At 46.8% G+C, this 118,037-nt stretch overlaps 3 protein-coding genes across 7 annotated transcripts; 1 reads left to right on the top strand and 2 right to left on the bottom strand.

Moving 5' to 3' along the window:
* Positions 1-69,314: 69,314 nt before the first annotated feature.
* STARD7 (StAR related lipid transfer domain containing 7) lies at positions 69,315-91,056 on the bottom strand. The gene is made up of 9 exons (XM_028741083.2): positions 90,894-91,056; positions 86,614-87,057; positions 77,083-77,273; positions 76,175-76,224; positions 74,788-74,898; positions 74,614-74,696; positions 73,909-74,008; positions 73,218-73,302; positions 69,315-71,415 (listed from the first exon to the last, which is right to left on the bottom strand). The coding sequence occupies exons 2-9, from the start codon at positions 87,036-87,038 to the stop codon at positions 71,216-71,218; spliced, it is 1,245 nt and encodes a 414-aa protein (XP_028596916.2). The 5' UTR covers positions 87,039-87,057; positions 90,894-91,056; the 3' UTR covers positions 69,315-71,215.
* Positions 91,057-93,896: 2,840 nt separating this feature from the next.
* On the bottom strand, positions 93,897-108,590 carry TMEM127 (transmembrane protein 127). Of its 2 annotated transcripts, none has more exons than XM_077931240.1 (4): positions 108,380-108,590; positions 105,551-105,980; positions 99,298-99,462; positions 93,897-96,734 (listed from the first exon to the last, which is right to left on the bottom strand). In XM_077931240.1, exons 2-4 carry the CDS (start codon positions 105,792-105,794, stop codon positions 96,427-96,429), a joined length of 717 nt encoding a protein of 238 aa, XP_077787366.1. In that variant the 5' UTR covers positions 105,795-105,980; positions 108,380-108,590; the 3' UTR covers positions 93,897-96,426. The 2 variants fall into 2 exon arrangements, with proteins under 2 accessions (XP_077787366.1, XP_028596923.1); XM_028741090.2 differs by lacking the exon at positions 108,380-108,590 and adding an exon at positions 108,100-108,244.
* On the top strand, positions 108,274-116,891 carry CIAO1 (cytosolic iron-sulfur assembly component 1). Of its 4 annotated transcripts, none has more exons than XM_028741089.2 (8): positions 108,274-108,403; positions 111,249-111,414; positions 111,988-112,136; positions 112,490-112,601; positions 112,828-112,916; positions 114,292-114,493; positions 115,792-115,879; positions 116,076-116,891. In XM_028741089.2, exons 2-8 carry the CDS (start codon positions 111,273-111,275, stop codon positions 116,314-116,316), a joined length of 1,023 nt encoding a protein of 340 aa, XP_028596922.2. In that variant the 5' UTR covers positions 108,274-108,403; positions 111,249-111,272; the 3' UTR covers positions 116,317-116,891. The 4 variants fall into 4 exon arrangements, with proteins under 4 accessions (XP_028596922.2, XP_077787363.1, XP_077787364.1 ...); XM_077931237.1 differs by having other exon boundaries at positions 108,279-108,407; XM_077931238.1 differs by lacking the exon at positions 108,274-108,403 and adding an exon at positions 108,708-108,813.
* The last annotated feature ends 1,146 nt before the right edge of the window (positions 116,892-118,037 follow it).

Here is a 118,037-nt window from a genome sequence, read left to right as displayed (position 1 = left end):
GAGGATTAGAGATAAATACACCAGCAAATCCCTCCCATAATCGGATAACAAACTTCCTCTGCGCTTAACATGCCTTTTCTTTTGACCACACAGTCCCCGGCTGAAATTCACTGATACAGACACATAGACTGCAGCTATGTGTGCCTACAGCTGCAACCACAATCCTGCAGTTGTGAGCACCCTATTCAGAGACACACACAGCTCCAGGGTTGGACTAGATGACTCTTGGGCGCCTTCCAACTCTTAAGATTCTACGACTCTACCACTCCAGTCAGTTTCTGTTTGTAGCATTGTTGTTGATGAGGTGCCTCAAGCAGCAAAAATATATTGTGCTGGTCTTGTTCTTTTCATTGGGGAAGAGAGGGTTTTCCCTCCAGCGTTGAGAAATAACATATCTTTTGTGCAGAAGCCCACAAAGCACTTTTGTTCATCGTTTCAGGTGTTCCTGATCTAGAAGCAATATTCCCTCTGGCAGTCCTTTAAGTCTGAACCTTCAGCATTTCTCCCTTTAATGCTATGTTTTTTAACAGACAACACAGAATCATAGTATCATGGAATCATAGGGTAAGAAGGGTCCCCTAGGGTCATCTAGTCCAACCCCCTGCAATGCAGGAATCTCAGCTAAAGCACCCATGACAGGTGGCCATTCAACCTCTGCTTAAAAACCCCAAAGAAAGGAGAGTCCACCATCTCTCGTGGGAGTCTGTTCCAGGGCCAAACAGCTCTTACTGTCAAAAAAAAATTCCGAATGTTTAGTTCTTGTAACTTGAAGCCATTGGTTTGAGTCCTACCCTCCAGAGCAGGAGAAAACAAGAAAACATGGCAGGAAGGGGCCTGAAAGTCTGTAGGAAGTTTTGAAGGGAAGGTTTAATATCGTTTAAGAAATGCTGAGAGTGCTTATGATCAATCAAACTTAAATACGGAGTCACACTTGTTAAAACAAAAGAGAACACCTTCACACAATTTCTAACAAGATTAGTTAAGATATGAAATAAATATACAAAATTCCTGAGATACTTGAATGATGAAGATGAAGGTTGTTGTTATTTTTTAAGGAGAAAGGGGGTTTCTAAGGTTTTGTAAAATAGCCTCTCTGGAGTACAGGCAGCTTTCTCAGGCTGGTAGAACTTGCAAGATCCTTCCCCAGTATGGTGTCCTTCAGATGTTAGTGACTACAATTCCTGTCTATCTCAGGCAATGCTGCCATGTGCTGTTGGTGAATTTTGTAGTCTAAAACATCGGGAAGAAACCAATCTGGGAAAGCCTGGCGCACACCAGTGTCTTCAGGGGGATGTAAAGGTAAAGGTAAAGGGACCCACTCATCTCGCTTTATTGGCCGAGGGAGCCGGCGTACAGCTTGACTAAGCTAACTCTTGACTCTTGGCGAACCAGAGCAGCACACGGAAACGCCGTTTACCTTCCCACCGGAGTGGTACCTATTTATCTATTTGCACTTTGAGGTGCTTTCGAACTGCTAGGTGGGCAGGAGCAGGGACCGAACAACGGGAGCTCACCCCGTCGCTGGGATTCGAACCGCCAACCTTCTGATCGGCAAGTCCTAGGCTCTGTGGTTTAACCCACAGAGCCACCCGCGTCCCTCAGGGGGATGAAAAGGGGCCAAATAGCACTGAACAGGTCTCAGCCAAACCAGTTTGGGAGTCCAGGATGATGGTTTCACAACTGCCACGCCCAATTTCTCCTCACCTAGTAGCTACGTGTCCTTTCGGTACTTGATGCAACCAGGAAGAGTTTCACCTCCTTCAGATGAATTATAGGGAGAGCTCTGGCAGTGGCTTTGTACAGAATAATGTTTAGCTCATCTCGAAGTGAACAGCTAGAAAAGAATATATCTAGCAAAATATATGGCCACTAGTAGACCCTTGTGGTGGGATGCTAAAGAGAAAGTAGACCCCAGTTGAGTAAAGTTTTTAAGCTATTTCTCACTCCATAATTCTAACCAAGGGGTAGGCAATTGTCCTCCAAATGTTGTTGGTCTACAGTTCCCATCAGCTCTAACCATTGGCCATGCTGGCTGGGGCTGGTGGGAGTTCAATAACATCCAAGGGCTAAAGGTTCCCCATCCCTGTCCTAATCTAAGGAGGGTGACTCAGGCAGTTCACACACAAAAATTGAGAATATACGTAATGAGGTGTCATAAAATATGAATCTGAAGTGGGTCAGCAGAAGTCTGTCAGCAGAAGAAGACTTAATTTCAAGCCAGGAGTTCAGACCAGAAGCAACATCTCCACGTTCACACCTACCACTGTACTCTTTCTCCACTGGACTCTATTGGCAGACATGGCAGAAGATGCTCCTAAAGGCCCCTCAGCAAGGCCAGAATGAATGGATCTAGTTTCTAGTGTGCAGCATTATGTCACCTCAAAGTGCCAGATGTGGACTGAGCAGCAATGCAGCCAATACAGACCAAATCAATCATATAGCCACTTCTCCATGCGGAACAATTTCATGCCAGTGGCATTGTCGTGCAAACCTACCTAATTCATACTTCCCTAAACAATATGTGGATGAAAAATGCATCTATCCTTCAAAATTCAGACTTCTCCGAATTTTGTAATGCAATTTTCCAACAAAAAACATGTTCAAAAACAAATTAGGTTAAAAGGTGCATAAAATGCATATATTTGTGATTATAACATTCAAAAATGCATTACATGGGATATTGCAAAATGTGTATATTAGGCAAAATTGCATACAAAATTATGAATATTTGGGATTAATATGCTAGCAGAGTGACTTTACAAATAAATAAATCACAAACTGAAGGAGAAATGTGGCAAACTGAATCAAAGTTTTGTCCATCCTGCCCATCATCAGTTCTCAGTATCTTAGAGCTAGGATAACTTGGAGCTGCTGAGATAGGTACGCTTACTGAGCTTATTTTTAAGGAAAGTATTGCCTTTTAACTTAAAAAAATATTTCTGCTCTGATTTATTTCAAATTAGAAAGGGTTCAGTAAAATAAATCAATGAACAATTAACAACTGCCGGTAGCCAGGTGCCCTGGCTTCCCGTCCTTCAATTCAACTCCATGGGTAAGGTAAAGGTAAAGGACCCCTGGGCAGTTAAGTTCAGTCAAATTCAACTATGGGGTGTAGCACTCATCTTCACTTTCAGGCCAAGGGAGCCAGAGTTTGGCCACAGACAGCTTTCCGGGTCATATGGCCAGCATGACTAAACCGCTTCTGGTGCAACAGGACACCATAACGGAAGCCAGAGCATATGGAAACGCCATTTACCTTCACACCAAAGCGGTACCTATTTATCTACTCGGAATCATATGCTTTCGAACTGCTAGGTTGGCAGGAGCTGGGACAGAGCAACAGGAGCTCACCCCATTGTGTGGATTCGAACCGCCAACCTTCCAGTTGGTAAACCCAAGAGGCTCAGTGGTTTAGACCACAACGCCACCTGTGTGCTTTCTGTCCTTCAATTCAAGTCCATGGGAAGCCACCACAAGGTCATTACTCCATGGGTCTTTTTTCAGATCAGGAAGTGTGGGCAGCTGGGGAGGCTGCAGACTGCTTGGGAAATGTTTAATATGCACACCATCCTGAGCCAGCTTGCAGCAATAAGGTAAGCTCAAACCCCACACTCAACAAAATTCTGGAGTGCTCTGAGAATGAGGCAGAAAAATAAAAGAAACAGAAACTCATCAACAATGAGGGGAAATGCATCACTAACCCCACTGGTTTATCACCCACTATTGCAACATGCGTAAGGGACGCGGGTGGCGCTGTGGGTAAAAGCCTCAGCGCCTAGGGCTTGCCGATCGAAAGGTCGGCGGTTTGAATCCCCGTGGTGGGGTGCGCTCCCGTCGTTCGGTCCCAGCGCCTGCCAACCTAGCAGTTCGAAAGCACCCCCGGGTGCAAGTAGATAAATAGGGACCGCTTACTGGCGGGAAGGTAAACGGCGTTTCCGTGTGCTGCGCTGGCTCGCCAGATGCAGCTTTATCACGCTGGCCACGTGACCCGGAAGTGTCTCCGGACAGCGCTGGCCCTCGGCCTCTTGAGTGAGATGGGCGCACAACCCTAGAGTCTGTCAAGACTGGCCCGTACGGGCAGGGTACCTTATTGCAACATGCAGCACAAAACCTCCAGATAAAAACCTGGCAAGCCAAAGATCTACACCAGGCTTCCTCAACCTCAGCCCTCCAGATGTTTTGAGACTACAATTCCCATCATCCCTGACCACTGGTCCTGCTAGCTAGGGATCATGGGAGTTGTAGGCCAAAAACATCTGGAGGGCCGAGGTTGAGGAAGCCTGATCTACACTGACTTCTACAAAAACAGCAAACCCATACCAACACAAAAAATGCAAGACAAACTAGGGGACACCCAAATACCTTGGCTAACACACCATCAACTTTTTAAACAATCCAGCAGTAAAATCAGCAGCCACTAGGCCCTTGACCACCTTCAAAAACCTTCTCCTGACAGTAGAGGGACATGGCAAAGGGATGGTATCCACAATATACAAAATACTGCTCTAAAATCCCACAAACCCCCTTGATGCAATCAAAGGACAATGGGAGCACGACATAGGCTATGAAATGAACCCCACCCAATGGACTAGAATAATAATTAATAATAATAATTAATTATTTATAGCCTGCTCATCTGCCTGGGTTTCGCCAGCCACTCTGGGCAGTTCCCAACATAATATTAAACAAAATAAAACTTCAAACATTAAAAACTTCCCTAAACAGGGCTGCCTTCAGATGTCTTCTAAAAGTCAGGTAGTTGTTTATTTCCTTGACATCTGGTGGGGTGGCGTTCCACAGGGCGGACGGCCCTCTGCCTGGTCTTGACCTCCCTTTACGTTCATCTCAGCCAAAAGAAGGGAACTCACTCTGAAAACCACCTACAGTTGGTACTTAACATCATGGAAACTTCATCAAGATGTTGGAGAGGCTGCACCTCCACATGTGGCGGGAATGCCCTAAAATCCAACCCTTCTGGAGAACAGTCCTACAAGAGATATGCAAAATAACTAAACAGGTATTAGAACTCACCCCAGAACTGGCCCTACTGAACATCTTCCAATATCACAGTGACCACTCACATTATTCAGAGCTTATAACCCATCTACTCTCAGCAGCCAGAAGACTCATAGCCAGATGCTGGAGAGACCTGTCAGGAGTAAACATGGACCAATGGTCTCAAATTGTATGGGAAACGGCCTTACTAGAAAAGCTAACCAATAAACTGAAACTGACACTGGGACAAATAGAAGAGGACTCCTTCACCCCAGTATGGCTCCCCTTTATCACATACACAGCCCAACAAGACAACAAGAAGAATCCACCAACAGCATATGAATCAATCTGGCTTCCCTGACCCAACAAGCCCTCCCCCCCGCACTCACAAATGCAGCCAACTACAGACAACCAACCACACCCTGGACTCCCCCAATCCCTCTCACTACCAAGGAAATGTAATAAGCAAATAGAAAGAGAAGCTATCCAGTTCACGCTGACACAAAACCCCACACATACACTATACAAAGCCTCACCACCCCACCTCTCCTCTCTCCCCTCTTCTTCCCCAACCTTAGACTGTACTCAACACTAATGTCTCACAACAAACGTAACTGATGTGTAAGAAAGACCGCACAACCTGAAAAAAGAGAGAGAAGGCATGTACTTTTGTAAACCAAGAAAATCTTTAATAAAAAAAAGAGGGGAAAACTTTCAAGAAATTGGAGGGCAGAATTCAGCACAGGACTTCTGCAACAACAGATACAGGAAGTGGAGGAGGAAATTGGTGCAGATGAATGGAGGCGGGGAGGGCAGGGGGAATACAAGTGTGACCTTTGAACTGAACTGGTAGCCAGCCTAAGGCAACCTGCTGAACTCATGGCTGTGGCAAGATCTGAACCAGGGGCTTCCCAGCTCACACTTTTAGCCACTGTATGACATCACAAGCTCTGTTATAAAATTCCTATTCACCTGAGGGGATTAAAAGAATAAAATAAAATGCATAATACAGTCTTAAAATATGTTTCAATGGTAGGAGGGTTAGATGAGTATTGCTAAGTGGTTTACACCACAAACAGCCTGGCCAAAGTCAACGCATACAACCGTTTTGATCATGTATGAGCCAAAGTCATTTATGAGGTTATAAAGGGATCACTCACACTGTACTGGATCACATATTGCATTGAACTATGGTTTGGCAAGATGTTCATGAGCACATGAGAGCCTGTGAGCCTTGAGCTGACACTCTTCCTTCTCTTTCTCCTGTATAGCTGGGAGGAGAGGTTTTGCAGCCTTGTAACAATTCTCTACAACCCTGGTCTTCAACTGGTGGGTTGTGACCCACCAGTGGGTCGTGGCCTGATCCAAGGTGGGTCACAACACTACCACCATGCAAATATTAAGATTGCAGACCCTCCAAGCGTCCTTATTTTCTAGGGACATCCCTGATTTTGAGACAAAGTCCTGATTTCTGAGTTTTCCCTGAATGTGTCACTTTTCCTTAAAAGGTAAAAGACCCCTGACAGTTAAGTCCAGTCGTGGACGACTCTGGGGTTGCGGCACTTATCTCGCTTTACTGGCTGAGGGAGCCAACGTTTGTCCGCACACAGTTTTTCCGGGTCATGTGACCAGCATGACTAAGCCACTTCTGGTGAAACCAGAGCAGCGCACGGAAACGCTGTTTACCTTCCCGCCGGAGTGGTACCTATTTATCTACTTGCACTTTGATGTGCTTTCGAACTGCTAGGTTGGCAGGAGAAGGGACCGAGCAACAGGAGCTCACCCCGTCGCGGGGCTTCAAACCACCAACCTTCCAATTGGCAAGCCCTAGGCTAAGTGGTTTAGAGCACAGCGCCACCCCATATCCCCCACTTTTCCTTAGGATGGCTATTTTCACTGAAGAAATTTTGGAGGGTATGGAGTTATCCAATTCGTGAGCTGCCTGAAGGGAATCCTGTATAGGGAAGTTTTTTAAATGTTTAATGTTTTATTGTGGGTTTTTTTATATGTTGGAAGCTGCCTCGGGTGGCTGGGGCAACCCAGTAAGATGTGTGGAGTATAAATAGTAAAATTATCTTTATGGAATGGTACATCCCTATTTTCATCGGAGAAATGTTGGATGGTATGAAATTAAGAAATAGGCCCACAAATGCACGTTTGGGTCATAGGTGGGTCCTGGGTCTGAAATGGTTGAAGATACTTGCTCTGCACTGACTAGCTCTCCAGGGTTCCAGATAGGAGCCTTTTCAGGTTGTGCCTGAAGAAGATGTCGATTGAACCTCTATGTGCAAAAGAGGACGCATTACCTTTGAAATGTGGTCCTTCCCTAAAACATACTTCACTTTCCTTGGATCTTGGTCTGTTGTGCCTTCAGCAATGAACAGAATTTGGTTATCTCCCCCCCCCCCCTTTTTTTTTTAATCAACCAACAACACTTCTTTCCTGGCATAATTGTGTGGCTTGTGTGTTTGTGTGGTTCTGGGTGGTGGTTTTAACACCATATTTTTCTCAACCAACTAATCTACTTTTCTGGCATATTTTCTTTTGCTTTGGCACAGAATATCAGGGTTTTTGTGTGCACGTAAAGCATTTGAGGGACGTGGGTGGCGCTGTGGGTAAAAGCCTCAGCGCCTAGGGCTTGCCGATCGAAAGGTCGGCGGTTCGAATCCCCGCGGCGGGGTGCGCTCCCGCTGCTCGGACCCAGCGCCTGCCAACCTAGCAGTTCGAAAGCACCCCCGGGTGCAAGTAGATAAATAGGGACCGCTTACCAGCGGGAAGGTAAACGGCGTTTCCGTGTGCTGCGCTGGCTCGCCAGATGCAGCTTTGTCACGCTGGCCACGTGACCCGGAAGTGTCTGCGGACAGCACTGGCCCCCAGCCTCTTGAGTGAGATGGGCGCACAACCCCAGAGTCTGTCAAGACTGGCCCGTACGGGCAGGGGTACCTTTACCTTTACCTTAAAGCATTTGTGCTTTGTCTGTACAAATGAGATCAGGTTCATTATTTGCTCTGAGGCAATACTCAAGAGCACAGGGAGTGCTGCCGTTCTCCAGTGAGGCCGCTGGGGTGAAGACTGCATTCCTTTGGGACTTTGGCTTTTTAACAGAGGAAGTGAAGAGCGTCATGAGTCGTGGAAATTGAGGGCACAGCATCATTAACTTACGTTAGAAACCAGTCAAGACTTTCTGGTTGACACCCCAAAATCTTGTTAAAAATGCCCTGTGCTCTTTAATGACTACAGCCACTCGTGATTTCAGTGGAGCGTTTCACCTCCAAACGTCACACCCACGCTCAGCAGAGAATAGTTCAGCTAGCTCCCTGGTTTAGTTAGTCCGAAAAGGCTTTACAGTAGAATGACTCTCCCAAATTGACCCAACCAATGTACAAAGATACCATTTCAAATTTCTAAGAGTGAAGAGATTTCAGGAAAGGTGTACTAAGAAGTTGCAGGCTCCCAATTCAGTGGCAGACTTAACCGCAGGGAGAATCTCAGGGTTGCTTGCATAGCTTTGGAGGACTAAGCAGAGGCACTTAGGGCTGTCGCTGGCCATGTTGGTCCAGGGACACTATCTGTGAGACCACGATGCTACAATCCATGTTTAATGGGAACAAAAGCTAATTTCTCATTCAGTGCTCTAGTTGGCATGCTGTACCTAATTTTTGCCTATTATCAAAGCCTGCCATTTGGATGGTGGAACATCTGCTTTAATAATCAATAACAGTATTAGCCTGGTTCCAGATTTAATAGTTTTACAAGTATGTATTGAGTTTCAAAATATACATATGCATCATCATCAATACTTTATTGCGGTCCAAGGACCCATAAAACATAAACCATAAAACCATTTCAAAACTAGATACAGTTAAAACGACCAGACACACAGATGGTAGAAACAAGGCAGTCATTTTGTTTTATCTAGGGCATAATGATCTTTGTTTCTTATAACCTCCGAAAGAAACCTTGCCATGGCCAGTGTAATATCATTTGACTTGTCTTCCAAAAGATATTTAATATGGGAGGCTTCAGATTTTCCAGCAAATTTGCCAGTCAGGGTTTGATCAGTTGATCCCTTGATTGCTCATATTACCCACAATGCAGTAGGATATGCTTCATACAATCAATGTCCTGGAAACATAAACAAAGCCTATTCTGATAAGGGATGCCATTTAGAACTTCCGAGGGAAATATATTTAGTCTGGCTTTGGTAAATAAATACCGATAGGTAGGTACAAACAAATTCCTAAGGTTTGAGGATACATATGCAAAATTCACACAGATCTAAAAATAAGAGGGACCTGCAGGCTGCAGCAAAATCCTGCAGTGTTGGTCTCCTCTTCAGAATTCAAGCCTTTTCCTGGGATATTCCATTCCATTTCCTTTCTTTCCCCTTGTTTTCTGTCTTCTAGCCTATTATCCAAATTTCATGCCCACTAAGTATACTCAGACTGCATTGGGCTGTTTGGAGGGTTCCCTCCTTAGGATTCCCCCCTAAGATGCTTTTGTACTTTTGCAAACTTTTTGATTTTCCCAAAGTGGGCTGATACCCCTCCCTCAACGCATGGGTAGTACGATTTTGGCTGTGTTGGGATTTAAACTCAGATAATGAATTTGCTATTTATATACAGTATAGCAGTTTTGGGGAACCTTAGGCAGGAGGCCAAATGTGTCCCCCAGGCTTCTATGTCAGGCCTTCAATATGCTGCCCGGGCCACACACCCATCACTGGTGTGGTCTGGACCCTCCTGCAGTGATGTTACCTGGGTGGAATGTGTCCTTGAACCATGAGACAACACATCTGAAGGCAGTGGGTGGGTGCGATGTCTGGTGCTATTTCCTTGTTCAAAACCAGTGGCATTGTGTTTCTGACCTCAGCCTGCTATTGGCCTGGTTGTGGGGGGCAGGGGATTGCCCCAAACTCTGTCCAGTAATTGAATCCTGGAGCAAGCAGGGCCAGCTCAAGACATTTTGCTGCCTGAAGTGAAGGACAAAATGGCGTCCTCTCCCAAGGTTCATGCAGAGTAGAGTGGTAAAGGTAAAGGTAAAGGTACCCCTGCCCGTACAGGCCAGTCTTGACAGACTCTGGGGTTGTGCGCCCATCTCACTCAAGAGGCCGGGGGGCCAGCGCTGTCCAGAGACACTTCCGGGTCACGTGGCCAGCGTGACAAAGCTGCATCTGGCGAGCCAGCGCAGCACACGGAACACCGTTTACCTTCCCGCTGGTAAGCGGTCCCTATTTATCTACTTGCACCCGGGGGTGCTTTCGAACTGCTAGGTTGGCAGGCGCTGGGACCGAGCAGCGGGAGCGCACCCCGCCGCGGGGATTCGAACCGCCGACCTTTCGATCAGCAAGCCCTAGGCGCTGAGGCTTTTACCCACAGCCTCAGCGCCTAGGGCTTGCTGATCGAAAGGTCGGCGGTTCGAATCCCCGCAGCGGGGTGCGCTCCCGCTGCTCGGTCCCAGCGCCTGTTGACTCTTACTCCAATACTGGTGAAAGGACCGTATATTTCACCGCACTTGAGGGCAGCAGACTAGCATGGGGAGCACAGGACGGGCAGCAGGTCCCATCCCCTTACTTCAGCTTTTGCCATCTGAGGCAACTGCCTCACTTCGCCTCATCACAGAGCTGGCCCTGAGAGCAAGGCACATCGGCAGGCATGTTGCTGCATGGGTGTGCTTATTTTTGATAGCATCTTTTCAGATACCATACTCAAGGTAGCAGATACCATACTCTTTGGGTGACTTTGAATTCCCACCATATGAAAACCACAGTGCTACTACTGCTAAACCATCATCATAGTCTCTTTGAATATGTCTAGAGTGAAGCTTAATTAAAAGGAAGCTAACTCTACATACACTTATGCAAAATTCAATTATTGCTTCCCAGCCAGTGGACTCCTCCCGCTCATGAGTTTCCTAAGGTGCTATTTACTCCCACTTACAAATCATTAATTCAAGCCTTTCAATCTGGATCTGCTGCAATGCTGACAAGACGCTTTGTCCACTTCCCCATGGCTTGACACACTTGGCCACCTTCTCCCTGTGTTTATAGTCCCACAGTCAGCTGCCTCTGCACGTGAAAGAGATCCTATCTTTCTCAGCCTCTTGAATTGATTAATAGTATTATAAGTGGGATTTGACAAGGCTCAGTAGCAAAGACTTAATCCAGTTTCAATATACTGCAAGCACTGCAAAGCTGTCTTTGCTCATCAGGAACACAGCCTGCTGGGAAGCTGTCCTATATGCAAGCCTCACTGAAATGAATGGAAGTGGCACGATACATCTCCTGTTTTTGTTTTAGTTCTATCAGAAAAGGCAATCAAATTAATTTTGAGTGATGAGTTGTTCCCCTTAATTCTATTATCTTCATGCTCAGATCTAGTAAAAGCATTAGACAAAATCCACTTTTGAACCATTTAAACCAGCTCCCAAAGAAAGGTGATAATGTCAACATTAAAATTGTGGGATTTTGAATCACCAGGAGGGGGCATTCTGGCCTGTCCACTCACTCATCTTGTGTCTTTTCGGACCCTTGCTCTTCAGAAGAATCAACATCTCTGGGTTACAGCTATTTTTAAGCAGCCTCAGGAAATGCTCTTAAAATGTACTGGAGTGGTAGCCCTTTAACTTTGCACAAAAGAGGTATCTGGATTTTATTCAAATGTATATTGTTTATTGGGATGCGGGTGGCGCTGTGGGTAAAAGCCTCAGCGCCTAGGGCTTGCCGATCGAAAGGTCGGCGGTTCGAATCCCCGCGGCGGGGTGCGCTCCCATTGTTCGGTCCCAGCGCCTGCCAACCTAGCACTTCGAAAGCACCCCCGGGTGCAAGTAGATAAATAATAATAATAATAATAATAATAATAAGTCTTTATTGTCATTGCCCCCTCTCGGGGACAACGAAATTAAATAGGGACCGCTTACTAGCGGGAAGGTAAACGGTGTTTCCGTGTGCGGCTCTGGCTCGCCAGAGCAGCAATGTCACGCTGGCCACGTGATCCGGAAGTGTCTCCGGACAGCACTGGCCCCCGGCCTCTTGAATGAGATGGGCGCACAACCCTAGAGTCTGTCAAGACTGGCCCGTATGGGCAGGGGTACCTTTACCTTATATTGTTTATTACCCATGTCCACTTCTTCAAGTTTCATAAACAGTGGTACCTCGGGTTACATACGCTTCAGGTTACAGACTCCGCTAACCCAGAAATAGTACCTCGGGTTAAGAACTTTGCTTCAGGATGAGAACAGAAATCGTGTGGCGGCAGCGGAAGGCCCCATTAGCTAAAATGGTACCTCAGGTTAAGAACAGTTTCAGGTTAAGAACGGACCTCCATAACGAATTAAGTTCTTAACCCCGAGGTACCACTGTATAGCTTGACACCCTGCTGTTACCAAGTTTCATTAGTTTACTAAACACAAATCGAATTTATTCAGACCGTACTATATGCACAAGGGTGGGGTGTGGGTGTGCTTACTCACCCACAGAAAGCCACTGCTTCCTCTCCGTCTCTTCTGCCCCTGGGTCACATCATGCTTGACCCAGGGCTGTAGCTGTGGCCGGCTGGCGGCTGCACCCTTCCCCTCCCTCTCAGCCGGCCCAGGGGTGGCCCTAAGGAGAAGGAGCTCTGCAGCTGCTGCGCCTGCTCCAAAGGCCAGGTCCAGACATGGCTTCCCCTGTTGTGGGGGTGCCTGGTTGTGCCCCCCCCCAAAAAAGTGCCCAGGGCAACAGCCTCCTCAGCCCCTCCCACACTACGCCATTGTTTCAGCTTCCATCCCCAAGTGCCAAAAAAGCACAAATCCACATTCAATTCTCTTTGTTCACGTTCGCGTCATCTCTTGTTCACCTTGGCCCTCCTCTTCTACCCTTTCTTCCACTTTAACTTTATGGTTTCCCAACTCTCATCACTGAGGCTGGGGCCAAGCTTTTTTGTCTGAATAGTGCTGTGTACTTCAATGGCACCACGGTACATTTATCAATGATAGTAATGAAATGCTGGCTTATGAACACCTGGATGTTAAAAGTATACAACCTCACAGTACTCAGTTCGTTTCTTTGCAGCTGAAGAAAAAAAAGGAGTTGGAACCATATTCTCTTCTTCACCATGAAAATAGCAAGATCATCTTCATAATGTGAAAACTTTGATTGCAACAGCTTAATCCTGCAATGCCCATCCTCATTAATTTGTGGGGGGAGGGATTAACACTAATCCTGGAGAGCAGAACATGCCAGACTGCAACTCCCATCATCTTGGACCATGGGCCATGCCGGGCTGGCCAGAACCACTGGAAAGCACCAGGTTCTCCAGTCCTGTGCTAGTCAGTTTTCTGTTCTGCTCCAATTAAGCACCAATTTACTGTTATTTTTAATGAAGTAATTTAATCTTAAGTCAAAATGTTTTGCACGAACTAAAGCACATAGCTTCATTTTGTAAGTCCTTGGCTCCAGATTATCCAGCTCTGCAGGTATAAAGAATGATTTATGCAACAGATTACATTTAGCATCACCCTTGATTAGCCTTGGAATTAAAATACTTCATTACCTTTGTGAAACTGGATTTCACCGCCCAGCTTCTTTCTAAATACAGAAACATTTGTTGTATGCATGTATAAATAAACAGGTAGGTTTCAGGGCTAATATTTCAGGTTACCAATGGGACAGTCAACTCCAGCAGTTCCCACAGGTGAAGAGATGTTATTTTCTGTACCTACAGCAGATTATCTGGCAGCTGCTATGACAGGGCTAAGACCCACCCCCCACAGCATTACAGCAGTAAATCCAATGCATGCCCAACAGTAAGGTAAGGTAAGGTAAGGTAAGGTAAGGTAAAAGGACCCCTGACCATTAGGTCCAGTCGTGGCCGATTCTGGGGTTGCGGCGCTCACCTCGCTTTATTGGCCGAGGGAGCCAGCGTACAGCTTCCGAGTCATGTGGCCAGCTTGAATAAGCCGCTTCTGGCGAACCAGAGCAGCGCGTGGAAACGCTGTTTACCTTCCTGCTGGAGCGGTACCTATTTATGTACAGTGGTACTTCAGGTTACATACGCTTCAGGTTACAGACTCCGTTAACCCAGAAATAGTACTTCAGGTTAAGAACTTTGCTTCAGGATGAGAACAGAAATCGTGCTCCGGCGGCGCGGCGGCAGCAGGAGGCCCCCATTAGCTAAAGTGGTGCTTCAGGTTAAGAACAGTTTCAGGTTAAGAGCGGGCCTCTGGAACGAATTAAGTACTTAACCCGAGGTACCACTGTACTTGCACTTTGATGTGCTTTCGAACTGCTAGGTTGGCAGGAGCAGGGTCCGAGCAATGGGAGCTCACCCCGCCGCGGGGATTCAAACCACAACAGTAAGGTAGAAAGCATAAAAATTGTAGCTGTCATTGAAACAAGAGATGTCAGAGCAACACCAGAATGATGGGTTGCCATACACCCAGCTTCCATTAAAAAGTTTTTTCAGGCAGTTTTTTAAAAATTGGAAAACTGTCTGAGTTCTTTTGGGTTGGTCAGGGCTAGGGAGTCCCAGCTCTGGGTGTCCTGCCAGCTGATTGTTGGGGCTGAAGGGAGTGAGCAGGGCAGGGAGCGGGTGAGGAGCCAAGGGCGGGTGCGCGGGACAGGGTCGGGTCCGCTGCGCTGCTCCTGCTGCATTGCAGCCTCCCTCCCTCCTGCCAGCCACCTGTCCATCCCTCTGCCCCTCTCCCTCCCTCCAAGCCTGGCACACCCCACATTGGCGGCTCCTGGCTCTGGCGGCAGCGGGTCCTAGGTGGCACACATGACGGTCAGCAGCATGCAGGGTAAGGGAGCACGCCTCAGGAGCGGCAACCAGGCCCAAAGCAACATTCCCGGAGTTCGTAGGCTGCACTTTACTGCCACCCCAGCACACGCTGCCCGCCTTGTCCCCGCACAAGCCCCCTGACTGACTGCAGGGACAGGAGGGAGCACCCAGGCTGGGCAGAGCAGGAGGACCAAGGCTCTCTGGAGACTGAGAGGCCTCCGAGGCCACGAAGGAGGCCTTCTCAAGGCGCCTGGAGTTCTAGAAGTAAAGCCAGGAAGACTTGCTTCAACACTTTCTAGTGTGGGGATTTGGTGGGAGGGGGTGTGGTATGTATTGAAGGAGATGGGGAAAGTGGGGTAGGGGCTGGGAGCTCTGTGTGTGAATAGGTGCCTGGGGCATTATGGGTGACAACACAAATAGGGGTGCAAGATTGTTCTGTGCCAGTGCTGCAGCTCCAACATGCTTCTGCCTGGCACTGCCACCTTCAACTGTCCTCTTTTTTGCTCTTCAAATTATGTCAACCCTGGTGATGGGTATGTGGAGCAGTTTAGGGCCATGAATTTTTAAATATGTTTTCCAAACCTCTGAGTCCCTGGCTCTAGAAGTCTGGCAAAAGCAGGCAGAGGAGGAGTCTTGAAGATTCTGGGTGGTTTTTAAACTAAGGGTGCATTAAGACACGCAGAATATTGCCTTCAATTTCCTGATTATAATGCTAGCATCTGTGTCTTGTTTCCTAACATTCTTTTCACTCTACAGTACCTGTTATGTTGTGGAATTGTAGGTTTTTGACCACTATACCAGCATGTTCCACAAAATTTCATTCACACCAGCAGGTGTGGTGCAACGCAACAACAAACATCATTGGACAACATCGCTACTCACCCACCTTTTCCCAACATGCACTCTTCTGTTCCCCCAGGAAATAGCTGTATACAACCGTTCCAAATTTCATCACGATGCTTCCACAATTTCCTGGATTAGGGAGACTGTGAACTGATTTTTTCTTGAATCAAATGACACAGAAATAAGTGCTAAACATGTGCTATATTCCAGTTTCCTGGGAGCATCATGTGAACCTCAAATATAATGTGGAAATTTACAGTTAGGGAAACACCAAGGAATTGGAATAAACTGCCATGTAATGCAACCTCAGTGGCTTATATGTCTATGTCAGTTTTTAGAATCAGGAAAGAGTGGAGCTTGGATGTTCCTGAGTGCTGGAGGCCCAGATACCTCAGACTGGAGAAAAGAAAGTGGAAGACTGGTGTGGAAGGGTTGTGAAGCAGTCCAAGGTGATGTTAAAATATGAGGGGAGATGACAAAATCTTACTACAGGTGGAGGTACATGTTCCCCGATAAATCTGGGCATTACATCTATGTCCCAGATTCCTCGATATCTGTCTACTTTATCAGCTGCGTCGCATAGATTCACATTTGTTAGAGCCAGATTTAATGTGTTCCCCTCAAACGTGCTGAGCAATAGATTCTCTAACGGTAAAACCTCTGTTTTATGCGCATGTGACAACAAATCAATAGAATCCCTTTATCATATCCTGTTTAATTGTCCTTTATATATTGTTCCCCGATCAAGGATACTGAGTTCAATCATTCTGGAAATTGCTGCTAAACCACCTGAATTACATCTAGCTTATCTACTCCATGACATTGACTCTTATAGAACATTACAGGTTGCTAGATTCCTGATTTCAGTTCTTTCATATAAAAGACTTCATGGAATGCTGCATGATTATTAAAAATCCAGTAAACTCTATGCACCATCCTTATCTTCAAGGCCATAACACGGTACATCTAGAGATTGTAAGTAATGTGAAGGAGATTATGCGTTGAAATATTTTAGTTGATATTTTAGATTGTAAAATCCTATTTTATCTATTGATTTGTTTTACCTTGTGGGCTTATAGCCGAATAAAGTATTATCTATCTATCTATGAGGGGAGATGAGAAGACCATTTCAGGCAGCAGATTCTGCTGGCCACAAAGGTTGATGGCACGGGCAGCATATCCTGTTTCACCACCTGAGGTGAAATGGGAACATGACACCCCACCCTGCTGTCACCACCCCACTTCCATACCTGGGTTGCATGGCGGCAAAGTGTCAGTGTCAATGAAGAAGAAGGAGAGTTTGGATTTGATATCCCGCTTATCACTCCCCTTCAGGAGTCTCAAAGCGGCTAACATTCTCCTTTCCCTTCCTCCCCCACAACAAACACTCTGTGAGGTGAGTGGGGCTGAGAGACTTCAGAGAAGTGTGACTAGCCCAAGGTCACCCAGCAACTGCATGTGGAGGAGTGGAGATGCGAACCCGGTTCACCAGATTATGAGTCCACTGCTCTTAACCACTACACCACACTTAGTGGTGGTTCCACTAAGACTACGCTTCTCCGCTGGTGGCAGGGCAAGCAACATGGCCACGGGGGCACCACTTCTTGGCATTCTGTGCCCAAGGCAGCTGCCACAGCCCACCACATGGGCAGGGCAGCCCTGTTTGACGGAATGCAAAGTGGCAGGATCTCAGGGGTCATAATTCTGTTTGCTTATCTCACCATTCCTCCAAGTAATTCAAGGTGGTCACATGACCCTCTCCATCTCCATTTTACCCTCACAACAACAACAACAACCCTGTGAAGGCAGTTAGTCTGAGAGAAGGTAATTGGTCCACAGTCACTCAGTAAGCTTCATGGCTGAGAGGGGATTTGAAACCTGGTCTCTAGAGTCCAACACTCTAATCACCACAGCACACTGACACTTCATACAACTCGCAAAGACCAGAAGACAAAAAAACTCCCTCCATAACAACACGGCAGTAGGTAGGGGACAGGGGGCGGGGCAGCTGCATACCCTCCAACATTTCTCCGATGAAAATAGGGACGTCCCACTCTGTACTGATAATTTTATTATTTATACCCCACACATCTTACTGGGTTGCCTTAGCCACCCTGGGAAGCTTCCAACATATATAAAAACATATTAAAACATTAAACATTAAAAAAAAAAACCTTCCCTATACAGTACGGGATTGCCTTCAGAGAGCTCGGGGGTCAGTTAACCAGAGTCTATACCCTCCAACATGAATATTGGGACATCCTAAGGGAAAGTGGGACATTCTGGGATCAAATCAGAAACCGGGACAGCTTCTCTAAATTAGGGGCATCCCTGGAAAATAGCTGCAACTGCCCCCCACCATCAAGTAAATAAATAAAAATACTTAAGTAACTGACCAATTGCATCACAGATAACTTGCTTCTGCCCCCACCCCAACATAATGTAAGCAAAACACGGGGGTCTAATTTGATCAGTGGAATGTTTGGTATCTAGTGGGCGGGGCTTGTGTGTTCTGCTCCTGAATCAGCCCCTCCCTTCAGTGTCTTTCATTAAGTTTCAGTTAAGAGGGACCAACTATCTCCCTCTTCTTGTTTCTTGCCTCAGACTTGCCTCATGTTGTTCTATTTAGTTTCTCTCTTTATGTTATTTCATTACAGTTTTCTTTATTATTAAAGCTTAGTTTACATTTTCATGATACACTTAGGAAAGCTGTCAAATGTCCTCAACTGCGTAAGTGAGGGGATATTCCCAGTTTGCCAGAAGGGTTTATTTTGTTAATCACCCCCACAACACATAAAGCCTGCCCTCCCCTAAAAAAAATCCTAGCTATGCCCATGAATGTGGTCCTGATTAATATTGAGCCTTTGGTAGCATTTCAATTATAAGCTGCTAGTAAACGGTAAAGGTACCCCTGCCCGTACAGGCCAGTCTTGCCAGACTCTAGGGTTGTGCGCTCATCTCACTCTATAGGCCGGGAGCCAGCGCTGTCCGCAGACACTTCCGAGTCACGTGGCCAGCGTGACAAGCTGCATCTGGCGAGCCAGCGCAGCACACGGAACGCCGTTTACCTTCCCGCTGGTAAGCGGTCCCTATTTATCTACTTGCACCCGAAGGTGCTTTCGAACTGCTAGGTTGGCAGGCACTGGGACCGAACGACGGGAGCGCACCCCGCCGCGGGGATTCGAACCGCCGACCTTTCGATCGGCAAGTCCTAGGCGCTGAGGCTTTAACCCACAGCGCCACCCGCATCCCCCATAAGCTGCTAGGGAGGCTAATATTGACTGAAAAACAAGGGATAGACAGGTAGGCATTCCAGATAACAGACCTGGTAAGAATAAACTGTAGGGGCCCCAGAGAGAGATGCTTTCTCCAGACATCTGTCCTCCTTTCTACTACAAGTGAGTTGTGCATGGACAAGTAGGCTACAAAGCCACTTTAGGGATCTAACTGCTAAGTTGTCATAGAGCTGGAGCAGGCAACGTGGTACCCTCCAGATTTTGCTGGATTCCAACTCCCATCAGCCCCAGTCAAGGGTCATGGATGATGGGAACTGTAGTCCAACAACATATAGAGCTTGTCAAAGTGACTACTCCTGCCCTAAAGCAATCACTAGAGAAAGCCTATATCAGGCACACGGACCCTGCCTCCCTACCATGACACCAAAGGAGGATTGCTTGTTCTGCATACACCACCAGAGTAAGCACTGCCAGCTCCAGTTGGAGAGAGCCCCCAGTAAAAAATTCTGGTGGGATTCCATTTGTGAGTCCTAGTGGATTTATCTGGTGGCAGAAATAGTGGCATTCCAAGCAGCGGTCCAAACAGCAGTGCCTGGCAGCTGGGTTTAGCTGCAATATTAATTTCTGACAATGCTCTGGGGTGACACTACACTGGGAGCACTGTGGGAACAAACCTCCAGGTCTGACCTGAAGTCTTCATGTTTACTTGAGCCCCTCCAGGTGACAGGTGGAGGGCTGGAATCACCAGAAGAATGACAGTGCCTTTAATAATCATAATAAAACATTATTAAGAAGACTGTGTACACAGCATGCAAACTTCAGCCTGACAGAAGCTAGCTACGAATTATAGCATAGTCATGCCCTCCCTCTGCTCCCCTCTACCAATTAACTGTCTGCAGGCCCACCCTCCTAGGTCACAGTTTTGGGCTCTGAAATTAGAGGGCCAGGGATGCGCCTGACCTGGCAATCCTAGAGGGGAGCCACAGGCTAGGCGTCCATAGTGAGCCCTGGAAGGGGGGCTCAGGGATAAGCAGTGGAATTAACGTTTTTGTTTCAAGTACAGTGCTACCTCAGTTTAAGAACAGTCCCATTTATGAACAATTCGGTTTACAAACTCCGCAAAACCGGAAGTAGTGTCCCAGTTTGCGAATTTTACCTCGGTCTAAGAACAGAATCCGAATGATGGAAGGGCACCGGCGGTGGGAGGCCTCATTAGGGAAAGCGCTCCTCGGTTTAAGAATGGTTTTGGTTTAAGAACGGACTTCCGGAACTGATTGAGTTCATAAACTGAGGTGCCACTGTAGTGAAAAAGCCAGGACTGTGCATGGAAGAAACCCAACTGAAACAGGAAAGTCTGGAGGGAACAGAAACTAAGGAGTTGCTGCCGCAGTTGTTATGTGAGACAGGTGCAGGGCTGTCATTTGGTGGGTGCATGCATGCGGTACGGCACATCAACCTAGCGCAAAGCGGAGGCCTGTGGGTTCTGGCCCTTCAGTCAGTTGAGCATTGCCACCTCCACCCACAAGTGAGTCTCTCACTTGCAGTGAGTCATAATCAGGTCAAAACTGGCACCAGCCGTTTATCCGCCCCAGAAGGTAGTTGGCAGTGCCTGGCTGCAAACCAATTCCCAGACCTGCAATTACAAATTAACACTTTCACCTGTGTTGCAAGAGCACAGCCTCTCATCCCAAATGCTGGCTGGCCTGACTCACTCTCTGCTCCTGAGAACAGATAGGATCACAGCTCAAGGGGACGCAGTAGTGCCTTGAAACAACCCACAACTGCCAAGTGTATTTTCAGAGTGCATTTTTTCAAACATTTGCCATTGATCCATCACTGCTATTTAACTTCCTTAGCAAAGAGCATGCTTTACAGAGCCTGCAAAATAGAATGACTATTCACATATAATAGTGCTTTGGTGTAGTGGTTAGAGTGTCAACTAAGGACTCGTCACATTTCAGCTTGTCCCATACCTAGAAAGCACAGGTCTAAGTGTTTTTCTGCTTGACCCATGCTTTCTAGAACTTCCCCTTGCCCCACTCATTTCCCAGGGAAAACCAGCTCTTTAGCTCCCAATCAGAGCAAACATCAATCCGGAGAAAATCCGATTGCTGTTTGCTCTGATTCAGTGCTAAAGAGTGGTTTTCCCTGGGAGGGAAGCAGCAGGACAAAAGGAAGTGTGGATCAGCCCTAAGATGTGGGAGACCAGGTTCCAAATCCCCACTCATCTATGAAACTCACTGGGTGACCTTGGACCAGTCACTCCCTCTCAGCCTAACCTTCCTCACAGGGTTGTTGTGTGGATTAAAGGAGGGCCACGAGAACTATGTATAGCACCAAGAGCTTCTTGGAGGAAAGGTGGGATACCAATGCAATAAATCAAATCAACCAACCCTTCGATCAAATGTATGGTGCAAATGTGGCCTTAAAGAGAGAGGGGATGCTGCAAGATGTGTGCCTTCAACTTGGTGAGCAGAAGGACTTTGCAGTGGGGCTACTCATTTCCATGAAGACTGCTCCTATCTACCGTATTTTTTGCTCTATAAGACTCACTTTTTCCCTCCTAAAAAGTAAGGGGAAATGTGTGTGCATCTTATGGAGCGAATGCAGGCTGCACAGCAATCCCAGAAGCCAGAACAGCAAGAGGGATTGCAGCTTTCACTGCGCAGCGATCCCTCTTGCTGTTCTGGCTTCTGGGATTCAGAATATATTTTTTCTTGTTTTCCTTCTCCAAAAACTAGGTGCGTCTTGTGGTCTGGTGCGTCTTATAGAGCGAAAAATACGGTACTTCATGGGAGAAGGTGGACATGGAACAACAACCAGCATCCTCTTCTCATAGTGGCCAACTGAACGCCTATGGGGAGCCCACAAGCAGGAGGTGAGTGCAATGACGCCCTCTCCCCACCTGTGTTCCCCAGTAACCAGGACTCAGAGGCATATGGTCACCATCTGTGGAGGCAAAGAATAAAAACCATGGCTAGCAGGCACTTGTTATTTAATTTATTTTAATTTGTGTACCCCACTTCTCACCACATGTGGGTCTCAAAGCACATCTATTGCCATAAATGGCCTATTTCCCTTTTAAAGCCATCCAAACTAGGCTATGGTTGCAAATTCCATAGTTAGATGCTGTTGCATAATCTTGATTTATTTTATCTGTTTTATTGGGTAGATTATGATCATTAGATATATAAATTTAAGCTTGTGTAACTTCTTAGGGACTTATTTTTTATTAAGTGGTTCAGAAATTTTAGGTTGTTTAAAACACACACATGCACAGACACAATTCCTGTTGGATGAGGCCCACCTAGGCCAGCATCCTGTTCTATGGAAAGTCCTATAGAAAGTTCACAAGTAGGACATAAGCACAACAGCACCCTCTCTCTCCTCCATGGCCCTAACAAATGATGCTCAGAGCCACACCATTTCCCATACTGGAGGTGGTTCATGGCCATCAGGACTGGTGGCCACTGATGGCCTTTCCTTCCAAGTGACTTCCTTGGCACCAACACCATTACAGTGGTGCCTTGCAAGACGAAAAGAATCCGTTCCGCGATTCTCTTCGTCTAGCGGTTTTTTCGTCTTGCGAAGCAACCCTATTAGCGGCTTAGCGGATTAGCGCTATTAGCGGCTTAGCGGCTTAGCGGCTATTAAAGGCTTAGCGGCTTAGCTGCTAAAAGGCTATTAGCGGCTTAGCGGCTTAGAAAAGGGGGGGGAGCGGGGAAAAAATCGCAAGATTTGCAAGACGTTTTCGTCTTGCAAAGCAAGCCCATAGGGAAAATCGTCTTGCGAAGCCACTCAAAAACGGAAAACCCTTTCGTCTAGCGGGTTTTCCGTCTTGCGAGGCATTCGTCTTGCGGGGCACCACTGTATATTTTTGGCACCAGGCAAATAACTTTTTATTCTCTGAGATCTTTCTCGCTACTTTTAATGGTAACTTTTATTGTTGTTTTAATGAATACTTTATACTTATATGTAAACCACTTAGAGGCATTTTCTTGACTCAGCAGTATTACAGATGGGTGGATCTGTCAAGTTTGGGGGATTTATTGCCGATTTTTATATGCAGTTTTTTCTAATATACACATTTTTGCATATTATTATACTAGTATAATCCATTTTGCATGTTATTTTCACTAATATAGGTATCATCCATCACCTTGCTTAGATGCTTAAATGGGTTCTAAGCAGTTTACAACTGTAATACAAATATAGAATACCAATACACAATTAACAACAACAATGGCTGTCCTCCAAATGTCAAATTTATACCAGTTTAAATGTCATGTTTTCCCCAAGCCCCAAAGCCAGAGAATTTGGTGAAGTTGCTGAGAATTTTCAGCTAGAGATTCCTAGCTGCCTCACACTCCTCAGGGAGAATTCACTGTTAAACAGGCTGAAGTCGATTGTATAGAGATGCTCAACACATGAAAGAAAGAGGGAGTGCAGTCATTACAGTGGTACCTCGGGTTAAGAACTTAATTCGTTCTGGAGGTCCGTTCTTAACCTGAAACTGTTCTTAACTGTTCTAGGAATCTCTAGCTGAGGTACCTCTTTAGCTAATGGGGCCTCCCGCTGCCGCCACACAATTTCTGTTCTCATCCTGAAGCAAAATTCTTAACCCGAGGTACTATTTCTGGGTTAGCGGAGTCTGCAACCTGAAGCGCCTGTAACCCGAAGTGTCTGTAACCTGAGGTACCACTATACTGGTAACAGGACAAATGATCTTTGCTGTTTTATTAGGAACCACCTTATAGTAGTTAATGGCTTGTATGGGTGTGGGACGCGGGTGGCGCTGTGGGTAAAAGCCTCAGCGCCTAGGGCTTGCCGATCAAAAGGTGGGTGGTTCGAATCCCCGCGGCAGGGTGCGCTCCCGTTGCTCGGTCCCAGCGCCTGCCAACCTAGCAGTTCGAAAGCACCCCCGGGTGCAAGTAGATAAATAGGGACCGCTTACTGGTGGGAAGGTAAACGGTGTTTCCGTGTGCTGCGCTGGCTCGACAGATGCAGCTTTGTCACGCTGGCCACGTGACCCGGAAGTGTCTCCGGACAGCGCTGGCCCCCGGCTCTTAAGTGAGATGGGCGCACAACCCTAGAGTCTGTCAAGACTGGCCTGTACGGGCAGGGGTACCTTTACCTTTACCTTTATGGGTGTGGCAACTTTAGAATCTTCTAGAATCGTCAAAAGCAGGGAGCAGAGTTTGGAAGTTCCTGCGGACAGAGCCCCAGGCTGGTGATGTGACTCCCTGCCTGCTCTCTCAAGTCTTTGGTCAACTTCAACTTTGGTCTACTTCATCCTCTGACTTCGAAGTTCCAGGTCATGGCTGGCCTAATACCGCCTCGCTTTTTCCTTAGTCCTGCTGCCGCCAGGCCATCTAGAGCTAAACCATGGTTTGGCTCAGTCTTACATGTGAACTCAGGCTTGGGGTTTCTCTCCCCCGAACAAATTGCAAGTAGGACACGAAAAACAAACCTTGGTTGCAACTCTTGGTTTGTTGGAAGTGAGACAAAGCATAGCTTAGAGGTGGAGGAGGACCAGGGAGGAGTGAAGCAGCCATTTTCACTCCAGTACCTGTACACTGTCTCATTCGCACTACACTGTAGTTTAGCTTAGTATCACGTGTGAACCAAGACGTCATCAGCACTGGGCAGGCTGCCCTGGACTCCTTCAGGAGGAAAGATGAGATATAAAAAGAAATGATGATGATGTGGCGTGATTGTTGACAGGAGTGAGACCCTTTCAGCATATAACACCTTTGCCCAGGCTTGCACTGCTTGCCAATTTGCTACTGGGCCATGTTCAAGGAATAAGTATTAGTATAGAAAGTCCAGGGCTTTTTTTCAGCCAGAACTCATCAGAACTCAGTTCCAGCACCTCTCAGGTGGGCGCCATTGCTATTCTAAGTGAACAAGGGAGGTGTTCATGGTGAATGCTATTTCTGCTATTTTTCTAGCAAAACATGGCACCTGTTTTCCTAGAAAAATAGCACTGAGAAAGCCCTTAACAATTTGGGACCAGTTTACCTGTGCAATCGTATATCTACCTCCTTGACTGCTTTGATTTGCAGAACTGTTACTGTTGCTGGTGCCACATAAAACGTGTTCTGCATTTGCAAGAAATGAATCTCTGTACTCTCTTCAGAACATGCTAAAAGTATGCTTAGGTAAACTTATCAAGACATGTAGAATGTTGACATGTGTTTTAACCTGGCTTTTCACTTATTCATTTTAGATTTTAGTTTTTTAAAAAAACATTTACAATGGTTGTTTTTAACTGTTTTTTACCAATAATTTCATTGTTTTATTCTTTTTGAAAACCACTTTGAGGTTTGCTGTTGTTTGTACACTCAAGTTGTATAATTTTTTTATTAAACATATAGATGGCATTTCACAGGTGGGGTAGCCGGAACTGTAAAGGACTTGAGCCTCTCTCAAAGGGGGCCTGTGGAGAAGGATCTCACATGATGCTGGTAAGGTCTAGGTATATTTTTATTCAGAGAGGTGGTCATTAAGGTAGGGTGATTCATCACAGGCTATAGCCAACATCTTAATTTGGGTCCGGAAACATAATTGCAGCCAGTGCAGGGTTTCAGGTGCAGAAAGACCTTGTATGTCACCTGATCATTTTACTGGAGACACCTGGGAGCTTCTGCATGCACAGCTGATGTTCTGTCGCTGAGACACAGCCCCACCTCTCGCCTTCTGCCTGGAGGTCCTTGAAGGGAAGACTGGAGACACAGACGATGTGTTGAGGTCTGGAGACTGTTGTGCTCTTCTGCCACGTGCAGCCTATGGTGAGAAATTATACCTCTTACCTGGGCAGGGCCGAGACACAATGGCGAGGTGCTGGGGTGTCAGCGCCTGCCTCCTAGTGATGGTGACCTTCACCCTTAGGGCTGCCAACCCATCCAGGCTCCTTTCACCAGCAAAAAATCTCCATGCAAGCAAACCCATCCAACCAGTCAGGCAGCAACACCCCCCTGGGAACAGCTGAGACAGAGCCAAACCAAGAATCTCAGGCACTAATTAGCTCCGCAGCCCAGTCCACGTGACACGAGACTACCTGGGCGGACAAGGCTGTGCTGGGAACCACCCAGGTCAACCCTTCTGGTACCTTCTGTGCTGGATTTAAAATAAAGAAACCTCGTGGCCTGACAGGGATTTAGTTCAGGACCAGACAAATTGGCAACCACCAAGCCACATACTGTCTGCTATTTATATGGAGACCCACACCAGGAGCAATTTGCTGCCCATGAGGGAAGCCTAAAATGGAGGGGGGTTGTCAAGTGCTTGGCTGGTGGGCTGGGTTCAGTTTTGGGGGCATGTGCATGTCCAAAGTTGTGCCAGTGGGTGTAGAATATAGTAATTGTGGCTAACCTTCATCCGTATTCTCCATGCATTTATCCAGTCCTCTTTTGAAGGATCCAAGCTGGTGGCCATTACTGCTTCCTGTGCGAGGGAGTTGCATCCTACTTCATTCCTACTTAAGTCAGTATCTTACTCTCCTCTCTTGCTACTTTCCCTTGTTTCTTCCTGTTTCCCAGCTCTCTGCTGCTTCTTCATCCTCCTCACCACCACCACACATTCCCACTCCCTTCCCATTCTCCCTTCCCTTTCTCAGTGGTTGGGACCCACACCCAACGCATCTCTCACCCCACCATTATCCTCTGCTGGGCCGTGTGGTTCTGCATCCTCACTGAGGTCTCCCTGCTTCATCCCTTCCAGTCTTACCAGCTCACCTCCTGGCCAGACCCCCAACTCCTCTACCCGCCAGAGAGGAAGCCTCCTCAACTTCTCCTGGTACAAAGGTGATGCATTTCCTCAATTTTTGGTAGTATTTAAGTGATTAATTTATAGAAATGAGCCAGTGTCCTTGAGGTCATGCTGCTTTATACCAGATATCTGCAAAATGTCTGAAGACCCTGGAAGAAAACTCGGGGGCGGGGGGGGGGTCTGCTTCTTTTCTTGCCCATGCTCAAAATTTTAAAAATGCAAAAATTGCAGGTAGGAAACCTGTGCCGCTGCACCCACCCCCATTTTTTACCTGGGCTTCCCCACTGTGCCAGATTTGGGTAGACCAATGAATAAGGTATCTTTGAGGGGCTTTTTTCACAATCAAGTAGAGTTTATAAAATAAAAAATTGATCCCTCCCTCTTCCCTGCAGCTTCCTTCTCATTGGTGTTGCTTCTGCCCATCTGCTTGGCGTCTCCCTTTGGGCTCAGTTCACCATGCCCCCCCTTCCCCCCTCCTCTTCCTAAGGTAAAGGTAAAGGTACCCCTGCCCGAACGGGCCAGTCTTGACAGACTCGGGGGTTGTGTGCCCATCTCACTCAAGAGGCCGGGGGCCAGCGCTGTCCGCAGACACTTCCGGGTCACGTGGCCAGCGTGACAAAGCTGCATCTGGCGAGCCAGAGCTGCACACGGAAACGCTGTTTACCTTCCCGCTAGTAAGCGGTCCCTATTTATCTACTTGCACCCGGAGGTGCTTTCGAACTGCTAGGTTGGCAGGCGCTGGGACCGAGCAGCAGGAGCGCACCCCGCCACGGGGATTCGAACTGCCGACCTTTCGATCGGCACTGAGGCTTTTACCCACAGCGCCACCCACGTCCCTCTCCTCTTCCTAATATAACACTAATGTCTGAACAAATGAAACTGATTTGTGGAAAATGTAACTTGAAAAAAGAGACACTGCACATACTTTTGTAAACCAAGAAATCTTTAATAATAATAATAATAATAATGACTCACCCCACATGAGATACTTCTTAAAAACAATACTGCAATGAAGAGCTATTTGGCAAATGTCACATTGAGTTTCAAATGTCTGAGTATGAAAACAAAGAACTGTGTTGCTTCCACACAGGGAGGATGTTTGTATGACTTACTGTAAAAAGATTCCACAGAAATACAGCTCCTTTTCCTTTTCAACTCAGCTCCATCAGTTCCTGAAAATTGTCTCCTTTAACAACAGTGCTGGAGACAAGATCTCCTCTGACCAGGATGGGAAGTTAGTGGCTGGATTTGATATTATAAACTGGATTATTTCCTCAAACCAATCCATCCATAGAGTGAAAGTTGGGAGAATGGATCCCCAGGGTTCTCTAGACCAAGTGTTCACCATCAACAAGGATGCCATCACATGGCACAATTGATTTAATCAGGTTGTGATTAAATCAATTGTGAGCCATCCAGTCTCATCTAATGGACAATGTTCAGCCCATAAAAGGTAAAGGTAAAGGTACCCCTGCCCGTACGGGCCAGTCTTGACAGACTCTAGGGTTGTGCGCCCATCTCACTCAAGAGGCCGGGGGCCAGCGCTGTCCGGAGACACTTCCGGGTCACGTGGCGAGCGTGACATCGCTGCTCTGGTGAGCCAGAGCCGCACACGGAAACGCCGTTTACCTTCCCGCTAGTAAGCGGTCCCTATTTATCTACTTGCACCCGGGGGTGCTTTCGAACTGCTAAGTTGGCAGGCACTGGGACCGAGCAACGGGAGCGCACCCCGCCACGGGGATTCGAACCGCCGACCTTTCGATCGGCAAGCCCTAGGCGCTGAGGCTTTTACCCACAGCGCCACCCGCGTCCCTTGTTCAGCCCATAACAAATACCAAATTTTGCTTAGAAAAGATACAACCTATGCAGAAAGTAAGACTCAAAAAACATCTGCACTGTTTCCTTTGTCATTGAATATATTAAATGTGATGAAAAGAAAAAAAAGAAAAATTCACTTGACCAATGAGAGGTAAGGTGGAGATTGCTGCTGCTCCTCTCACAGCAGGAAGAGGGCAGATAAAGAGACAACAGGATGGTCAGTCAGGGGCTCTAGGGGTTGGTGGTGAGCTCCCGGCTTGGCAGGTGGCAGCCCCGGATACTGCCCCCGTTACCCAGTACTCTATTACTCAGAGTGGCACTCTGAGTGGTTGCCAGCCTTTTAAGGCCTTGGATTTTTTTTAACTGAGTGCTGTGGGCCCCACTCCCTCCAAGCGCTTCTTTCTCCTCCCTCTGGGTCAGCCTCTCTGTTTTTTGTGTTTTTTTTAAATAAATATTTATTAAGATTTTCTGCCAGTCATTTCTGCCAGTTCCATACCTGGGTCAGCCTCTCTGCACACAGAGAAATAAGGAGAAATGTGCACACAGTTTGATTTTCCAAGCAATCTGGGGGAAATTATGGATCCAGTAGAATTAATTGAAGTCAAAGTCAAAAGAAGAAGCAGAGCATCTCTCTTCCAACTTCCTGCTCCAGCTCAATGTCATTTTCAGGGATGAAAAAAGCTCACTGTCCCAGGAGTGTAACATGGACAGTTCCAGGTGCCCCTAAGCAGGAGACCCCAGCATGGCCTGGCCTGGCGTTCCTCTCTGCCTGCCAAGGGTTGCATTGGCTGTCCGGGCTCCCCCCTGAACAGGTAGCTCAGTGCAGTCCCACTTTGCTCCGGTGGAGGTGGGGTTACTCTGGTGGTGTTGGCGTTGAAGGCTGGGCTGGCACCCCCTGCCTGTTGCCCACATGCCCCCCCCCTGCATGCCTGCTGCACCATCCTCATTACCTCATGACCAAAGCAGCAGTGAAGGGTGAGGGCTAACATGCTTTGTGGGCACCATAGGAAGACCTCAAGGGCACCATGTTGGCAATCCCTGATTTAAGCTGTGGGTTGAATTACGTCTTAGCTGTAAATCAGATGAAAGGGATAATTCACTGGATGGGAGTGTTGGCCCTGTAATATCCACCTTGCATGGAGAGATTAATGCTTCTCTGGAGGTCAGGAAAAGTCAGAATTCTCCAAAGCAAAAACGGGGGGCTAGCAGTAGGGAAGGAAAAGAAATTCAGTTCAGTATATACTTCAAGCAAACTCTACGAAATTTGCAGTTTCTGAAGCAATATGTGAACAGCTATCCATTGCAATTCCCACTCATTCAAATTTTGTGATGCAGTTCTCCAACCAATGTTTACCAAAAAAATAAATGCATCTGTCTGGGGAGAAAGTGTGCATAACATACAAAAAAAATGTATTATATTTGGGGAAACTGCTTCAAAAAAGATGTATGTTAGTCAAAATGACATATAACAATGTGTTAATTAGGAGATATTTGCACTAAAATGCTGATGAATTTTCTTGAGGATTTTTTCTTTTAATCGCCGCGAAACGTGGAGAACAGAATTTAAGACCTGAAAAATTGCTAACAGAGAAAACTGAAACGGACAGTTCCTTCCATTCCTGGCTGTCAGTACGGCAGGATCAAAGTTCAGTTTGTTCCAACGGGAGTTACGTCTGACGTGGCCTCAGCTAAAGGAGCTTGTTCTGAGAAAAAATGAAGGAGGCGCCCACACCTTCTCTATCTCAGCAGCTCCTTCTTCTGATTAGCATCCGGTTTTTTTCTTACTTCTACTGCACTGTTATCAGCCTCTCTCTGCATCCACAGTCCTGATTTGAACTGGCCACACTTGTCCCAGCTTCTGCTTAAGGCATTGTGGTAACTGAAGTTCTGTAACGGGGGAGAGAGAGAGAGATCTCTAATTTCAAGTTCCCTCCCAAAACCACAGTTCCTAGCACTCCCTCGGAAGAAGCCGTGACACTTAAACCAGTTTAAAACCGGTTCAGTAGTACAGATATAGAGAATCAGAGAATCTTGGGTAACATGTGGGCAAAATCCCTCACATGTCGGAGGAGAAGAGGGACAACAGCCGAGGCAGATTTGGGAGAATACAACTGGTTCAGTCACACTGGGCATGGAGCCTTGGGGGCACTGCAACTATGAAGTACAATTGTGGTTGAGAGGCGGGGGGCACTCCCCCATCGTCCTCCATCAGCTGGAGGGAACTTCTGAAGTGAGGAGCCTTTTCCCTATCTGATCCCCACACAATTAAGTCTTGATTTTCTAGACTTCTGCTTCAGAGTTATCCCTCCGACTTATGGAGGTGGTTTTGGCTGTTGGGCAGCAACAGGATGAGGCAAAGTTTGTAGCCTCCTTTCTCACTCTCCTTTATCATGTGAGGACCTCCATTATGGAAAAAAAAACTTCTTGGCCTCAGTTTTGTACACATGCCCCCCCCCCCCCCGTGGGCTAAATGATCACCAGATTTCAGATACTTTAGGTGGTGTGCAAGTATATCTTATAAAATAATATATACTTAGGGTGGGAGGTAAGTAGGTACAAATACCTCTTATTTGGTTTGCTAGCTTAGGTTTGCTAGTAATCAGAAGCCTGATAACTCTGGGGGTGCTCTTTGTGTCCCCATGCTTTGAGAGAGAAAGCAGTGCTGGATTTCTAAATAGGCAGAGCAGGCACCAAACTATGGTCCCCATGCCTTTTAGGGCCCCCGCAACAACAGATCAAAATAATATTGATTTCTTTAAAAAAATATCATTTTTATTAAATATTTTATTGGGTTACGAAGTATGTGCATTGTCTCTATTTTCAGTCTGCAGAGTCTTTTCTACAGATCAGTTACATTCAATGTGAGACATTAGTGTAGTACACAGTGTAAGGTTGGGGGGAAAGAAAGGGGAGGGGGGAGGTAAATTTATATTATTTTACTTAGTGTAAGTGTGAGGTTTCTGTGTCCGCATCACTTGGGGAGGTTCTCTTTCTATTCACTTATTATTTTTTCCTTGGCAGTGAGAGAGGTTGGCATGCTTGGTTGCCTTCAGTTGACTGCACTGAGAGCCCAGTACCTTGAGGCTGCCGCTCACTAAGGTGTCTAACCCTGTAAATAGCAGGGTTTTGGAGGGATGTGTGCTTGGGACTCATCCAGACTTCCCTTGGGAAAACCCAATCTTTACCACTGAATCAGAGCAAACGTCAATTGGGTTTTCTCTTGACTGACTTTTGCTTCAATTTATCGCTAAAGAGGGACTTCCTGTTTCCACCTGCACCAGGAATGGAGGTCTCACTCAACACCACAGGGAGAGACAGATGGAAATAAACAAAGAGTGATGGGGGAAACTCATTCATTGAATTCCTCCCTGGGTGGGAGAGGAGCAGGCTCTCACCTGCGGATTGCCCTGTGGCCTGGCACTTGCTTCCCTATGGAATGAGAGGGCAGGCAAAGGCACTGGGTGCATGGAGCACTCAGACTGCTGCAACCCCCAATTTGTTCCTGGAAACAGGGGATATCCTGCTAATTGGGCTTTAATTGGAGTAAAGTACAGGCATGTGCTAGGCGATGAGATTACTAACTGTGGAAAATCTCAGCTACAAGGATTTAAAGGTTGGAATTGAGAAAAGGTTTCATTTGGTGACAGAGATTGGGGGAGGGGGGAAGCCTATGGTTGTTTTTCAAAGTTTTTCTTCTACATTTTTGATTCGGCAACCCTCCTCAGAATGCAAGGTTAAAATATAATATAAAAAGTGAGGATGGAAGAAAAACATGAATTTTAACATCACACTGGAACTCTGTGTGTGAGAGGAATGGAATGGAGAGAGAGAGAAGGAGGGGGAAGTAACACCTTTTTAAAGGACTATGTTGGAATATAGAACGAAACCACCCCTGCTCTCCGTTATTTTTACAGGAATGTGAAGGAGACTGAGACAATTTGGAATGTAATCTAACTGGAAAGATAACTATAAATTTTCAGCTGCAAGGAGGAAAGGAGTCTGACAGGTGCAAAGTCAGAGGTTTTCTAATTAATCATTGGCAGTTTAGAATCAGACCACTTTTCCTAGGTTGGGGGGAGGGGGAAATGGCGAGGACAGTTTATTTCAGGGGTCAGCAACCTTTTTCAGCAGGGGGCCGGTCCACCGTCCCTCAGACCATGTGGTGGGCCGGACTATATTTTTTTGGGGGGGGGGGGAATGAACGAATTCCTATGCCCCACAAATAACCCAGAGATGCATTTTAAATAAAAGGACACATTCTACTCATGTAAAAACACGCTGATTCCTAGACCGTCCGCTGGATTTAGAAGGCGATTGGGCCGGATCTGGCCCCCAGGCCTTAGGTTTCCTACCCCGGTTTATTTGTTGGAACAGAGGGGTCTCTAACAAGCTCTTGAATCACGGGACAAAGTGATGCAGAGGCTTTTGGAAAACTGTGAGACAATTGCTTCCCCCGAGTCATGATGGGAAATATCAACAGTTGGGGGACTTCCGGGTTAGCGCCAGCGATAATGGCGGATTCCCTCTGCTCTCTGAGGGACTAGCTCCGTGGGATCGGGTCTGACCGCTGCGGCGAAGCGGGGACCCATCTAAAAATCACAGGCGGGTGAAGCCTGTGAGCGTGGGACTCAGCGGGCACCTTCAGCGCCCCCCCCCCCAATCTGCAAAACTTTATAAATTATAGAATATATTAGCAAGAATCGAAACCATAAGATTGTAACTGTTGTATAAGGGATTACTATCTTGAAGGGAATATAATTGAAATTATTAAGATTTTGGAATGCAGGAAAAAAACAAAGAGGAACCCATCAAAACTAGCACTTGAGGAGCCACTTTAACTAAACTGTATACAGTGGTACCTCTGGTTACGAATACTTCTGGTTACGAACTCCGCTAACCCAGAAGTAGCTGCTCCTGGTTGCGAACTTTGCCCCAGGATGTGAATGGAAATTGCACACCTTTGGCGCATGCGCAGCGGGAGATCCCATTAGCGAAAGCGCGCCTCAGGATAAGAAGGGTTTCAGCTTAAGAACAGACCTCCGGAATGAATTAAGTTCATAAGCAGAGGCACCACTGTAATTTGGCATATAAATAATGGGTTTTAATAATTGTATTAATTGGATAAAATTGGCATTGTTATAATGAGTCCGTTATTGGTAAAAGATATTGGAAAATCAACTTAAAATATTTATCACGATTTATTGCCAAAGAGCGGGTTTTCTGGAGGGTGAGAGCAGTAGGGCAAGGGCAAAACCACTCAGACCCCTGCTTTCTATCTAGGCAGGAGACAAGCACAAGTCTGGATGAGCCTTTAATGTTGCTCTACTCTGAAATAAATGAAATTAAATGAAATCCCAACACATAGAATGCTAGCATATCAGGGTAGAACCCTTTTCCCTGGCATGTAATGCCTTAAGAGAGAATATTATGAAAATGATATACGGGTGGTACATGACCCCAGTCAAGCTTGCAAAAATCTATCATCAGCCCGATTTAATAAGCATTGGAAATGTAAAGAAATTGAAGGTACATTCTTTCACCTTTGGTGGACGTGCCCAAGGATTAAGGCTTTCTGGGAGATGACATATAATGAAATGAAAAAGGTATTTAAATATACCTTCTTGAAGAAACCAGAGGCCTTTCTCCTGGGCATCGTGGGCCAATTGGTGCCAAAGAAGGAAAGAACTTTTTTTATGTACGCCACGACAGCAGCAAGAATACTTATCACAAAGTACTGGAAGACACAAGATCTACCCACCCTGGAAGAATGGCAGATGAAGGTGATGGACTACATGGAACTGGCAGAAATGACCGGCAGAATCCGAGACCAGGGAGAAGAGTCGGTGGAAGAAGATTGGAAGAAATTTAAAGACTACCTACAGAAATATTGTAAAATTAATGAATGTTAGAATGATGTTGGATGAAAAGTTATGTGGTTTTTAGCTATAACGCTATAAGGAGTATGAAAAAATGGACTATTAACAGACAAAAATTTAATGTTACATTATTTTAAGATTAAAGATTAGGATAAACAAAGAGGGGAAGGATTTGCTGAACAAATTGAACGGGAATACAAAAAGGGAGGTGTGAGGAGGTCCGGGAAACAAGCAAATGAAAGATAAGTAATGGAAAGATGGAATTGTTTTTTTTTTAAACTATTTTTATTTTGTATTTTTCTTTTTTCTTTTTGTAAAATTCTAATAAATATCTTTTTAAAAAAAAAAGAACCCTTTTCCCTGCCAAGGTACTGCTCACTTTTCTTGAAAGGAGGAACATTTGAAGATGTGAGCTGGCTGGTCTGGAGGCAAGTGGCCCTTCAGTGAAAAAGATGCCTGGGCTTAGCCAGGATCTCTGGATTTCACAGCCCGAGTTTCCCCATCTGCCAAGCTATTCCTTGGCTCGGGGTGGGGAGAATCACTTAGAAGTTGACCTACTGAGGCACACGTGCAGGACAGAGGCTGGGAAAGGCTTGCCGTCTCCTGCGTTGTCAAACCCGACTCTTTCATCAGCGCTAAGCATATGCTTCTACGGCTGGAGCACATGGAGGCCAACCCACTTGGCTCTCCTGAAAATGCCCCTGAGCAAAACCAGCAAGAAACATTAACTTAAATATATAAGGCGCTGTTGTTGTTGGTAATTATCCCCGACTTCGCCTGGCTGAGCTGCTCAACCTGCACGGCTTCTGCACGAGACTCTGGGGGTGGCTCTGGAAATTGTGGTGCGCCTCTCCGACTTGGTGGCGAGCCAAATGGCCGCCTCCCCTACAGGCAGCCAGTGCAGCACCAGACAGTAGACTCTGCTGCCCTTGGCTCTTCCATCCTGGCTCCCTATGAGGTCAGCTCAATCCCCCAGCGGTTCAAAGATGGACTCAGTTCAGAGAATGTCACAAAGGATGGCTGTCAAAACAGCAGCAGTGGCAGAACCGCTGTGTTCTCAGCGAGGCAAAGGGCAAATGGGTCGTCCCCCGTCCCCCCCGGCCCAGTCTGGCTTATGGAGAGCAGCAGAAGCCTTCTGTTCTATGTATTTCGTTTTATTTGTATCTATTTAAGACATTTAAGCCCTGCTTTTCACTATACAGTGGTACCTCAGAACTTAATTCGTTCTGGATGTCCGTTCTTAACCTGAAACTGTTCTTAACCTGAGGTACCACTTTAGCTAATGGGGCCTCCCGCTGCTGCCATGCGATTTCTGTTCTCATCCTGAAGCAAAGTTCTTAACCCGAGGTACTATTTCTGGGTTGGCGGAGTCTGTAACCCCAAGCGTCTGTAACCTGAGGTGCCACTGTATTCCCCAGCTTGCGGGGGGGGGGGGGAGAAAAGCATACAAAATTTAAAACGTCTGGAACGGAAACACTAGAACAACATTCACGGTGCAAAGGCCTTCCAGAATGAACTTAGCAGGGATGGTGCCTGCCTAGTTTCCAGTGGGAATTGGGCCCACTACGCTAAGAAGATAAGAAGAGCCTGCTGGATTGGGCCATGGCCGTCGTGTCTAACACCCTGTTCTCACAGTGGCTGAACAAATGCCTGTGGGAAATGAGCAAGCAAGATTCAAGCACAAGAGCTCTCTTCCCCTCTTGTGGTTTCCAGCAACTGAAGGCATGGATCCTCCTGCTCCTCCAGGTGATCTCAGTGATCGACTTGGGACATACAGGATAAGGCATCCTCGGCCAAAGTTACTCAGGGCTTTGTACACTGGTACAGGACCCTTGAACCTGGCCCGGCAGCAGACAGGAAGCTAGGACACGTCTTTTAACACTGGTGTGATGTGTTTGTGGTAGTCTGTTACCATCAACACTCTTCTACACTAACATTGTACAGTGGTACCTCAGGTTACAGACGCTTCAGGTTACAGACTCGGCTAACTTGGAAATAGTACCTCGGGTTAAGAACTTTGCTTCAGGATGAGAGCAGAAATCGAGCAGCAGTGGCACAGCGGCAGCGGGAGGCCCCATTAGCTAAAGTGGTACCTCAGGTTAAGAACAGTTTCAGGTTAAGAACGGACCTCCAGAATGAATTAAGTTCTTAACCCGAGGTACCACTGTACTCTAGCTGAAGTTTCCGGACCAAACCCAAGGCCAGCCACCCATAAGCCTTTGCCACAGATTTGAGCTCTACTTTTAAATATGGAGGTCTGGCTGGAAGAAATATGGACATTATTGGGACAGAGCTTCTCCGAGATTTGGTGTTTAATACAAAGGACTATCAAAAAAAACTGGCAGAGAGGAACTGAGAGAGAATTAAGAGCCTCGGACGTGAGGTCTCCAGGCTGATAGCAGATGGACTGATGGACATTGGTTGGGGATTGAAACCGGGAAAGGAAGGGTGGGGTTTGGGAATCCAAAGGGTGTACAATTATATTCTGATTCTTTTTATTTTGTTATTAGTATAAAAATGGGGAATTCGTGGAAGGGAATTTGGGTCGACCTTAGAAAAAGGTTTTAAGAAGGAGCACTGACGTATAAAGACTGATGTATATAAGTTAAAATTGGATATATAAAATGAATTAAATACAATAATGAACTAAATATAATAAGGTTAAAAATTGGGGACAAGAACTTGTTGAACTAACAATTGGAAATGGAATACAAGATGGGGAGGCATGGGAAAGTCGTGGAAATAGGTTATTGAAAATAAGGATTGTAAACGTTGAGTGTTTTTAATTCTTTTTTTCTTTTTTCTTTTTTCTGGATTTTCTTGAAAATTTCAATAAATATATTTTTTTAAAAAACAAACATAAGCCTTTGCCACTATCTGTGTTTTGGCCTTGGCCAAGTCATTTGCCTTGCTTGTGGAACAGCTCCTCATACTGAAAACATTTCTCCCACCTGTGCCTATTTCTTGATCACAATGTATGTATAATTACAGGGCAGATCAAGCCTCTTTCAAATAGAAAGGTGCTAAGGGAAGCCTCCCTCCAAAGGCATTTGGGAATTTTGGTGGGGTTGTTTGTGTTACACCCCTTCTTCATGCACCACTATCCTGATTGCCCACAACTGCTATTTGTAGTTTTTAAAAGATACACACAACATTAAGCCACATGGCCAAACATCTCGTGCTGTTTAGCTCTTTGGGGTAGAAATGCAGTTTTAAAGAGGTCTTCCAGGCTTAGGCATCAAAATATATTGTGCCTTGTGTTATTTCTGGCCACAGAATTCTGGGCTTGATAGACCATTGAGGTGATTTTTAAGTTCGTGGTATGACAAAGAATTATCCTGGCAAATTAAGAATACAGCCTGGCCATTCACAGTGGGGCGAAATCAACAAGTCATTTGGGTAGGCAGGCTAGTAACAATGCCTAGTAACAATGTTTCATTTTAATTCTTAAATATGGACTTGGAAAAGAGGTTACAAAGGTCTAATCACCCTTAGAGCCCCAGCTGCTCAAAGGTTTGAGATGCAGCTATATGTACCACCAGATTCATAGTAAGATTAAGCATCATTGAGGGCCAAACTTGGTGTGATGTTAATTGCCCACAAGCAATTAATATGCATGTTTTAAAGACATTGGTGAAAATCGCCCTCTCCCAAAGCTGCAAAGGCCTCAAAGGAGAGCTTCTTCAGTGGGACTGCGCTTAGGCAGCAGTTGCTGGTCTGAGAACACATTTGTGTAACTGAGCTTTTCAAATTAATCTTTATTTTCCCTGTGCAGTGTTAGATGGTTCTGCATGCAATGTGGGGCCGGCCAGCAGGCACAAGCTTCCTGGGCGCTGTGCTTTCATCACTGGCATCTCCCAGCACGTGCAAAGGCCTGGAGCCAAAGGGGTGGAGGCGGCTTTAGAGGCCAAGATTGTAGATTGCGTAGTAGCATTGGGCTATTGCCTCTGCGGGGAAATGACAGGGTTTGGCTAATTATATGCCTGTGTTGTCATTTTCACTTCTTAGTCCTGGTGGGAAAAGCAGAGGAGTCACTTTTCACTGGGGAAATTTAAATAAATTAATTAAAAGAAAACAAAGAAATCAAAGAGTCATTCCCATCTCCACTGGGCTGGCCTACATCTGCTGGGGTTACCAGGTCCTCAGGTCCTTGCAGAGCTGCCAAAACCTCTAAATCCAAAAGACAGATTTGGATGCCACCCACAACTGACCTAGAAGAGTTCCAATTTCAATATTTACACTGTGTAAAGCTAACATTTACATGCAGAAATGGAGGACAAAGAGAGTGCTGGAAATAAGACAGTTCATGTTCATGTATTTTAAAGGATGGGTTTTCTGCCTTTAAAAGATCCAGTTCAGTCACCAGAAAGCCCAAATCAGGAATTTGGCGCAAATTTCAATCTTAAAATATACCGTATTTTTCGGACTATTGGACGCACCGGTCCATAGGACGCACCTAGATTTTTTTGGGGGGGGGGGGAAATAAAGGCAAAAAAATTTATTCCCCCCCCCCGCCAGGCGCGGGGCTGGGGCGGGGAAGCCCGAGCTTCCCCCTCCCCCAGAACGGGACCCAGAGCCATGCCGAAGCTGCGCGCAGCTTTGGCATCGCTCTGGGAGCTTGCGGGGCTGGGGGAGGAGGAAGCCTTCCGCCAGCCTCCAAACCATGTCGGGAGACAGCGGGATGGCGCGCTGCGCCTCTCCCGCTGTCCCCCGAGTTTGCGGGGCTGGGCCAGCCTTCTAACCAAGTCGGGGGACAGCGGGAAGGGCGCGCTGCGCCCCTGCCGCTGTCTCCCGAGTTTGCGGGGCTGGCGACGGGGAGGAGCAGGCTTCTCCCCCCGCCAGCCTTCTAGACAAGTCGGGGGACAGCGGGAAGGGCGCGCTGCGCCTCTCCCGCTGTCCCCCGAGCTTGTGGGGCTGGCGGTGGGGCTCTCCTGAAGCCTGGAGGTTGTGGGGCTGGTGGGGGGGGAGAAGCAGGCTTGCTTCTCCCACCCCCAGCCTCCAGATCAGGTCGGGGAATAGCGGGATGGCGGAGCGCCGCCATCCCGCTATTCCCCGACCTGATCTGGAGGTTGTGGGGCTGGGGGGGGGGGAGAAGCAGGCTTGCTTCTCCCACCCCCAGCCTCCAGATCAGGTCGGGGAATAGCGGGATGGCGGAGCGCCGCCATCCCGCTATTTCCCGACCTGATCTGGAGGTTGTGGGGCTGGGGGGGGGGAGAAGCAGGCTTGCTCCTCCCACCCCCAGCCTCCAGATCAGGTCGGGGAATAGCGGGATGGCGGCGCTTCGCCATCCCCCTATCCCCCGAGCTTGTGGGGCTGGGGGGGGAGAAGCAGGCTTGCTCCTCCCACCCCCAGCCTCCAGATCAGGTCGGGGAATAGCGGGATGGCGGAGCGCCGCCATCCCGCTATTTCCCGACCTGATCTGGAGGTTGTGGGGCTGGGGGGGGGGAGAAGCAGGCTTGCTCCTCCCACCCCCAGCCTCCAGATCAGGTCGGGGAATAGCGGGATGGCGGCGCTTCGCCATCCCCCTATCCCCCGAGCTTGTGGGGCTGGGGGGGGAGAAGCAGGCTTGCTTCTCCCCCCGCCAGCCTCCAGATCAGGTCAGGGAATAGCGGGGTGGCGGCTCTGCGCCTCCCCGCTGTCCCCAGCTTTTGGGTGCAGGCTGCTGCCCGCAAGCCTTGCGAGCCCGCGGGACATCCCGCCGGGCTTGCAAGACTTGGGATAGCTTCCTGAAGCCTGGAGAGCGAGAGGGGTCAGTGCGCACGGACCCCTCTCGCTCTCCAGGCTTCAGCAAAAGCCTGCATTCGCACCATAGGACGCACACACATTTCCCCTTCATTTTTGGAGGGGAAAAAGTGCGTCCTATAGTGCGAAAAATACGGTAGGTGGTGGCTTTCAACTAAGTTTTACACAATGGAAACCCTCTGAAATGATTGGACTTAACTTCACTATGTTCATTAATTTCAGTGGGTCTCTCTGAAACTTAGTTGAATGCCTCTCTGAGACTGAAAGCGTGAAACACTGAAACTTCTGCTGCTTTTTCTGTCGAGATCAGTGCATACTCTCCAACATTTCTGATGAAATAGGAATGCCCTATCAGGCATGTCCAAAGTCTGTTTTGGGGGCCTAATCCGGCCCGCCTAAAAAAACCTCGACCTCGACAACTTCTATCCTAAAAAAAGCTCAGTAACTTTAGTCGGCCCTCATGGTCCTTCACTTCATCAAATCTAGCCCTCTTTGAAAAAAGTTTGGACACCACTATTCCATCGTCATTATCATACCTGCTCTTCTGACAGGGTTGCCCCAACCACTCTGGGCGGCTTCCAACATATATAAAAACATAATAAAACATTAAAGATTTAAAAACTTCCCTATAAAGGGCTGCCTTCAGATGTTTTCTAAAGGTTGTATAATCTCCATGGCAAGGCGGTTGGCATAATTCTATACCCTCTGATCAAAATAAAAGGTAAAGGTACCCCTGCCCGTACGGGCCAGTCTTGACAGGCTCTGGGGTTGTGCGCCCATCTCACTCAAGAGGCCAGGAGCCAGCACTGTCCGGAGACACTTCCGGGTCACGTGGCCAGCGTGACAAAGCTGCATCTGGCGAGCCAGCGCAGCACACGGAACTCCGTTTACCTTCCCGCCAGTAAGCGGTCCCTATTTATCTACTTGCACTGGCATGCTTTCGAACTGCTAGGTTGGCAGGCGCTGGGACCAAGCCGCGGGAGCGCACCCCGCTGCGGGGATTCGAACCGCCGACCTTTCAATCGGCAAGTCCTAGGCACTGAGGCTTTTACCCACAGCGCCACCCGCGTGATCAAAATACCCGCGTGATCAAAATAGGGACATCCTATCATTTGTCCAATGAAAACAGGGATGTCCTGAGGAAAAGCAGGACATTCCTGAATCAAATCAGAAACCAGCATGGCTTCTCTAAATCCAGGACTGTCCCTGGAAAATGGAGAGTCTGTCAGTAGTAAGTGGTGGGGACACGTGGCAATCAATAAAAAGTAAAGGTGTGTCTTAAAGTTTGGCAACCCCCATTGTAGCCAACTGGGCAGCGGGTTCAGTGCCTTCAGTGACTATTTTGATGTTCAATTTAGCACTTTCCCAGTGAACTGAAGTTATAAATCTCAGATTGGTGCTCAGTCTGTGCCACCCCCTCCATGAAAATGATGAGAACTTAACATAAGAAGAGCCTGCTGAACATAGGAGTCAACTCCTAGGGGCCAAGGTTGTTGTTTTTTTGCCTCCCTCTAAAAACCTGAAACGCGAGTGGCGCTGTGGTTAAACCACAGAGCCTAGGACTTGCCGATCAGAAGGTCGGCGGTTCGAATCCCCGCAACGGGGTGAGCTCCCGTTGCTCGGTCCCTGCTCCTGCCAACCTAGCAGTTCGAAAGCACGCCAAAGTGCAAATAGATAAATAGGTACCACTCCAGCGGGAAGGTAAACGGCGTTTCCGTGCGCTGCTCTGGTTCGCCAGAAGCAGCTTAGTCATGCTGGCCGACATGACCCGGAAGCTGTACGCCGGCTCCCTCAGCCAGTAAAGCAAGATGAGCACCGCAACCTCAGAGTTGGTCACAACTGGACCTAATGGTCAGGGGTCCCTTTACCCTTTGCCTTTAAAATATCTGATGGGCATAAAAGTTGGTGGCCATTGCCATTCAAATGGTTTGCGTGCACTCACCCCCCCCCCAATTTTTTTTATTCAAGTTGGCACTGCTGCTGCTGGATCAAGCTGAAGGAGACCCATCTCGTCTAGCATCTTGAACCCACAGTAACCAGCTATATACCTGTTGGAAATCTACAAGCAGGACCCATAGTTGCCTGAAACTGGTATTCAGAAGCACTGCAACCCAGTGGCATCATGTGGGGGGAGCCAGGTTGACCATGGTGCCCGGCGCAAAATTCTGAGGGGGTGCAACCAAGCATCAGCTTCCATGGGTATCCACACCCCACCCTGGCGAAGGCAGCAGAGCAGCTCAGGCCCTTGGTGAGCGGGTGCGGAGGGAGGGAGGTGGGCAAGGGGCGACCCCAGCACAGCCCAACCCAGTGCTCTTCTCCATGGGTGGATTTGCCCTCAAAGGACTGCCTTGGCCAGCCATGCTCCCTGCTACATGAACAGGTGGCATAGCCCAGCCCCGCTTGGCTCCAGTGAGGGGGTGCTCTGGGGGCTTCAGCAGCTTGCCAAGCCTGGGCGCCAGCAACCCATGCTACGCCACTGCTGCAGCCTCCAACTGTGGAGGCAGAACAGCCATCCGGGCTAGTAGCCATCGATAGCCCTCTCCTGCATGAATTTGTCTCATCCTCTCTTAATGCCATTTATATCAGTGGCCATCCCTGCCTCCTGTAGTTTGACTAAGTACTCCATGAAGAAGTATTTGCTTTTATCTATCTTCTGGAATATTCCTACATTCAGCTCCACTGGATGTCCACAAGTCATGGTGCTATGTTAGGGGGAGAAATCTTTCCCTCTATCGTCTTCTCCATGTCGTGAAGAATTTTGTAAACTTTTATCATGTCTTGCCAAGGTCTGGCATGTTCTGAACACATCAATGGTCTTTCCTTCCCGGTGCCATTTCACATTGCCAAAAAAAGAGGAAAGGTCTCACCAAAAAAAAGAAGACGCAGATTTACATAAAAAGTGTATGCAGTGGTACCTCGGGTTACATACACTTCAGGTTACAGACTCCACTAACCCAGAAATATTACCTCGGGTTAAGAACTTTGCTTCAGGATAAGAACAGACCTCCAGAATGAATTGAGTACTTAGCCCGAGGTACCACTGTATAGGTGTGCAAACTGGGGAGGGGGGGAATTGCGATAATTTGAATAAAAATGCAACACATCCCAACATAGCAAAGAAGAATTTCACCAGGTGACACAGGTGCTGTCCAGGTGCTGTTCCCTGTTGATGGGCATCTTCACAGTCTCTCAGTATGCAACACCTCCGCTCAGAGACCTGCTGACTTGCTACTATTACAATATTTGCTTGTTAGGTTGCTTGCTTTTAAGTCACTTTGGGCTGCCCTGGGCAAGATAAAGCAACTAACAAATTTAATAAGTAATAGTAATATTAATATTAATATAGGAAGCCTTTAACAGCTTGGGACCAGTTTACTTGCGAGATCACCTTATTCCATATACACCCACTCAACTGCTTTGATTTGTGGAACTGGCACCGTTTCAGGTGCCACATAATCTTCGGTCCACAGTTCAAAGAAATCAATCTTTTAGTTTTGCATTACTCACACTTTGGAACTCCCTGCCTATTGATATTAGGCAGGCGCCTTCCCTGTAATTTTTTTCTGTTCCTCCTAAAATGTTTTTGTCAAGGCAAGCCTGTCCAGACATGAGGAACACTGGCATGTGTATTAATCTAGTTCTCAACTTATTTTTGATTTTAATTATTTTTAATGTTCTAAATAGTTTTCTTTGAATCTGTTTTTAACTGGTAATCTTATCATTGTACGCTTTTTTTCCTAAACAGCTTTGAGGCTTTATTACAATCGTGTGGTATATAAATCTTGTGGAAATAAATAAATATATAAATTTCCAGCACCTTTAACAAACAACAGTTTCCAGGACTCTCCGTGACTGTTAAAAAAAGTGTAAGAGTCCTTTACAAGTATGGTGTGGATGTGATCCTGAGGAATAATCCTGAGGAATAATCAGATGTGGACTAAACCAATGGGATAGGGGGGGAGAATGCTCCCCTGCCCTTCTCTGAAATGGTCTCTTCATTCTCACCCCAGCACTCCATGGATGGCTATATTTTGTTTGCCACGCTGCCCAAGAAAGCTCGCCTGGCACCGATTAGTCTGTCATATTTTTGATGCTAGTATGAAAAATGTTTTTTATTTTCCCAGTCATCTGGATTAATGGTCCTTCTTTTAACTGGTGCTTTTGTTTTCTGTTTCTGTGCTGGGTGGTGGCGAATATCCTTGTTTTTGGACGAATGCTTGTTTTATATTTGTACTCCTCTTATGAATATTTTAATATGTGTGTTTGTATTCTATTTCCCTTGTGAATCGCTTTGGGACTCCTTTCGTATGGGTGAAGTGATAAATAAACTAAACTAAACTAACCAACCAGCTGAAGGGCGATAGTAAAAAGGTAAAGGTACCCCTGCCCGTACGGGCCAGTCTTGACAGACTCTAGAGTTGTGCGCCCATCTCACTCAAGAGGCCGGGGGCCAGCGCTGTCGGGAGACACTTCCGGGTCACGTGGCCAGCGTGACATCGCTGCTCTGGCGAGCCAGAGCGGCACACGGAAACGCCATTTACCTTCCCGCTAGTAAGCGGTCCCTATTTATCTACTTGCACCCGGGGGTGCTTTCGAACTGCTAGGTTGGCAGGCGCTGGGACCAAACAACGGGAGCGCACCCCGCCGCGGGGATTCGAACCGCCGACCTTTCGATCGGCAAGCCCTAGGCACTGAGGCTTTTACCCACAGCGCCACCCGCGTCCCTGAAGGGCGATAGTAATCGGCATGTATTTAAGGAATGAGAAGCAGCGAGAGTGCTCAGCTAATACGCAGGAGCATTATTAGATTATGTCTGAGCAGGAGGTTATTATTTCAACTGCATGGCAGCTGAGAGACGCTGCTCCCTGTGCCCTGGTGAGGAGGCACCGCATCACCTCATTGGAGCAAACGCTCATTAGCTGATCATGCCCCAAGGGCATCGGTGCCATTGCCATCCACTCCTACAGGCTGCAATAAAAGGCAATGAACAGGAGGCTCCATGGGCAGAGGAGGAGAATCTGTGCTATATCAGCTGGAGAGATAAAATTCCAGCAGCAGAACCCCTTCTGAATTCTGCACCTGGGCAATCCCCTGCTTACAGGGGTGCCAACATCAGTAAAATATGGGGGGAGAGTAACCCACACCCCACATAATTGATCACATGACATGGCACAAACATATCATTTGAATGCCAATAACCTGGGGGGCTGGCCCCCTCAAATATTTTATTGGGGAGGCGAAGGGACCTCAACCCCTAGGAGATGGCTTATATAGCTGCTTGCAAGCACAGCCAGGCTCCCAATTCAATTCAAGCCACAGGACTTTGGGCAGGAGCAGTGGTGTTAAGGAAAGAGGGAGAGACATGTACAGCATGGTGTTTAAAGCACATGGCCTCTCTCCAAGAATCTTGGGGACTGTAGTGTACCCCTCACAGAGCTACAGTTCCCAGCACCCTTAACAAACCTTGGTTCCCGGGATAATTTGGAGAAAGTCATGCGTTTTTGAGGTGCGTTGGGTGTGCTTCAAATGTTGGATGCAGCTCTGCCCATAGCCTTTGCCAGCCTCGCCTCCCTGCCTCGCCTGCCCCCACCAATGTTTTGGACCACATTACGCTGGCCGGTTCTGATAGGAGTTGTGGTTCAAGACAAACATCTGGAGAGTACCAGGCTGGCAAACTCTGATCTAAGAATGAGAAATGAACAAGGGAAGATGTACAAGTCTTTCTTTCTTTCTTTCTTTCTTTCTTTCTTTCTTTCTTTCTTTCTTTCTTTCTTTCTTTCTTTCTGTCCTTCTGTCTATTGCTGCTCCTCTGCCTTTAACAGCAGCTGGACACACAGAAATATAGCAGTGAAACTTGGCAGGGGAGGGGGGGGAATAGGGGTAAAGCTGAAGATGGAGAAGGCCAGAGAAAAGGTTGGCAGCCCCAAACACCTTCCCCCATTTAATAAATGAAGCAAGTGTTTTAATACAGAAATCTTCAAGGGTTTTCAGCCCGTATGACCAAGGTGAGGCCTTGATGGTGCTGCTGCTTCCAGGGGCTGCCCAGTTGGTGCTGACCTATAACAACAGGGCTTTTTCAGTGGTGGTTCCCTAGCTGTGGAATCTCCTTCCCAAGTGAGGTGTACCTGTCTCCATCATTATTAAGCTTCAAGAGGAATGTGAAAGCATTCCTGTTTGGGTTGCCATATGTCCTCTTTTTCATGTAAAATGAGAGTTGTCACAGCGATCCTAAAACTGTTGTTGTTGTTGTTGTTGTTTAGTCGTTTAGTCGTGTCCGACTCTTCGTGACCCCATGGACCAGAGCACGCCAGGCACCTCTGTCCTCCACTACCTCCCGCAGTTTGGTCAAACTCATCCTGGTAGCTTTGAGAACACTATCCAACCATCTCGTCCTCTGTCGCCCCCTTCTCCTTGTGCCCTCCATCTTTCCCAGCATCAGTGTCTTCTCCAGGGAGTCTTCTCTTCTCATGAGGTGGCCAAAGTACTGGAGCCTCAGCTTCACGATCTGTCCTTCCAGTGAGCACTCAGGGCTGATTTCCTTAAGAATGGATGCGTTTGGTCTTCTTGCAGTCCATGGGACTCTCAAGAGTCTCCTCCAGCACCATAATTCAAAAGCATCAATTCTTCGGCGATCAGCCTTCTTTATGGTCCAGCTCTCACTTCCATACATCACTACTGGGAAAACCATGGCTTTAACTATACGGACCTTTGTTGGCAAGGTGACGTCTCTACTTCTCAAGATGCTGTCTAGTCCTGTCATTGCCCTTCTCCCAAGAAGCAGGCCTCTTTTAATTTCGTGGCTGCTGTCACCATCTGCAGTGACCATCTGGCTCAGATCCTAAAACTAGAAGTCAGCAAATGTGTCCTCTTTTTTGCTCTTCAAAATGTGGCCAACCTAATTTCTGTTTACCCCGGTTCATTTGATGGCTGTTCCTGACTACCCTGAGTTCATTAACTGCTTCTACAATACTGTTGACTGTAACTGATTTCATGTTTTTTGAATGTGGCTGTTATTAGAATGTTTCCTTTGTTTTTGTTTTAGATGCTGCATCTCTTTGCTGCCCTGAGCTCCTTGGGGAGGAAAGGATGGGGTATAAATTCTAAATTCTATTGTTATCTATCTGTCTTGAGAGACAATGGAAGAGTGTGCCATTGGGGGTAAAGTCAAACTGTAGAGACCAATACAGGAGAGACATGTTTTACTGCAGCTGGGGCAGATGCTGTTTATACTCTCTGTGCTGCTCTCAGCAGTCATTCCTCCTCTGGTCACTGCTGTGGACCCGCGACCTGACTGTCTCCGGGCACTCTGCCCATCTGCAAGGGAGAGTTAATGTTGCCAGCCTTCATGTCACATTTGCAGACATATTTTTAATGCAGAGTTGGTTTGCTGTCAGACTCTTTGGACGCAGAGGAATAGTGGGAGGAACCAGCTAGAGAACCCCCAAGGAAAGAAGGATTTGGTGGTCAGAGGGAGAAGACTGGAAGGAGGAGGTGTTGGAAGCTGAAGAGGTAACCAGGCTTAGGGAGCGGGGAGAGTCTGTGGCAGAGTAAAGTTCAGAATCAGAGGCTGAAGCTGAAGAGCAAAGAAGCCAAGAGACAGAGATGAGCCAGGTTTGTGAAGAGACATGTGTGTCTCCCCATCCTGCTGGGGAGGCTCCCTTCCACCCTGGTCTCCCACAACCAGGTGAGGCATGAATCAGGAGATTACTGGGGGCAGGGAGGAACCTGGAGAGGAGGAGACATAGCTGGCTGTGGGGAGACAGAAACCTTTAGTCTCACAACTGCCTCATGGGGACAAGACCTGAGCTGCAGATCCTGCTTTGGTAATAGTTAACTCCAGCTTGCTCAGTCTGATTTACTGCTGGATCACTTCTGTGATCTGCCAACAGGCCTGGTGCCTGAATCCAGCTCCCTCTAGAGCACATCCTGCCATCTTCCATTCTGTGTATTTGACTAAGCCAGCATAGACATTGCTGAGACAGAAGTGTGAACATGCTGGGAATGTGAGCTTGGAAGAGTTCATATTTTTTGGGCATGCAATGTCAAAACTCTTCCTAATGCAGCGCATATGGAAGGCATTGAGGTGTTGCCCCTGGTGGTTTAAGTTGCCCATGATACTCACTTCCATAAAGCAGCATGCTCTACATGCAAGCCTGGTAGATCTTCATATTGGTCTTGGTCATTAGGATCACAGTCCCCCATACTCTTTTGGAGACTAAGCCATTGTCATAGCTGTATTACTAATGTGCTTGTCCAGCTCAGTGTCAGTGGAAAGGTTGCTGGTTATGATGGAGTCCAGGTAGAACATATCATCTACCACTTCAGGCCAGCAATGCTGATGTGTGGAATGCTGGCAACATCCTGACTCGGGCTGGGCAATGGAACCAGCCAAATATCACAATATAGTGATACATCATGATGTTGAAAAGCAGAGGGAGGAACAAGCTGCATTGGGCCTGGGCCCGCAAGGGAGCAATGGCATTTGCATCCCAGTGCCTAATGGAGCTCGTTCCTCCCTTGGTGTGCTGGGCACTGGCGACAGTCTGTTCGCTGGCAACACACGGTGCGCCAAGGGACAAATGAGTTCCATCAACCACGGCACCTTGTGGGGCTGGGGCTGATGGAGCTTGCTGCTCCATGCTGCATCAACTCCGGCGCTTCCTGGCTCATTCCTCCCTCAGCCTGAGGGTCGAGCACAATAGTACCTTTACCCGAAGGTATATCACAGGTGAAACTGTGACTCAGAAGTGGCGGCGGTTTCACCTGCGATATACTGCCGGGCTCTGCCCCTCAAACCAGTCCTGGGCAATATATTGAAACATTGTCCAGGCCTAGTCCTGACCCAAGATGTTGGTTGTCATCGGGCTGATGGTGAGGCTGTACTCCACACAGGCTTGGGGAAATGGTTGATGAGTCCATGCATGGCTTCCTTGGATTGCACTGCCACAAAGCTGCATCATCTACATACAACATCTCTTGGAAGAGAACCTGCCACACTTTAGTCTTGGCCAGGTTGAACAGACCCCTGTCACCCCTTGAATGGAAGTACACACCATCTTCAGTCGAGCTGAAGGCACAAGAGAGTAGGGGTGAGAACACAACCCTGTTTCACACTGCTCCAGAGCCGTCTTTCCCATAGGGCTTAGTGGTTCGTTGCGCCAGTGCGCCAGCCTCTCAGGGGCGCCCAATGAGTGGGGGAGCTACATAGCTTTGCCGGCGGCTTCCCCTTTCCCTGCACACCCGCCAGCTGCGCCCCACCTGCCATATGGCTGGCGGGCATGCAGCTTCCTTCCCAAGCCTCCGCGAGGATTGCTCTCCCGCAGTGGCATGGGGGAGAGTTGTGTCCCGTCCCCCCCATGGCTGGCAGTGTGCAGCTTCCCCCTCCCTACTATCTGTGGTAATTTGGGGGCACTGGGCAGATATTTGCACCCAGGCCGCCACATCTGCTAAAGATGTCAGTGAGTGACTGCATTATCTCCGTTTGGTGGGATTTTATTGAACACAGGGAAAAAAAGAAAAATTACAAGTTTCACAATAAATTCAGAATAAGCAAGTTTCAAGTTACAGGTTTATATTTCTGTATATCTGACAAGTCATGTGCACCACTTGTTTTTTCATTTCTTACGACAGTACCCTCCACTTACCTGCCTACATCTTATCACAAATATCTGGATAACCCACTTTATAATTTCTTCATGTGAATGTAACATCCCATGCCAACCTTGGTTTGCTTCGGTGTAGTTTTTGTGTGTTTCTTATATGAAGTTCTGTGATCAAAACAGAACTTGGGTTAAAATCTGATAAAAATACATATTAAAAATTAAAAGAAAGAAATTGTGTTAGCATACCCAATGACCACCCCCACCCCCAAGAAGTGCCGCTGCATACCCTCCAACATTTCTCCAATAAAAATAGGGATGTCCCATTCCATAATGATAATTTTACTATTTATGCCCCACACATAATAAAACATTAACCGTTTTTATAAAAACTTCCCTACACAGGATTGCCTTCAGACAGCTCAGGTGTTGGATAACTCCATACCCTCCAACATTTCTCTAATGAAAATAGGGACATCTTAAGGAAAAGTGGGACATTCCCCAGGATCAGAAACTGAGACGGCTTCTTTAAATTAGGGATGTCCCTGGAAAACAGAGGCACTTGGAGCCTCTGCCTCTCTTTAGCACACCAGCACATGCAGCAGAAGCCTTCTAATGGGGCCTTGGGGAGTCACAGCAGACGGGACAATGGCTTGGCTCAGTACCAGGCAGCCTCGGAACCAGTTTGCTTCTTTCATCCTCCTGCCCTCCCTGCTCCTCTTGCCCCACTCTGGGCGAATGTGGGCCATTGCAGCTCTGAGCATAAGCACAACACGTGCAGCACCACCCAGCCTCTCCCATTCAGGAAGGACAAGACCACACCTGCCCTGTTCCACCCTGCCGGGGCCAGAGCTGACTCACAGGCCAGCAGCCAAGAGCCATGGCACAATAGGAGACGCAAGCGGAGGAAGAGGATGGCGGTTTGGTTGGGGGCTTGGTTGGCAAGCTGAAAAGAGCTGGGGATCTCTGGCGCACGCATGCACGCACGTCCACACACACATCGAGAAAGAAGAGCTTTGCTGGGGCTGAGTGGGAAGTGCTACAGCCAGGTGCTGTGGAAGACTCCCAGAATCACAGATGATAAGCAATGACAATTGCTTTTTTAAAAAGTATTCTTATTCTCAAGTGCATACAGTGGTACCTCGGGTTAAATACTTAATTCGTTCCGGAGGTCCGTACTTAACCTGAAACTGTTCTTAACCTGAAGCACCACTTTAGCTAATGGGGCCTCCCACTGCTGCCGCCGCGCCGCATGAGCACAATTTCTGTTCTCATCCTGAAGCAAAGTTCTTAACCTGAAGCACTATTTCTGGGTTAGCGGAGTTTGTAACCTGAAGCGTATGTAACCTGAAGTGTATGTAACCCGAGGTACCACTGTATAAAGAATAAGTAGGTGATTGCAACCACAACCCATTTTTTTAAAGGTCTGAATGCTGGTGCCTGTAACCTGTAACAGGGGTGAGTGCATTCATTTGTGAAATCCCTGGCTGGTATATCATCACCCATACAGGAGCCAGGTCACACTGGTTTATGCGGGATTCACTGGGTTCAACTGTAGGACTTTTAGAAGACATCTGAAGGCAGCCCTGTATAAGGAAGTGTTTAATGTTTGGTACTTTACTATGTTTTATATATGCTGTAAGCTGTCTGGAGTGGCTGAGGAAATCCAGCCAGATGGGCAGGGTATAAATGACATAATAAAAATAAAACAGTCATGAAACACAGCAATTTACCAAAAGATTACAAGTTAAAGCAGCAATATAGTCCAATCTGAACAACAGTAAGAGGCTGGCATTTACCTTTAAAATCAGCTAAAAATTCAGTTCAATTTCAGCAAGGCATGCCATTGGATCTTTAAGAAGAAGTGGAGAGACCCTCCACCCAGGGGTGGCCTGTCATTTACCACCTGAAGTGAATGGGCATATGCTGTCCCATGCCCCCCTTCCCAAGGGCATGGAAGACAAGCGGCAATGCCACACACGAGAATCCCTCCCTCTCGTGTGTTCCTGGCAGCGGCGGAAGCAATGGAGTGAGTGGGGCACCATCTCTTGTGCTTTTGCCGCCTGAGGTGGGTGCTCCATCCCGCCTCATACAGAGCAGCTCTGCATCTCAATTCAAGCTTAAATAATTTTGAATAAGCCACGTCCAAAGAGGTTCTAATCAGCTTTCCCAAGGAGCCTGGTACCCTGCAGGTGTCTTGGACCACAACTCCCATGCTAACAGAGCCACATGAGCCCGGCCTTGTCCAGGCAGCAGACCCCACTGAACTTAATGCCTGCAGCTCTTTAAACTCCGAGGATTTTTGAAGCTTTTGCAGTGCAGCTGGAGGTGGGGAGAACAGCCGGAATCCAAGTGGTGACATTTCACAGCATTGGCATGGCTCAATGTAGGGTTGCCATATTTCAAAAAGTGAAAATCCGGACGCAAAAGTTATTGGATGAATTGACCTGCAGACCACATGAAAAGACAAGTCACACACAGGCATGCAGTGTGTGTTTGTCTTCCATTCAGATTTTTCTAAGTCTGCTCTTTCATGAAGCTCAGATCTCAGCCCCCATCTGCAGGTGGTGAAGGGAAGGAGCAGCCACACGTGTCAGCCAGCAAACTCCTTGCAAACAAGGAGTGGGAGCTGGGCTGAGTAAGCAATGGCTGGGAAGCCAGTAGTGCTTCAGCACCAGCAAAGTGTAGAACTGGGTGAGGCTCCTCCACCCACTCTAGCCTGGGCGAGGTGGCAGTAGTGGGAGCTCGTGACACAGACAGGTGACAGGCTGGCCCACTTTAGGGTACAGAGTGGGAGAGCAGCTTGGGAAAGGTGAGGTCAGCGAGTGAGCATGGGTACCAGACCATAGCTGTCAACTTTTTCCTTTTTTTTAAGGGAAATTCCCTTATTCCGAATAGGATTCCTTTCAAGAAAAGGGGAAAGTTGACAGCTATGTACCAGACTCTGCCCAGCATGTTGTCAGAAAGGAGGCGGCAGGGAGGGTGTGAAAGAGGGCAGCCATAGCCGGGTCCTTTGGCCAGTGCCCGCACTGCATGTTTTAGGGCACATTAGCGGCAATTCTGATGCCCATCCAGCTTGCATTGGAGGCGCACCATGTTTATTCAGTGGGCCTGAAACTTACTGGCACTCCTCTAGGGTCTCATCCACACCTTAAAGCACTCTTGTATAACTTTAACAATCATGGCTTCCCTTAACACAGATGTTAAATTAAGATTATTTGCCCCAAAGGGCATCGCTTTTATATTTGTTTACATGGAATTGCCTTTGTCATTTTACTGCCTGTTCACCCACTTTGGAGAGATCCTTTTGGCACTCCTCACATCCCTTTTCGTTTGAGCCACCCTGAACAATCCGTTATTATCAACAAACTTGGTCACCTCACCACTGACCCATGACACTCTATTGTTCCCTGGAGGGCTCCCTGGAGAGTCCTTCCATCGGGTGAACTCTCCATTTGCTCCTGCTCTCTGTTTCCTGTTTCCTACCTGGATACTGATCCACAAGAGGACCTCTCCCCTTATTCTTTGACTGCTAAGCTTGCTCAGGAGGACTCTGGTGAGGGACTTCATCTGAGCACGCTCAAAAAGAGGAATATTTGGCTACATCTAACCTCCATTCAGCAGGATTCCTCTTATGTTCTTACAGCCCGTTTGTTCCCCCTTTTCCTAGATAGCCCATGTTTCTATGTGTAGAATGAAGGCGGTCATCTAAGGGGAGACTTGAATTCTCTGCTTCCTGGACTCCAGACAAGAGCCTTCTCTCTTTGACACTGACTGCCCTTTCCAAATCTCTCCAGATTCAGTTCTCACTCACTGGCTGGGGTGGGAACAGGCTGCCCTGCACTCAGCAGGCCTCCAGTGCTGCAGTCACATCTCTGACCTACTGAGCTGCACTTTGCCATCTGCATTAATCCAGCGTCTCCCCTGGTTCCTGTCCCAGGCCTTGGGCATTAATAAGTCTGTTGTTTCAAGGCAATATATGCCCATTAATTTCAGCCAGGAGCTGTAATGCAGGCTTTCCAGGCAGGAGGGAGGAGGCTGTCTATGAAAAGAGCAAGCTTGTTGTAATTTTGTTTTGTGTTTTTAATTTATTTTTATTGCATTTTCCATTTTTCTATTTGCATATCATACATTACCGTCAAGTATTCTTTCCATATAGACTTCCCAGCCTAGCCTTCCATGGCATTCATAATATACCTAGCACTGCTGCATAGCCATATATTAATCTACCCTACTTTTCCCTTTCTAGTCCTTCTTTGTATTTAACTGTTGTTCAGAGAATTACCCCTACTTGTAGCTTTGCTTTAGTATCAATTTTTCTTAAGTGCTTCCCAAAGGTATCCCATTCCATCCTGATACCTTATTTTGGCTGCCATGCTCACAAGTTTGGCCTATTCTGTCAATTTATACAGCCATTGTTGATTTGCTGGTATTTCTTTTTCTTTCCGACTTTTGGCATAAAGTATTCTGGCCCAGCTTGTTGCACTTTTGGAACCTGCTTGGCGTGGGAGCTCCTCCAGGCACTGGTGATTCTGGGAAGTGTGGCAGGGGGAGGTTCTCTGGGCTGGCAGGCTGCCCATGTGTGGTTGGACAGGTAAGGCAGTCTCCACCAGACAGGGACAGGAGACAGCCGTGTGCTCCACAGTGCCGTGATGTGCATCCATCTGCATGCATGTGTATTAGCGGCAAAGCACCTCCACCCACAAACCCCACAAGCCAGAGAGATTTAATTGCAGAGACCTGGGAAACTATAACTGGCACAGACAAAATAGTACGTAACTGAACACCCCCAAAAGTAGGGTCAGTGATTTATTAGTGCTGGAAACTAGAAAATTAGAGCTGTCCTAAGTAACAGCAAGTATTGCAACCTGTATACCAGTGTTCCGAAGACATGGGGCAAATGGGAACTGCAGCCACTGGGGGTGGGGAGGGAATTTAATAACATTGCAAAAGCAGCAAGCCAATGCCAGATGATAAAATCCAACCAACAAAAAACACGCAAATGCTAAACCCACTAGACTACCTTCTAGAATGGAAAAAGTCCTTGTCTGGCACTGAAATGAAATCAGGGTAGGCAACAGACAAGCAAGCCTTTGGAGAGGATTCTAGATGGAGTCACCACTGGGAAAGCCACCTTCTTTCTGTTCACCTCCTGTCTGGCTTCCGCTGCTGAGAAGGGGTGTTGGAAGTTCAACAGCAGGGATCATTCCTTTACTAACCTAAGGGTTAATTCTGTTGACTGTTAGTCAGCCAACCAAGAGGTGGTGGTGGAGTTGTTGCCTAGCAAAAAATCAGAATGAATGATCCTTGCTTGCTACCCTGACTGAGGTGTTAACTACTGGATGTGCAGTTCTGAGGGAGTTTTCCCCTGTGAATACATTCCTGCCAGGAGCGGGATTTCAACCCTATGAAAAAGGCAAAAACCTCTGTTTATTTCTCCTTGTACTGTTGGGATTGGGCAAGGCTTTCCTGAAACCTGCCTGTGAATGTGCCAAAGACTGCTTTGACCTTTGGTGGAGTCAACCATTGGTTCCTCTAGCTCAGTATTGTCTGCAGTGACTTTCCAGGGTTTCAGGAACAGGCACACCTCCAGCCTCACCTGGAGATGCTGGGAAGTGAGCCTGGGATCTTCTGCATGGGCCTTTCCCCAGCTATGAGGAACCCTGGAAGATCTCTTCTATGGAGCCAGGCCATTGGTCCACAAAGATCACTATCATCATAAACACTGGCAGTCGCTCTCTGGCATTCCAGGCAGGGATCTTCCCCGGCCTGACCTGGAGATGCCAGGCTTTGGAGCTGAGGCCTTCTGGTCAATGCACAGCCCTTTTCCATTTCGCTTGATTTAGGAATAAACCTGGCTGCCAGCTCCACACTCAAGCAATTAAAAGCCCGCAGAGCGTCTTTTTTAAAAAACCACTCTAGGAATACAGGTCCATCGGTCCATCTAGTTTAGTATTGTCACTGGCTTTCTGGGGTTTCAGGCAGGATGCCTTCCCAGCCATAGCTGGGAATGCCAGGAATCAAACCTGAGGCCTTCTGCCAGGCAGGGGCTCTGGCACTGAGTTGTGGCGCTTCCTCTTGAGCCACCTTGGTTAGGAGTATGGTGGGACGGTACACTAATGTATTGGGGTCGGAAGGGCATCCCTTGGGGGAGGCATCAGTTAATTCAGAGGCCTGAGGTCCCCTCTTCAAAAGCACCAAGGGGAAAGGGAACATCAGGCTCATTCTGAAAGCAGATAGCCTAGTAAAGATCATGGATGCATGTGCATATGAGAACACATGTGGAGAGAAATGGCACTGGGTGGGAGGTACAGGGAGGCTTACACCAACCTGGTACCCTCCAGATGCCAGTTGGCAAAGGCTGGTCTAGGCTCTTGGGCATTCCTGGGTCAAACATTCCAGCTTTTTTCTGCATAGCGTCAGCCAGCCTGGCATCCTCCAGATGTTTTGGCTAGCCTGCCATGGGTCGTGCTGGCTGGAGCTGATGGAAGTTTTAGCCCAAAGCCTCTCTACTTCTGTGATTCTGACTCTGTGTGATTCTGTAAGAGGCACCAGGTTGGCAAAGGCTGGTCTAGTGCCGCTGCGTGGCACCTACCTGATGAATCTTCCCGCTGCCCCACACCAGTTGCTAAGCAATGGGATTAAATGCTGCTAAGTCCTGCTACCTCAGTCCCCACTGATCATGTCAAGGCCAGCTAAAATTCTCCCACAGAGCCCAAAAGGATTAAGGAGCTGAACTCTTCCACCTCCTTCCTGCAGCCCAGGCGCCAGCAACACTCACAGGCTAAGCAGGCTCAGGCAACACGGTTTGGCAGGGGGCTAATATAGAGGCACAAATCCAGCAGAGGGGGCAAAGGGTCACAGAGGTGTAGCTAACAAGGCCCCTTCTTTTGCCAACCCTTGGCACACAGGCTGTGGCATTTGCCAGCCGCTGCCCTGCATTAAGGAAGTGGCCTCATAACTGAGCTCCCCACCAGCCTCAGAAAGAAACACTGGAGGAAATAAAAGAAAGAAAACGCAAAGACCTGCTTCACACTCTTACTCCGTGGAACCTGCTGCCACAAGAGGCCAGGAGCTTAGATAAAGCCAGTGTGGTACAGTGGTTAAAGTCTCGGGCTGGGGCCTGGGAGACCAGGGTTCAAATCCCCACTCAGCCTTGAAGCTCAGTGGGCCAGTCACTACCTCTCAGCCTGTCCTACCTCACAGGGTTGTTGTAGGGGCTTAAACAAGGACCAGGAGAACTATGTACATCACCCTGAACTTCTTGGAGGAAAGGTGAAATATAAATGTGATAAGTAAAATTAATAATAAATAGTGTCAGAGGCTAGGTCTATCAATAAGGACATTAGTCATGATGACAAATGGAACCTCCAGCTTCAAAGGCAATCAGTCTCTGAATACCAGTTGCTGAAGAGCTGCAATGTGTGTCTGGGGGTTGCTGTCATGCTGTGTTTGAGGGCTTCCTGGGTGCATCTGGTCAGCCACTGTGGCAAACAGGCTTAGGGCGCATCCACACTTACCTTTGCTCTGTGCTTTCCTTGCACAGGTCTGGGTTTTCTTGGTTTAACTTCGAGCAGGTTTATTTTGTCCCGGTGCTTTCCCTGAGAAAACCCGCAATTTGCCACTGAATCAGAGCAACGACAATCCGAGGGAAACCTGATTACCGTTTGCTTTGATTCAGCAGTAAAAAACAGGTTTTCTTGGGGAAAGCACCAGGATGAAAAACAACAACAACCTGCTCAGACACAGACCTGGAAAGCCCAGACCTGTGCCTGGAAATGCAACACAAAATGGCGTGTGGATGAGCCTTGAATGGGCCTGTGGGCTGCTCCAGCAGGGCTCTTCTGATGTTCCAAGAACATGAGTTATATCCCAGAAATGGAGTTTCCTTCAGGGTTGTTAACACACATGCATTCTGCAGAGCCAGACCAAGATATTTTGCTGCCTGAGGCAAAGGATACAACACCCTATTCCCCCTGCAGATTCCAGTCACACTAGCAGCTGAATCTTACTTCCACACTGCACATCATTCAGCTGTTCTGAATTGAGACATCATGGATTCACAGAAGCTGCCCTGGCTTTTGTTTGACCTCTGTGATGTCCTGCTTCTGCCACCTCACCTTGTCTGGGTCAGCTGTGGCAGCCTCCACCAAAGGCTCCACCGCCATCATAGCTGACTTCTGCTGCTGCCATATTCCCAGAAGCAGGCACAGCGCATCTGGAAGCACACTTCAGGATGCAGACGGCCACTTCTGACAGCCGTGGTGAGACTGAGAAGGCTTCACGACAGGCCACAAGAAGGCTAAGGCCTAGCCACAGCGGTGCAGAGAAAGAGTCCATGAAAGTAAGCCTGCGGTGGGGCGGGGCATGACAGTTGGGCGGATGGGGAGGAGAGAGAGTGCCAGATGTCCTGTTTTCCCATCCCCAAAAGTCGGACAGTATGAACTGGCAACAGCAGAACAGCATCCTTCCCTGGAACTCAGGGGACATAGAGGATGAAGTTGCTCACCATTAGTCCATCATGACACTGGAACCAGGAACATCTGATGAAGCTGAATGTCGGAAGAGTCAGGAGAGACGAAAGCAAACACTTCTCTACACGGCACCCTCCCTCAGGAGGCAGTGATGGCCACTAACTTGGATCGCTTTAAAAGAGGATTGGACAAATTAATGGAGACGAAGGCTACCAATGGCTACTAAAGTGCTCAAATTCTGCTTGCAGGTTTCCCATGGGCATCTGGTTGGCCACTGTGAGAACAGGATGCTGGACTAGGGGGGCCACTGGCCTGATGCGGCAGGTCCTTCTCTTATGTCATTCTGTTGTCCCTTTCCTCCTCCCACAGCACCCACCACCTGAAGGGACTGCCTCCCTCTGCCAGCCCTGGAATTCTGTCACTTGGTGGAAGTTGTGTTAAGAGAAGGTGTGAATGTGAGAATGGACTGGCACAGATGTGGCTCCAGGGCAAAGCTATACTCTCTGTTCACAACTGCCTCCAGATGCAGTGCTTTCCATTGCCTAGTTTGGACAGCAGGGAGGAGGAGAATCCCTCAGTATGAAAGGCAGTGACGGAGGAAGGGGGTGCGCTGGGGGCGGCCCACCCCGGGTGTCATCCCTGAGGGGGGTGACACTTGGTGTGCCACCTGCCCGTGACTCCAAGCATACCCCAGTCGCCGGGGGAAGGAGGGAGCTGCATCCCCCTCCTCCCAATGGCTTGAGGTACGCTTGGAGTTACGGGCAGGCGGTGCGCCAAATATCCACCATTGGCGGCTCTGCCTCCATGCGCGGCTTGCTCCACCTCTGGCTACAGGGCACGTGTGCCACTCCAGGCACCCAAGCAGCTATCCCGCATCTGGGAGGGCACCCTCCTTGCCCCTCAGGAGCGCATCCGCCCTGGGCTCCACCGCTGATGAAAGGCCCCACCTCACAGTCTGTGGCTAGCTAGATGGGGCATATATTCATGGGAAACAGCTCAATAAGACTCCAGTGTACACTGTTCCACAGAAAACGACAAAGAGTGCTCCACATTCCCAACTGTTTCCCCAAAAGGCCATTTCCTATCCCACACACTCATTTTTTGGGGTGTGTGCACATGTGATCCCCAAAAACTGGTGATTCCAAAAAACTGGAAGGTTTGATCCAGCAGCCATGGCAGGAGAGAAACCTGTCTGGGGGAATCTGGAAGGAAACCAGTTCTCCTACCCCGATGGCACATGGCAACCAGCCACGTGCAGGCAGAAGAGGGAGGGAGAGAGAGGCCTGCGTTGGTGGAGGGAGTTATCCAAAATGGCCCCGGGCACTTTCCCAGGTGGCAGCAGGGAAAAGTGAATCTGCTTAAGAGGGGGCGGAAATTGGTGTGACAGGAAAGAGCAGGGAAGTGGCTCTGGGCGGAAGCAACAAGGCCTTTCACCTCCACGAGGAAAGGGCAAGAGTGAAGCAGCAGCTGCGACAGGCCCAGCAAAAGAGGCTCCTTGGCCAGTTGGCCTGTTCAGCGCAGGAGCCTCAGGCAGCAAGGAGAGGCTGGCCTTTCTGCTCTCCTCTTCCGTCACGCTCACACAAGGCCTGTAGAAGAGGGCACCCCTAGCTCTGCCAACAGACAGTCCAAACGGCAGTTTCTCTGACAGGAAAGAAGGCCAGGCCAGGCCGCTCTTATGCCCTTAATAGAAGTTTGATGTGCATAAAACAGCAAGGGAGACTTTTCTTAGCCAAGGGAGAGTCATTGCTCACTGCATTTATACAACTCCTTTCCTCCAAGGAATTCAAGGCAGTGCACATGGGTCTATTCCCTCTGTTTTATTGTCACAACAACCTCTTGAGGTAGGTTGTGGCAACAAATAGTGACTGGTCCAAAACATCTGCAGGGCACCAAGTTGGCAAAGGCTGCCTCAGACCACACACAGGGACCAACGCTTCATATACACTATCGTAGAATCATAAACTTGTGGAGTTGGAAGGGACACCAAGGATTACCTAGTGTAGTCCAACTCCCTGCAATGGATCCATGACAGGTGGCCATCCAATCTCTGCTCCAAGGAAGGAGAGTCTGCTATCTCCCAAGGGAGTCTGTTCCACTGTCGAACAACTCTTACTGTCCAAAAGTTTTTCCTGATGTTAGTCAGAATCTCCTTTCTTGTAACTTGAAGCCATTGGTTCGAATTCTATGCTCCAGAGCAGGAGAAAACAAGCATGTTCCCTCTTCCATGTGACAGCCCTTAAGATATCTGAAAATGGCTCTCATATCTCCTCTCAGTCTCCTCTTCTCCAGGCTAAACATACCCAGCTCCTTCAACCTTTCCTCATAAGACTTGGTTTCCAGACCCTTGATCATCTTGTAACCCTCCTTTGCACACGTCCCAACTTGTCAACATGCTTCTTAAATGATGGTGCCCAGAATTGGACACAATATTCCAGATGTGGTCTGATCAAGGCAGAATAGAGTGGGACTATTACCTCCCTAGGGACGCGGGTGGCGCTGTGGGTAAAAGCCTCAGCGCCTAGGGCTTGCCGATCGAAAGGTCGGCGGTTTGAATCCCCGTGGCAGGGTGCGCTCCCGTTGCTCGGTCCCAGCGCCTGCCAACCTAGCAGTTCGAAAGCACCCCCGGGTGCAAGTAGATAAATAGGGACCGCTTACTAGCGGGAAGGTAAACGGCGTTTCCGTGTGCTGCGCTGGCTCGCCAGATGCAGCTTTGTCACGCTGGCCACGTGACCCGGAAGTGTCTCCGGACAGCGCTGGCCCCCGGCCTCTTGAGTGAGATGGGCGCACAACCCTAGAGTCTGTCAAGACTGGCCCGTACGGGCAGGGGTACCTTTACCTTTTATTACCTCCCTTGATCTGGACACTAGACTTCTGTTGATGCAGCCTAGGATAGCATTAGCTTTTCTTGCTGCTGCATCACACTGTTGACTCATGTTAAGCTTGTGATCCGCCAAGACTCTGAGATCCTTTTCACATGTACTGCTGATAAGCCAGGTGTCCCCCATCCTATATTTGTGCACCTGGTTCTTCCTGCCTAAGTGCAGAACCTTACATTTGTCCCTATTGAATTTCATTTTATTAGCTTACGTCCAGTTCTCCAATCTTAAAGTCATTTTGAATTCTGATTCCGTCTTCTGCTGCATTATCTATCCCTCCCAGTTTGGAATCACTTGCAAATTTGATGAGCATCCCTTCAATTCCTTCATTCAACTTGTTTATAAAGACATCTTGCAAGAGCCCTGTAAGGTGGGCTAGTGTTATATCCATATATTAGAGAGGAGCTTGTCAAAGGAGGGTAGCGTTTCCTGTCTCTCCACTACCCTAACTCCAATAATATCATTTTCTGTTTGGGGACTGCTCCCCAAACCTCCGTGGAAGCAAATATGTGGCTTAGCTTTTTCCATGCAATGTTTAAGATGCCTTTTAAGACCTGGGTGTCAGCCAGGATCAGCCCAGCCCAGCCTTTGGTCTGTCTTCATGAACTTCCTATCTACCTTCCACCCAGGCTGAGGTCTGGGATGTGTCACAGGCTTCATGGTCTCCTGCTGCTGGTAATTACACAGCAGAGCAAGGCTTGTTTTCTTGATCACTGTCAGGTTAAAAGGTTGCCATTATTTCCCAATACTCAATATTCAGTACTTTATTATTATTTTAAAGAAAGCATGACCTTCTTTCTCTCCCCTGCAGAACTAGTTACACCTAAACCAGGAAACAATTTTCTTTGTTGTTCAGCTCTGAGTATTTTCCCACGCCGCCTGTCTCGTGTGGCAGGGACAGGAGTTTTGCCTCTGAAAGCCCAGAAAAATTCATTTCCTTACTAGGCACCTTACAATTCCAAGCAAGTATGGCCTTTCCAGCCCAATGGGACTTTACAGCTCAGCAAATGTGTTTGCAGCAAAAGGCTTGTGGATGGCACACAATTTAAGGCTTGCATTCTTTCCACAATTGTTGCATTGGTCTTCCCTTTTGTTTTATGGAGGTGCCATATTTTCTGAGCACACAAAGTGCATCATTTTGTAATTATTATTTTTTTTAATGCAAAAACCCACGGCAAGGGTGATTGTTTTATAGTCCTACACTTATATCAATGAATTGGTGTATTAAATTTCAATAAATCTTTGTGTTACCAAACTTTCCCAGTATAGATATCTTTTTGGAGATACCAGAGGACGTGCGAGAATGTACAAATTGATTTATTTTGATTTCAACAAAATTTACATACCACTTGATTGTAACGAGAAATGTTTTAGCAGATGCTGGAAAGAGTACATTTCATGACTGCGTGCGTGGAAAGTCCCAGCCCAGCCAAATATAGCTCCTCCTTCTTGCTTGTGGCTTCTTGGAGAACTGGTTTGTCCATTCTCACCTAAACTGACTGTCTCTCATTCACTTCCTCCAACGTCTGTCTGAAGAGCTGGCTTTGGCAACCCTGACACAGGGAAGTTAGATCAAAGGCCCTGCTGCAGTTCAGAACAAGGGCTACTGGGGGCTGGCCTTGGATCAGAAGAGGAAATCTCCCCCCCCCCCCCCCCCGTCGCCCTCCTGTCTTCTCCAAACTACTCCTGCTTGCAGTTTGTGCAACTTGAGCTTTCTGACGGGTGAAGCGTTTTCTAGCATGAATATGCACTCATGAGAAAAACTTCACCTATTGACATTCTGCCTGCCAGTCTCCTTGGTACTTGTGACCTCTTGTTTATTTTTATGTGGAATATCCCATTGGATTATTCCGTTGGGTCAGATATATACCCACCTCTCACACTGCTGCCTGAGACAACCCCAAATCCACCTTAATTTCACTTTTCCTCATCGCAGAGTTGTCTCTGATCCAAAGCAAAAGATTCCAGTTTCTCTGTAATGCGGGGTCTCCTTCTAAACTGTTGACTCTCAATCCTGCATACCAAGATATTTAGAGGTGGTTATTTCATTCCTTCCCTCAAATGATGCCAATATGTTTCATATAGCTATTTATCTATATCCCTCTACATCAGGGATGGGAAACTGTCTAGAACAGAACCAGGCTCTTGGTCCATTGAGGCCAGTGTTGCCTGTTCTGGCTGGCAGCAATTCTCCAGGGTAAGATCCTTTTGACTGAAGCTGCCAGGACCTAAGCCCAGGATCTCCTGCATGGCAAGCGGATTACCCCTCCCCACCAAGGCCCATCTGCCCTGTGCAGTCATGGTAGTTTGTTAAGGGTGCCAACAATTGTTAGGAGACCTATTCCACTCGCAGAGCTACAATCTGTAGAGTGGCTTAACTGTCAATCTCTTTATCTGCAAGTTGTGGTTCTGCAAGGGAAGCAGGGGTCTCCTAACAACTCTCAGCACCTTAGCGAACTACAGTTCCCAGTATTCATTCATTAATCTGTAGTCGCCATGTCCTGGTTTCATTTTAGCATTTTTGTTGGGCTTTTACTACCAAGTGTTTGCTTGCTTGTTTGGTTGCATTTATATTCCAGCTGGGAGGGGTAAGTCTCACTGGCACAGGCCCTGGTGTCATCTTTGGCTGCCACCCTTGCTGTTTTCTCTCCTCCCCCCCCCCCCCGGAGTATGTGTGCCCATGAGTTACTTTGTGTATTTGTAGGAGAATGGTGGCCCATTGCTCATTCATTCCCATCAACCCAGCAGCCAAATCAACAGTTATGGGGCAAAGTGGTGCTGGGTGGTTAGGGAGTAGGACTAGGAGTGGGGAGACCCCGTTCACGTCCTCTCTCAGCCATAAAGCTCACTTGGTGCTCTTGAGCAAGTCATCCTCTTTCAGCTAATGAAGCCCTCACCAACAATGGCGGATCTAGAGTGTGATCAGTTTGGACGCACCGGGTGCAGAGCATCTGGGTGCCACAGCAGGCGCCGCAACTATGACATCCAATGGAGAGCGAGAGGCGGAGGGTGCTAGATTTTGGCACTGCACAAGGCACCACTGAAATTTGAGGTGCCAATATCTGCCACTGTCACCAGTGTGGTTTCTTTGGGCTCAGTTTGAATCAGTGCTCTCTACCAGCTTTGAATGCCAGGTTCCAGCTCAAGACAAGATGAGGTGCATAAGCAGAATGTTGTTTCCTTCACTCCCAGTTAAAGCCCAGGCAGTGCCCAGAAAGCATGGCGCAGCTCCCAATCCTGCTCCCTTTCTAGATACAGACCCTGGCTGACACAAGTGTTAGCATTCCAGTAGCCAAGCAAAGTGGCTGTGTCTTCCTTGCATCTTCATTGATATAATCCCTATTCATCTCTTTTGATATGGACTTGGGCTTGACTCAGGGCATTTAAGCGCATTATATTTTTTGAGAGAACAACCAGCATGGTGTAGTGATTCGAGAACATTACACTAAGACCAGGAAGACCAGGGTTCAAATCCCCACTGGGACGTGAAGCTCACTGGCTCACCTTGAGGCCAGTTACTGCCTCTCAGCCCAATCTACTGCGCAGTGTTGTTGTGAAGATTACAGTAAACGAGGAGGGGGAGAAACATGTATGCCCCCTTGAGCTACTAGGAGAAAAAAGGTGGGATATAAATGCAGTAAATAAATTAAAAATTAAGTGTACACTTAAAAAAAACCAAACATACATATTCAAAATATGAATATGACTGCTTGCAAACATGGGCATTAGCCTATAGGTCTACTCGTTGGAGAGCTGATAACGGGCTGCCCACTTGGCCACACACGATTTCCACATTGAATGTGACACAGGGCACAGCCTCATGCTTTCATAAGCTGAGGTCAACATCAGGTGCCTTGAAAGTGGAGGAAAAGCCCACACATTTGCCAAACCTCCCTGGTAGACAGGAGGACCCACACACAGTGTGTAGCCTTCCTGTTTCCATCACCTCATGGCTTACTGAACTGTGGAAGATAATGTTTGTTGCTTCCTTTTCTGAGTGCAAGACAACCCTGCCACTCCTGCTCTCGCCCCCTCCAAATCATCCAAGTCTTTGGCAACCCCCTCAAATGTCAGTCCACCCCCCCCCCCCACACACACACACCTACCCAAATTCAAAGGCGGAAGTGAGATAAGCACCCACCCTTTGCTAGAGAACAGGTGGGCAACAGTTCACCACTACTGGATGCCAGGAGAGAACCACACACCAATAAAAGGCTTCCTGAGAACCCACAATAGAGGAAGTGGCCTGCTGGGTCTCTTTCCGAATGGCTGCTTGGGCTTTGCTTCCTTGCAGTCAGCTGGGTTGGGTGGGAGGCAACTCTGTTGCTTGCAGTTGACCATTTGATCATTTCCACTGAAGCAAAAACTGCCCATCCCCAGGAAAGATAGCATTTTTGTACCTCTGTAGGAGTCCCTGGCAATGCTCAGCAGCCAGCCATTTATCAGGAAATGCAAGGAGTGTTTATTCCTTTATTGTAAATGGAGTCTTACACCGCAAGCCTTTATATGTCTACTCAGAAAAAAAGTCCCACTGTATTCAATGGAGCTTACTCCCAGGTAACTGGGTCAAGATTGTACAGCCTTACACTGCAATCCAAAGCATTTTGACTCAGAAGTAAGTCCCACTGAGTTCAATAGGATTTACTCTCTGGTATGTTCCTGATCATGCTCACCGATTGATTGATTGATTGATTGATTGATTGATTGATTGATTTCCCACCTTTTTCCCTGACAGGGGCTCAAGACAGATTACCACAAAAAATTTATTTCATTCCATTTATCTGTGTGGTCTTGTACAGAATCCTTTCTCTTGCACATTTCTTTATTACAACCCTGTGAGGTAGGTGAGGTAGAGAGCTTGCCATTGCCTCAAGGTGAGCAATGTATCTGTGTATATAATGTCTATGTGTGTGGCGAGATTAAATGCGGGAGAAGCCTCCTGATGGAGAAGAGGACGTCCCTATTTTCATCGGAGAAATGTTGAAGGGTATGCTCTAAGAGAACCTAGGCCAGCCAGGTGCCCTCAACTGTATTGGACTAATTGTGTTCTTATTGCCACTTTAATTGGCTGAGTATATGAAGTAGGCCTTAGGTTCTAGGAAGTAAAGTACAAGGGTTTGATGCAGGCTCATTGAGCATATGAGGTAGTAGGTTGAAAACCTCCTTTACCGAGGACCATTTTGTTTCCATTTTGAAACAAGATTTTGTTGTTGTCGTTTAGTCGTGTCCGACTCTTCGTGACCCCATGGACCAGAGCACGCCAGGCACCTCTGTCCTCCACTACCTCCCACAGTTTGGTCAAACTCATGCTGGTAACCTCGAAAACACTATCCAACCATCTCGTCCTCTGTCACCCCCTTCTCCTTGTGCCCTCCATCTTTCCCAGCATCAGTGTCTTCTCCAGGGAGTCTTCTCTTCTCATGAGGTGGCCAAAGTACTGGAGCCTCAGCTTCAGGATCTGTCCTTCCAGTGAGCACTCAGGGCTGATTTCCCTAAGAATGGATGTGTTTGATCTTCTTGCAGTCCATGGGACTCTCAAGAGTCTCCTCCAGCACCATAATTCAAAATAATCAATTCTTCGACGATCAGCCTTCTTTATGGTCCAGCTCTCACTTCCATACATCACTACTGGGAAAACCATGGCTTTAACTATACGGACCTTTGTTGGCAAGGTGACGTCTCTACTTCTCAAGATTTTGTTACTTATAACTAAGTCAGTCATACAAATGAACTTCCTCACAGGTGTAGAGAAATGTATTTAAACCACTTTGAGTGCTCTTGTTAGGACCAAAAAGAGTTCTAAATAAACACCCTCTCCTTGACACTATGACTACAGGATTCTCAAGACATGTGAATGCCCTGTTGTTTAACCTGTCTAGGTTTCAAAGTGAGCTAGGCTATGCTCCACAAACTCTTCACACACAAAGTGGTGCTGACAGAAGTTTACAAACTAGAGGCAGAATCTGAAGGATTTAGGTTTCCTTTACAGGTTTACAGACAAGCCCATTCTTAGATGTTATATGGTAGCATGCTGCAATCTAGTGGTATATAGATGAAACAGCAACAGTGAAAGGATCACACAGAATAAGATGAAGTCAGAAAGCATCTAATCAACACAAATGCAGAGTGAACTGCCAATAAGTTACTGTATTTTTCGCTCCATAAGGCGCACCAGACCATAAGGCGCACCTAGTTTTTAGAGGGGGAAATCAAGAAAGAAAATCTTATCCCACAGCCCCGAAGAACAAAGAAGCTCGCTGTCTTGGCTTCCTCTTTAACCAGCCGGGAGAGGCTGAGCGCTGCTAAAGAAGCCATAGCCGCGCACAGCCTCTCCCGGCTGGAGGGGCTGCGTGTGGCTATGGCAATACCCCCACCTCCCGCAAAAACCCACAGGAGCCACGCACCCTTTAAGGAGTGTGCGGCTCCTGCGGGCTTTTCTACGAGGAGGGAGAAAGGATTGACTGGCCGCGTCAGTCCCTTCTCCCTCCTGGGGAAAAGCCTGCAAGAGCCGCGCGGAGCTCTTGGGGGCTTTTCCTGCCTGCCTCCTGCCTGCATTCGCTCCATAAGAAGCCACACACATTTCCCCTTACTTTTTAGGAGGGAAAAAGTGCGTCTTATGGAGTGAAAAATACGGTAACTAGCAACTTTCGCATGATGTTCTATCAGCTGCAAAACTATACAGTTCTATGAGAAATGTTTTCATGTTTTGCCTGGGATGCTAATACACTAAGAACTACTATGCTAGGTTAGAAAAAACCCAACTTGTTCAAGCCATTTCCTGGATGCCACCAAATTGCCAGAGCCAATATTTCATGCACAGCCAAGGATTTCAGTGCAACAGTTCCCTGCCCTGTCCTACGTACAGGATGCAAAGAGAGAGACCTTTAGAGAAAAGGCAAATAAGAGGTGACACAACAGAAGTTTATAAAATTATGCATGGCATGAACAGAGTGGATAGACAAGTGTTTTTCTCCTCTCATAAAACTCAGAACTCATGGACATCCGATGAAGCTGAATGTTGGGAAAGATCAAAGGAAGCACTTTTTCATTAAGCACATTGTTAAACTATGGAACTCACCCTCAGATGAGGTACTGATGACCACCAACTTAACGGAGGATTGAACAAATTAGACAAATTCAAGGAGGATAAGGCTACTGGCCATGATGGCTTTACTTTGCTCTGCTTCCTGTCACAGGCATTATCCTTCTGGATTCCAGTTCCTGGAAGCTACAGACGTGCTCTCGTGCTCAGGTCCCATTTTTGGGTTTCCCACAGGTGTCTGGCTGGCTAGTGTGAGAAGAGAATGCTGGACTAGATGGGCCACTGGCCTGATCCAGCAGGCTCTTATGTTCTTAGAGGGCTTCTTTAGCCCTGGGGAATGTGCTCATAGGAACACTTAAGTGGCAACTAGTCAACAGACTTTTAGAAAGTAAAAATAGATCCAATTCACTCCATCGACTCAAGACTTGTGCAGAGCTACTGGCTGATTTGGATGGACATGGAAGATGCCGGTGGAAAACAGGCTGTTGAAGCTCAGAGGTACAGCACCTACTTTGTATACACCAAGTCCTGCCAGGTCTATCCTTGGCATCTTCATGCAAGGCTGGGAGTGCCCCACACCTGTAACCCGGGAGAGCTGCTGTCAGTCAGTGTAGACAACACTGAGCTAGATATGCCAGTGGTCTCATGGACATTAAGGCAGCATTCTATGTTCCCATGCCAAAACCACATACACCTGGTTTAAAACTTCTTGTCGTTAGGGCAATAGCTTCCTTGCCTCTCTCCATGACAGGCAAAGCCAAAGAAATGAAAAATCGTAAACAGCTTCATAGCAAATTTGCACAATCAGCATTTTCTTGTCACAACACATGGATTGCTCCAGTACACAGTTGTAATTTGTTGAAGTCATGGGGGCACTTGACAAGCTTGATTAGGTTGTTGACACAGAGAAGGATGTATTTCCGTAGGTCAACTCACAAGTAACAGGATAGCTCTGAGGCATCCTTTCAGTCTTTCAAAGTCCTATATCCCTAGTCTCACCTTCGTAACTTTTGGTTTGATGTTCCTGCCAGTGGACTGACCTTTTTTAGGTCTTGATGTGATAGTATGAGAAGGTGCAATACACGACTGCATCGCTGATGAGCAGCAAGGAAACTAGCGCTGCATTTCCATTTAATCCCCAAGACTTAAAACCACCTTTGTTTTTGGAGAGAGAAATGTGCATGGGGCACATGACGGATGTTCCACACAAACAAAAAACCCCAAATTGCTCTAGCAGAAGGAGGTTTTGTCCCATTCATTCCCAAAAAGGATCGACTCATGAGGCTGTCGTACCAACTGGTTACCTTTATTGGTGCTTTGGTTCTAATAAAAACACGAGCTTTAATTAAAAGCATCAGTAGCTATGTTTAACAGGCCAAACTGGCCACAGAGCAAGACCAAAGGGGTCTTCATGCACAATTTCATCCCACCTCACCCCACGGATACAGCCGCCTGAAACTCTCAGCTGCCAAGCCAAGAGGTGCTCTCTCATTTTAGCACTGGATCTCCTCAACACAACTTGGCTGTCTCCTTTCTGCTCCACATGAAGCTTCTTAAAAAGACATCACATGCTTCAATGCACAGATTGAGAGGGCGGGGAATGCACCCAATTTTTCTCTGGCACAGAAGTGGTTCCTTGAGGATATTTATATACAACATCAAGCTTCACTTGCAATTCATTCTACTTTGCATTCTTTGAGGACAGTGAAAGGAGCAGAATCCTCTCACTGTGGAAGTAGGTATCCTGGGGGTTTACCAATGACCCACATCAGGACAATTCAGCTTATGGTGCCTGTATCTGGAAGGAGAACACTGGCGCACTCCTTGCTTCACATGGAACACAATCGAAGGCAGTAGCGCACCTGTATAGCAGGCATGTAGGAATGTCATCTCCTCCGCCAGCCTCAACGATAAATGAAGAAGTTGAGACTCAAAATTAGTACATTCTAGGTTGTGGAAGAAAACCAAGCCAATGAGTTATTAAGTTATTAAGTTATTAAAAAAACTGAGAATATGTAGGACAGATGCATGTGTATCTTCAACTCCCCCTCCTCTCCTGAAAACCAAACCTTTTGTGTTATAAGATGTTAAACTTTACTTTCTAATCTACATTTACAGATGGTTTCAAAGCCTTTCATGCCAAAACAAAAGCATGTTAGACACTCTGGCCTGAGATGCGCACACACACTAATGTCAGGTATTCCAGTTCTATTCAAGGGTTTCCCAAAGGAAGCTCGATTTCCTCCCCACCACCCTGGAAACATATTAGAGAGAAGTTGGCAGCTAATAGGCGCTTCTCCAAATCCAGTGACGAAATCAACTGAGAAAACCAACTGATTTACAGTTGACACAAGCAGATCCTGTTTCTGCTTCGAACAACTACACATGAAACATTTGGGGCTACCATCAGTTTGACAAAGGGAGTAGAATAACTCCAGCCAGAACTTGAGCCAGTAGCTGTTGAATGTTATCAAGCCAAGGAGGAGAAAACAAAACAAGATGCATAAAAATATAGCCTGCCTTCACTCTGCAGGTGCCAGAGATGCAACAACACCGCTGACCCAGAGCCTGACAGTGTCTGCTTCCCGCAGCCTGAAGCTGCATTCGGTAGTGCCAGAGGAGGAAAAGGCACATTGGCAGCAGAGCAACACACTGCACAGGTGGCACACGCAGGGCCCCAAGAAAGCATTCAGGCCCCACTGAGGATGCAGAGTCCCTGCCCCAGCAACAAGTATTTTGGATTGGCTTCACTCAACATGCCAGCGGAGGCACTGCAGGTGCTCATGTGCCACAGTACCTGTAAAAGGGTCAAGGCTACGGTGGCCCTGCTGCTTTTGCAGGGCCACCTCTGAAAGGCATCTGGCAGCACCAAAGGAATGGCGGGGATGTGTGTGAAGAGAAAAGGAGAGAGACTTTTGCCATGAACATCCCCACTGGGGAAAAGAAGATCACCAGAACACAAGTGGCACACAAAATTGCTTTACAAAGTTGCTGAGCCTGGCTTCCGATGGCAAGATCGCTGCCCTCTTCCGAGATGGCACAGGAGAGGGAGGAGTTATAGAGACAGGAAGTGACCAGCTGAACTAAGGTCCCAAAGGCATCCCTGCAATCTTCATCCTTTCCAGTTTGCAGAATGAAAAGGCTTGGGCTGCCAACTCTGAGCAGGGTTGGGGAGCACGCTCCTTTTTAAGCATAGTCTATCTGAATAGGGCTGCAGGTCCCTTCACCTTTGTGATCCTGGCTGGGCATGCTGGCCTTCCCCTCCTTGCTGTCATTGCTGCCAGACTCCAGGGACTTGGCAGAAGAGATATAGTCCTTCACTGCGATTTCCATGTTCTTGGCTTTCAAAGCTGCCATGTGCAGTTTTTCCAGGAAGTCTGGCATGCCTGAAAAGGGAAGAAAGGAGGAATAACAGAGAAGTCAACCCATATCAAACTCTCAGCATAAAAGGATTACATACTTTTGCTAAGGCCATGAATCCAGACAAGAAAAAGGTTCTGTAGGTGGGCAGGTCTCAGGTCTGGGAACTGGTAAGTCAGCCAGTCCTAGATGGGGGTGAATCCTGCCCCTCCCTCACAAGGAACAGATGCACAGTTCCTTGAGGTGTTCCTTGAGTCATCTGTCACTTGAGACCAAGGTGGCCTCAGTGGCTAGGACTGCATATGGTCAGCTTTGGCTGTTGCACTAACTATGACTATTCCTGGACAGAGAAAGCTTAACCAAAGTTATCCCCATGCCCTGGTAACTTCCACACTGGAATACGGCAATGTGTTCTATGGGGCTTCTGTTGAAAATGGTCAGAAAGCTGCAACTAGTACAAAACATGGCTGCACACAGCACCAATTTTGATCAGACTGGATGCCTATCATCTTCCAGGACAAAGTCACACTGCTTATGTTAGTATTTAAAGCCCAAAACTACCTGGGTCCCTAGAACATGAAAGAATACCTGCTCCCATACTGCCTAAATATTAAGATTTGTGGGGAAAGCCCTGTTAGAAGTGCCATCACCCACTGAGATATCTGGGGTGGTGATCCACAGTTGGGCTCTCCTGGTGGTGGCCCAGTGCCTCTGGAATGACCTGCCCTCTGAAGAACATCTCACCATGATAGTGTCATTATTTCATTCTCAGCTGAAGATGCACCTCCCTGCTCAGGCTTTTGGGGGAAAGGCAAAGCACACTGGTTTGGACTTTTATTGCTGCTGCTTTATTTGTATGGAAATTATACTGGCTGTTTTTAATTTTATTGTTTAATTTTCCACCCTGGGACCATTAGGTGACAGGCAAATTATAAACACAGGGAAGTAAGTAAATAAACATTAAAAAAAAAATCTGTCCCTAAACCCCATGGTTGTGCCTCTCAGAGCACTTTGTTCTGGGACTCACTGAAGGCCTGCCTGTGCCATCTTCCGTGTGTAAGACAGTAACATCAGCCATCAGCTGCTGACTTTGCCATGTGGACTTGCGATACCCATGGCATCCACAGAGTGTGGTGTCTTTGGTGCTTTAAGAAATGAAGGGAGGCGTTAAGCCCAGGCAAACCCCACAAAGTCTGTGGGCAGTGGCTTCCACATAAACCTGGATATGACTGGTACTTTTAAAGAGTTATATGCAGTAATTCAAAAGGCAACATGAGTATCTCCTGTGAAAGCTCTCTGATGAAAGCATCTAAGGGTTCAGGAATCATCTTTCTAAAACAGAAGCAAACAGCCCTCAAACACCAAGCACAGTGACCAGCAGTGCTGCAGAACAATGCAGCCCTATGAGCCATCATGCTGGATCTGGACCTTTGATCTTAGGATCTAAAGGACTGCTTGTGTCAGGAAGATGCTGGGTACCAAGGAATCCCCAAGGAACACAGCAGTCACTTCAAGTCAAACCCCTTTGAATGGCCCTTGTAATGGCAGCATTTGACAACCTGGTGCCCTCCTGATGTTTTAGACTGCACCTCGCCATCAGTCCCTGCCATTACAAAGGGAGTATTTTGTCACTGATAATTTAATCCATGTCTCTGGCAGGGAAAATTATCAGAGATGGCCTTCTTCAGCATCCTGATTTGAAAAATGAGAACTCTTTGATCCCATGGCAAGCATTACACATCTGCTGGCAGAGAGTTCCTCTGGTCAACAAGTATAGTGCGAGGTTTTTTTGCTTGTTAAACCAAGATATCTCAATGCCGTGACTCACCACTGGAGACCATCCAGCTGACACAGTACCGGGGGAACACTGTCTGCGGGTTGTCACTGTATGTTAGCAGGTAGTCAAAGCCATTCTGAAAAGAGAAAGGGAGTTAGCAGGCCCTTCCTGGGAGGTCGAAATTTAACAAAATGAAGAGAAGAGGATTAGACAAAATCACTGAGCATAAGGCTATCAATGGCTACTAACCACACTCACTATGCTCCACTATTAGTATGCCGCTGAATAGCAGTTGCTGGGAATCTCAAGTGGGGAGCATGCAGTTGTGCTCAGGTCAGATCCTCCTTTCATGCTTCCCATAGGAGGCATCTGGTTGGCCGCTGTGGGAACAGGATGCTAGACGAGGTGGGCTAATCTTATGCAGTGGTGCTGCACCACAGGCCCATGGAAAATTAACCACCCCTTTTCAAGACACACTCAACACCTTTGTAGGAATTCAGAGCAGTCACAGTGTTCTGGGTGAGGGGACCTTCCAAATGCATTTTCATACTCTGAGGCCTTGATGTGGGTCTCTCCAGAAGTCATCCAATACAGGGCACATTAGAAGTTAGACTCAACACAGTTTAAAACACTGGGTATTTTAATTCAATGACTACCACTTGGTTCAGTCTCGCCTCTTGGGTAGATAAGTTCTGGAAAAACCACCCAAACAAACTTTCTCCTGTAAAAGTTGGGCACTCACCTCATCAAACGAACTGTGAGGGCGGATAACCATTTGAGATTCATAGGTTTGAACACGGACAAATTCGGGATCTTCAGGGACACTTGGGTGTTCAACCGCTCTGGCAACCAAACAGGAGAAAGGACAAACATTTCAGGAAAAAACTTCAAAATTCCCCTCAGCTCTATGTGCAGAATTCACCACAGTTAAATAAATATTATAATCTGAGCAAGAATATATGTCCCACCTTTCCCCAAACTGGGACTCAAGGCGGCTTACACAAGTTAATGTAGATAAAATATGAAAAGCTAAATACATATAAAAGGTAATAATTAAAAATAATTAAACTGAAACAGAATGGAAACAAATATATTAAATAAACAAATAAACAAATATATTAAAATACTGCAAGTTGAACGTATTCCACAGCTCAAAGATTTTTAGACGAGTAGTGAGGAAAGTTCATCTAAACCAATCAAAAAGTATTACAATATAAATATATCTCAAACATATAGGTATTATCAGGTGCAACCAGCTATAGGGCAAGTAGATTATACCTCCAGATGCAATTTTCATGTCTTCATCTCCTTTCATTTCCCAGCATTTCCCCCCACAACCTCTCCAAACCTTGAGAACAGAATTATGCAAAAGTAAGTAGCTCTATAGAGAAGTTTAATTTGCAGAATAAATGCAGCTGTATCATCCACTTGGCCCAGGATCCCTTACCGTGACACAAGCACCATCAAATTGTTCTCCTGGTCCACACTGTACCGTCGCACATACACATAGTCCCGCGAGTACATCGGATACTGAAAGGAAGAAGACACAGCGGTAATCCTGGAGCAGCTGCCATCAACACACCAGTGTCATTAAATGGAAGCCAGAGAAAGAAACACTCACCGGAAAATGAGTTACCCAGTGAATAACCTCTGATCCAGTATCCAGGTCTCTCTCAATCACCTCCAGTTTGATGACTAGTGAGTCCCATTTCTTTCGATATTCTGTGTCCAGCTAGAAGATAAGAATCCAGAAGAGTTCCCTTGAGATGATCCTACAATTTGTTTCTTACTTGTCGAAGTGCCAACTAAGAAATGATGAAATACTGTGACAGTTCACTAAGAGGCAAGATGGGTTTTATGCCTCCTGGATTAATCTGCATTTCAAACACCCAGGGGAGGCAATGAAGCCATGTCACTTGAGCTTGCTGGGCCAGGTGGAAAAGCTTGTCCCAAAGGCCCTCATCTTGGCTACCAAAGGTATTAACTCTGAGTCCAGTTTCCCTTTATTTTCAAGGAATGCAAGTAAGAATCAGAACTCAGTTATAGGGAGCAAAAGAGGAGGAGGAATGGCCGGACATGTCCATAGGCACAGAAAACCTGGGGGAGGCATCATTTGGATGATGCCTAGAACATCATCACGGCCTAGGACCCTCGTACCTACAGGACCGCCTCTCCCGGTCTGCCCCACGGAGGACCTTAAGGTCCATAAATAGCAACACCCTAGAGGTCCCGGGCCCTAAGGAAGTCAGATTAGCCTCAACCAGAGCCCAGGGCTTTTTCAACACTGGCTCCGGCCTGGTGGAACGCTCGGTCTCATGAGACCAGGACCCCGCAGGATCTGATTTCTTTCTGCAGGGCCTGTAAGACAGAGTTGTTCCGCCTGGCCTTTGGCTTGGAGTCAATTTGATCCCCTCCCCCTCTTTCTTTTTCTTTTCTCCTCCTGTCATGAGGCTGCATTTTAATTGTTTTAATGTTGTATTTTAATCTTGTTTTTTAAGTTGTATTCATTCAACTCGTTTTTATTATTGGTTGTTGGCCACCCTGAGCCTGGCCTTGGCTCAGGAGGGCGGGGTATAAATAAAATTTATTATTATTATTAATATTATTATTAGGAAAGGTGGAGCTGCACTTCATATCTTGGCACACTCCCACCAACCATGACCAATTACTGCAGCCAGGATTGTTGGCTGCTGGTGCTCCTGGCTGAGCAGGAAATTGAGACCACTGCATTCTGGTGCCCTTGACGCTCCCCCTAGTAGTCAGACATCTCAAAAAACAGGAACAGCAGCAAGAACAGGGACATTCAAAACACAATATGAGTTGAATCTTCATTGCAGTAGCCTTTGCCAAACTGGAGTCCTCCAGGTGTTTTGGACTACAATTCCCATCAGCTTCAACCAGCACAAAATGGACAGGAGGTGTAGTCCAAGGGCACCAGGTTGGTGAAGGCTACATTAAAGACATCCTTCAGTCAGTGAGGGGCATGGAAGAGGGATGAAAATACTCACTTGCACATTGAAAAACTGCCTAGGTGTCACATCTGTGTATGTCCCAAAGACTACAAAGGAACAACAAGACACAAATTGTTTTTGTAAATTGTTAATGTTCTAAATGATGGGTTTTTCTACAGTATAATGCATTTATGTTTTTGTCAAAATGTAAGTCTAATGCAACTAATAAGTTTAACAATAAGTGACTAACAAGTTTACTGCTGGCAGTGATAATACTACTACTATGATTAAGGCATGGATTTCAGTTACTCTGTATATGCTAATCTCTTTGCTTCTCATCAAGCGAGTCTCCAACCCCATCCTCCCATGAAGATGGCATCTTTTTTTCTTGCTGTTTACAATTCTGATGTGTGTTTACATAGTGCCCATAAGCCAGTGCCACTTTTCCAATTCATGCCCACCTGCAGACTAACTCTACAGCTACCAGCAAACATGTAAACCATGCATCATCAATGGTGTTTCCCCTGAACAAGCAGGTGTCCACACCAAATTTCCTCACTCTGCTTGCCTTCTGGTGAGAAAAGCCACCCACAGCCTCCAGCCTGGCTAAGCAATAAACTGCAGGTGTCCCTCCTGCCATTTCCTTCCGTATCCAAACTGCAGCACAAGCAAGGGTCTCCCTGGAACTCTCCAGCAAGCAAGGGGCTCAAGGAATTGGGAGCAAGGACAGAAGGGTACTGCATTTCCTGTGCATTTCTCTCCCCACCCCCCAAATGCAGAGACTTTTGCATTTGTTTCTGCTGATTAAAAAAAAGGTCGCGAACCCAGCCCAGGTTAAAAATAACTGTTTTTATCCCCTTTTTCCAGTCTGTGTTCTTCTGAAAGCCCCTTAACAAGTTTGCTGTTGTTTTTTCAAGTGTTCTTGCCACACAAATGGGCTTCCAAATCCAGGAAGCAGGAACTACCTCGGTATTGATACAGATGAGTCCCTCCAATTGGGCGCCGCCATAGCTTGAACTGCTTCTTGTCCATCACCATTTCCCAGCTCTGCTCCCTGGAAACAGAACCTGCATCCTTTGGCTCCTGTGTCTTGCTCATTCCTTTGTGACTCTGGAACACATTGATTTCTTCCATGAGTTTCATCTCTTCTGCAGACCTTGTGATGAAAGGAGGACAACAATCATCAGTTAGGGCTTGTTCAGTCTGATTCAACCTATCAGGACAGCTTAGATTACCATAATTACTCCGATTCTTTGGTTTAGAACTGGGATGGGGGAATGGGATGGCATTTTTATGAGGGCCAATGTTGTGTGGAAGCTGCAAGCAGGATGTATGCATGAGCAGTCCACAATTGTGTTGTGTAATAACACCCATTTCCAGTATTATCATTTATTTCATTTATTTCATTTAAGAATCCCTGACATCCTTGCCCATCTTGGAAAATATTCAACAGAGCTAGTTATGGGGTGGATTCTAATACCTGTTTAGTTATTTTGCATATTTATTGTAGGACTGGTGTCCAAAAGGGTTGAATTTTGGGGCAATCCCACACATGGGAGATATGTACCAATAGAGGTGCAGCCTCTCCAGCCTTCTGGAGTGAGGTTCTTGGGTGTATCAGCGCCTTCTTGGTGCTGGAACTTGGAGGAACTCCAAGTTGGCTGGAACTCCAAGAAGGAACTTGGAGGTTCCTTCTTGGTGAGGTTCCTGGGTGTATCAGCGCCAACTTACATGGTGTTATGCAATATCTACAGTATAGGTAAGTTTCAAGGTGAGTTCCCTTCTTTTGGCTGAGATGGATTTAAAGGGAGGTTTAGACCAGAGTTTAGTTCATTGGGTAAAGTTTATTTTGTAGCCTATGTCATGCTCCCATTGTTTTCTGATTGAGATGGGGGGGTTTGTGGGATTCTGGAGCAGTCTTTGTACATTGTGGATGCCATCCCCTTGCCATGTCCCTCTACTGTCAGCAGAAGGTTTTCAAAGGCGGTCAAAGGCTTAGTGGCTGCTATTTTTACTGCTGGGTTGTTTAAGAAGCATGCACTTGGCAGTGTGTTAGCCAGGGCATTGGGGTGTCCCCTAGTTTGTCCTGTATTTCTTGTGTCAGTATGGGTTTATTATTTTTGTAGAAGCCTGTTAGGCAATATAAGCCTTTGGCTCGTCAAGTTTTTGTTAGGTTTTGGACTGTGTGATGAAATAGTGGGTGGATTTCCTAAGTTTGTTTTGGAGGAATGGGTATCATGTGGTGGGAGCGTTTTCAATCGTGTCTATCTAGTGTTCCAAACTAGCTGGACACCACCCTTTGTGCCTAGCATCTTCACCTGCCTGGCTGCAGTGAGCTGGTCTGCTGGACATAGCGGCAGCAAAAGATGTGCACCTTTTGCTGCCATGCTATCCCTGCGAAACACCTGACTCACCCAGCAGCGCAGCGGTAAAAAGAAATTTCTTTTTTGCAGCTGTGCAAATCAGGAGTTTTGCAAGGTAGCAGAAGATGTGTCTTTTGCTGCCACGCTGCCCTGTAGACCCTGATTCACCCGGCATCAATAAAATAAAATATAATGAAAAATATTTTTGCTGCCAGGTGAATCAGGTGTTTTGCAGGGTAGTGCAGTTGCAAAAGATGTGTCAGAAAATCCTAGGTAGAAGGATTACTAAGTATTGGAGGGATCATACCTTACCTTAGCAGTAGGACACATGCTTTGCATGCAAAAGAACACCGGTTCAATCCCTGGCACTTCCAGTTAGGGGGCTGAGAGAGAATCCTGTCTGAAATCATGGAGAGCCACTACTAAGCAGTGTAGGAAACACTGGACTAGAGGGAGCAATGGTCTTGACTCTGTGGTTGCTCCCATGATCCTATGACACTTGGACAAGATAACTCTTGCCCAAATCTTATTCACTTCAATGGAGCTTGCACAGCTCCATCCTGGGTTGCTGGGCCTCTGCACTAATTTATTCACACCTAGCTCTTGTACAGTTCTATCCCCAAGGATAAAGGCATTTTTTTATTTAGGTACTTAAAGGCTGCCTTTCAGGGTTGCTCCACTCAAGGCAGCTCAAAACACAATCCAGAATACATTACAAACTATTAAAAAATGAAAGCATAATCTAAAAATACAGTAACACATCTAAAAGAGATATTGTCAGAGAAGTATAATACCAACAGAACATACACATAAATGCATGCAGCAAAAATAGCAAACTAAAACAACAGTGGCAGATAACTACCAGTTTAAAGTAATTCATGTAGGGGCCAAATGTAGCTACTTAGAGAGGGAATTCCATAAGCATGGGGCCACTACTGAGAAGGCTGCATCTCTAGCGCCTGGGCAATCTAATACTTCTTAGCAGAGGGCCCAGAATTGAAGCTTCATAGAGGTTTTATTACATAATGTGTTTGTTTGTTTGTTTGTTTGTTTGTTTGTCAGTCATTCATCAGCTGTGTAATTCTCACAGCCCACCAAAAACAAGTTGATGATGGCAGCAAAGGAAGACACTGATACTATGTTATTTTGGAAGCTGCTAGAAAAGATAAGAAGAGTACAGCTGCTTAATCTTGACCTTGTTACTAGAGACAGAAGCCTTAACAAAAGCAAGTGCTAGCATCCAGCTGGCTTCAGGTGGCCTCTTGGGAGACTGCAACTTGAGCATGATTACACAAAGGATGAAACATTTACACAAGGCTTAAACATGCAGAGAGCTGAAGTCAGCAATACAGTCACACCTCGGGTTAAATATTTTCAGGTTGCATCCCGCGGCGACCCAGAAGTAACAGAACGGGTTACTTCCAGGTTTCGCTGCTCGTGCATGCGCAGACACTCAGAATTGACGTCACACGCATGCGCAGACATGGCAAATTGCGACCCGCGCAGACGCAGACGCGGGTTGCGTTCTGCTCATGATGCGAACGGAGCTCCGGAACGGATCCCCTTTGCATCCAGAGGTACCACTGTATGCTAATATCTGAAAAGGTTACCCAGAAGATTCCTTTAGACTGGGTCAAGAACAGGTTTTCCAATACATTGATAAACAAGTTCCTCTCTATAAAAGCTGAGAGCGTGTCAAAATATTAAACACTACTTATGGTGAGTTCAAGTAAAGTTAGCCTCATAGCAGTACAAAAAGTTCTTACCAGCCACCACCGCCTTACAGGCACATACTTGAAGACTGCAGTCCATCTTGATGGTAGGAGGCAGGGGAGCAAAAAGCCACTCACACCAGCAAACTAATGAAGCTGAAATTTCATTGAAATTTCCCAATTCAGCTGTAAGTCCCAGAGGCCAACCAAACATGCTTCCAAAAGGCTAAAGCTGAGCACTTTTGCAGAGTCTGCAGGAGGACGTTCTAAAACTCTCTCTCTTCTAAGTGTGTGTGTGTGTGTGTGTGTGTGTGTGAGAGAGAGAGAGAGAGAGAGAGAGAGAGGGATTGCATGCCAGACATGCACTATGAATAGCTAGCTTCCTTCACACTTTTAATCTCTGAACCAGATCATTAAGAGGGTGCTGCCATCAAATCTTTGAAGAACACTAGGGGTCACAAAGGGAGAGAGAGTCCACCACACAGATGTCTGACACACAGAGATGTCTGATGCAGGCACTTTGCAGCATCTTAGGATCCAAGAGGAGGAAGAGGGTCTGGAAGGCAAGCCAGCCATTCCCAGGTTTTTACCTCTAGGTTGTTGTTGGCATCCGTCTGCCTCAAGAAACAATGGAAGAGTGCACCATCTGGCGTAAAGTCAAACCGTTGGGAGTTACAGTGCCTGTTGTGGCTGCAGAGACCAATACGGGAGAGACATGTTTTGCAAGAGAATTAGAGATAAATTAGAGTGATGGGTCTATTGCTGGTTATTAACTTAATGAATCACTGGTGGACGTAATGATTTCAATGTTTTTATAACAGTTAAGTCACTTACAGAAAACTGTTGTTATGTGGCATATTAAATACTTTTAGAACTCAGTGCGAAGGCGAGTCCAGAGAGGGCATGGGAAGCCATATTTCTGGTTGCAAAGATAGTTTAAACTGAAAATAAACTGCTGCACCTCTGCATGACAAACAGCAAAATCCCCTCAAACTGGGATTTAAGGGGAGGAATTACCAGCCCTATTTTACTTCCCTTATTGGGAGAATGAAGATGGTTCAAGGATAGTCCAGCTCCAAGGGCCTTCTGGCGCTTCCCTCGCGGCAATAAGTGAAATTACAGGGAACCAGGCAGAGGGCCTTATTGGCAGTGGTGCCCTCCCTGTGGAACACCCTTCCCTTCAGATGTCAAGGAAATAAAGAACTACACAACTTTTATAAGACACCTGAAGGCAGCCCTGTATCAGGAAGTTTTTAATGTCTGGCATTTTATTATGTTTTTATATGTGCTGGAAGATGCCCAGGCTGGCTGGGGCGTAAGTAATAAAATTATTATTACTACTACTCCTACCACCATCATCTCATCATCCCCAAGAGATATGCAGACCTATCCTGTTCCCACAATATCATCTGCCACTTAACAGCTGCAAAAAGTTTCCATTGACAGTGCAATTGGTTTTACAGGCTACTAAACACATCATCCAAGGAGGATTCTCCTAGGTTGTTTTTGCTGCTGTTGAAATACTGTAAACCAGACTCCATTCTCTTTATCCCAGATACTAATCACTCACCCCATCTATTGTGATCCACTCTTTACCATAATTAGCTAAATGCTTGCAAGCATACTCATACACACACAGCTACTCATGACAAGAGTTGATAGAACAATTCTGATCCCAAATACCCAATCAGAGGAGTGAAACTCCTTCCTATCTAGTGCTCAAATAAAGAGGTTGACTAGGATGGTTGCAAGGGAGGGGAAGACTTGTGAAGTCCAAAGCGGCCTCAACATGGAACATTATGGAGTCTTGCAACTACTCTTGAGAGTCCCATGGACTGCAAGAAGATCAAACGCATCCATTCTTAAGGAAATCAGCCCTGAGTGCTCACTGGAAGGACAGATCGTGAAGCTGAGGCTCCAGTACTTTGGCCACCTCATAAGAGAAGACTCCCTGGAGAAGACACTGATGCTGGGAAAGATGGAGGGCACAAGGAGAAGGGGGCGGCAGAGGACGAGATGGTTGGATAGTGTTTTCGAGGTTACCAGCATGAGTTTGACCAAACTGCGGGAGGTAGTGGAGGACAGAGGTGCCTGGCGTGCTCTGGTCCATGGGGTCACGAAGAGTCGGACACGACTAAACGACTAAACAACAACAACAACAACAAGCAACTACTCATGGGCAAGGGGCTCAGCAAATGCTCTGTGGACATGACCTTCCTTCCTTCCTTCCTTCCCTCTCACTGCCTCAAAGTCACCTTTTGGGAAACCCTGCCACTCCTCCCCACAATCAAACATCAAGGAAGCCACATTGCTCCTTCAGGACAACATTCTTATTATTAAATGTGTACCCAAGCTCCCCACACTGCACACACACGGCAGCTAGCACACACAATGTACCCCCCAACCCTGCCCTCCAACAACAACATAATAAAAATCTGCAGATAATAAAACTAATAAAAATCTGCAGAAGGCAAACAATCACCCCCTCAAGTCACAGACCTGTTTGAACAAAAAGTTCAGTGTATGCCCCAGCTTGTAGTTTACAGAGGTGAGGTGGAAGGAGGGCGACTTCCAGGTTAGCGCCACCGGCAATGGCGGATTTCCTCTGATCGGGAGGAATCCGCTCCGTGAAAATCAGGGTCTGACCGCCACGGCGAGGCGGAGACCCACTAAAAACCACAGGCGGGAGAAGCCTGTGGACCTGGGATTTGGCTGGCACCTTTCGTGCCTCCCCTACTCACGGGGAAACCCAGTTTCGGGGATCCGGAGCGACGTGGGGTGAGTGGCGCAGTGCTTCGAATCGACTGTTCTTTTTACGGAGTGAAGCCGCATTGCTGTTGCCGGAGAGCGCTGACTTTCTCCTGTGGACAATTGGACTCTAAACAAGTACCCGTGAGTAGAACGGAAAATTGGATTATAAAACTTCGTTATTTGGCACCGGAGCGGGAAGGTCTAAACAGGAAGTCCGCCTTCCACTTTTGTAAATAGTTTGAAGCAAAGACATTGCAAGCTAAAGTCTGAAAAGTTATTTGTAAAGGACTAAATTTCCATCGGTCAAAACTACTAAACCCCCCTTGGAAGCAGGAGAAGAGGGGGGAAATTTTAAATTGTTTAAGCCTGCAGGAGAGAGAGTAAAGAAAGATAAATTTCTACTGTCTTGAACCTGGGAACGGGCTGTCAAAAGACAGACGTTTTAGGAAAGTTCATCGACCGTGAATAAAATGTGTGCTGACAGATAGTTAAGTAAGAGAAACATATTGACTCCAATGTTTCCCTTTGCATTTAAAAGGAACAAAATAGCTGAAAAGGGAAGGTAATTTTGTTGCCGGATCTGCTTCTAAAAGCATGCAAAGATGGATTTGTTTCATGTAAAGATGGATTTGATGATTATTGCAACAGACAACTTTGGACAAACAGTGAATACTTATATGGAAACCCCTCAGGAACTGACCCAGGAATTTGCATTGACAGGGCAAGTTGTGGAGAAGACAAAGAAGGAGGTTGTCGTTGAACCTCAAGTAATATATGTTGAGAGAGCTGTGGCCTTGCAGGATTATAAGCTGTTGTCTCTGATGCCCGAGCCTGGAGTGAGTAATATCTGGAGAGATGGAGTCCCAGCTGGATTGGAGATGGGAAGTGGGCTTGATCCCCCTATGCAGGGATGTCCAGACCTATGGGATTTGGTCCTGGGCCAGGGAGAAACTGGAGCTGTGAGGACCTTTAACTTTGGAGGGACATTGAAGCATGCTGTGAAACTTCCTTTGGATTTTAATGCTAACCATGGAGAATGGGCTGATCTGCCGAGAAGGGCTAAAGACATTGTTAAGTTGGAGCTTCCCAGAGATCTACTCCTCAGTGTCAAAGGAAAGAAATTGAGAATAAGATCAACAGATGACAAAGTAAAGGGCAAGTACAAATTTGAAGAAGATCTGCAGAAGGGACATGGAGAAGAGTTAAGAGCCTCGAATAGAAGATCACCAGGTTGATGGACTAAAGGGAATTGACAGAAAGGACTGACAGAACCCGAGACCAGGAAGAAGAGACGGTGGATGAAGATTGGAAGAAAGTTTAAAAATTTATTTAAAGAAACATTGTAAAGTTAATGAGTCTTAGGAAAATTTTGGAATGAAACTATTTGGCTTTATTAGAAATGCTATAAGGAGATAAGTTTAAATAAGTCCTAAGTTTTTAGGGTCTTTTAAGTGTAAAATTTAAGGGTAAACTGTGTCAAGATAAATTATAGAACAAAATCTGAGAAAGAGGAAAAGGATTTGCTGAAACAGCTAATTGAATTAGAATACAAAAAAGGGAGGTGTGAGGAAGTCGAGAAAATAAGTAAATGAAAGATAAAGATATGAAAATATCGGATCTGTTTTTTTTTTCTTTTTAAAATGTTTTTGTTTTTAAATGTTTTTGTTTTTTCTCCTTTTATTGATCTGTTGTATTGTTCTTTTATTGTTTTTTTCCCTTTTTTAAAACTTTTGAAGTATTGTAATTTCTTTATTGTTTTTTTTTCTTTTCTGTAATTGTTAAACTTTAATAAATATCATTTTATATATGGGGGGGGAAAGGAAGGAGGAAAAAGAGGCCCTTCTTACAGTTCTATTGCAGCAGATGGCAAGGAGGGGGCAAATCTGAGAGAGGACTTAGAAGCAAAGCATTTCCATACAGAGGAAGGGAATCCATCAAGTATCTTGAGCCTAAGCCATTTGGGGCTTTAAAAGCCATAAAAAGCACTGTGATTTTTTCCCTGGAAATGCCTCCAGTGTCAGTTATATTATTCAAACAATAGAGTCATGTACTCTCCAAAATGGACCCTGTCCTCAGCATTCAGGACCAACTAAAATTTCCGAACACTTTTAAAGGGCAGATTCATAGTCATCCAAATGAGATTTAGTTAGGGTAACATCCTCCTTCACAAATTACAGTCTAGCCTTTGGAGATTAGCCATTTCCAAATACAGAGTCTGTAGTCTATCCTTCACTGCCTGTGGACAGCTGCACAGGATGTTTCATTTAAAGATGCCCCGCTGAGGTCAGGGGAGATTCTCAACAGGCCTTATATACCCGCTACTAAATCTGGAATTGACCCCCCCCCCCCAAAAAAATGTACAATACTCCCAAAAGCCACACAGCCGAGCAGAACACTTCTGGTTTTTTTTTAAAAAATGCACCAGGGGGTAAATAGAAGAAAAAAGTAGTAGATTTTAAAAGGAAAGTTAACTAGTGCTAAATTGTTAGGCCAACCTATCTAGAGCCAACCAATCATAGAATCGTTTACTGGTGTTCAAAATAGATGCGTAGTTGTCATGGACTGGTTGGATGCATAGAGGTGGTGGGAGGCCCAGTTGGGGAACCCCCACAGGAAGAAGGCTCAGAGCCAGGGGACTGGTGATGGGATGAGGACAGGTGGTCAAAGGGAGAAGAGGGAGCAGATTGGAGGGAGGATGTGTCAGAAGCTGAAGAGGTAGCAGGGCTCAATGAGCAAGTGGAGGCAGGCTGGTCCTGCTGTGATCAGCTCTCTTCCCCCCTGGTGTCCTAGAAGACGCAGAGAAATGAAGAGGGTGGAGCATAGAGAAACAAGACGAAGGAGCCTTAGTTTGCTGGGGAAGGAACCTTAGACAGCAGTGGAAAGGCAGGGATCTTTAGTCTTCACAACTTCCACAATTTGGGAAAGACCTACTGGGGAAAAGCCTGTACTGTTTTGGTTTCTTTGAATAGAGTTAACTGAAGCCGGGTGTTTTATTGCTGAACTATGCCTGACTCCAGCTCCTTATAGTAGTTTAGAAAACACAATTTCAGCTATTTGAGACTATGTAGGATGATGAAACCTCTGCACCTTGACTGTAAGCCATAAGCCATCACACCTATTACTACCCATCTATCACCTCTCTACCTATTATCACTTTGCTTGAGTATTTAAATATTCCTAGCCGAGGATGACTTATAATTTTTTTGAATACCAATTAACAGAAATGCCAACTTCAAACCGCGGCAAGATCACACACAGCCCTATTATTCAAAGGACACTATAAAAGAATCACTGGCCAGTCCTCCAAGCCAGGAGCTGGTCAGTCTTGCCCCACTGTTGTCCAGTAGACCCGGAAGAACTATTGTGCCATTAAAGGGACAAGGTTCCCCCTCCCCAACTCAGTCACAAGTTTCATTTGACAGAGAAAAATATAAAGTTTGTACAGTCATCCATAGAGCAACAACCACTTATTTGGGAGGGAAGCACGATGTAAATATTCCACCTCATCTGGCACTGCCTCCAAAAATACAGATCAAAGAAACTGAAATACTAATTTCAGAGCAAAACATGAAAACAGAAATAAAAGGAATATGCCATGTTATCCACAAAATTAAAGAGCACACAATGTTTTCTGCCTACAATGGCCCTTAGAAGGAAAATTAAGACCCACCTTTTCAGCTCCTCTTCTTTGATCCTCTCCTCTTCCCACAAGAACACACCAGTGACGACTGCCATCAGTTTGCAGGCACTGGTATAACGCCCTAGGAACTTGCGCCACAAGGAGCTGAAGAGGCTTTTGCGTGTTCTCTCAGAGTAGATGTTACTGTACAGCTGTCCAATCTGCTGAGCACGCTGGACCCTTTGGCCGGTCACATAGCTGCACTGGTTGGCCATCAGCGAGAGTAGGTTTTTCTGCCTTGGACATTGCTCTGTTCCTTTCCGTAGCCAGGTGAGCAGCCACTGGTACCTGTCTTTCAAGGACTTCTCATTTTGCCAAACAAGTTGTAGTTTCCCTTTGTAGCCGATGAAGCGGGCAGTATTCGTGTAGTAGGAATAAATGCTGGAGGGAAGCCTCCAGTGAAGTGGGTGGAACATTCCTGCCAAGCCTCACGGACTTGGGAAGAGAGATCAGAACAGAAAATTAGTCACAAAAGATGCCAACAGACGTCTTTCACACCTACGTGCTTAGAATATGCCCTACTAACTTCGCAGCTCTGTCATTCCCAGGCTTTAGCCTCACGCTAGGCTTCCAAAAGCCACCAAAGGATCAAAGAAGCAAGTGTAGCCACATTGGAAAGCACCCCTACCTCCCGCCAGCAATCCATCAAAACCTTGACAGACTTCTTTACCTCACTAACATCAAATAGATGAAGAGCAACTATGGAATTTCAGTTACCTGAATGACAATAATGCAATTTCTAAAAGCTCTCACCATAACAGACCCTTGCTTTGTTCAGTGTGAGTATGCATGATTTTTCTGTGTTATTGCATAGCAAAAAGTTTCTAAAAAATTATTTTGCCCTGCTGTGTTTTATAGATGAAATCACAAACCACTTCATCCAATTAACATAGCACAACCAAGAGGATTAGTGTGCTGTTATTCCCAATGCACAATTGCTGTTACTATTTTAGCTAAGTCATTCTATTTATTTTAAAACAGAATTTGCTCAGTTGCTTGAAATTAGGCTAAGCAAGCTCATTTAGGCCAAAAGAGAAGATGGCCAGGAAATTTATAATACACCAGCAGATAGGTCAGTTCATGCATTGTTTGAATCTATGGTTTCTAACTTTCCCTTCTGTTCAAGCACAGTCTTTCTTCAAGTGGATACCAGGCAGGTCCACAAGAAAATATACAAATTAATGACTAGCTTCTGTCAGCCAGCACAGTAATAGTCAACAGGAAGAATACAGAAAAGGTGGTGGTGGGGGATTAGTCTGAAAAGTGTCATTTTGAAAGCTTGTTTCCAAGATTTGAGCAAGTAGCTTGTCTAAAAAAAAATATGTCTCCCCAAAAGCAGTAGAATCATTGATATGACTTGTGGGGAAGTAATAGAATGAACACCACCAAACTACACAAATCATATGAAAGGGGCAAATTGTTCACTGCATTCCTTTGCCAGAAATTCTGCTTATCAAACTGGCTTAAGAGTAGACACACCGTCCCACAATTTTCCAGTGATTTGACCTCTCCAATCAGAGCAGGAGCCAAAAATAAACAGGCTCTCTCCCAGCTCCACCTTGCTTTCACAATACAGCAAAACCTGGCAGGTAATCTGCATTAGCAGCATTAGCTTTCAGTCTTTCAAACAGCCTAAGCTTAGCAATCACCCGGCAATGACCCTGGTGCAGGACCATTAATAGTCACGTCTGTACTCTAAGCATGAAAGAGGAAGAAGTGTTTGACAGGCATCTTTTTGCAGACAAGGGTAGAGTATTCTGCAGCAGCTGCAATGGAACACCCTCACTCAGGATTGCTTCAGGCTTTGCACAAGAATATTAAGGTAACAGATAAATGAGCAGCAATTGCTTTTCTCTTTCAGCTGCTGTAGCTGATCCCAAGCACAAACCTGTTAGTCCCTTAATGGCCAAGAGGTTTGTGGACATGAGCAGGAAGCTCTGGGTGCAATCTTAAAACTGACATTCCTATCAGCCTTCGCAATTCTGTGCTGACAAGCAGCCATTGATTCTTTGATAGGACCACAGTAAGCCACTTACAGCCCTAACCTACATTGTGAGTTGAATGGAGATTAGTTCCAAATAAGTGCAGCCTCATTCTTTCAGGTGTCACAGAAAATTTGGGTTTTAATACAGCTGCTTTGAAGATTAGACATTAGCATGCCTTCAGGTTACAGAAGCCCTCCAACTTATCCAGTCAGGTGCAAAGACCCTTCCTTCTGTAAGTCTTTTGAGGCCTTTTGTGCCTCCTGGACAGAGGGTAGTAACCAACTACTGTAAATTCTACTCAGTGGAAACCCACTAATGGACCTCCGTGAGTCTTGTCATTAATATAAAGGGGTCTACTAAGTATGACTGTTGGATACAGCCTAGATCATCCTGCCTGCAAACCACTAATAATCTTTTTTTGGGTTACTTTGTTTGCTGATAAAGTTCTGAGTAACACAAAAACACCAAAAAAATGCTTTCTCCCAAATTCTTTACATGGAAATATTTAAATTTGCAATTTATTTATAAAGGCTTTGTGTTTACTGGCACATGAGATGGTTACAACAATGAACGGAAGCGAAGAACAATATTCCTTAGGTCATAAAGCAAGTAAATAGCAAAGCTTCCTCCAGGAATTCAGGTCCAAATCTCTAGATCAGCCTTCTTAGTGGCATAGGAACTACACCCAATTCACTACAGGAGAAAAATAAATGCTACAGATTTTCAGAGTGAACCAGGAATACAGTACTTAATTACTGTGAAGGCTGGCAACATTAACCCCTCCATGGGGGAATCCCTTGCAGATGACTGCAGTTCCTAGAGACAGGCAGTAAGAATGTATTTCCTCAGCAATGCCCAAAGAAGAACCACCATGGTGCATGTGCACCAGCAAAACCTTCATCTACCCCAGCTGCAACAAAGCATGTCTGCCCCATACTGGTTTCTACAGCCACATCAGGCACTACAATTCCCAGAGTGGTTTAACAACCAATCCTTCCCAGAGAACTCTAGAAATTGCTCCTTTGCAAGGGGAATAGGGGGCCTCCTAAAAACTCTCAGCACACCTAACAAACTACAGCTCCCATAATTCTTTGGGAGAAGCCATGACTGTTTTAAATCCTATTACAGCACCAGAAATGTACAGTGTAACTGTGGCCTTGGTCAAGTCCATTAATTTTAACAGGGGTCTACTCTAATGCCACCCTGCAACCCTAATCATTAATCTGTTTATTTACTGTATTTCTATACTGCCCTTCATCCGAGGATCACAGTTAGGGGTGTGTGATATATTGATATTTTGTCTCTTACTGGTATGAACTCCTGACTGCGATAAAGGTTTCATATTTTTTCACCCTGTAATGTATTGAGAATGCACTGCCCAGCTGGCCTTGCAGACCTGGCAAGCAGGAAGCAGGGAGGTGGTACACTCTCCTTCCTTGGGGGTTTTTAAGCAGAGGTTGGATGGCCATCTGTAACTAGGCGCCATGTTGAACCTAGACTGTCTACCTGACTTTCTAAACTTGATCTAAACCAGATCCCAATTTGTTACAGGGCCAAATTCAAGGTGTAACTATGGGTATATAAAGCCCTTAACAGAACAGTAATAGATTCTCCAGAAATCTTTAATGGTTTAGTAAAACATGCTATCACTGCGTAATTTTCCATTTAATTATACGCATCAATTTTAGATTTTTATTCTTTTCAATATTTTCATAGATTATTATAAGTTCCAACCTTATTTCAGACATATATCGAGATATCGATGTTTAGCTGGCATTATACCGTGATGTAGAAAACCAGAAATTATCCAGACTTCTAATCACAGTATAAAAACACACAACATAGTAACAAAATCACGTGGCCCGCTAAGCAGCTCAGCTCTGGCCCCCGAACGACGCACCCACCTGTCGCGGCCGCGATCCGCGCTCTCGCCTAGGCGTGTGCTAGCATTCCATTGAGAGGCGTGCAGCGTGGGGCAAGAGGGCCCCGCACGCAGAAGCGCCACTTCTGGGCTAAAGGAGAGGAAAGAAGGGCGAGCCCCGCAGGCTCGGCAGGGAAGGAAACAAGCCCAGGCCGCTTAACGGGGGGGGGGGGAGAGAGAGACGTGAGGGGCTTCGCTTGCCGGTTCTTCCTAAGGAGCCTCTTCCCGCCAAACTCTGGCCAGGGCCTCCCCAAGAATTCGGAGGGACCGACTCCCGAGCCCTCCCGCCAGGAGGCTGCAGTCGTCGCCGCTTCCCCTCGCTGTTTTGCGGTAGAACCGGCGGGCGACCTTCAGCACAGACTCACCTGGCGACGTCCGGCCCCTCTCGCGGTTGCCAGGGGCGACCCGCGCCCAGCGGCCTAGCTGACGGAGAGGCGACGCGCTCCGGGTGGCTCCAGCCTGCCGCCCTCCGCTTCCCTCACAGCCAAGAAGCCCCCGCACGAGCGGCACTCCGCCCGCCCGCCCGCCCGCGCGCTGCGTCCCGCCCCCTGCCCTCTAGGCCCCGCCCGCCGGTCCTTCGACAGCGCCCCGCCATTGGCCGCTCGCTCCCCGTCCTCGACGTCCGGTTGGAGAAGAGGGGCATCGGTCTCCTTTCCGCAGCCAGCACGTTAGGCTGCCCCAGCTTCTTCGTTTGATCTTGCTGTCAGCCGCCGCCAACCCTCCTCTCTGCCTTGTGACCCGCTCAAGGGCGCCTTGGAGACAGCAGGTCCCCGCTCGGGGCTGCCCCTCGCGATGCCTGCGTTGCTGGAGGACTGGCTGTGCTTTTTTGTAAGGTCAGGCCACCGCCGCCGACTCAAATGTTGACACCTTTTTCCCCCACACCAAGCTTCAAAAACAAAGCCTCTTTTCGCACTTAAGAACGGCGTAACAGCGCCGGGTATGAAAATCAGCAAGCGCTACCACCACCCTTTGCTAAATCTTCACGTACTGAGGAAACGTAAAACATTTCACCCTTCTGCATTTATTTATTTTTCCGTACAAGTGACCGAAAAGGCAGTGCAGGATAATGGTTGAGCCGGGACACCAGCGTCCCAATCCCCAGTCAGCCTTGGTGTAAGAACACGGCAGTCCCTTGTACGTCATCCTGAGCTCAATTATGAGTTAGGCAATTATGAGTTACTCAAGTTCAATTTACTAATGTTACTATGCTGCTCTTTCTCCTCCCTCTCCACCAGGTTCGGAGGCAAAAACTTGGAACTCCTGCTAGGACCCGGAGCTTAAAAGCTGTCACACACTTCCATTAAAACAAGGAGAACCTGCGACCCTCCAGACATTGCTGGGCTCCAACTCCCAGCAGCAGCAGCAGCCAGAACTTTTATAAAAACAGAACTTTTATAAAGCTCTAAATGATTCCTGTACTTCAAACACCTCAAGCCAATTAAAGCTGGCAGCAATCAAAATCAGTTTCAGTAAAACTTTTAATCCTAGATTTTCAATAATTCTCATAGGCTTTGAACACATTTTTGAATCATTTTGCACTGCTATATTGCCATAACGGGGAATACGCTACATGGTTCCAGAATTTTAAAGATAACAAATCTAACAAGAAGTGGCTTTTATTAAATGTGAAGTTATCATATCACAGGGAATACTTCCCTCCCATCAGGGTCTTCAAAACAACATATTTGTAAAGGTAAGGTAAAAGAACCCAGGACAGTTAAGACCAGTCAAATTTGACTAGGGTGCAGTGCTCATCTCCATTTTCAGGCTGAGGGAGCTGGCGTTTGTCCACAGCTTTTCCAGGTCCTGTGGCCAACATGACTAAGCCACTTCTGGCGCATGGGACACTGAAGAGTGCCAAAGCGCATGGAAACACCTTTTACCTTCCTGCAAAGGCAGTACCTATGTACACACGCTGGTATACTTTTGAACTACTAGGTTGGGAGACAAAGCAACGGGAGCTCACCCCATTGTGTGGATTTGAACTATCGGCAAGCCCAAGAGGCTTGGTGGTTTAGACCACAGCAGCACCCACATCTTATAAAGATGCATATTCAAACCCAAATGTGATCAGTTGCTTAAAATACAGAAGTTAATCACTTTTTAAAAAAGTTTACGTAGATGCCACCCTGCAGACCATTTGTCTTTGAATTTCCATTGGGTAACATGTTGCCATACCTTTTGAGTACAGTCATACCTCGGGTTAAATTTGCTTCAAGTTGAGCGCGTTCGAGTTGCGTTCCGCGGCAACCCAGAAGTAACGGAGCGCGTTACTTCTGGGTTTTGCCGCTTGCGCATGCGCAGACGCTCAAAATGATGTCACGCGCATGCGCAGAAGCGGTGAAAAGCAACGCACACGTGCACAGACGTGCCGTCGCTAGATAAGTTTACCTCTAGATGTGAACGGGGCTCCGGAACGGATCCCGTTCGTATCTACAGGTACCACGGTACAGTATTTTACAATTGGGGGTGGGAGTGTGAGAACAAACAAATCTAAAATACTTGGATGTGAGACTCTGCCATCCTCTCTGGGGCATAGATGTTCAGAGAACAAAGAAAGCAGTATTTGCTCTGAAAACGTGTACCTTGTGAGAGAACTTGAGCTGGCCAAGGCAAGACAGTCAAAATAACTTCAATCAATATACCACTCTATATAATTGCTCTCATTTTGCAAAGCCACAGGCACCCAGAATCTTAGTGCAAGAAAATTCACAAGAGCTCTACTCTGTAACAAAGTATTTCATTCTTGTCCTGGCAAATTCAGGACCACTTATATCCCCATCCTTTCTATGTCAGCTGAGAAGCCATGACATACTCTATACCTCTCCCACCTCCTGGAGTCAAAATTTAGACTGTATGTCCCTAATAGCAAAGACATTTGTTTTGTGATTATCTGTCTATCTCTGCAGCTATAGAGACATTCTCTTGGTAGTGTGTATATTGGTGTTTCCACATGTAGTTCCACAGCTTTAAAACTGCCTTCGTCCAGAGATCCAAGTGCTCTCCAGTAGTGATGCAAGACCCCTACATATATCACTAGCCTTCATAGATAAGAGAGACTAGAAATTCTAATTCTGGAGTCATGCATTAGCCTTAGAAGCAACCAAGTTCAAGGCAAATTGACAAGTTGGCTAAGGAACAATTCGCACTAAAGGACAGTAGTATAATGGTTTTGACAGCAAAGTTTTTTTAAAAAAAGCTTTTTAAGATGCACATGCAAGGCAGTGGCCTTTGGTGACTGACAGACAGCTTATACACAAGCAAACAATAGGCAGGTTTGGTTAATGCTTTCTAATGGTGTGTGGGTGAACAAGATCGCCCAGTTATGTGGTAATTTCTCTCAGCCATAGTATAAACACCCCAAAAAAGACTATTTACATCCTTATTTTATTTTTGGTAGAAAAGGGTATTCAGGATTTTACAGATGGATTTAATCAACAGTGCTTCATGAATGTTGTTCAAGGTCTAAAAATGATCACAGTAACCAAGTACACATGGAAACCAGTTTTGGTCAAGTCCCCTCTGTGGAAACAAGCTGAATGGAGCCACCTCCATACTGGAGATAAGTCAAACTCCCTTTGGCACATGGAGGTGCTGCCAGTGTTGCTTTCCCTTCTCAGGGCCAGAAAAAGAGAAGACTGCAAGAGTGACCAGCAAAATATTCCCGAGACCAACCACTGATCTCTTTGATAGCCAAAGATTAGAGATTAGGTGGAGATAGTAAAATTATGCATACTATTTACAGCCAAACTCTTTTCTCATATGCAGCAGTGGGGAGGGGGAGGAGAGAGGGGGAAGGGACAGTCTCTGCTCACACCACATACAAAAGGAGCTACAGAGTCAACTCTGTTGACATGTGGAAGGCCCTCCTCTGGTAAAGACAGTGAGCAATAACAAGAAGAGAACACAAAATGAGAATGCACCAGTGGCACATTCATCATTCACTGGACTGGAGCTGAATGAAAACCACTCTTTGTCTAATCTCCTACAAACTGCTTTTTAAAGACAGACTTCTTTCAAATTCTACAATTTAGTCCCATTTCTCTATCTTTTGAAGGAAGCAGAGAGGGAAGCACCTTATCAGAATCCAATTAAAGCCCCTGTTTTCAAGCGATTAGGATAACACAAAGGAGTCACTCCTCATTGTGATGTGTAATATTTCATACTTGTAGCAGGAAAATCTCAGCTACACTGCACATTACTTTTGCATTAACCAGTTCTAGACAGAGAGAAGCTAGCAGACTGAAATCAGATAGACATCTGAAAGACAGGAGTGTCCTCAGGATATAGCTTCAGTATATCCTGAATGACAACCTGTTTCATGGAAGTTTCACTGTTGAATCTCTTGTCTTCCTAAGTTAAAGCAGGTCTTGCTTTCAGTTCTCCAAAGTGCCATCCCCTTATTTTTATTCTAAACTGAAACAGGCATCTCTTTCATCCACTCCCCCCATCTTTTCAGTTCAACATAACATCCCACCTAGTCATCAAAAAAGAGCTGCAGTGAGTAGGTCAAGTTCCTGGCTTATTCAAAGCAATTTTAGTTCAAAGCACTACAATACACAAAGAAAAAGGGGATGTCAGTCATTACACAGAGCATCATGCACCATCTTGCATCACTGCCTGCAACTATCAGGAATATCTCTGCCTCTCAGTTAAACAGTGGCTTAAGTTGGAAGAACTGCCTTTTGGGCTAGAGAGCTTAAAAACCAGAAGTAAATATAGTTTCAATTAAAATAGATTAAAAGATTAAAATCAAGCCTAGGATCAGATTTTGCATATAGTCTTGTGATAAACAAATAGGTGCCAATACTATTTCTCAAAAACTGGGACATGAGTGTGCACTGAGGTATGTACACATGTGCCAACACGAACACACACACCAGTGCCAACTGGAATGATAACCCTTTTAAAGGTGCTGTTCCTTTACCTCAAAAGGTAGCCCAGTCCACCCAGGAGATATTTAGTAGTGGCAACATCCTGGAGGTGGCTCTGCCAAGTTTTGTTGGTCCTCCCCCCCACCCTTCCCAATGCCTATGGAGGAATGGGGGCTACGAGAACAGGAAATAAAGTGCAAAATGTTTCTGTTAAGTAGCATGAGGCAGAATGTGGGAGAGGAAGAAGCAATGGTGGCAGCAAGCTTACCATGCTTTTCAGAGAGCACATGAATCAACCCAAATGTGTCACCTCCCCACAAACCAGTGCATAGAGAAGGATTCCCACCTTCTGATGTGCTAAATGAAGAACATCTTTGCCCCCAGGTGTGAATATCAGTGAGAGTCACATTCCCCCCAAAGAGGCAGCGCCTCTGAGTGCGGGTGGATGAACAGTGCAGGACTGCTGAACTCACGACCACAAGTGTGCATACTAGTGTGAAAGATCTTATCACAATGCAAAAAAAACTGTGGACCCCTCCCCCCTCTTCCCAAACACTTAAGTCAAGCTTGCACATGCCATCTCTTTCACATACAAGGCAAGACCTCTCCTGGAGTAGCTGTGCTTTGCCTCTCTGTACAGGAGGACGCCCAAGTGAGTGCAAGTAGCTGGACTGCCTGGGTCGAGTCTGTTGAGTCACAAAAAAGCACAAACCTATAGCTGGGTCACACCAGTCAGTTCACTGAGTCACTTGATGTACGAAATGCAAGGGGCTGGGAAAGAAAAATCACCCAGAGGGCTGCTTTGGAAGTCACAGCATGAGCAAAGCTTCAGTTTGCAGCTCCAAAGTGAGTTCTCTTCCTGGCTGGGAGGTCATAAAAGTGAGTGAACCACCTGGGAAAGAAAAGCACCAGTGAGTGGCTCCAGGCAAGGGAATGCAGTCCCAAGTGATTGTGTGCAGTTAGGATCTGCAGCTGGGCTACAAGAAAGCCTTCTTTCCCCCAGCCCAGTCGTTCAGTGGTAGCATTATGGTGTATATGCTGGAGGTGGCTGGAACTGGTTGATCACTTCGTATTCTGCTGGATAAGGTTCATTCTCTTCCATCTCGGAGAGGAGCTCCAGTGCCTGCTCTTCCTCTTCAGTTGGGTAATGGCGCAGTAGGTTGGCAGCTGTGGCAAGGATGGAGGCCCCACCAGCTCCAGCCACCAGGTAAAAGCTAACGGCAAAGGTAACATACACTTGTGAGCCATGGTACTTTTTGTGCTGCTGCTGCTGCGCAAGGATGAGCTCCGAGGCCCAATAACAAAACCCGATCACAGTGGCACACTGCAGCACTGAGGGCAGAAGCAAGAGAAAAGAATTAGAAACTGTTCCCCAGATTCTAGATTTAGGTATTTTTATCACAAGCATTGCTCAGTGGAATCCGTTTAGCTCTAATGCGACTTCTGAAAAGCTTGTGGATATGGGTAATGTAGCGCATAATCCTAGAGGTCGTTTATCAGAATGGTAACACATTTACATTTGACTAATTTGAATTTGTGGGTGTGCATTTTCTTGTTCCTGTGCATAGACATGGAGATTTAAAGATGCAAGCTATTTATCAGACTCCACCATGGCTGAGCATCTTCCCGTTTCTCAGCCCCACCCTCTTGCCTGACCTCAGAGGACATCAATGGAGCTTTGCCTAGTTAGTGAGGTTTGAAGAACAACTTCAGGGAAGACAAAAGGATGACAAAAGAAAACAAAGTAGGTCTCACAAACCTGAGGTCTGCCCAGCCCTGGCCTAAATAATGCATGCACAACATCTGAGATTTTTCCTAAGTCCCAAACCAAAGAACTCAAGGTAAAACTCAAGGCAAAACAAGGTATTTTATTGCTACAACTGTTCTAATATTTTTATTACTATTTATATACCGTATTTTTCGCACCATAGGGCGCACCGGACCATAGGGCGCATCTAGTTTTTAGACAGGGAAATCAATAAAAAAAATCTCCCCCCCCCGACCCAAAGAGCAGCCCCAAAGAGCAGGCTGCGCACAACCTCTCCCTGCCGGAGGGGTTGCGCGGGGCTCTGGCACAAGCCAACGCAGCGAGTGGGATGGATCCCGCTTGCTGCTTTGGCTTCCTCTTTAGCCCCACGCAACCTCCCCCTGCCGGAGGGGTTGCATGCAGCTCTGGAAGAAGCCAAGGCAGCTCCCGCTCGCTGCTTTGGCTTCCGCTTTGGCCCCGCGAAACCTCCACCTGCCGGAGGGGTTGCACGCAGCTCTGGAACAAGCCAAGGCAGCGAGTAGGATGGATCCCACTCGCTGCTTTGGCTTCCTCTTTAGCCCCGTGCAGTCTCTCCCTGCCGGAGGGGTTGCGCGCGGCTCTGGCACAAGCCAAGGCAGCGAGAGGGATGGATCCTCTTTAGGGAAGGATCCCGCTCGCTGCTTTGGCTTCCTCTTTAGCCCCGCGCAATCTCTCCCTGCCGGGAGAGGCTGCGCAGGGCTAAAGAAGCCATAGCCCCGTGCAGCCTCTCCCTGCCGGAGGGGTTGCGCGCAGCTATGGCACAAGCCTGTATTCGCTCCATAGGACGCACACACATTTCCCCTCAATTTTTGGAGGGGGAAAACTGCGTCCAATAGAGCGAAAAATACGGTAATCTACAATGTACATACTACTGTATAAAGTAATGTAAGCAGAAGGCAGGTCACAGGAATCATAGAATTGTAGAGTTGGAAGGAACCCCAAGGGTAATGCAGGAATCTCAGCTAAAGCACCTACAAGAGGCGGCTATCCAACCTCAGCTAAAAAACTTCCAAAGGAGACTCTACTGCCTTCTGGGGGAGTCTGGTACACTTTTGAACAGCTCTTACTGTCATAAAGCTCTTCCAGGTGTTTAGTCAGAATCTCCTTTTTTGTAACTTGAAGCCATTGGTTAAGGTCTACCCTCTGGAGCGGGAGAAAACAGGCTTGCTCCATCTTCCATTGGGCAGCCCTTTAGATATTACCAATATGCTTCTTAAATTATGGTACCTAGAATCAGACACAGTACTCCAGGTGTGGTCTGATGACAGAATATAGCAGTACTATTACTTCCCATGAGCTGGACACTATACTTCCTAGAATAGCATTAGCGCCTTTTTTCTGCATCTCATGGTTGACTCATATTAAGCGTGTGGTCTACTAAGACCCCTAGATCCTTATTCACATGTACTACTGATAAACCAAGTGTCCCCTAACTTACATTTGAGCAGCTGGTTATTCTTGCCCAAGTATAGGTAAAGGTAAAGGGACCCCTGACCATTAGGTCCAGTCGTGACCGACTCTGGGGTTGCGGCGCTCATCCCACTTTATTGGCCGAGGGAGCCAATGTACAGCTTCCTGGTCATGTGGCCAGCATGACTAAGCCGCTTCTGGCGAACCAGAACAGCACACGGAAACGCCATTTACCTTCCCGCTGGAAGTATTTATCTACTTGCACTCTGACGTGCTTTTGAACAGCTAGGTTGGCAGGATGCCGAAATATAGAACCTTGCATTTGTCCCTACTAAAATTTATTTTGTCAGTTTTGGCCCATTCTCCAATCTGTTAAGGCCATCTTGAATCCCTGTGTATTCTTCTTGACATAGGAATGGGTAGCAGAGGGAGAATGTGCAGATGAAGTTGTGTTTTGGTTTGGTTAAAAGGCAAGAGGTTCATAGAAAAGGAGAGTTTGGAAAAGGAGAGAGGTGGCACTCCAAAGGAACCAACCTAGAATACAATTTATCAGCCACATGGGTCTAGAGAAATTGCAGAGGCCATGAGTAAATTATGAACCAAGCACATGGGCAACCCCTTTTTGAACCATGGCTTGCAAGGATAAGCTTCAGGTGCCCAACACAGTAAACGGAGCAGACCAATCCCCTTTAACATTACCTGTGAGGATGTGGGCAAATGCATAACGTCGTGTGATCTTCAGTGCAGGATGCTTTGGTCCAAACACATCCAACAGGAAAGCTGAAAGGCTGCATATGATTCCCAAGAAGCAGAAGGCAGCAATAACCCGAAGCAACAACACTGTCTGGGGGTTCATGCAGTACTCTGCGGGGAGGGAGGGGGGAGAGAATTCAAAGTTAGATTTCACACATGTAATTTACTATTCCTAAGACCAGCTGCTTCCTGGAGCATTCTGAGAATTAAACATCTGAGTTTGTAGCTCTGCCAGGATTTACATGGTACTTGGCATTCTTTCCACATTATAAATTCTGCATCTATGATGTGCTAGGCAGAAGTGAGGCTGTTCCTGTCCATACAGCTTAGAGCAGTTTTGCATTTGTTAGCTGATGATGAATTGCCAATGGCATGCTGAAGACAAAAATAAAAGTTGTCACCATTTTAAGGAAGTATTATAATATTGCTGGATCAAGTTCTATGGGCCATGCTGATCAAACTGCTTGACACCTCTGTCATAAGAGCACAGATGTGAAAATGTTGGAGTCTGATGTGGGCATTAAACAAAGACAAACCTTTTCTTCTGTGGATAAAAAGGAACCTCTCTCTTCCAGACTCACCAAGGGTTATTGCCAAAAGTCATTGCGCAAGCTGAATAACTTCTGCTCATAGAACATAATTTGCCCTCGTACTCCATTTCCCACCCCCTAAATCAGCTCTGATGCTTGCCTCAACCCTTTGGAGCAGATTTGGAGAAGTGAAGGTAGTCATAGGGAAAAGAAGGGGAAGTTTAATTGTGGAAGCAGTATTACTTCTACTCTGTGATGACTTCATTTAATGGATACAACCACAAAACAAAGGACAAACAAGCCTTATCTGGTCTTATTTAATGGCTGCGTAGTCCAGCACATATTTGAAAAATGAGACAGCTTTTTCCTTGAACAAATCACTGACATGTCAGTCCCCTTTGTTTGAAATGGGAATTGTGCCCAACCTCCCAGGGTTCTGTGGGAAAGACTATTATATAGCACTTTTAATATCCAATCACTTTACAAGTAGAATATTGGTTATGCCATCAGAAACAGACCACATTTTACAGAAATAAAAGTACTGGGATGTCATCCAGTCATTTATAAAAGCCTTCACAAAAAACACAATGCACTTTTCAAGTTATATTCCACAACCTTGAGGATCACAGATGTGCTTTCTTCCTTTAAATAAAAATCATTTTCAGAGAATCCAGCGACAGAGGAGATGCACTACAGAAATTTACAGAAAGCTTACAATTTTGGATCGGCTACATTAATAACAAATAAAATGAACTTGGGGAACTTGCTGCTCTAAAATCACATTATTTGCCATTGGCACAAGCAGAGTTACTCTATTATAGGTTTGTTGCTAGATTCCATCATAGACTGCTTCTAATTGGATTCCAGCAGGATGTCTTTCTCAGTCTCAGGTTTTTTCCAGCTTCCCCCATGGTTGGGAACTTCTTTCTAGACTTGCATTGCTTTGATAATGTTGATCACCTAGTATTTCAGCCATTCTGACCCACAAAAGGACTTACTTCAGTCCAAAAGCCCCGTACATTCTATTTCCTCAAGGACATTTTCTAGAAGTTTATAACAATGGTTTTTCTTGTTGCTCTTCGCAGCTTACAAGATTGCTACGGGTTCCCTAAAACAGGGGAAGGGAATACCCAACACAAATAACTTGATCCAAAATATACAAGGGGGTGGAGATCAAGCTAGGTTAGGTGGCAGGAGAGTGCTGTGTGTTACTTGGGCTTGAACAGGTTGTGGTAGCCATGTTGAATTCTTGACTGAACAACTGTCTGAAAAACTGACATTCTCCTCCAATGCCATCATTTAAAACTCATTCCAAAACTCATGTTTGCCATACTGCATGGAGTGGGGAGAAGGGAGCTGCTGTTTAGGAGTAAACAAAAAGACTCCTGGGCTCTGAAACTCATTTCACAGTACAGTAGGCCAGCCACTTATGGTTCTGGGGGTATGTGCGCCAAGGCAAAATCATCCAAAGTTGGGAATCCCTGAGACAGTTGCAGAAAGGCCCTGGGAAGCTCTCAGGGCCCTCCTGTGATCTTTGAAGAGCCTGGGAAGCAAGGGAAACCCGCTGGGTGTACGGGTGGGTCAGTGAGTGAAAATACATGGAGGAGAGAATTGAGCGCACTCTTGTTTATTTATTTATTTCTCCCCACCCACATAATGTTATGTTCATGTAAGCAAAGTGAGTGCAAGTTGTGGGCTTACCATACTCTGGATTCTGGCCTAAGTCACACACATGTTAGAATAATCTTTTGGTCACCTGCAGTGCCTGCTTATCCAAAACAAGAGCTTTCTATTGCTCCGGAAAGGATAATTACTCAGATTCATTCTAGCTTATACAGTGGTACCTCAGGTTAGTACTTAATTCGTTCCGGGGGTCTGTACTTAACATGAAACTGTTCTTAACCTGAAGAACCGTTTTAGCTAATGGGGCCTCCTGCTGCTGCCGTGCCGCTGGAGCACAATTTCTGTTCTCATCCTGAAGCAAAGTTCTTAACCCGAGGTAATATTTCTGGGTTAGTGGAGTCTGTAACCTGAAGCGTATGTAACCTGAAGGGTATGTAACCCAAGGTACCACTGTATTGGGCTAGAATAACTACTTGTCTGGGCAGCAAGGGTTACTTCCAGGTGACATGGCAAGGGAGCGTTTGTCAACTGGGAGAGAGCTGATTCCTTTTTCTTTAAAGCTACAAATCTAACAAAAAAGACAAACGTGTGGGAGGGCAAGCAAGGAGGAATTTTCATGGACTATTTGCTTTTGCAGACCTCTTTGTAGGGGTCTTTAAAACTGAACCCACAGTGCTTTATCTTCTTAAATGTGAAAACTGAAAAGTCCTGAGAAGTGTAGTTATTTCCATGTTATTAAAATTTAAAACAAAATTTTAAAAACATTAAGTTCCTCACATTTTCCGTCCTTTCTGCAAAGAGCTAGAAACAATTTTTAAAAAAAATTGAAACAGGGATTCTGAGATTTCTAAAGGAGCCCAGAAACTACCTAGACTTTCTTCAACATCTGTTGGATGCAGATCCTCCCAAGACAACAGGCTGTTTCATGGCAGCTTCTTCATGACAATGAGCACCATAAAAAACAGTTTAGTAAGATATACTGTGCTTTGTTTCAGATCAATTCATTTGCATCTAGTGCAGCAGCCACATAATCTAATACCAAAGGCATATTTACTTGGAACCGGATGTATAAAACTAAAACACCACAGTACTAGCCATACCAGAATGAATCAGCCTCATTTGAATATGAAATCAAATTCCTCTTTCTCCCATTAAGAGAACTATGGCATGTATCAACTGTTCATAGCAGGGACATAGTGGGGGGGAGGACAGTTTGGGGGAGGGGGCGCTGCTCACGATGCCCTCCTCAAGCCAGCCCTGTGTGGCTTTGTGAGGGTGGCATGAGAAGGACCCCAGCCTCAGCAAATGGCTGTTATGTCCTTCTCAACTGCCCTCCTCAAGCAGCCATGGCACTGGCCACCAGAGTGATGCCTGACACAGTGGACTCCATTTGCCCTCAGGGAGTGTGTGTAAAAAGGATGCAACAGCCATGTGCCCTTTGATCCAGATTGAAGTCTAGGATCATTCTGCCCTCCCCGAGCGCTCCAGAGTGCCGTGGGAGCATGCTCCACTGCTGGTTCATAGTGCACTGCAAAGTAACAAAGGTAAAAGGCGCAGACGCGGGTGGTGCTGTGGTCTAAACGACTGAGCCTCTTGGGTTTGCCAATTGGAAGATCAGAGGTTCAAATCTGCATGGCAGTGGTGAGCTCCTGTTGCTCTGTCCCAGCTTCTGCCAACCTAGCAGTTCGAAAACACACCAGTGAAAGTAGATAAATAGGTACCAAAGTGATGTTTCTGTGTGTTCTGGTACCTGTCACAGTGTCCCGTTGTGCCAGAAGAGGCTTAGTCATGCTGGCCACATGACCCGGAAAGCTGTCTGTGGACAAACACCGCCTCCCTTGGCCTGATGTGAGATGCGTGCCACACCCAATAGCTACCTTTTTACCTTTACCGCAAAGCAACTGATACATAAAAGCAAACAAACCAGCCCAGATTCAAAGCGCTTACAGTCTAAACACTGACAGTGGCGTAGACAAAGGGAGGGGAGAAAGGAGAGAGGCATACTCTACAAGGGATGAATTAAGAGTCACTGCAATTATTCACACAAAGGCTTCATTTCAGTTAGGTATGAGAGGGTTTAAGTAACATGCATCATGGAAACCTTGGGTTTCATGGAGGTTATGGCAAGAAGACAGGTGGTACAATAGATGTTATATATAGGCAAGCCCACATGCATCAGGGTCCTCCTCCCACTGATTCCCCACGTCCCTGTTTCCCAGGCATAGGCAAACTCAGCCCTCCAGATGTTTGGGGACTACAGCTCCCATCATCCCTGACCACTGGTCCTGGTAGCTAGGGATGATGGGAGTTGTATCTAGAGGGCAGAGTTTGCCTATGCCTGCTGTTGCCCAACTGACTAGCCAGAATAGCTGAGAGATACTGCTCAGCTATTTCTGTGCTAATCAGCTTGGTGGCAGAAAGGTGCATGATGGCATCTCCTCACCACTGATGGTGAGATGAGGTGTGGGTGAAAAAGAGAGGGGTGGAAGGGATGCCTGACCCACAGGCTACATGTGCCTTCAACCCACCATCTATGATTGCATGGTCGGTGCCATTGGAAGCAAAGAGGTTGCCTGGCCTGTAGGTGTTCTGGAATTTTCAGGCACAGTAGACAGTGTGAGTAAATGGAATAAATTGCTTTGGCAGTTGTAGGACAGGAACAGCAAAGATAACTAACCAAGGTACTCAAAGGCACCTATTTTAACAGTAGGAAACTACTTTGCCTGCTAGAAGAGAGCTGTTGGGACACAGCCAATTGCTGGGTTGAATGTTAACCACACGCATAGTTGTAAAAAAAGCTATCTTAATTGTTTGGTTACTGGCAAGGTCTGCAAACTCAGTTGGGTTTCTTATATGCTTAATGCGTGATCTGACCTTGCCCTCTCCAGAACATAAGCATCACATTAAGTTACAGGGGAAAGGCCATTGCAGGTGGTAAGAGGGAGGAAAAGAAATTAATGAAGAAACAAGTTTTTTGAGCCCGCAAGAAGTTGCAGTGTGCATTCTTTTTAGTAGCGACAAGCTTCTTGCCAGTTATGGCCAAAGCTGGGAATATGAAATTGCATGGGATGTATGTTGCAAGATCCAGCCAGAACTTAAATAACACATTTATGATTTAAGCGCATGTCTAACTTTTGTAAACCACTTTGAGGTTTGTTTGTATTTACAATCAAGTGGCATATAAATTTTATGCAATAACTTTATCCCACTGCAATGAATGGAACATTCACAGTTAAATTTTGACAAGATTAGAGCTCAAAAACGCTGAAGATTTAAAATATCATTATAACAAAATTGATACAAAGTATCCTTTTGACAGCACTTAGTTCTACAAAAAGACAACTTTGGCTGCAGTCCTGTTTAGCTGTAAGAAAGCTCCTCTGACGACATTGGGATTTACATCTGAGTAAACATGCAAAACGGGACGCGGGTGGCGCTGTGGGTAAAAGCCTCAGCGCCTAGGGCTTGCCGATCGAAAGGTCGGCGGTTCGAATCCCCACGGCGGGGTGCGCTCCCGTTGTTCGGTCCCAGCGCCTGCCAACCTAGCAGTTCGAAAGCACTCCCGGGTGCAAGTAGATAAATAGGGACCGCTTACTAGCGGGAAGGTAAACAGCGTTTCCGTGTGCGGCTCTGGCTTGCCAGAGCAGCGATGTCACGCTGGCCACGTGACCCGGAAGTGTCTCCGGACAGCGCTGGCCCCCGGCCTCTTGAGTGAGATGGGCGCACAACGCTAGAGTCTGTCAAGACTGGCCCGTACGGGGCCATGCAAACATGCAAACAAGAATGCACAAACTGTAGGGGTAGGTGGAGCAGCAAGTTTCATTGCCACAGGGACCTATCCCTCCATAACTTCTGGGTTGGTAAATATTTAATAAGGAGAACCATGAAACAAGAATCAACTCCTCTACAGGCAGTTGATTATTATATGACACCAGGAATCACACACACAGAATTCACCTTGATGAGCACAAGATTACACTACTGTGTGAACCAACCTACACCAATTTCTGTTTAAAGAATGCACACTATACACAATTCACTCTCACCTTTAAGTAAATCCGGGTCTACATATCCTAGCACATCAGCAACTCCCAGCTCCTGGCGAGAACAAGTGCCCCCATGAATCCGTAGCCAAGCAGGCTCTGCTAGTGCAGTACACAGGGCAGTTATTGAGAGGGCACCAGGCAATGCAGAAGCCAGGCTCCTTTCTGGCTGCTTTGGCAAGGCACTCCCATCCTGGCCTCTTCGCCTGCGCCCACTGGGCAACACCGAGCCACTTGGGGTGTACATGGATCCTCTTTCTGAGATTAGGCCAAATAAATCCAATGAAACACACTATGGACAGAAGCCCTTGGGATCTTCTGGAATGGGTGAGTGGCCAATGACTGTAGGCACCAGTCAGGGGGAGCAGACTCACAGAAGGCTGCAGGCAGAACAGAGCACCAGATGAAGTGCCTCTTCTGCACTCAGAAGAACCTGAAAAAGACAAACAGATCAAGCCTTGTAAATAGCCTCTCACCTGTGGCAAGTTAAGGGCTGCCTCAAGGTGACCAAGCCTGACCAACATTTCTCCCTTTTTTGGTACAAGTGGGCAGACTCACTGATTTCTATGGAGATTCCCATGGTTAAGCAGATGAAATACAGGAGTTTCCCTGCACCCCACAAGCACACAACGCCAAGAAACCTGGGTTTAATAAGTGGTCATTAATTCTCAGGCCAAAGGAGATTAGGGCCAGAGTTCACCAAAGTGGCAAAAATTTTGCTAATGAGTCCTTTTAATAAAAGAACTTCAGAAAAACTACAAGTACTATCATGTATAATAGACTCATTATGTTCCAAGATTAAATTGCACAAAAGCAGTGTTTTTAAGAGAACTTATTGAGGCTCCCATTTTTATACTTCATACAACAATACTAGCAAACCAAATCAACCTGTCAAATGGCAATGGCCAATGGCCAGGCCAGGAGTTGGTCATGGATATTAGACATTCCTGTAATGATGTATGGCTTCAAATGAGGAGCAGCAGTAGCCCCCCCCCCATAGCATTTCTTTATTTTTAGGCAAGTGGATTTGTGCCTTTGTTATGCATATGCACCTCAACCAACTAAATTGCTTCTAAACAACAGTGAAGCCAGTTAGTGTTCCAAGGGTGCTCCACTGAGACAGAGTATAAATGGAACACATATCTTGCATATTATCCCACTGAACACTTTCAAAAAACAGTTTGTAGATTTCAGCTGGCTGGAGATAATCAAATATGGCGTATAAAAGAGCTGAGAGACAAAGGGACCCTCTCTTGTACTTTTGTCAAAATGGCACCTTTGTTTATCTACACATACACACACACAACTTTTAAGCAGAACAATTAGTGCTTTTGACATAGCCACACTGTGTTGTTCATTTAATTATTGCAAGTCCAATGAATGCATCACACAAGAGCCATTCAGGTTGTGTGAGGTCAGAGGACATTAGACATTTTCATAAGGCACATCTAAGTGTTTTGGAATAAAGAATAAAGGGAAATTATCGCTCAAACCATCACAGCTCAAGCAGCTGAGTCCATTTAACAGATTCCACAGAAACCATTCAGTTTACTTAATAATATTAGACATTTACCTGATTAAATGGTAACCAAGTCAAAGTAACGCAAGTAACTATGTATTCTTTCTGCTTTACCTTCCTCTGTTTATCCTCTCATTTGACACAAGGAACCCTGTACATGCTTTCACCAGCCAAAAAAGGAACAAAGATGCCTTTTTTAGTTTGGTTTGCTCCCACTGCTCCCTCAAAATCCCCTTTCCTTTTGTGTTGTGTCTTTTAAATTGTAATCCTGAGACCAGGGACCATCTTAATGAGCATTATAACCTTCTTCAGGAACTTGTATTCTGCTGAGGAGCGAGGTACACATACCTTCAAGTACACATGTAACTTGGAAACAACCCTGCCCTCACCTTTCTTAAACTGCTCACTCTCTGAACTACGAAAAGTACCTTAAAGACTTAACAAGTTTGTTACAGAGGAAGCTTTCACGGACTAGGGCACAGCTGGCAGACTTCAGTCTTGTGGAATCTCATTTGTTTTTCCTGAGAACCCCAAGACTCACCACCCGGAGTCAGGTGCTAAGGGCTGTTGCCAACGCTCGACTCGTGGAAATCAATGAGCTTGAGTTACTCGTGCCCTCTGATTTCAGTGGGTCTACTCTTGAGCAGGACTAGCATTGACTACAACCCCCAGAACTAAGGAATCCTACGGCCAGGGATTTGTTTTGGGTAGAACAACTCAACTCGGACATCTTTTTTAACGTCAGGATCACAACCAACTCTGGGCTCCCCCACCCATTTCAGTGAGTGGCAAAGAGGAGGCGTGATTTTGTTGTCGTTATCAAAACACATCGGAAGCCGGAAATCCAGGCCCCTGGACTTGCGACCCTGCCGGGGAGCCCGATCCACCTTCCACACCCCCCCCCCGGGCCAGAGCAACTGCCTCGAGGCCCCCGCTCCCTCCTTCGCCCCGGCGCTCTCCCTCGGATCCTCCCCCCCGGGGGCCCCTCGGAGACACAAAGGGGCGCCGCCCTGACTTGGCCGGTCGGACTCACCGCTCGGCTCCCTTCCCGGGCGCTGAGCCCCGTCGGGCCTGGCGTTCCTTCCAAGGCCGCGGCACTCCGCGGGGGCCGGCGCCTTCCTCCTCCTCCTCCTCCTCCTCCTCGCCCAACGACAGCCCGACCCCCCCGCTGCCACCAAACAACAGCCGCCGGCCACTTCCGCTTCCGGCCGGCCGGCCGCGCGCACGACGTCACGGCGCCAGAGGCGGGAGGAGGGGCGGGCGCCTCCTGACAGGGAGAAAAAGGCGAACTACTGAAACGGATCAAAATTCACCTCAGCATTTCTCGGCCCTGACTTGTTGGTATTTTGCTTGACTTTTTCTTGTCTTTCTCTTTTGGTAAAGCGCTTTCAGGGGTTATTCTTTTTCTCTTTCCTCCAAGGGGTGAAGTAAAATAAATAAATAAAACAACTTTGGGCCTTGGAAAGTTGCAGGAGGGCCAGTTCAAGAATTGAGTAAAGAGATGCGGTCCTTCCTTGTGTTGCGTGTGTACACTCACCCAATATATTCTTTCTCGCAAAGCATACTGGGAATCGTAGTTTCCGCGTGGGGTCGTCACTTCCGCCCCGGAGAGGGGGGTGGGCGCGAACCTCGCGGCGAGGGAGTGGGCTCTAGGGGGCGCTGTGGCGGGAGCGGCGCTGCCCGCGTTGCCCTGCGCGCCTGCGCCTAGAGGTGCCCTGTGGGAACCGGGGAGGAAGCGCGGAGGCAGGTAGGAGGCAGCGGCGCAGGGTGGCTTCTTCCGGGCTGCTGAGGGAGGGTTTGCCGGAGCTGGAGGGACATGGTTCTTCTCCCCCTTTAATTCCCACAACAACCCTGTGAGGTGGGCTGGCCCGAAGTCACACCCAGTGGGCTAATGAGGGGGAAGAGTTGGACCCTGCTGTCCCAGCTCCCATCCCAGGCACAGGCGAACTCGGCCTGCCAGATGTTTTGGGACTACAACTCCCATCATCCCTAGCCAACAGGACCAGTGGTCAGGGATGATGGGAGTTGTAGTCCCACAACATCTGGAGGGCCGAGTTTGCCTGTGCCTGTCCTAGCCCGACACTCCGCTGCACTGCTCTGGCTCTCTCATCCAGCTACCAGACTAGACTTGCAGCAAGAGTCCTTTACTACCATTTATCTCTTTTCTTTTATGCCCAAGACATACAGCTGATAGAACTTCCTAGTCCAGAGGCAGAATACCTTTGCATAGCAAACTGCACGAGTGAAATAAAAGAGAAGAGCCGCTGCTCTCAGAGGCATCTGCTGTAGGAAGTGAGATGCTATACTAAGTTGAGCCTTGCCTTGGCCAAGAAGGAGAAGTGCAGCATAGGGATAGATAGATATGGCTGCATATACGTGGTAGCTGTGAATGAACTGTTGTGTACAGAGGCTGTGGAAACGGGTGATGCTGGGAGTGTTTGGTTGTTGGTCCTGATCTGATGTCCCACCTTGTGACTCCCTGGAAGCACTGGCTGAACACTTTGGGAAATAGGATGCCAGACTCGGTGGGATCTCACTGTGAGCCGGCAAGGTTCGCACACACACAGATCTTTTTTCACTGGATGGCTAACTCCTGTGGTTTGAGATGTAGCTCGAAGTGTGTACAGTGGTGCCCCGCAAGACGAATGCCTCGCAAGACGGAAAACCCGCTAGACGAAAGGGTTTTCTGTTTGCGATGCGCTTCGCAAGACGAATTTCCCTATGGGCTTGCTTCGCAAGACGAAAACGTCTTGCGAGTCTCGCCATTTCCCCCCCCCGCTTCCCCCCCCTTTTTTCAAAGCCGCTAAGCCGCTAAATCGCTAATAGCGCTAATCCTCTTAGCCGCTAGACGAAAAAACCGGTAGACGAAGAGAATCGCGGAACGGATTCTTTTCGTCTTGCGAGGCACCACTGTATTTTTCTTTGCCCCACCCCACCCTCTGCAGTGGCTTGATTCTATAAATGTTGACTGCATCGAACAGTCTGCTTAGAAGTCTATTTTGGAAATTAATAAATAATGCAATAGGAATTGGGGTTTATTTCTGGCATGTTCTTAGGTACTGCACATGATATATAGCTGCGGAAAATTAAACTCATAAAATTGTAGGGTTAGAAGTGACCCTGGTTATCACCTACTCCATTCTCCTGTAATACAGAAATCACAGCTAACAGGTTACGTACTAAATCAAACCAGAGAAATGTAATGCTGAATTGTGCAATATATTTCTTCTTCAATTTGAATATACTTTTCCTTTCCTTTTGAATGACATTCTCAACAAATGGTTTACCAGGCCTTAATTCAAATTATGTAGCTTCTGAGAGCCGCATAAAACTAACCCTCTACAGCAGTGTTCCCAATTGGTGGTCCACCTAATCCACCCAGGAGGTCTGTGGCACATACCCATCAACTGTCTGGTACATCTCAATTTGGGGCGCCCTCCTCTCCCACAGGTCATGCATCCCAGTTTGCATTGGGTCATGTTGGAGGGTATGGTGGCGTCATTCACATAACAAAAACTCCCACAGAGATACCAGCAATTTCAAAGGCTTCGCTTTTGGTATACGAGGTCCTCAGTACTTAGCTACAGGCTTGTGGCCCTTGTCCTCCTGTGATCACAGAATCAAACGGAAACCTACATATGTCCCATTTCTTCCCTTGTCCGCAAACACACAGTTCTATAGTGTACCAGTTACCAAACTTTCTGCCCCTCCCGCAAGGACCACTTGAAACTCGCTTATGATGTTAGTGGACTACTCTAATGATTTTTCTGCCCATTGTAGCAATTGTAAGGCACTGTGCTAGATACTGTATACTTTTAAATTGCATTTTTATTGATTCTTCTATTGCACTGTAGTTTATATTCCATAGAATTCAAATCATAATGCAATAAAAGAAATAAAAGAACCAATAACAATAAATATTACTATTCAATGAAGACATGATGTGACCCACTGGAGTGAAGGTTGCAGATCACAGTTTTAAAACACTTGCATAATGCAAAAGGCATGTGGGCTGCATGCCTGGAGGATTTTCATTACACACCTTGATAAAATAAAGGCTTTATTCTGCAGTTACAAATCAATATGTTAGAATGCTGGGCACTCTTGTTCAGGAGATGCCTGAATTGCAAGTTTTTAAATCATTCTTCCTTTTTGTTGGTCTCATTCTTTGCTGCTTCATAGGTTCTGCGGGGACTGTTTGGTGTTATGATGAAGGATTCCCTGACACTTTTGTCTCGCATCCCAGCACACCCAGATTCCCGATGCTGGTTTCTCGCTTGGAACCCTACAGGGAGTCTCTTAGCTTCCTGTGGTGGGGACCGTAGCATTCGAATATGGGGGAAAGAAGGTGAGCTAGTCTTCCAATTTGGACTGCAATCCTAACATTGCAGTGAACTTGAACTCAATGGGACTGAGTAGACATGGTTCAGATTGCTCTCCTTGTTGTCATTCCTTGAAAGTAGGGGGAGAGAAACAGGCAACCAAGTCTTTGGTCAAGGGTGTTCATTGTGCAATTAGGAGAAGCATTGCACTCTGGATTCCTGCTGCATCTTATGCTGGGAGGAATCTTTGGACCTCCTATGCCTTGGCCATTGGCCATGAATTTCTGTCATCCCATATCAATGCCTAGGCCTGCTTAAGACAGCTAGGACAAAAAAGAGTGTGCCAGTGCCAAAGGGGAGTTGAGTGGGCAGGACTTTATTAGGTCTCTTTCCTCATGATGCTTTTTAACTCGGGTGGTGGTAACAGCAGCTCTTGATTTTTCTGGGTAGTTTAGGTGGATCTGATCCCAGTGTAAAGCTGAAACACCTCTCTAACCTGGTTTATGTCGTGACCTCTGAGGTGCCAGGAGGAGGGAGAAGGACTCTCCAGTGGACCCAGAGATGTGTCACAGCTCCTAATTGGCTTTCTCTCTTGGCAGGTGATACCTGGGTGTGCAAGTCTGTTCTGGGTGAGGGACACCAGAGAACTATCCGCAAGGTGGCCTGGTCCCCCTGTGGGAACTACCTGGCTTCTGCCAGTTTTGATGCCACCACCTGCATTTGGAAGAAGAACCATGAGGATTTTGAGGTGTTTTGAATCTCCCTTTTGGTTTTGTTGTTGTTGCTGCTGCTTTTCTCATGCTTTTCAGTTGATTAAAATCTGTCACAATTGAATACATACACACATGCAAACTCATAACACATAGCCAGAAACCCTTCAGATCTTGCTGGACTCCAGCTCCTGTCAGCCCCAACCTGCATGACCAATGCTCATAGATAGTGGGATTTGCAATCCAACACTGTCTGGAGGCACCATTTCTGCTGCCTCCAGCAATAGGAAATGTTTGTTGTGTTTTCAGGTGTCTCATCCTGCCACATTGTCATGTTTTCACAGTTTCCTGGTTACCCTTCTCTTACCCATATCCCCTTTTCTCTTTGCAGTGCACAGCCACACTGGAGGGCCATGAGAATGAGGTGAAGTCTGTGTCATGGGCACCATCTGGCAGTCTTCTGGCCACTTGCAGCCGAGACAAAACTGTCTGGGTTTGGGAAGGTGAGAGCCGCAAAAGTGTTTTGAGAGAACGGAGCTGGGGCAAAGGAATTGGGATTTTCACTGTGTGTAACTATACTTGATGCATGATGGATGGAGCACAGACATGGGAGGGAATTATAGAATTGTAGAGTTGGAGATGACCCCAAGGGTCATCTAGTCAAACACCTTACAATGCAGAAATCACAGTGCCATGCTTCCCCTACATCCCCCCTCTTCTGTGCTGCAGTGGACGAAGAGGATGAATACGAGTGCATGAGTGTCTTGAATTCCCACACGCAGGATGTCAAGCATGTTGTCTGGCATCCCAACCAAGAGGTGAGTGTTCCCTTCCTGTGTGGCGGACAGCTGGTATCCTTGGGGCGTGGAGACCTATCAAATGCTGGTCTCTAACCAGGGCAGTGTTTCTATAGCCCCCTGTCATAAACTGTAAACATTTATATTTCTGTCCTTCCTTCCCCATCCCATTGAAGCCTTATAGCCCTCCTAATTGAACAAGAATACCCTTGTGTTGCAGTTTTTGCATTCAGTTGCTGTAGCCTCCTGATGCTAATGGGGTGTGTGGACTGGAGTATTCATTTCAACATGGGCATTTGAAGTACGACAGGAATGACATGGCTGATCCATCAAACTGCATCCAGGGAATTGTAATGAGCAGCAGCTCTCCTTGGGCTTTCCAAATCAGACAGTGGGAAGATGGTCATCCCCACCAACCCAGGGTGGATTAGGGAGAGACCTTTGTGCAAGGAGCCCTGTCCACTCAGGGCCTGGCTGGTAGAGGGAAGAAGACTCATCAGGAGCCGGTCCTTCCAAGGGCTGACCCAGCATATTTTGCTGCCTGGGGCAAAGGATCAAATGAGATTGTCATTCAACCTTTATTTCCTTGACATCTGATGGGAGGGCATTCCACAGGGTGGGCGCCACTACTGAGAAGGCCTTCTGTTTGGTTCCCTGTAACCTCACTTCTTGCAGTGAGGGAACCACCAGGAAGCCCTCGGCGCTGGACCTCAGTGTCTGGGCTGAAATATGGGGGTGGAGACGCTCCTTCAGGTATACTGGGCCGAGGCCATTTAAGGCTTTGAAGGTCAGCACCAACACTTGGAATTGTGCTCGGAAACGTACAGGGAACCAATGTAGGTCTTTCAGCAAGGGCTGAAAGGCTGCCCACTCTGAAGCAGGGGTGCAGGCAAAGGGCTCTTCAGCACCCTCCTTGGTGTGACCACCAGCAGTGGGGCTTTGTCATCTTTACAGCTTAGGTCTCTATTCCTGTTTCTTGGAAGTTTCTGCTTCTCTATGGATCTGTTTCTCCCTGAAACTACTGCTGGATCCTTGATATCTTTGCTTCTCTAGGGCAAGGATTGCCAAAGTGGTTTGCACCCCAACCCACCCCCATGGTGCTCAGCTGCAACTCTCATCCTCCATGACCATTGGCTGTTCTGTCTGGGATTGATAGGCATGGGAGTCCAACATCACCTAGAAGAGAAGGCACAACACTGGCTACCCATACCCTAAGTGCTGTAAACATGCTTTTGGCTTTAAAATAAATTCTGGGATTATCAGGGAGCTGAGCTTTGTGTCTTACACAACATTCTGCATTCCCCTCCATGCTCTCATTGAACAGCCCTGCTCTCAGTTTTACTCCAGAGGTGTTAGGTTCCAACACTTACCTGTGATTTTTCCTTTCCACTGCCAGCTATTGGCATCAGCGAGTTATGATGACACTGTGAAATTGTACCGGGAGGAAGAGGACGACTGGGTGTGTTTTACCACCCTAGAAGGGCATGAGTCCACGGTGTGGAGCCTGGCCTTTGACCACAGTGGGGAGCGCCTGGCCTCCTGCAGCGATGACAAGACAGTGCGCATTTGGCGCCAGTATAAGCCGGGCAATGAGCAAGGTCAGTGGCATTTGCAAAGATGGAATGGATCTGTTGAAAGAATTGGATCTGCCTAGTTTTCCAAGGGCCATGGCAGCTAAGATTTGAAGTTTTTGTTGTTGGGGCAGCTGAGCCACCCTAAGGAGTCGGCTTCTGTAGGGTCTGAAGAGCTGTTACTGGTGGCAATGTAGAAGTGCAGCCTCTCTTAGGCTTTCCACTGCTGTTTTTTTCATTAGGTCAAGGATGTTGTTTGACTCTGCCTCCCATTACCCACAGTCAGCATAGCCAGCGGTCAGGGATGATGGGAGCTGTAGTCCAGCAACGCTTAGGGGACCACAGGTTCCATATTGCATAACTAAAATCAACCACCACCACACATGCCAATAGTAAATGCCATTCTCTGTGGGCTGGTTCTGAAGTATGCAAAGCTACACCATCCACAAACAAGAAGCACCAAGGTTTGCAGATGCACAAAAAAAATCCTAAGGCTGATAGCTCAGTGAGAAATGGGCATGCTCCTTGGACACAAAATGCTGGTGGTGGTGGGGAAGTAAGTCAGTATTATTTTCCCCTATATTACATATGGGGAACCTGGGGCTGAGAGAGTATTTATTCCTGCCCAAGACTCAATGAGTTCGTGATAGAGTTGATGTTTGAACAGGTGTGTGTGTGTGTTCATGTTCATATTTACAGCTCAGAATCTTAGCCACTGTGCTATATTACCTCCATGCAGATTCTCTGAATACAGACACACACATACACAATTTTGTATTCTTTCATCTTCTTTAACTTCTAGTCTTTGTGACCGTGGAGATGCCTGAAGCATGGAAGGGTTATCTGAAAAGGGGGTTTGGGTAGGGAAGGCAAGCGTCTCAGCTCTTATCATTGAACCCTTGTTGAGTAAAAACTATAGTGGGAGGGGAGGAGTGAACCCTGTTCTTCCCAAACACATGAGAGAGTGCAGTTATGAAAATCTATGTGGAAGTTGGAGCAATCTAGAGCTAATTAAGTGATGTTTGAAAAGTTCAGTTCCAGGGTTTTAGTACTGGTGCCGACCAGTACAGGGTTTTAGTACTTTGGTGCCGACCAAAGGCAAGACTTAAGTGTGTCAGGATCTCCTTGCTCCAGGATGTAAATGGGGAACTTCACAGCTTCTGCATCCAGTGGCGACACTGCTTCCTTCCATACACTTTAGTTTCTGAAGTGAAAATGCGTTGGTGGGGTCTGTAGAGCTTCAGGTTGCCTCTCTTTGCAAGAAGCTTTTGGCCTATGAAGCAAAGTAGACAGGCCCAGCCTAAGGAGTTGTTTGTGTGTCGCAGGTGTTGTCTGCAATGGGACAGATCCTACCTGGAAATGCATCTGCACCCTTTCTGGCTTCCACACAAGAACCATCTACGACGTGGCGTGGTGAGTGTGCACAGGAGGGGGAGAAGTCTTGTGTAGCAGCTTGCAAGTCATTCTGGGGACCAATCAATCTGTTCCAGTCATGTGGTAAAGCTTTTCCTGTGATTGTATCACTCCATGTGATAGGGCACAGGACCTTTGCACAGATCACCAGTGTGTTCAGGCCCATAGCCCATTCTTTTCGTTTCATCCTCTACAGGTGCCAGCTAACGGGAGCTTTAGCCACAGCTTGTGGAGATGATGCCATCAGAATATTTGAGGAGGAGGTGCACTCAGACCCCCACCAGCCCACTTTCACCCTTACTGTCCACATGGCCCGGGCTCACTCCCAGGATGTGAACTGTGTGGCCTGGAACCCTAAGGAGCCTGGGCTGCTGGCTTCATGCAGCGATGATGGAGAGATGGCATTTTGGAAATACCAGCGCCCTGAGGTCTGTTGAGTGTCCAAATTTCCCAGCTCCCTCTGACAATAACACAGTTCTAGTAGTGTAACTGTGGCACACCTGTGGGCAGCAAGCTGGACAGCATCCCCTCTGTAAAGGCAATTAAAAATGTGATATCACGTAACCTTGTTATGAAGTACAAGAGCTGCTGTGCCAGAGCTAACACCTAGTGGGGGCAGCGGAAGTCAGCTGGGTCTTCTGCACAGATTGATGTTGTTGACCAAACAGGGTCTTGTCTTGCAGCTGGGTAGAAAATCCCCAAACTACATAGGTTGGCTTTTCTTAGCTTCATCACTCCTTTAAAACAAAGCCAGGGTTGCCTGCAGAAAGACTGGCCTGCTGATTAGGCGTTTCTTACCAGTTGGGAAGCAACAGGCTTTGTAACTGCTGGTTTTGTACTAAAATGTGGTTGTATAAGATGTAGGTTTGGATTGGGAGGTGGTGCTGCAGAGGGAGAAGAGCAGTTCTGAGCAAATGAGCTTGTGACAAATGTAAAATTTATTTTGACCAAGTGCTATTGTATGTCTGCTGCTATCTCTAAATGGGCGTTTATGTTAAAAATGCAACAAAGACTTTGCCATGCCAACTACTTATTTGACATACGGGGTCACCATCCAACTTCTTAAGAGAGAAAAGTGCTGTTCAGCTATCAGAAATTAGTTGGCAATTTGCCCGGCTGATTCCCAAAATGAAAGTGCCAACATGGCTCAGATGGGTTGAGTTGTCCTTGTCAGTTCATTTCCCCCCTCATTATAAAATGTGTGGGAGTTTCCTCATGGGAAAGGTATCTTTGTCTCATCCGTGTCAAATACCGTATTTTTCGCTCTATAAGATGTTTTCCCTCCTAAAAAGGGGAAATGTGTGTGCGTCTTATGGAGCGAATGCAGGCTGCGCGGCTATCCCAGAAGCCAGAACAGCAAGAGGTTATCCCAGAAGCCAGATCCCTCTTGCTGTTCTGGCTTCTGGGATTCAGAATATTTTTCTTGTTTTCCTCCAAAAACTAGGTGCGTCCTATGGTCTGGTGCGTCTTATAGAGCGAAAAATACGGCACTTCAACATGTGAGGCAGGGATAGGTTGTTTCACAAAAAATTCTGCATGAATTGCAGCCTCAGAAGGCAGAGGGAGGAGTCAAGGAGCCCTGGTTGAAATGACTTCCAAACTTCCTCTATATGGTACTGTCTTTTGGGTTCTTGTAAGCACTTGAAGATGGTGGTGCTCATAGCTCTCCCCATTTTATCCACAAAGCAACCTTGTGATGTTGGTTAAGCTGAGACACAGTGACTAAAGCCCATGACACCTAGTGACCTTCATGACCAAGGTGGTCTTTGAATTCTGCTCTGTCCAAGACTCTCTAATAACCACTACATCATGCTGACTCTCCCTGGACACATTTGTTAGGGCTGATGAAAGTTGGGTTCCATCACTATCTGGAAGGCTGGAACAAGGTAACACAAAGCAATTGTTTCCAACGAGATATTTGTGTTAGTCTGTTGGAAAGTCAACTAATTGCAGAGACAAGTATATTAGTTTTGCATGAAGAAACACATGTATTGATTCTGCCAGCAAAGTAATATTAGATACCTACACTAGAGAGCAGAGACATAGCCACAGATGGCTGTACTGCTGTTTCATATTCCCCAATCAGGATAACTATCTTGCTCATGCTAGGGCATCTCAATTAGCTTTCTGCACCCGAGATAGGATCCTAATTACAAGC

Source organism: Podarcis muralis, chromosome 7 (assembly GCF_964188315.1).
Source record: "Podarcis muralis chromosome 7, rPodMur119.hap1.1, whole genome shotgun sequence".
In the NCBI taxonomy this organism is placed as follows: Eukaryota; Metazoa; Chordata; class Lepidosauria; order Squamata; family Lacertidae; genus Podarcis; species Podarcis muralis.
The sequence above is the reverse complement of the archived record's forward strand: the minus strand, read 5'-3'. Positions and strand labels throughout refer to the sequence as shown.

Coding starts and splice junctions, on each gene's coding strand:
- STARD7 (XM_028741083.2), bottom strand. CDS start 87,038: ATGTTCCACCCACTTCACTGGAGGCTTCCCTCCAGCATTTATTCCTAC. Junction 76,225..77,082: donor TCATCTGTATCAATACCGAG/GTAGTTCCTGCT, acceptor GTTCCTTTGTAG/TCTTTGGGACATACACAGAT. Junction 74,009..74,613: donor TTGATGGTGCTTGTGTCACG/GTAAGGGATCCT, acceptor TTTGGTTGCCAG/AGCGGTTGAACACCCAAGTG.
- CIAO1 (XM_028741089.2), top strand. CDS start 111,273: ATGATGAAGGATTCCCTGACACTTTTGTCTCGCATCCCAGCACACCCA. Junction 114,494..115,791: donor TAAGCCGGGCAATGAGCAAG/GTCAGTGGCATT, acceptor TGTGTGTCGCAG/GTGTTGTCTGCAATGGGACA. Junction 115,880..116,075: donor ACCATCTACGACGTGGCGTG/GTGAGTGTGCAC, acceptor CATCCTCTACAG/GTGCCAGCTAACGGGAGCTT.
- TMEM127 (XM_077931240.1), bottom strand. CDS start 105,794: ATGTACACCCCAAGTGGCTCGGTGTTGCCCAGTGGGCGCAGGCGAAGA. Junction 99,463..105,550: donor AGACCCGGATTTACTTAAAG/GTGAGAGTGAAT, acceptor CCCTCCCCGCAG/AGTACTGCATGAACCCCCAG. Junction 96,735..99,297: donor ATTTGCCCACATCCTCACAG/GTAATGTTAAAG, acceptor TTCTGCCCTCAG/TGCTGCAGTGTGCCACTGTG.